This window comes from Phycodurus eques, chromosome 6, assembly GCF_024500275.1.
Source record: "Phycodurus eques isolate BA_2022a chromosome 6, UOR_Pequ_1.1, whole genome shotgun sequence".
Lineage (NCBI taxonomy): Eukaryota > Metazoa > Chordata > Actinopteri > Syngnathiformes > Syngnathidae > Phycodurus > Phycodurus eques.
This window is the reverse complement of record NC_084530.1, coordinates 14638289-14782467: the sequence shown is the minus strand read 5'-3', so window position 1 is coordinate 14782467 and position 144179 is coordinate 14638289. Positions and strand designations below refer to the sequence as shown.

The following is a 144179-nucleotide window of genomic DNA, read 5'->3' as shown; positions in this document are numbered from 1 at the left end:
TTACCGCTTCACGGAGTTTAAGCATAGCTCCTGTTCTTGTATTTCTTTCCAGAGTTTTGAATTTCTCATCTTTATCGTTTTGTTTAAATATGAGGATTTTAGTCATGTCAACTGAAGTCCAAAATAAATTTTCATCTAAATGGGCCTTTGAGGCACATAAATGCTCTGAAAACATGTGTATGAGCAAAATCTGGATTGACTGTTTGGTATTTTACAATCCTTCATGACAACTCATTTCCTCACATTTGTGTGCGGGTTCTCGGCTCCGCTCAAGTCTTCTTTCGTCGATTGTAATCGCTGGGTTCTGGTGCCAAACCAACCCCGGCCAGATGGTATCCAGAATGCACGGGGTTGCGTACATTCGTTAAAGCTCTCTCACCCCATCTCCCCTCATAAGAGCATGCATGCGCATTTACACGAATTGGACAATGGGGATGCAAAACAACCCTAAATGGTGTGGGTTTTTTCTTTCATTGTGTTGTATCAATCATCAAACATGCATCCTGTAGGGGAGTTTGGAGTGATGATGAATAGAGTTTTGCACGAGACTAGAAGTGTTCCAAAGCGTGACCCAATATTGAAATGTATCCATTCGATGCCTCTTTAATACGATTCGCCACACAGCTTAGCTGGTTGCACTCTCACACAAGCATAGGTGATGTGGAAAAAAAAAAGTATAATATGTTCTAAACCCCAACAACAAAGAGCACAGAGTGAGAGAGGGCCAACTTCAGAAGGGAAAACTCAGTAATACTGTACAGTGAGACTCAGTTCACATTTATCAGGACTTCATGTGTCTTTCACGCAGGAGTTGGGCGACAGCTGCTTATGGCTGAGCAAAGCCCATCCATGATGATGAATGGTTTTGGTATTGATTGAGTTGACCATGTTTGACTTTTTCCTCTGAGAATTGAGACTTGTGCCGCCAAACTGTCTAAGGGGGAACAATCCCAATGCGAGACTTCTTAGACCCTCCTGTGGTTTTATAGTATAGTGAAAACGTCACAGTGCATGAGAACTGTGAATGACTGTTTTCTTCTGCAGGTTTGGTTTATTGCTTGTCAATGGTGGTGGGAGGTGGGGTCACGGTTGCTGTGAAATGTGGAGAAAGTGGACCCCCGCAAGGCGGGGTTTCCCCCTCCCCTCTTTCATCTCCCTTGCCAGTTTGTGTGGCCCCTAGCCAGTATCTGAATGAATAAGAAGCTAATGTAGAGCCATTGGAGGCGGCTTATTTTGAGTGAGTCTCAGTGCAAAGACGCCTCAGACTGAGAGAGAGGGAGAGGGAGAGTGAGAGAGAGAGAGAGAGAGAGAGAGAGAGAGAGAGAGAGAGAGAGAGCGAGAGCGAGAGCGCACTCTTCAATAGCACAACTCGATGTGCGCAACAGATCTGTTTGACAGCAGACTACGGGTATTTTCATTGAAATCGGTGCAACTCAGCCAGTATTGCATATGAATGTTTTCTGGTCTGAAGGGAAGCAATGCAACGGGAAACATCCCATCCAGTTGCCTAAATCAAATCTGGAATTGACCTCTGCGACATTTTGGAGCTTGTTTTTGCTTGATTTGGACCACAAAAGGACATAATGGCCGCACTCCTTCAGCTGAGAATGTGGGGGGTTTTCTTCGTTTTCGTGCTGTCAACACTTGACGCCTCCGGTAAGACACTGCGATATGAGATTTACGAGGAACAGAAGGTCGGTACGGTTATTGCTCGTTTAAAAGATGATGTCGCGGATGTTCTGGCGAAACTTCCGAGTTCAGTGTCGCTGCGCTTCCGAGCCATGCAAAGAGGAAGTTCATCCTTTCTCACGGTAGGCGAGCAGGACGGAGAAATAAGCATCAAGTCCAGAATTGATAGAGAAAAACTTTGTGAAAAGAATCTCAACTGCTCGATCCAATTCGACGTACTTACGTTGCCCACGGAGCACCTGCAGCTGTTTCACGTGGAGGTGGACGTGCTTGACATCAACGACAACGCGCCACAGTTCGCCCGTGCCGTCATCCCGATAGAAATATCCGAGAGCGCGTCTGTGGGAGCGCGCATTCCGCTGGACAGCGCCACGGACCCGGACGTGGGCGAAAACTCCCTGTACAGCTATGCCTTAGAGCCCAACAATTTCTTTCAGATTGAAATACAGTCCAGAACCGACGGGGCAAAATATGCTGAGCTGGTGGTACTCCGAGAGCTGGATCGGGAGGTGCGCTCCAGTTATGAACTTCAGTTCACGGCCTTTGATAGGGGTATTCTATCTCGAACCGGAACCACCCTGCTTAAAATCAACGTCGCAGACTCAAACGACAACAGCCCGATCTTTGACAAGTCCTCGTACGTGATCAATCTTCCCGAAAATGCACCTGTCGGAACGCTGTTAATTGACTTAAACGCCACTGACGCGGATGATGGGACGAATGCCAAAATCGTTTATTCATTCAGCAGTCACGTGGCCCCCAAAATCATGGAGACGTTTAAAATGAACCCTGACAATGGTCACCTGACCCTCATCTCTCGCATAGACTATGAGACTGCAAACTCCTATGACATTGACGTGCAAGCGCAAGATATGGGTCCCAACTCTATGCCAGCTCACTGCAAGATCCTGGTCAAGGTGGTAGACGTCAATGACAACAAACCAGACATTAGCATCAATATTATGTCCTCACAGGGCAATGGGGATGCAGCTTATATATCAGAGGCTGCTCCACTGGACACATTTGTAGCTTTAGTGAGGGTGGAGGACTTGGACTCCGGTTTGAATGGAGAGGTGGAGTGTAAGCTTCACGGTCAAGGTTATTTCAAACTGCAGAAAACATATGAAAACAACTACATGATTCTGACTAATGTGTCTCTGGACCGAGAGAAGAGGTCAGAGTTCAGTCTGACTGTGGTGGCCGAGGACCGAGGGACTCCTAGCCTCTCCACAGTCAAACACTTCACTGTGCACGTAACTGATGAAAACGACAACCCGCCACAATTTGAGAAGGGACAATTTGAAATCTTTAAATCAGAGAACAATGCTCCAGGGGCATATTTGACCTCCATAATGGCAACAGACCCAGATCTGGATGTCAATGGACAGGTGATCTACTCCATCCCGGAGACATCAATCCAAGGGAGCTCCATTTCCACTTATGTGACCATTGACCCATCTAATGGTGCAATCTATGCACTGCGGACATTTGACAGGGAGGATGTGAGTCGCATCTCCTTTATTGTGCAAGCCAAAGATGCAGGAAAGCCACCGCTGCACAGCAATGCCACCGTTGTTCTGAACATCCTGGATGAGAATGACAATCCTCCGGTGATTGTGGTCCCTCAGCTGTGGAACTTTAGTGCTGATGTACCAGTGTCAAAGTTCACTGAAGCTGGACATCTTGTGACTGTGGTCAGGGCAACTGACCGTGATACAGGGATGAATTCAGAGCTTGTTTGCTCCATCGTCAGTGGCAATGAAGAGGGCTTCTTCATTATTGATCCAAGAACGTGTGAAATTCATGCCAACGCCAGTCTGGAGAACTTCCCTCATGAGCATGCTGAGTTAACTGTTGTGGTGAGGGATCAGGGAAGTGAGAGCCTCAGTGCCAAAGCAGTTGTAAGGATCAACCTCTATGAGAATATGGAGAATCACGTCCAGGTGATGGACCAAGGGGAGTCTCCACTTGATGCGTCGCTGATTATCATCATCTCCCTGGGGGCCATCTGCGCCGTGCTGCTGGTAATCATGGTGGTGTTTGCTGCACACTGCAACAGAGAGAAGAAAGAGACCAGGCAGTCCTACAACTGCCGGGTCGCCGAGTCCACCCACCAGCACCACCCCAGGAAGCCCTCACGGCAGATCCACAAAGGAGACATCACCCTGGTTCCCACTGTGAACGGTACCCTGCCAATCAGATCCCATCACCGTTCACCTTCGGCTACACCCCCCATGGACCGAGCCCAGATGGGGAGCAGGCAGAATCACCACAGTCGCCAATCCCTTAACAGCCTGGTGACCATCTCATCCAATCACATTCCAGAGAGCTTTGCCCTGGAGCTGGCACATACAACTCCACAGGTGGAGGTGAGTTTGCATGCACACGCGCACACACACACGCACACGCACACGCACGCGTGCACACACACACACACACGCACGCACACACACACACAGCTCTGTCTGTGGTAGAATTTCCTTGTAGTTGTAAAATAACTCTCATCAAGTGTGTTGATAATTACAGCCATGTCTTTGTCTTTACTTTGTTTGCATCTGGTCCCAATTCATGATAACCATGGTTCACCCTCAGTCATGTGTCTTCGAATTCACCCGGGTTCACACACCCATGATCAGCCCCCCCTTTTTATTTTAACACCATCCATTTTGTCTCATCCATATTGAGCAGCCTCTCCATCATCCATTTTGTTTACTCATCCATTTTTTTGTCTTCTGTCTTGTCTCTCTCTCGCTTGATCTCCTTTATTTACCATCTGTTATTCCCTTTTCCACCCCAACCCTTTTCATTTTACCCCTATTTTTTTTATTTTATTTGTTTTATTTTGTTTTGTTATTTTTGGATACAGCAAGTCTCACAGCTTCTGTCCATGCTCCATCAGGGCCAGTACCAACCCAGACCCAGTTTCCGTGGCAACAAATACTCTCGCAGCTACAGGTAATCCCTCGGCCCCAACACCGCCAATATATTTTTATTTACATTTTAAAAACCACTTTGTTGTCTTTAATTTACATTTGTGCGACATGTTCAACAACCTGTTGTGTAATTTGTCTTATTTTTCCATATTCCAAATGTCAACATGCATACCAGTGCCATTCACTTTCCAAAGTATTTAGCTCATTTGTCAGAATGTCCCAACTATTTCTTGTCTCCCCTTGAAAACAATTTGGAGTAGGAAAATATTACTGCTTTGTCCTGCTTATCACATCATTTGATAGACTTATCGATGTCTGATAGCTGTTGTCATATATTTATTTATCAGAGCTAATTGCATGAAGTACACATGGGACAAGCTTAGATAGAGATTTAACAGTTTGCAGAAATGCGTTTTGAACAATGGCCTGCAGACAAGTTTCGTAAAAAACAACATGACATCCATTCACTTTATTCTCCACGCGTTTAACTTACGCTTTTTGTAATGCTTCCATCTAGGTATGCATTACAAGACATGGACAAGTTCAGCCTGAAGGACAGTGGACGTGGGGACAGCGAGGCGGGGGACAGTGATTGCGAAATGGGGAGAGAATCCCCTGTGGACAGGTTGCTGCTGGGGGAAGGCTTTTCTGATCTGATACATCTCGAAATGCACCACCGCCTCCATCCAGGTTAGCTACCGTGATGTGACACATGGATTCCGATCATTTCCCTCAGCCGTATGTCTTGTCCATTTGGCTCTGTTCTGCCGAGTCACACACCTTGGACGCCCTCTCACTCTCCTCGCACAATCACACCAATTAATTTCATCATGCAAAAGTTATAAAGACATTGTTATATATCTTTTGGAATTAGCAGACACAGAAAGGCGAAATATGTTTTGGATTTGTTTTTGGTTTTTAAACGCAAGACCAGAACAGAAGTAGAATGTAGTCTTAAAACAATCCATAAATATAGAGAGATAGCAAGTTAGAGAGCTATGAACATCTGAAATGGGATTTTCCATATTGAATTTAAATTGCTGCCACAGGCAATCTGCATCAGATCTGGATGAATCTATGTTTGAATTGACAACTTTTGACCGTGCAAAGTAGATTTCATTTAAGATGTGACAGAGATGTATTGCCTGCCATAAAAAATATGATTGAAAAAATATGACATAACTGGAAGAATAACTATCCATAATATCCATCATCAAGTTGTACACAAAAGCCACAGAAGAAAAAGAACAAACCTCCTTGGGAGCGGCAATATTATTGTGGAAGTGAATTGAACTGTTTCCTCTGCACTGCTCCTAGCAATTTTGTGCACATCCTGCCTGACAAATGTTCCCACTATGGACAGGTCAGACATGAGCCGACTAATAGTCCATACACCTGCTTATACAGCCATCCAGCAAGGTGAAAACACAATCCCATTGTGCTCCACTCATTTTCCCACACAGACCCTATTTCCACGCTCGTTATCACACTGAGAGAGGTTACAGTGTGCCGGGCTGTTTGTGTCACTCTGTATGTGTGTGTGTATGTGTGTGCGTTATCTACCCCCCGAGTCGTGTCTGTAAAATCCTCCCCGGAGCAGAGATGAGTCGCCTGTCACTCATCGGTATGCGTCTCAGGGTGCTGTTTTTTCCCCTTTCCTCCATTTTCTTTCCTTTCTCTTTTTTCCCTCTGTTGAGTGACAGTGTTGTACTTTCATGTCTGAACTGAGGAGAATTCACAGTAATTGCTTTTAGAATTATGTTATTCTCTCTCTCTGTCACTCTGTCCCTCTCTCACTCGCTGCAACCCGGAAAGCTTCCCCACGTCTTTTTGCTGTACATGTATTTTCCATCTTAATTGTGATGTATAAAGGGAGGAGTGGTGGACAGGGTTTGTCAATGTGTTCTTTAAGTGCTTCCTGTTACCTAACACCGCTCCTCTATTTTTTTTATGGTAATATGTAAAAAAAAAAAAAAAAAAGGGAAGAAATGCTTAGGATTACAGTATCTTGGTTTCTCTTCAATATATTTAATTTGTTAAAATGTTCAGTCATGCTAGATGACAAAGCAACACAATCCCTGCCTCCTTTGAATATGTCCAGGATGTTGGTGGTATGACAGGAAGAGCAGTCAGATATGTATTTATCAGCCACCCTTGATGCCAGATGGGTGGAATCTAGCAAAGTTAACCAATACTGGCCACTCATGCCAGAGTAGCATCTGCACCACTTGCACACTGACTGAGGAGTATATGCACCATTTGCACAATCAACATTGTCCCAGATTATCACACTTCTAGTCACTTTAAACTGCATACATTCCTTGAACCTTCGGCGCCCTTTGCACAATGATCATTGCACCGGACTATTGCTGTATAAGTCATTCAAACTGCTCTGAGTGCTAAAGGACTCTGCATCTTTTTGCACAATTGTCAAAAAATTAAATACAATAAAAATAAAAAATGCAGATAACTCGCAACCCTTTATTGCTCAGTGATTCTTTTTCTCAATGTCTTTATGTCTCAAAAGTGTTCTCTGTTAATTGACTGTCTGTTGTCGTACTCGAGTGGCTCCAACTACCGGAGACAAATTCCCTGTGTGTTTTTTGGACATACTTGGCAAAATAAAGATGATTCTGATTGTGATTCTGATTGATCATGTAGTTATCAAAATCTAGTGGTTTTCTTATCTAACAAAGTATTCTTACTGTAGCCCGTAAATAACACCAATCTGCGCGCACGAATGCAAGTATGGAGGGCGTCAGAGAAACATTACCAAACTGTGGTTTAAGAATCAGATGGAAACCACTTTGTGAAATATTGAACAGGCCTCATTCATTAATATTCCAAAATTTCTGCTTTTCGTGCAAAAAAATAAATAACCCAAAAACACGCTCTGTTGAATTGTTGCTTCTTCTCAATAACATATGTTCCCTTTTTCCACTTGAGAATTTACGACATGTATTAAATAAGACAGCCTCTCACTATGAAGCTTCTGATTCATCCGACTTTACTTATTTTGCAGTGAGCATTTATATATGAAATATTCTGCTTTTCTACGTGTAATAAGTGTCATAAGGACATTGTTTTCTTTTTGTTGGACAAGCTCCTGATGCTTGTTGTTTTTGTTCCTCTAGCAATGAGACTGTGCACGGATGAATGCCGGATCCTGGGACACTCTGACCAGTGCTGGATGCCCCCCCTCTCCTCACCCACATCCTCCTCAGACTACCGCAACAACATGTACATCCCAGGGGAAGAGTCTTCCCAGCAACCCCAAATTGATGACGACCAGTCCTCGGAGGAGTCAGAGCAGCTCAAGAGTTTCTCCACATTTGGCAAGGAGCCTGGCAGTGAGGATGCGGGGCCGACAAGAGTTTCTGCTGCGGGAGGAAGTGAGGTGTGTCCACCTGCAGGAGGGCCTGCCTCCTTACTCGCAGAGATGAACAGCGTATTCCAGCGGCTCCTACCCCCGAATATGGACTCGTACAGTGAGTGCACCGAAACAAGCCCAACCTCATCATCAGCAGCCGGTGAGAAAGACAGAGGACGCGGTGGCAACATTTCTGGTAACCATAGCAACAATGCTGTTCCTCAGGATAACCGTAGAGGCTTGTTACCAGGCGGGAAGGGTCCCGCTTACCCACCAGGTGTGGCCGCGTGGGCTGCCAATACCCACTATCTAAATCCAGGAAGTGGATCTGTGGGCAACAACCATGTTTCGCCGGCCACTCCCTCATCGTCCACCTCCACCAATGGACAGCCACCACACCTCAAATGGCTCCCTGCCATGGAAGAGATTCCGGAGAACTATGAAGAAGATGAATTTGATGGTGTTTTCTATCAGGGTCACCAGGGTGGAAAACGTGGCGAGAACCGCCAGGAAAGTGGTATGGATGCGAGCGAGCTGGTCCACGAGATAAATCAACTACTGCAGGACGTCAGGCAGAACTAGAGAGTGATAGAGTGATTCAGTTGACCACACTCATAAGAAAATTCAATTTGCAAACATACATAATCAATACGATAGATGCTTTGTGCTCATTTTAATGCTGTCTTGTTTGTTTTACCAAATATCCTCTCACCATTCGGAGTTGAGAGACTTGAAGAGTAAAACACTGCACTGTAACGGAGTGGCACAATGACCTCATAAGAGAAACTCAAAGAACATACTCCACAATTGTTGTCGTGTTTGTGGGTGATTTTGAGGGAGAATCCACCAGTTAAGTCTCCATCATCATTTGTAATGTTTACAGATGCTAACGGGAGAAACCAACTGTTACGTGATCTAATCTTAAAGTGTACCACAAATGTGCAGTGTCTGTGAGAAAAGACTGCTTCACTTGAATATTGTGCTATGTCTCATCTTTTGTTATCATGGAATGTAACTGTAAAAATTGACCTTTGTATTTTAAAAATACACCCTTTTGTATTTCTATATATTTATATGTGTCCATGTTTGTTTGTACAGAAAAAAGAAAACAAATGTCTATTTTTTATATTGTGACTGCATGTGTTAATGTTCAGCGTGTTTCTCTTTGTTTTCGTTTGTTACTTTTATAAAACAATTGTATTTAATTTTATACGGAATATTTGTGAGTAACATTTCACCAAATCACATTCCAATTCAGTTCCAAGTTGAAATTTGGTTTTGTATAGTGTCCTTATGACCAAGACAAATAAAGTAGAAGAATAATGTAATATTGGCCGAGTGTTTTATTTTAGTAAATCTTAACTGTTTCACTTTCGAATTCCACCAATTTCACTTGACTTTAATTTTCTCTCTGAGCTTCATTTTGCCCCTTTGACTCTCAGCACGAGTAACTGATGGTGCAGTGCAATGGTACATTGGCCTGACTTCGGTGCAGGCATGCGTGGGTTCAGTTCCCACTCAGTGACGGTGTGAATGTGAATGTGAGTGCGAGTGGTTGTGGTTGTGTCTGTCTGTGCCCTGTGACTGACTGGCGACCATTTCAGGGTGTAGTCCGCCTTTCGCTCGAAGTCAGCTGGGATAGGCTCCAGCACCCCGTGACTCTGAAGCGGATAAGCGTGACAGAGAATGGATGGATGGATGTCTCTTAGCGCCTTCTAATGTCCACCATCTGAACTGCACAATAGTTACGCATTTTAACAGCGTCCAAAAACTGATTTTACAACAATCCATAAACATGACTCCACTAATAGACATTTATTTTTTTAAATATTATTTTAGGTCTATTCCTAAGTTATCACTTTTTTACTACTGTATTTTGGGATACTTCTTTAAGTTTCCTTCCAAGGATGGAAGGAAACGTTCTTTCTTCAAAACGTGCTGCTGTATGTTAGGAGATAAACATAGCCATGTGAACATGTATAACACACATAACATCGTGTGTTCCGGCTCTGTCTGAGCATGGTGATAATTTTTTTAAACACACACACACACACACTCACACACACACACGCACGCACACGCGCACACACTCCCTCCCCCATACAGGCACATGAGAGAACAAAATATTCAGTTGTATTTAAAATAGGCAAAATTCAACAACTACCGCTAAATGATGCAATTAACCTCATGAGACCGAGCTTGAACAAAGTTAAAGTTTACAGTTTGCATGCACACACAGACATCCCAAAGAGGGGCACACGCAGAGGCTGATGTGAATTGGCCTACATGAGCGCATACAAACACACACACACACGCACACACACGTACTCCCACGCACTTAATAATGAGTCCATTTGTCTTCATCATTAAAAAGACCAAGCCTCAATAATCAGCATTGCCTGTGTGTTAATGTCCGAATCATGCTCGATTTTAAATTAGCTCAGCTTTGCAAGAGATTTGATGGCTGTTAACTCTAATCGGTGTCTGGGAATTATTGTTTATGAGAGTACAGAATATATGACTTTCAAGCAAACATGCATTCACTAAATTCATTTTAACCACTTTGACAATCTGTACCTTTTCATCTACCAAATAAAAGTAAATGAATATTGAATATTCAAATCAGCTCGATTTTTAAATTTGAACAGGGGTAGCATGAGTAAATTAACATTTTAAACGGTGTTGCAATACAAGCCAAAATACATTTTAAAATTAGCCTGTGAAGACATGATGATTGATCTTCAGCAAAAAGAAATATTTGTGGTATGGGGTAATGGAGTGTGTAATAGAAAAAAAACAGTGGGTGAAATATTTGGTCATGCTGATTTATTACCACAGAGGAAATTAATTTTACACAAATAGCTACAGCAGTGGTGTTGATAAGCTATTGAAATATAACCTCCACCTTATCATTGTCTGCATTATTTGTCAGTCCCAGTTTAACTCGTTCATTTATAAGCCTGTTTTCTTCCATTTCGTCAGACATACATGCATGCGCATGCACCGCCTGTGCTTCCTTCCTTCTGTATCTCATCACGTGTGATAATTATCACAATTTTAATTTGTTTGAATCACTTAATTGTGTTTTTAACTGTTACCCTTGAATTATAAGGTCATTCATTTAATACCGATATGTTTTCAGAAAAAAATGATACACTCTTGCCCATCTGAAATGTCTTTTCTCACTGTTAGACAGGAAATTAAGACAGTGACGGCCTTTGTAATGCTGACTTATTGGAGTTTCTAACTTGACCGCAGTTTTCTTGCGAAGTCAAAAACAGCACAATGACCCCAGACTAACAGGATATTGGAAAGTCTGATAAAAGCTGAACTCGATATGTGCATCACTGTGATAATATCACTTTGGTTGTTGTTGAACTTTTGCTTTGTTCATCTTATATTACAATACACTATATATTTATTTATGTTTTTGACATTTGAATGCATTGTATCAACTAAGTCACCATGTCCATTCCTCTTCTCTTTGTATTGTGGCAACACGAGCAAACTAAACTGGTAGGATTGGTAAAAAAATTCCCTCTCTGTTATGGATTCCCCACCAAATTGTTTTGATATCATATTGGTATTTATTTGCATTCTTGTGGGATTTGTGCATCTCACTGATCCGCCATGCAGACAAGCCGCTGCCTGGCCTCCCCTCTCCTCCTCTTAGCACTCATGTGGTGCTGAGCGACGCGCAAGCTGCCAGGCCAAACCGTCTGCTGCAGCAACTCAGACATGCAGGCGATGACAACGTTTGTACAATTCCTGACATAATCTGGAGCAAAATCAACCACAATACTTAACATAGCACCACTGGTGGCTAGTGCCTCTGGTCTGACATTTTGCAAACATAAAAAGGGGTGGGGTGGCGATGTTGGCATCACACCCGCTGAAAACACTTGCCTTTTTATTTGAAGAGCACCCAGCTCAACGCATAGCCTTCAAGGTTTTGTACTAATGAAATCTGTGATTTCAAAACCTTATGCATCTCTTTCCTGACGTTAAATTGTCATGTTTAATGACGAGAAAGGGGGCTAGGTGTAAAGGCAGCAGCAGCAGATGGACAGAATCTTCAAATGCCAGTTTTCTTTGTGCGTGTGTTTTTTTTTTTGTGTGAGATGAAAGAAAATTAGACCAATCTAAATCGTTGCAAAACTGTTTTGCAATGATTTAAAATTTTGACCGGGATTTGGACCGGTTCATAATTCCCTCCACCTTGTCTAAGGCCCCAGGTGCAGTTTGAAGAAAAACAGCCTCAAAGCATGATGCTGCTTCCACAATGTGTTACTGTAAGGACGATGCTCTTTTGGTGATGAGCAGTATTGATTGCTGCAAACATACCTTTTCTGTTTATGTTCATATGACAGGAGATTGTTGTCACCAGTACTAAACAGTCAGTTGCTGCAGACGTTTCTGCGACTTCTTCAGTGCTGCTGTTTGCCTCTTGACAGCCTCCATCGCCAGTTTTCTTCATGTTTTTTTCATCAATTTTGGAGGGACCAGTTTCTACTGTGTTGCATGGTCTGTTTAATGCCTTGAAAATTCTTACCCTTGTACACTCCTTCTCATACTGTGGGAGCTCTCTGGGGACCATGATACGCCACCATAATAACCACAAAAATATCAGAGAAAGCCTCCTAAAACAACAGAAGCTAATTTGAGGTTAACCAGAGGCACTTTAAATTGTGGCAGGTGTGTGCTGACTCACATTTAACATGAGTTTGAATGTGATTGGTTAATTCTGAACCCAGGCACATCCCAGTTAAAAGAGGATGAGCAAATTTTTGCCACCATATTATCTCAGTTGTTTATTTTTACTTCCTCTCTAAAAGATTTTTAAATATTTTTTTTTTATTTCAGTTGAGTTGTACAAGGCTGTACAGTATGCCACATTAATAGTGGAAAACGTTTTGAAATGATTTATCTTGGTCTGCTTGCTTTGACTCACAAAAATCTGTCATTTGAACAATGTATGTAAACTAGATCCACTGTAGCTTCCCTTCACCTCCTTATTAAATAGGTTTATTGACTCTTTTGATTGTGTTAACAGAAATAAATACATATATACTATATGTTTTTCTTAATTGTGTGAATACGTTTGTCGATGGGTGCCCTTTATATTGAATCTATTCCAATAAATGCTTTTTTTCTTTGTTATTTAAAGTCTCATGCAGAGACAGCTATCATGTAGCTTGATAAGTAAGAGGAATGCACAATAATGTAAAATGAGGTACTTCTGCATCATCACTTTAGCAACATCCGAGGGGAAAAGTCAGACGGCTTTCATACTGGACCTCATTAGATTGTGCAAGTGTGCATAATATGGTGGCTCCTGAACGTGAACTTCAATTATGGCTCCTCTGGCTGTTTTAAATGACATTACAGTGGATTATTCCACCAGATGGCACTGTGGGACTTTTCTTTCTGCTTTGGGGAATTTGATTTCACGCAATTCCGCCTTCAATACACCCCATACTTTCAGCTTCAACATTGCTGCGGGCTATAGTGAGGGGACACAGCAATTCACAATGGTGTTCGTTTCATGCGACAATTGTTGTGTGTGTTTTATTTTGAGATGGCAAGGTATGTGGACTTTCCTTGTGAGTGAGTAGGCAAATACTGTAGCTGTCTCTGTGTGTGAGGAACATGTACAGTATGTCTGGATGATGTAGGCGACCATGAGAGGTTTGTAGGAGTGCCGGTGAGGCCTGTGCGTGTGTGTTCTGCTCGTGTCTGTGTGTATGTGGGTAGCTGGGTGTGTTTGCAAGTTTCCTCATCCTCTCACACTTATCCTCATCCAGCTTGCCATTTAGAGTTGGATGGCAGTCAATCGCTGGATGCTCCATCTCAGTGTTTCTCTCACTGGCTCCCTCCATCTCTCACTCTTCCTATTTGGACAATTGGATTAGTGCAGAGCAATAGAGACAAAAGCCAGAATCTCACTCTCAGTCAGTTGCTTGTCCCCATGACATGTGACACACACAAATAGGGAATGCACATACAGTAGCCTACATAAACCACACTGCTGTCATTTTATCTCAAGGCTGAGCGAGTTTGATATCCAGGCGGCTTAATTACTGCATACACACACAGTCACACACATGTCAGTGTGCACGTTATTGGGGCCTGAAGTGCACTGGTTTGCTACAGGCCATGACTTAAGCCTTTGTGCACTTAGAAATAATCATCATCATCATCAACATCATAATCACAATTTTGTTGTTGATTATGCTTTTAGGCTAGAATTACAAAAGAGAAAATTTAGACATGGTGCACGATTTTTATTGGAAAGGGACAAAATACTGAGATAAGAAAGGCACGTGCACACATAAACCCCTAGTGGTGCTCAAGTACCTGCCCTTTTGACCTGAATGATAAAAAATGCCCTTTATGCTGAAGCCCATTTTCTTCTTCATTCATCAATATTAAAAAAAAAAAAATTAACCTCTGTGTCATCAATTCCACTCAAAATGTTTCGATATCATTTATTTTAGTCTTTAAGAGAATTATACATATGATATGCTATATGACGTTGATGCTTTGTAAAAAAAAATTGTTCCCTTCTTCTGACTAATACCTTTGAAAAATGACACACACACAAGCAAGCATGCAGACCATGGCAAAAAAAAAATGTCAGGAAAAGCCTACTAGAACACCTACGATTTATTTTGGGTTAATCAGAGGCACTTTAAATGGTACCAGGTTTGTGATGACCCCTATTTAACACAAGTTTAAATATGATTGCTTAATTCTGAACACAGCCACATCCCCATAAGAGGGTGTTATATCAGTTATTTATTTTTACACCCCCTCTAAAATTTTGCTGTTGTTTTTTTCAATTGAGTTGTACAGGTTAGTTTTAAAATGATTTATTTTGGGTGCCTTTTTGTATATCACAAAAAACAGCTATTTGAACAGGGGTGTGTAGGCTTTTTATATCCACCGTAGCTTCCCTTCATCTCCTTTGTTCATAGTTGTATTACTGACTGTGTTGACTGTGTCTGTGACTGGTAACAGAAAAAAATCCATAATCCATATACAGTGGATCCTCGATAAAACGAACCCCGATATAACGGTTATCGGATATAACGGACCATTGGGACGAAACAGTGTTGCCAAAAATAGTTTACATTTGTCACTTAAACTGCCACTGACAATGTACAGTATATGTGTACTTGTGCCCTGCGATTGGCCGGCGACCAGTTCAGGGTGTATAATAATAATAATAATAATAATAATAATAATAATAATAATAATAATAATAATAATAATAATAATAATAATAATAATAATAATGCGGCACGGTGGCCGACTGGTTAGATCGTCAGCCTCACAGTTCTGAGGACCCGGGTTCAATCCCCGGCCCCGCCTGTGTGGAGTTTGCATGTTCTCCCCGTGCCTGCGTGGGTTTTCTCCGGGCCCTCCGGTTTCCTCCCACATCCCAAAAACATGCAAGTTAGATTAATTGAAAACTAAATTGCCAATACATGTGAATCTGAGTGCGAATGGTTGCTTGTTTTTTATGTGCCCGGCAATTGGCTGGCGACCAGTTCAGGGCGTACCCTGCCTCTCGCCCGAAGATAGCTGGGATAGGCTCAGGACATATGGAAGGACTGACCAGATTAAAATTGAGGTTTTCAGAAGGTGTGTGTCTCGTCACATCTGGTGGCAAAAGAAAAAAATAATTGGAGACTCTAAAATTGTCCGTAGGTGGGACTGAGTGCGAATGGTTGTTTGTTCGTATGTGCCCTGCGATTGGCTGGCAACCAGTTCAGGGTGTACCCCGCCTCCTGCCCGATGACAGCTGGGATAGGCTCCAGCACGCCCGTGACCCTAGTGAGGAGAAGCGGCTCAGAAAATGGATGGATAATATACACCCACCACTAATATTATATATACATGCCATGGAGGCATACGAACAGAGAGAGGATTACTGTGTATGTCTGGGAGCAACGTTTTCTCTTACACCCATAAACAAAATGGACTTTGCATATGCATTTAATGTTAAAAATTTAAATGATAATAATAATTTATAATACAGTGCAGAGCAGCAGATGGACTGGTAGTGCACCAGCAAAGTGTGCATATGACACATATGGAAAGGACTTGCATCCATCCATCCATTTTCTGAGCCGCTTCTCCTCACTAGGGTTGCGGGCGTGCTGGAGCCTATCCCAGCTGTCATCGGGCAGGAGGCGGGGTACACCCTGAACTGGTTGCCAGCCAATCGCAGGGCACATACGAACAAACAATCATTCGCACTCACAGTCACACCTACGGGCAATTTAGAGTTGTCAATTAATGCATGTTTTTGGGATGTGGGAGGAAACCGGAGTGCCCGGAGAAAACCCACGCAGGCACGGGGAGAACATGCAAACTCCACACAGGCGGGGCCGGGGATTGAACCCGGGTCCTCAGAACTGTGAGGCTGACGCTTTAACCAGTCGACCACCGTGCCGCCCTGGAAAGGACTTATATTTTAAAATTAGATAACAAGAGAATACCAGGATAAGAAAGAAAACACTATTGAGGGGCAAAAAGATACTGCGACACTGTTATTTCCCGTATGACCTATCTCCCCCTTGTGTCCCACTTCCACTGTGGGTTACGTCGGATCCCATTTACTCAGTAATTCATCCTCCTTTAGAGTATCTGTCTGTGGTTGGGATTGTTTTGGTTGGTGTGTATGTGTGCGTGTGTGAAAGAAGATAGGAAGGTGCCATATGTGACTATGCTTTATATTTTGAAATATTATTCAACCACTGTAACGGTGTACAGGCCTATTGTCTGTGTGTCTTATTGCCTTCATACGCTTGTGCGTACCATTGATCCAGGTATCCTGCCTCATTCTTTAATGAGAAATCAATCTTCAAGGAATTCGGATTGCTAATAGCACAAACAACCCAGATACAGTATACCAACCAGATACAGTATGTATTTTAATTGCATAAGAGTACCGTCTGCTTTTTAAAAAGCATTGCGACACAGTTTGGGTAAACTGTACGTAAATGTATAAAAATGCCACACTTAAGTGAAACTGTGACGATAATTTATCACTGAAAATGAAATAAATTAAATCTCTGTTGACATATCATTGATAATGTGCATAAAAGATGCAGATGACAGTGACCAGCTTTTTTTAAATGACCATAAGGAAACAGGCAAAATGCACAAGAAACATAATTTTTTTTTAATGATAAGTATCTGTGTGTGGGTGGGTTTGGCCAGTTGCTGCTTGTGACGGCAGTGGTTGTTGTGCACACTGACGCGGGTGATGGCAATTACCTCAATCACCCACCCTCATACCTTTTTTTTTGACTGTTTAAAAACACCACACCAACTAGTATGCAATGGAACGTACAACATGACAAAAGCTCAGTGCTGACCAAATGTTCATAATAAGGAAGTGTGATTAGTCCAATCCTATTCAAGGTGTTGATTAATGATATTTTCAGTAAAAATGGGAGAGGGTTTAGCTTGTCTTTATTGGCAGATGATGGGGCCATTTGGAAAAGTGGATAGGAATATTGTTTAAAGCAAGTTCAGAGCACAGGGGTCTGTAGAGGAGTGGGGAGACAATAAAGTGGGGGTATTAAAATATCAGCCTCAAAATGAAATTATATGATTTTTTGTTTTAAAATAAAGTTCCTCAGAGGTGAGCTGAGTATGTATGGCACTGCTCCTGGGAGAGTAATATTAAAAAATAAAATGTTTGAATATTTGGGTGTTTAAGTTCGATGAATGATTTGGACCGCTCAAAACTCTGATGAAGTGTGCAAGAATTGTGAATGCGTTGAGAAGTCTGGTCGGGTGTGAATGGATGGGGCTGGTGAGATCATGTGCTTGATATTGTATATAAGACTGTGATTAGGGCAGCAATTGATTATGGCTTGTTTGTCTATAGTTCTGCTGCAAAATCAGCACTTAAAAAGCTTGATATCTTACAGTCCAAGGCGCTGAGAATACGCTTTGGAGCTTTTAAGACCACCCAGGTTCCAGCGTTATTAGTGGGAATGGGGGAATGTGCTCAGTCTTAGGCGAACTAAATTAAGGCTGCAGTACTGCGAAAAAGTGAGTGGGACTAGTCCGACTTTCCCAGAAAGGTGTTTGCTTACAGGGGCAGGAGATGGAGATTCCTTTACAGCACTCATCAGTTGGCCAGGAAGAAATGTGGAGCACACTCCCTGGCTAACAGTGCCATTCTGGTTTATTATGGGAAGTACAACTGATCAGTTTCTTGCTGAAGACAAATAAGCACAATGTTAAAAGAATAGAGGAATTCCTGTCCGCCTCAGGGTCTTTGGAGGTGTTCACTAATGGCTCTGTGGATCCAGAGAGTGGGTAGGTGGAATTTGGGTGATGTGTGCCTTAGTTGGGAATTGGTAGAGGCCAGCACATCTTTGACAGCAGTTCTCTTTCATTTCACTCAGCATTATGGTGAGTGGAGGAAACGGGACCAAGTAAGATTGTAGTATGCTGCGTTGGTGGCTTTGAGTGCAGGTAGATCCAATCTGACCTTATCATAAAATCTTGTTCGAGTTATATGGGATTCAGAAGGCAGGTTGGTCAGTTGAGTTTTGCTGGGTTCTGTGGCCTGCTGGGATTGAGGGGAATGAGATGGATGATTCTCTATCAAAGAAGAGCCTGGAAAGGGAAGAAGTAGTCAACATTTCAATGAGAAGAGTCAAACTCTGAGTAAAGAGCCATGAAAGGAGTGGAAGTTGAGTGGCAGGCTCTGTGGGCCAGAACAAATCTGGTTGGCTATGGATCTAGAAAAGAAAGGGTCAAGATAAGTAGACTGAGGTTTGGCCGCTGTGGCTTTAACAGTAATTTACATATTGTGGGAAAACATTCAAATTGGCAGTGTGAGTGTGAAGACACTTCAACTATAAACCATGTTTTCCTAGAATGTAATAGGTATTGGAAAGAAAATTGACTTTTTTTTTTATTTATAAAAGGTTCTCAGCATTAGGAGTTTCTTATTTCTCTCTAAAATCTTTCGTTTGCCTGAAGAATAAGAACCACCAGCTGATTACAAAGGCAATTTTTACATGATTCAGAGCTGTATCTGAGGATCGAATGAAGGGCTAGGTTTGTTTCATTGTAGAAAAGGAGCATTTCAGAGTAGAATCTCATTACAGGGGATCCTCAGTTTGTGATGATCTTGACCAAAGTTTTGTGGTTACGAATGGCGCGTAATGAACTAGTTTGCACCCATTCCGGCTTGCAAGCCAACTACAGGAGTAAAGGCAGTGGTCTGCAGTGACATTTTCATTTATAATTAAATAAGACATTATTATTATAAGTATAGTAAAATACAAAATATATAATAATATGAATGATTGTTTGTTTATATGTTCACTGCGATTGGCTGGCAACCAGTTTAGCGTGTACCAAGCCTATCGCCCAAAGTTAGCTGGGAATTTATTTCCAACAGTCTTTTGTCTTCATTTCATAGCATGTGTCATTGTCCAGCTTCCAGGCATTTGGGATTTTTTTTGTCCAATCAGATTTCAGTTTCTGTGTGTTGCCATGTTAATGTAATCTGCCTTGGGCCTTCAGAATCCCTATCGTTGGTCTTGTGTTCATTTGGTTCTGGATAAATAGGCACGATGAACAGTGGCTGTCTTTCTTAACCAATCAGATATCATATTCACTACTCTCACGTCACTCTCCGCCTTTGCGGCATTCTCTCTCTCACAGGTCTCTCTCCGTGTACACTGAATTTTCCCGTCCTATGATTGGTTGAATTTCCGTCTTCTGATTGATTGATAGTAGTCCTACAGTGAGGTTCGCGCAGGTGTCAAGATGGAGGAATATCAGACATGATTAAAAATACATTTTCAAAGTGGATTTAGCAAGAAAAAATGGACTTTGTGAGGACAGGGTGGTTTGCTTCTCTGAAACCAGAAAAGGGTTTATTCGCTTCATTTCTAGAGCAGCAACCACTTGCTAGTGGTGACTGCTAGCTGCAGGTAGCTCTGACACTCCAAAACAACTCTGAGGAGCAAAGGTTTATGGAGTTTGTCTATAAATAATATGCATCTTTGGTGAGTATGATGTACCGGTATTTTATGTAAAGTTTTTATGCTTTTGTCATGTTATTAGAAGTTAGAACTGATACTTTGTAGTGTAAAGGTTTGTAAATTTGGGGGAGTTGATGGAAGATAAAGGTTTAATTATGTTTCTAGTAATAATGGCATACATCAGAGGTCACAAACCTGAAAAAGAACTCAGATTTTAATGACATGTTCGGTTTATATGATCTCTTTCGATGTAAGTAACAACAGTAAGAAACAACTTTAGAAAATAATTTCCAGGTTTATATATTTTTACGAAATGTTATTTCAACAATGGTCGTCATTGTTGTTTGCGTCGCTTGGGTAGTGATGTCAAGTTTCCCAGTTTTGCCGGTGTTTTTAGCATTAGGTACAGTACGAGCCGCGGCAACGATGAACACTGTTTAGCCTTTTCAGTTTGAGCCAGCATGTGATAAAAGACGAGGAGAGAGAGGAATTAACTATCAATGAAAATGAAGATGACAGGCATGAAGAAGGTTGAGTTCGTCATTTTTGGGTGGCGTCTTGTCTGCTACTTGGCAAAGCTGACGAGAACGAGAGCATGCTGTAGTATAAAGGGCTCCTTTCATTTTCACCACTGACTGTGTTCACTGGCGTCATCAAGTAAAATAAACACATCCTCTAAGTTACCGTCACTATCTCCATCAAAAACAGTGCCACGTTTAACCGAGTAATTGTGGTTCGTGATTGGCGAGTTTACATCAATAAGCTTGCCATTCATTCTGTACAGCTACATCACAAATTGGACATGTGTGGCTACTGTGGTGAACACTGTACTAGTACTTTATTCAACCATAAAAAGATAGAGTCATAGGTCAGGAAGAAGCAGGTTTCTAAAGAGAGGACTTGGGTGGAAATAAAAGCAAGAGTGTTAGTGTCGCTGACACCATTCATTTGAACGTGGGCTGGGCACAGACATTTTTTCAAATGATCACTTCTGCAAGATCTATAGACAGTCACAGTGTCCCATCACTTGGGAGTAACTTATTGGACAGGCCAACGGGCACCATCTTGGTCACCCCTGGTATCCATCCTCAAATATGCTTAAATGTGTCTCTCTCTCTCTCTCTCTCTCTCTCTCTCTCTGTGTGTGTGTAATGCCACGCATAATTTTGTATTAAGTTTTTGTACATTACTTTGTGATATGATGGTTTTTGGTGTTAAGATGTGGATTTGGTGTGTGTGGACATTTAAGCCCTCATTCAAGGCCCAGGTCCAAAATCCACTGCACACCACTCAATAAATGTAAGGAATTGTTCTCTTTAAAAAAAAAAAAAAAACATTTGGTAATGGTGTTACGTCAGTTCCATCGTAAATCAAGGACCCCTGTAGTGTGACTATCAGTTGTCAGTTGTCACATTGATGGGTGCAGAACTATTCAGATTTTATTCAATACATTTAAAATGTGTTTAGTAACAATAAAATCTCAGAAAACTCTAAAATTGACCTTCTAGCGTATTTGGAGGTTTGAACTCTTTGTGCTCTTTAGTTCAGTTTATTTCTATCAAGCAATATAACAAAAGCCTGGAGGTTGATAAGACCATGACCAAGCATACACACATGGTTCCTGCCAGATGGCAACTAAAGCGCCATATATTTCCTTTGGGATTGTGTACCACGCAAAAATAATGTAACCACTGATGTTTTTTTGTTTTTTTGTTACATGTTTGGAGCTTTGTTTAACATCAGGAGAAGATGCTTTACATAAGGATAAAATTAAATTTATTAGGAAAATAAATTAATAAATTAACTTTATTACTTCAGATATATGGGGCACAGTGAAAGTGGTTAGCACTTCCGCCCCACATTTCTGAAGTCTGGGGTTCGAGTCTGGGCTCTGACCTTCCTGTGTGGTCGTTGCATGTTCTCAACGTGCTTGTGTGGGTTTTCTCTGGGGACTCTGGCTTCCTCCTACATACAAAAAGATGCTCATTAGGTTAAATGAAGACTCTAAAGTGTCCGTAGGTGTGAATGTGAGTGTGAATGCTTGTTTGTCTATACAGTATGTGCCCTGAAACTGTCAGCTCACCTGTGACAGAAAATGGATGGATGGATAATTTCAGATATAATGACCTTTATTTGGCATCTTGGCTCAAACTTATGTTCAATGAACTATTATTTAGCAGTGAAAGATATCTGTTTCATTGTCATACCTTATTCACCCATCCGCCCAACTAATCGACTGTCCGATTTGGGGGCCCATGAAAAAAATATTACTTTGGGCCACACCATTTCGATGCCGCAAATTAAAATATAATTTTCTAGGGTCCCCTGTCAGTCATGGGCATTCTCCCCCTCATGGTGACTCACCCCATGGCTGCAAGGCAGATGTGGTTCTCGGATTATTTGGGACCAATTACAACCCCAATAAAATACTCCTGCTTTTCAAGTACCACCATCCCAGTAGTGTAGTAGGCCCAAGTGTTCATTAAACATTGTGTTTTGACCCCTAAACCGTTGATTTAATATTGTTTGTTGATGGCGGCACGGTGACCAACTGGTTAGCACATCGGCCTGACAGTTCTGAGGTTGCGGGTTTAAATCCAGCCTCGCCTGTGTGGAGTTTGTATGTTCTCTCCGAGCCTGTGTGTGTTTTCTCCGGATACTCCAGTTTCCTCCCACATCCCAAAAACATGCATGGTAGATTAATTGACAACTCTAAATTGCCTGTAGGTGTGAATGTCAGCGTGAATGGTTCAGGGTGTACTCTGCCTCTCGCACGAAGATAGGTGGGATAGGCTCCAGCACGCCCGCGACACGCGTGAGGAGAAGCGGTACAGAAAATGGATGGATGTTTCTTGATGTTAAAAACAAACAGTTCTTAAACATTAAATGCAAATGTACTGAACTTAAACGTAATGTACAACTGAACTCCACTTAGGCAGTGGTTCTGTTGCATTCCACTTGAGAAAGCCCATGGATCACTAGTGGTGGTATTCATACCACCCTTAAAGAATCACTGTGCTAGAACAATTACCATCATGATGCTTTATGAATAACTAATTTACAGGTGAAACCTGACTGAATAATGTTTAATAGCTTATTATGTATTATGCAATGTATGAGTCACTAGAGTTTATGACACACACAGAGCCTATTTTATAAGAATGTAATAATTTTCTAATACAGTATCACAGAAAATAATTGCATGACTGTGGACTGAAGCGGATGATTTACTCTGTTTGCTTTAGGAAGATGACAAGAGTATCTCTCTGTCACTCTCTCTCTCTCATCTTTCAATCTGTTTCTCTCTCTGTTTAACATATCTTCCTAAGAGTATATCAAATAAGAGGGAGAAAATGAAGAGGTGGAATTGGTGGCAGGTGTTATATTTGAAGAAATGAATATGTGCCTGTTGCCGGGGTACAGCTGCTAGAGCATCGTCAGAGAAAACAGTCTCAATCTGGGATCGGCTGATTGGCCAATTAGGGACTGTTTCCATGTGACACGTAGGAGTCAATTTTACGCTCCCTTCTTCACCGTCTCCCACAATCGCTCCTTTGCTCTCATCCATAAGTGCTTCCGTCTTCAGCACTATCCCATCTGTCTCTTCCAGTATTTTGTCCCCTTTTTCTTCCGCCCATTTAATTTGTTCTTTCTCCTCACTTGCCCACATCTGACATTCTTTTACTCCTCCCCCAGAACCTTTAGAACCCTTAACCCTGACTTGCTGCAGAATTGTGGGATGTTTACATGTGACCTATTTAAACTGTAAACTGTGTTGTTGCATGGATCATTCCCCAAGCAGACCCATCATAATGAAGATAGCTAACATTAATACATTAGCATTATCGAAGTTGAATTGGTTGCACAGCTGACCAAAGACAGGGGCACAGTTGGTCACGTTAAACTAACAATTAAATTTAATTGCATTTAGAAGATTCTACATAGACATAAAATATAGCATAAGCACTGTCTTAAACACTTTAATGCAGCAATATAGACATCCATTCGTCCATTTTATGAACCGCTTATCTGCACTAGGGTCACGGGCCTGCTGGAGCCTATCCCAGCTAACTGTGGGCAGGAGGCGGGGTACACCCTGAACTGGTTGCCAGTCAATCGCAGGGCACATATAAGCAAACAACCAATCACACCTACGGGCAATTTAGAGTCTTCAATCAATCTGCCATGCATGTTTTTGGGATGTGGGAAGAAACTGGAGTACCGGAGAAAACCCACGCAAGCATGGGGAGAACATGCAAACTCCACACAGGTGAGGCCGGGATTTGAACCCCGGTCCTCAGAACTGTGAGACAGATGTGCTAACTCGGTCACGGTGGAACCAAATATTGACAGAATTAATGACATAAGTGCTAACTAAAATTGCAAATTAGCCAGAGCCAGTGACTCTTACCTCCCTTGTGATGAAGGCTTTGGAGGGGTTCATAAAAAAAGCACATCATCACATCTACAGAACCAAAAAATATAACCTAAACACAGTGTAAAAATCATTCGGGGCAGCCCAATCCCACAGCCAGGCTACTATTTGCAGACCTGTGTTCTGTTTTTAACATGCTACAGCAAAACATCCTGGCAGAGAAACCTTCACCTCAATTATCAACTATTACGGTACTGTGGATCATAGACTTTATGAAGAACAGGTCACAGAGAATTCTCCAACCTAACCTTCACCTCTACTGGCTCTCTCCATAGTTGTGTCCTCAGCCCACCACTGCTCTTCATCTTCTCCATCAATAACCACAGGACCACCCATCAAGACATGCCACCTGGTCAAGCACTTTGATGATACACTTCTCCTATCAATGCACTCAGATCAGTGCTTATCGGGTTTGCTGAGTGTTGTGATAACTCCCACCTGGAATCAAATGTGACGAAACCAAAGTGATGGTGGTGGTGGTGGTGAATTTCTCCAACCAGCTGAGAGAGCTGGTTGGAGCAGTTTGCCACACAATACATGTGGAAGCAGTTGAGATTAGTGAATAGAAGTACATGTATTGAATGTATTCTATATTAAATGTAGCATCACATAATACTTTGTTTTAGTGCAAGGATAAGAAAGCAGACCTTCCTTCTCTCTGATATTGTATTGTCCCTTTGCTGTGAGAAAAACCAAGATGTCTGTGGTTGGGGGGGCTTCAGTTGCATGAGCCAGATGATAACTGCCTGTTCATGTGTGCATATATGACCTAGCCTAAGGAGAAATAAATACATAGTTCTTAGGCAGCTATCAGGTTATATTATATTTGAACCGTCTCCTTGCATGCAAATTCATATTAAATTGTATCTCTCATTATTCTCAAAGTGCTTTTCCTGTCTCTTGTCTACTAAAGAGTGAACACATTCTCTCTTGACACTATCACTCCTTTTGTTTTATCATGCCAATCTTAATCACCTCCTTTACGGTACATAACATTCAGCTTGGTGTTGAAGCCAAACAAACTTAACATCATGCTATTGTATGTACAGTATATATATATATATATATATATATATATATATATATATATATATATATATATATATAGTGTATATATAGATATACATTTGTTATGTCATTATGTCAGACATATTCTATTCATAATTAAGCCTATGTGAAGAGCGACCAACAAACCCTCTGAATCATTATTGAAATTAATTCATGTCTTATTGTTATTATTATTGTTATTATTATTAATTATAAATTTTAAAAAAATCATTCCACTGGACACAGGACACAATTGTTGTGGGGAGAATTGTCTCCAGGTGCCCATTTCACGGCACAGATCTGTTATCTTCCCCCTAGCAACTTTACATCATCCGCCCGTGGAGGTCTCTTTGCAGTTACGTATAACCATACTTTACGAGCTTCGAACTCCCAAACTCGAGCAGATCAGTTTCTTCTTCCGCCATGTCAAAGACTGTTAGTGCACCACTCGCGCGCCACATTTAAAGGGAATGAGAGGAGCCGCTTCGATTGGACAGATTTGAAAAGTGGTTTTCACTTGGTTTTCCCTGTCCTGCCCCTATGCCACACCTGTGTTCTACCCAGCTGTATGCCATCTGATGTTAGTGTGAGTCTATTTAGTCTCTTGTCCTTCCAGGTATCCTTCTTGTTGTAGTTTTTTTTTAGTTGTTCGGCATTTTTATGTCGCTGGACTCCTCCCTGGTGCTCCTTTACCTCCACTTTTGCATCAACAGTCCACACTAGTTTGACAAACAACTAAATAATTAGTTTATTGGATGGCTTCATTATCATTTTGAGTGCCATAAACTGTTTTGTTTTTAATTTTCTCCACTTTTGACCATGTGTCTGTCTCTGTGCGTGTTGATGACACAAAACGGCTGCCAATGATTCGTCTGCATATCGGAGAAAGGGGAGCAGTGATGTGTTTGTTCCATCAACAATACACAGCACTCCCAAATTGGACATTTACACACAAGTCAGTGGAATGTGCACTGACTGACATACATGCTCACAGATGTTCAAACATTCAAAAAGAAACACAATTATCTGACATGCACAGGTTTGTTGTTTGCACATTGACACACACATACAGTGTCTCTGCATTTTTTATTCATTTATTTTTGCCACTGCAGAGATTGCTCTCCTCTGTGTTTTGAGGACTTTGATAGTGTTTCCAAGCCTGGATTCCTCTGACCTGCTTTGATGCTGGTGTCTAATTGTACTGTCATCTCCGCTCTCTCCACCACTTGGAATATCAAGACAACAACGAGGGCTGCTTTCCATGCTTGGAACTTCTTTCAGACATCTTATGTTCCTCTTCTTTTTTTTCCACACTCTACTCTCTGGTGTCAGTACCAAACAATTTCAATTCTACATTACTAAATGCTCAACCAAGATGAAATTTATATCTTTTAAAATTATGAAGATGGATACTGGTGACTGTTTCTTTCATGCTCATTCCTTCTTGGCTCTACAATGTAACAGTGGTCTTCTCAGTAAAATAAATAAATAAATGAACATCAAATAACCACCCTAATAACCACCCTTGAGGACTTGCACGCTGCCAGAACTAAGACAAGGGCGTGCAAAATCCTCTCGGACCCTCCGCACCCCGGTCACCAGCTCTTCCAGCTCCTTTCCTCAGGTAGGCGCAACCGATCAATGCAAACTAGAACTAGTAGACATTCCAACAGCTTCTTCCCTCTTGCGATCAACTTCTTAAACACCTAACCTATAATTCCATTACAACAAGCTGGCAATTTTTTGACTTGAGTTCGTTGTCACATTTCTGTGGGGCCAATTATGTATTACTCGTGCACTCACTGTAGTTGTTGCATACACTCCTTGAAGTCTCAGCGCCCTTTGCACAATGGTCATTGCACCGGACTATTGCAATATTAGTCATTTGAACCGTTCTAAGTGCTAGAGGACTCTGCATCTTTTTGCACAATTGTTTTTTGTCAATGTCTTTATGTCTCCAAAGTGTTCTGTAAATCGACTGTCTGTTGTACTAGATCGGCTCCAACTACCGGAGACAAATTCATTGTGTGTTTTGGACATACTTGGCAAATAAAGATGATTCTGATTCTGATTCTGAATTGCCTTTCTCCCTTGTACTGCATCAATTATGCCATCCCTATTTGTTTTCTTATTGATAACAAGTATCAATAATGAAAGCAAAATATAGTGACTGAATATATCAGTAATTGAATGAACCAAGATATAAGGTCACTTATTCGTCATGGCAAGTATGTTTTTATACTATGATTCCGTGAGTGCAAAAATTAACAGAAAATTAAAGCAACCAAAGAGACAGTAGATGAGCCAGTGAGACATTTGGATCCAGTGACCTCCTTCGTTGGTTTCCTATCTGACGCAGTGTCACTGATTGTTTATCATACTAACACAGTCTGGATTTTAGTCAGCCACGGCCAAGTGGTTAGCATCACCTCCTGTAACTATGGGGATACCAGTGCAAGTCATCGGCCGCAGAAAAATGTGGGTACAACGAGGCAATGGACGATTCACCCCAACAACCATGCCAGACCCACGACTGAGGTGACATTGAGCAAGACACCGATACCCCGAACCACATAAAGTCACGCCCTGCTCCAATGTGCTCCACGAACAGTGCGTCTTTGCTGTGTTCACTACTGTGATGGGTTAAATAAATGCAGAGGGCCAATTTCATGATACATATGCATGTTTTCATCACTACAAAGATTATCCTTCTTAGAATTATACTCTTTTGAGATTGAGAATGTCCCCCGCAAACCACCCTTCTCTTTCGCTGTTCACACATAATGTCCTTTTCTCTTTCATCTTATTTCGTTAAATAAAATAAAATGTCTTTGTGAAACATAAATGTGTCATGTTTTGGATAACAATGTCATGGCTGAATGGAAAAATGAATACTTGAAATGTCTGAATGAAAACTGAAGAGAGAATGTTAAGCCGACCCTGTACCGTAGCTGCTTGCTTTTAATGTATTAAAGGGTACCGATAAACTCTTTTCTGAGATGTTTAATGGGTTTTTTTTCCCTGCCGTGTATAATTGCGTAGTAGTTTGCTAGTGCTCTTCTGCCTCCTTGTTGTCCTTCAGTGTATGTCTATACATATTCTTTGGTTCATTAGACATACTGCATATAGTTTGTATTTCGTCTTTCCCAATTAATTCTGCAAAGTGATGAGCTGTGAAAGAAAACAATGTGGATGGAAGTCACGATATAATCCAGCAAGATTAATTAATAGATTAATAATTGCATTGTTATATGAGAGTGGAACAGTTATGGGGCTAAAAAGATCAAGTAGCACTTATTAACGAAGTGGTTGTTTCTTGCAGAGGCTTTTTAGGACAAATCTGTAATTTCTAAACAGAAAGCATTTTTGCACGATTGTTACTGTGGTTTCTGCACTGTGTTCACTGTGCTTTGATGGAAATTAGTTCAGATATACATTTGGAAGATCTGACCTGGATGGGTAGGCAGCATGGTAGCCTCGTGATTCTCAACCAATGTGCTGCGACATATTAGTCTACCGTCTAAAGTTCTGCTACTGGTCTATCACGAAACGGCTTAGGTCCTGAATACATGAAAGAAATGCTAATGGGATATAAACCCAGTAGGGCTCTAAGATCGACAGACTCTGGTCAAATTGTGGAGCACAGAGTCCAAAGCAAACATGGTGAAGCAGCATTTAGCTATTATGCTGCAACCAAACGGAATAGGTTCCCAACAGAATTGACGTCAGCCCCAAGTGTGAATGTTTTTAAGTTCAGGTTAAAAACTCTACTTTTTTCTCATGCTTTTTAGAGCATTTCCACTTTTCAATGATCTTAATCTTGCACTGTACGCTGTTTTAATGATACTTTTATTTTATCTTTTTCTTTGTTTTAAATGTTTATAAGCTATTTTTTTCTTTTGTTTTTAAATGATTTTAATGATGTGATTGGCTGGCGACCAGTTACCTTGTGTATGAAATGCGCTATATAAATAACATTTCTTTGCTCTGCTTACCGTGACAGATCGTCAAGGGTGCCAGGTGTTTTCCAATTTCACTTAACTGTTCTGCAAATGATTATTTATTTATTACAAATAATATATCTCTGTTCATTGATGTATGACAACGATGTACAGTGGTGCCTTGAGATAAGCATTTAATTTGTTCCTTGAATTTACTCGTAACTGAAAATCCTTGTATCTCAAGTCATCTTTTGCCATTGAAATGAATGGAAATGTCATCCGTTTCAGTCTTCCCTAAAAGTTATCGTAATGTGTTTTTTAATGAGAAAATAGCACTCTATAATATTATACTTTATGAAAGCATTAAGTAATGATATAATTAAAATAATAAAACGAATTAAACAGGGCGGCACGGTGGTAAACGGATGAGCACATCTGCCTCACAGTTCTGAGGATCCGCGTTCAAATTCAGCCTCGCCTCTGTGGAGTTTGCATGTTCTCCTCATGCCTGCGTGGGTTTTCTCCGGGTACTTCGGTTTCCTACCACAACCCAAAAACATGCGTGGGAGGTTGATTGAATACTCTGCCCGTAGGTGGGAACGTGAGCGCAAATGGTTGTTTGTTTATATGAGCTCTGTGATTGGCTGGCGACCAGTTCAGGGTCTACCCCACCTCTCGTTATGGACAAATGGTCCCTTTCACCCACCTGGCCTGACCTGAGGCAATGCATTTGATCAACAAAAGACAAAAGATTTAATGAAATTCGACAAGTCTCTTTACACATACAAATCCTGGCTCACCTGTGTGGAGTTTACATGTTCTCCATGTGCCTGCGTGGGTTTTCTCCGGGTACTCTGGTTTCCTCCCACATTCCCAAAACATGCATGGTAGGTTAACTGAAGACTCTAAACTGCCCATAGGTGTGAATGTGAGGGCGAATGGTTGTTTGTTTCTATGTGCTCTCTCAGGTCATCAGTCAATGTCACTTATATTGTTCGTTCTTTGCGGAGGATAAAGATTATATGCCTGTGAGTATTGTTATATTGTCTGCATCTGTAACCTGCTGCACTGTTTGTGTTCAGATATCCGTTGCTTAAAGGGTAACGACACCGCCAAATGTGCTAATTGTTAGCCTGGTGTGGGTATGCTATTTCCCATTTATACTAAACGGAGGCGATGCAGTTGTTTCAATAACAATACATGTAGTATACAACGTAATTCTCTTTGTTTTATGTTTAGTTTCCAAGTAACCTTCAGGTGGTTGTGGAAATAAACAGCTTATAACAGCAAACTAACAGCAATAAACAGCAGCCTCTTTTTTTTTGGAAGAATATTTACTAATTATATCCGCCAAACTGTTGCTTGTTGTAAAGTGAGTTGAGTCACCTGCCAATATACAGCACTCTTAGTGTTTCTCCAGTTTGTGCACAAAACAATCGGCCGATCGACAACTCAAGGCACCACTGTTTAGTGACATACAAAACAATGAAATTCTCTTTCACTCGACAGCAAAAGATAGAATTAACCCATGTAACCACCTGTTGCCGTTCATATAACAAAATAATACCTTCATGTTCAACTAAACAAGCCCAGAATTCACACTGAGTAAGTACACAATACATGGAGACTATATCATTAATATTTCAGTATTCTTTGTAAAATTTTGGTTTGGTGATCTGCCATGAGATGAGATAATTGCCATGGCTAAATAAAGGTCAGGAGACAGTGATCTAATGTTTAGTACAACTACCTCGCAGTCAAGAGGTTCTGATCTCGACTTCGGCCTTCATGTGAAGAGTTTGTTTGTTCTCCAAGTGCTTGTGCGAATTTTCTCTGTGTAGATTACATTAATTTACAAAAACATGCAAGTTCAGTTGACTAAAAACTGTAAATTGCCCATATGTGCCCAAAGTGATAGTTCCTTGTCTGCAGTATATGTGTCCTGCAATTGACTGGTAACCAGTCAACAAGGATAGCCTTGGATGGATGGATGCACATCGTCAGGGTGTTAGGAGATGCATCAGGAGTCCCTGCATGTATCCTTTCTCCCGAGCTCCCCCTCTCCCTCTCCCAATGCTCTCTCAGTCTCACATACAAAACACACACACATTCACAGTAGGCGCTTTCAGCGATAATAACTCAGCTGAGTTCTTGGCCCTCTTATGAAAAGAATCTGGCCGCAGGACTCCAATCATATCGGGGCATTTTTTGTAGAAGGATTAGAGCCACAATAGTTTTAATTGTGACCTCAAGCTTTGGGATAATGACACTGATGCAATGCCAATAGCAATCTGCGTATATTTGTTTGCCATAAATTTGGTTGCAACGTATGATGTATATTTGCACGTCTGATTGAACAGTTTGGTCGACATTTTTCTGCTATTAGAATGAAATATATTGAGAGGCATTAATATACATATTACATCCATACAACAAATGCAGCAATAACAGATGCAACTGTTTTCAACAACCTTTGGGCTGTTTCTGTGGGTACTTTTCCCACTCAACCAGCATTTGTGAGGTCAGAGGTCACTGGTGTTGAAAGACATGGCCTGGCTCACAATGTCTGTTCTCGTTAATCCCAAAGGTGTGTGACAGGGCTGAGGTCGCTGCTCTAAAGCTCCTCCACACCAAAGTCATACAACCATGCCAATATGGAACATACTTGTTGCACCAGGGGACAGAACATATAAGGGCCTTTCCTAGAATTGATGAAAGCATAGAATTCTAGTATAAGATGACTTAGTACGATTAAAAATTAAGATCCAAGGAGAACAAAAGGGTCCCGCCCCAAATTCACCCCACATGTTGATTTTTTCCACTTTTGTTACATTCAAAAATAACATTCCCCACCTGGATAGTATTATTAGGTTATCTCATTTTTTTTCAATTTGTGAGAGTGAGTGTTGTGATTTATACAAACTGTACTATGTACAGTATATTTAAATACATAATTATGATGTATAGAGTAGAAAATACCGCATAATGTAAGTTAGCGGGCAGAGGAAAAAAATAGGGTAAATGCGGGCTAAAACTTCCGAGTGGACCAAAAGGGTTCAAGCACAAGGTTATAAACCATTATTCTCTATATTTCGTGTGAGGAACTCAGGTCCTATGATGCGGTACAGACACTCAGGGCAGATGAAAAATGGTTTCACTCAGTTTGGTAAACAGTTCGTCATAACTACCACCGAACACAGGGGTCACTGCATCATCACACTTTGTAGATGGTGGATGTTTTACTGACTGACTGCAGTGTACAGTAGGTCACTTTGCGCAAAACCACTGGGTGATTGTCAGGGTGGCAATTAATCAATAGCTTTAAGCAATAGATAAATTCCTTGTTTGTTAGTAACCACAACATGCCAGCACGGGATCCCGTGAAATATCCTATTTTTTTTCTCAAGGAAAGGAAGGTAGCCTGCGGGGTTTAGAAGGGCTACAATGAGACTGCACTTTGAGGGGTAAAAGAAAATAGAAGAGACACAAAGAGACAGGGAGTGAGGCAAGGCAGACATTTGCACATGTAATAGCATCTTGGCTGTAATGAACAATGTTTGCCCACATTTTTTGAGGATGACCAAGAATAATAGCCCACATTAGTCCACATCAGGCTATAAATATAGAATGGAATGAGTGTGAGGCGCTCAGATAAGTAAAAGGTTCCAAGAATGATTATTACACAGGACAGGATCAATAAACGGCCATGTGTCAGTTACAAATGGGCTATTGTGTCCATATGTGTCATGTGTATTAATCACTTTGTATGTTGGCAAGATGCAAAAGACAATGACGGGAATGGCAATGACGTTTTCACATGGAAAGAGGAATTCCGCATTTAAATGGCTCATGCTAAGGTGATGTGATGAACTCGTGTTCTGAATGTATTAGAAATCAGTGAAGGTAATAGTGGAAAAAAGATGTGGATACTCACCGTGGATGTTTTCATAAAGATTGCTGATAGTAGATAGTTAATAGTATTTTGTGACTAAATGATATCAGGGGTATCTTCGGTGGGTATCTAATTGTGTTTTGTGTAAACGAGTGTAAATGCGAGTTACTTTCCTCACTCTGTATGCTGTTACTTCTCTTACCAGAAGATGGCAGTAAAGCCTTTCCTCACAGAGCCAGTTGCATGATTCCAGATTCATGGTACATGTTGGCGTCTGAATAAACGGTGTGTCACAGACGCATATTTCAGGTGTGCTTCGAATATATATATATATATATATATATATATATACAATTGATTGATTGATTTATTTATTTTTAACCCAATTTTCTGTGCTCCTGTTCTCTCGTTCACCTTCTGGTGTACAAACACTCTAACATTTTCCATTTAGAGCTGAACTAAAGTATAGGACTATACTTAAATTTGATCACATCTAAGAATGTGTCTGTGGGCTAAAGGTTTCTCATTTTACAAAGGACTGTGCAAAATGTAATTCTGGGGGTAGACAGGCACATGTGTAATATTGTCACCATAGAAACAACACACAGATGTGAAGAGAAATCACATACCACATGCTCAGAAACACCAAGAAAGCCACAGAGCGTATATTCATTATATAGTTATGTTGGAAGACACATGCACACCATTGCCACATACAGTATATGTGACTTCTCATGCTTTTCACTTTAAAGTCATTTTAATCCAATTTTATAATCTTTCTTTCATGCTGTTATATTAATGACACCATGAAGTCTTGGCCTCTGTACCAGATGCACTGTAGTGGGTGACACAAATGAAAATGGGTTAAATCCTGTAACACTCTTTAAATGTTAAGCCTTGCTCTCAGCAAAATTGCATACACTTTGTGAACATTTCTTTATTTGCTGTTCGGGAAAAAACAAGCCCAGTACATAATATAAAGAAGCTAGTACTGATGCTATTGTTGTGTTTTCTTTTTAAGTTATTACAATGATAACGACCTACCTCCAAAAGCTACTTTATGAATGTGGACCTGTGTGGAGCTTTAAAAGGCATAGAAGAACTATTGGAGAGTTAATCTCATAAAACCAACAGATTACTGAAAATTCTTTGAGAGTCAAGGCAGTGGGCCATTACCCCAAAGTGCCTTCTTAGGCTTGACGACCCGTGTGTGTGTGTGATGTTTGTGTGTGTGCATGTGTGTGTGTGTGTGTGTGTGCAGGCGTACATGCGTGCGTGCATGCGTGTGTGTGTGTGTGTGTGTGTGTGTTGGCCTTGTTTGCCTGCCTGTGCAAATTGTAGTCTGCGTGAGAGCAAGACCCTAGGATAAACAGGAAGGAATATTTCATTATCAAATGTCTCTCTCAGTCTGCTCATGGCTACACAAGCTAAACCAAGCTTTATTAACCCCCTTGTCACACTGCTCCTTTTCATTTTACTCAGATTACATGTGGAAGCTGGGGATGGCACACAGGCACTGCGTTATACGCAACAGTGGGGGGAGAGTAACCAATATGAAAAGGGGGAGAACAGACTGAACAGACAACTGACCATGGGGGTGCATGAGGGTATGGGGGTGTATTAAATTGTGTTGTCTTCCATTGATGGCAGAAGCAGATGCCTATTTTCCATTTCAGCCGCGAGCTGAGCTGTGAGGTGCACACAACAGCACATACACACACACTCATGTGAAGTGCACCCAGCAGCACGTTCACACACACGCACACACACACACACACACACACACGCACACACACACGCAAACATACGCACACACTGTACAGAGCCAAGCTGTAGCCCTTGGTGCCTAGCTATATCGATTAGAGTAGTAAGTTACACAGTTATTTCTGCAGGTCTGTCACCGACAGCTGTCCCCCTATGGCTGTGAGAGATTAGAAGCAGGGGGAGGCAGAGGATATGAACATTGTAAACAATATTGTGAAACACACCAAGAGGAACACTCAACATTCATTCATTCATTCATTCTCTATGACTACTACCTGTTCATGGTCATAGATGAGTAAGTAAAGTATGTAAAGTAACCATATAACTTTCCCACAAAGTGCTTTAGATCATTAATACTCGGTCATACAAATATAAAATACACAATCACAGCATTTTACATTTTACAGTAAAAAAAAAAAAAAAACAACACAAAATCAATCAAATTAAAATAATACAAATCAAAATAATAAAATTGTATTGGAATGCCTGCCTAAACAAATGTGTTTGTCATTGTTTTTTAATTATGCCCACAGAAGAGACAGCGAAAAAAGGAAGTGATTTACATATTGTGGGGGCAACGGACTGCAACACTACATGACATGTATTCAAATACCACCGTATCCCGTCTTTTATGGTCACTGGACTTCTTTATCTTGTCAAATCAAACACTGTCGGGGAGGCGTGACCAAAAAAACGTGTCACCGTTACCATGGCGACAATAAGTTGTTGTCAAACAATGGATCACCCTGGCAATTTTGGGAAAACAATTATAAAAAGGGGGGACATGCATTTTCACCGGGTGCTCGGGAGCTTACGTTTTGGGCAATCCATCCAAGAATTGCTTTATGTATGTTAACATACTTTTAATACAATACGGCTCGCAAGCAGACAACAAAATGATATGTAGCCTAGCGTTGGAATGCAGTCCCCCACAGAATGCTGCCAGCTTCCCATATCACGCATATCAGAAACCGCCCCTGAGTCTGACCACTGAGTACTCTGGAAGTGACTGTTAAGTCTGCCGCACACCTAGTGACACGGGTGAACCTGACTGAGCTGTCGCACAGTGATGTGGTTTGCCAACCGTTTTCATGGGTGGCCAAGCAATGTCACTGGTTTTGTCGCAATTCAACATTTGAATCACCCGCACACACCGTCGCAATCATAATACACAAAAGCTTTCACTCACACTAAAAATAAATTTACAGCGCCGCCCTGCCGCCATATGAATACAGTATTATACTACAGTTACTACAGTACAGTTATTACTTTATGTACATACAGTGGCTGAAAGAAATATTTAGCATGTCACCATTTTTCTCACTAAATATATTTCCGAAGGTGCGATTGACATGAACATTTCACCAGATGTTGGGAACAACCCAAATAATCCATACATGCAAAGAAAGTAGAACAAATAAGATCAGAAATTAAGTTATGTGTAATGATGTAAAATGACACAGGGAAAAAGTACTGAACACATGAAGAAAGGGAGGTGCATAAAGGCATGGAAAGCAACAATCTATCAGTAATCAAACAGCAATCCAGCCCCTGTTAGTGCAAATGAATATCAGCTGGTCCAGTCCTAATTGAAGACACACACACACACACACACACACACACATAAGACTCTAAATTTCCCATAGGTGTAAATGTGTGCACAAATCGTTGTTTGTTTTTGTGTGCCCTGCGATTGATCTCCATCCCTCTGTCTGGCCAACCTGTATAGATCTTTTTCTCCTTCTTTAGTGTCAAACCTGGCATACATGTCATCAAATGCCTCTTGTTTGGCCTTTGCCACCTCAATCTTTGCCCTACGTCGCACCTCAATGTATTCCTTTCCCCTCTCCTCAGTCCTCGACTTCCGCTCTTGTTGGTCACCCTATGTTCATGCCTCTTCTGGAAAAAAGTGTTCACTACAGCCATTTACATCCTTTTTGCAAAGTCCACCACCATCTGTCCCTCCAAGTTCCTTTCCTGGATGCCGTACTTATCCATTACTTCTTCATCACCCCTGTTTCCTTCACCAACATGTCCATTCCAGTCTGGACCAACCACAACTCTCTCTCTGTCTGGGATGCTCAGAACTACTTTGTCTAGCTCCTTCCAGAATTTCTCTTTCACCTCTAGGTCACATCCTACCTGTGGGGCATTGCTGCTAATCACATTATACAAAACACCATCAATTTCAGGTTCCTGCCTCATCATTTGATCTGATACTCTTTTCACCTCCAAGACATTCTGAGCTAACTCTTCCTTTAAAATCACCCCTACTCCATTTCTCTTCCCATCTACACCACAGTAGAATAATTGGAACCCTGCTCCTAAACCTCTAGCCTTTCCACCTGGTCTCCTGGACACACAATATATCAACCTTTCTCCTAATCATCATGTCAACCAACTCCTGAGATTTTCCTGTCATAGTCCCCACCTTCAATTCGAGGCTCTGTGGTTTCCTCTTCTCTTTCTGCCTAAGAACCCGCTTTCCACCTCTCTTACTTACTCTTTCACCTGTGAGGAGCTTGTCAGCATTAAAAATACTGCTGCGGCTTGGAGTTTGTCAGAAAGCCCCGTTCACAACAACTGCAGTCATCGCGATGTCTTTATGGTGAGTTAGATTTTAAATCATTTGTTTTTATTTGCTCTATGTTGGTCATGAAATATGTTTGACTTTCTCACGGTCTCTGGCGTAAGCTAATTGCAGGGCACTACTGTTTAACAATGGCTGGGTCACCGTCTTTTATATGATCGACCTCCAAACATGCGTTCAGTCATAAGCACAGTATTGTGATTAAATTACTTTTATTGGATTTATTTCATACAGAATAGTTAAAAAAAAACATGCTCTCCTACAAAGTGTGCACATCAGCGGTGCGCACATGTCATTAACGACACTTAACCTTTGTATCCGCTATGGAAGTTAAATTCACATTTGTAGTGTGATATACCGTATATTCCAGGAAGCAAGGTGTCTGACACAGGTCATGGGTTCATATCCAGGCCGTGGCTTCCATGTGTCACCCTGCGATTGATGGGATTTAAGTTATTAGCTAAAATGAAGTACATCTTTCATTATTGGTTTTGTGCCCGATGATAAAAATATAAAAGATTATAAAGAAACAATACGATTTTGAATATCGTAATATTCTATTGCAAAACGACGGCACGGTTGACGACTGGTTAGCACATCTGCTACACAGTTATAAGGACCAGGGTTCAAATCCCGACCCCGCCAGTGTGGAGTTCGCATGTTCTCTCCGTGCCTGCGTGGGTTTTCTACGGGCACTCCGGTTTCCTCCCACATCCAAAAAACATGCATTAATTGAAGACTCTAAATTGCCCGTAGGTGTGAATGTGAGTGCGAATGGTTGTTTGTTTCTAACTGCCCTGTGATTGGCTGGCGACCAGTTCAGGGTGTACCCCACCTTTCAACCAAAGATAGCTGGGATAGGCTCCAGCACGCCCGCGACCCTAGTGAGGATAAGCGGAACGGCAGATAGATGGATGGATGGATGGGTTAGATTATTTGAAGACTCTGAAATATGTGAGTGTGAAAAGTTGTCTATATGTTTTCTGGGATTGGCTGCCAACCAGTTCAGGGTATACCCCGCCTCCAGCCCAAAGTCTGCTAGGATAGGCTTCAGCACACCCGTGACCTTAGTGAGGATAAGTGGTACAGTGGATGGATGGATGGATAGATGGATGGAATTTACAAATACATTTCTATGGCATTCACATGTCTCAGGAAAATGGCACGCTCCAGGAATTACAGCCAGCCTCAGACTTCCATGAGTCACACCTCTTTACGTACCTCATTGTGTACTCAAGTCGCTTACACACGGTGGGTGAGCCAGAAGTCATTACGGGAGAATTTGCATTTCTTGAAGGTGCGCAAGCCAAAAACTTAAAAAAAAGATTTACGCACGACCGGGAGACTATGAGCCTATATGAAGAAGTGGAATGGAACTTCAGCCCCACCTAAATATGCCTAGTGATTCCACTGCTAGAACAAAAGAAATGTATACACAAGGATAGTTAAGTGTGACAGAATGGAGAAAAAAAAAAACAAAGCATGCGATTTTTTCAAAAGATGGCCCTCGTCAGAGATGGTGAAGGGATAAACACTAACTCACAGAATAAGTGACCGCAGGTCAATGATTGCTGCTATTGACTGGTGTTCATATTCAGTGTGCTTCCACTGTGCATCAGTACATTATTGTTTGTGTACATTATTTGTATTTCATCACAGAAGAGTGCGTGTGTGGCCTCACATTTTCACAAGTTCTAAGAGTTAACTGCCAGAGTGGAGTGTCACTGACAGAAATACTCTGATGTGGGAGAAACATTTTTTACTACCCTCCCTCCTCCTCTTCACTCTCACCTCACCCTTGCTCATCTCAGACACCCTGATGGGCCAAGGTCAGCCAATTACCCTTCAGTGACCAGCACACACACACGCACGCACACACCTGCGCGCGCGCACACACACACACACACACACACAGATTGGTCCATTTGCTCATGTGTGTCTGAGTGTAGGGCAGTGGACAGCAGCCTGGCAAGCTAGATTCATGGTGAATATGTCAGCCATCAGCCTGTGCCTTTCAAACAATGCTTCACAATGTGCTTGACAGATCTGAAAAACAGCCTGGTGCTTGGAAACTGCCAGCCCATCATCTCTACTCCCTCATCTAGGCTCTCTCTGACTCTCTCTCATTTTGTTTGTGCACTTATCGCTCAGCATCGTTCTCTCTATATCTCTTGTTCACGCCTAATTCAGCCTCAAGCTCGCATTTTATGTCACACACATGCTCTCTACAAGTCTATAGTCTCCATCCAAAATACTGACTAGCCTTTTCCCCTATTTACTAAAGCTTTTGACAGTGTTGATGGATTTCATTTTTCCACAGATTTTCTTACCTTCACTTGCACATCCTCTGAAATGTCACCAGATCATTAGAAGCCCCTTATTAGGAGTGGGTTGCATGATATTTAAGTCCATATCATGCACTGACAGAGAGGTACTGTATATTATATATGCACACACTTGCACACTTTCTCTCTCTCTCTCTCTCACACACACACACACACACACACACACACACACACACACAGACGCACACACACACACATAATTACGTTGTATGTAACATTATGGTATTTTTCTGGACAGCTGGTGATATATCTTGGTGGGTGGGACAACAACCCATACAACTACGGGGATGTGCAGTGCATTCCCCCTCTATTCTGCAGAGTGCCTTTCCCGCCCTCCCCACTAGTCTCATGCACTAACCAACGGCCCTGATTCACAGCATTCAATTCACACAGGCTCATAAGAACAGGTGATGGGCTCTTGGAGGTTGGATGACTTTAGGTTGGGTTGAGTATGTGGGGTCAGACACATGCAGGCATGCAAGGAGATATGTCAGAGTAGAGGCGCACAGTTCAGTGCCCCTTGCGCTACGGTTGGGGGTTGACCGTTTAGCATGTCTGCAACAACTACTGGTCAATTTAATTTTTTGTCATTGGATGACTCAAACCATGATCTTCCAGTTCCAAAGCTGAAGCCCTTACTGCCCCCCACATAAGAAGATATTAGCATGTGCGCAATTTTGCATAGTTGCAGCTTACCCGGTTTATATAAATGGATATTGGAAAACAATGCACAAACATATCTAAGCTGAAGCAAGTACCTAGTATGGATTTCTGTTCACATTCATTTATTCTGTGTTGTCTCTCTCCAAGGTTGCATGCTTAGTAGGGTATGAGTTAGCCATTTTGTGCCTTGTGGTTTCATAGTTTGATCTGTCAACAAGGGGGTTGAAACCAATACAGAGAACAGATCGACCCCAATACCATTCCCCATATGAATATGTATTATTCCAAAAACTCTGATCCATATCTACATGCTGTAACTCTCAACTTTAAATTCCGATCTCCTCTTTTCCAATTTTTGCACCACACAATACATAGTAGAAATAAACTATGATTGAACACCACAGCTATTGTACGTGAGATTTTATTTTATAACTTATTTTAACCTTAATGACTAACTTGAAAAGGCTTTCTATTTAGTCATTATTTAGTCATTATTTCTTACTGAGCTTTAAAAAAATACAGATTCTGTTAGATCTTAGTGGAAAAATAAGAAAAATGGAAACACTGTCTGTAGTACGTATTTTTCATTGCGACCAAGGTCAAATGTGACCAGCAATCACAGTTGGTTAAAAAGATGGAAGTTTAACAAGTGAATCATTAGAGTTGATTCATGCAACTCTGTTTCACTGCAGTGAGACCCAATGCAGTTGCCAGCAGAATAAAACAGGCTTATTAGTAAATTTAGGAAAATCACATCTCTAGACATTTTTTATATGATATTGCTCCCCTGCCTATGGGCATTATGATGATGTGTGTTGTGGGAAGTGTAAAAAAAAAGAAAAAACTTTGGATGGCTTTTAGAACACAACCCACTTGAATTTCAAAACATCTACTTAAATAACTCCCTCCTTCGAATTTTGAATGACGTATGCTATGATTCTGACCTTTCAATGAAAAGGGCTGCATTAAAAATATACATGATTTCAGTGGAAGGGTAGAACTTGTGGTTGCTAACAGTATGCCAGATACGTATGTAAAATATTAATTCTCGAGCGATATTAAGTACGTTTGCATGTATTACACAAATTTCAGTGATTCCCAACCACTGTTCTGTGAGACATTACTGTGCCATCAAAGATCATCAGCTGTCCTGCGAGAAATAATAGAATTTCAATTACTTGTTCCGAAAATGATGGATTTACTACAAATAATGTATCTTTGTTCATCTGTTTATGGCAGCGACATTCCAACAGGCAGAACAATCAAAATGCTCTTGCAGTAGATTTGTGTATAAAGCTTAATTTGAATTTATAGTATAAATCTTCTGTGACATTTTGGTTTGGTGGTGTGCGTGATATTTTTTTCTAATGAAAAAAAAAATGCACCTTTGCTTAATAAAGGTTAGGAAACACTGATTTAGATATGTTATTACATTTCATTAGCTTCTTGCACAAAGTGCATAGCCACATGACCTGCTAAATGGCATTGATCATTTGCTTTCTTAATGATGAATGCACTGTTCAGTGAGATAGCTGACATTCATGCATGCTCATAATTCCAGATCTGCATTGTGCATGGATCTCCCTATTTTCACTCGGGCTGACAGAGATGTGACACACAAGAGTGCAATGAGGAGATATTTAGTATTCACACTCCAGCCTTGAGACTGTTTCAAATGGTCAGTGACACCCTCTGTAGGTGACTCATATTCACAAGTCCATTTGTGGAGCACAGGTAAAGGTCTCTGACACGTGCTTGATCATTGAGATTCCTTGTGTGCATGGTGCTGAAGCCACAGACATGTCAATAGATGGACAGGAGGAAGTGAGGCATCAGGAGAGAGACAGAACGGAGATTAGGCTGTCTTCACTGTCATTTCTTAGTTGAAGAGGGATACCCATGGGACCTCAGACCTCTGAGTAGAAAAAGGACGAAACACACAAATACAAGTCCACACAGTGTAGTGAGGGTAATGTTAGTTGAGGCAACATCAATACTATGCAAACATACTTTGTGTCATCTTTCTTATGAGGCTATTGTTGAGCTGCTCATCCCGGCGGACTGTCCTTGCATCCTTTCCTGCATTAAAGTGCATAGTTACAAGATATTTTACACACATCTCAGCGATGTTGGTTTTAACAGAGAAGGGTTCTGGATGAGACGACGACTGGAAAGAACTGGAAGATTACACGACCAGGTGATTCACACCTGGTCGTGTAATCACCAATGTTTGGTTGAAAGGTTATGTTCCAATCATTTAAACGTGCAGTGTTAATTGTAAGGCCCGCGGCCCAAAACTGGCCAGCGTAACAGGGTCACTGTGAGACTCCAAGCAATTGTGCTTGTTCAGATGGGCTTTTGGTTATTTGATGATGCAATAGCACTCCCCTCTCAGACACTGGCTATAAATAAGGTGGGTGTGTTACAAAAGACGAGGAGCGCTCAGCAAGTTAGCTAATTAGCCATAATGCAAATGTGTCTTGTTGTCTTTTATAGTGCACATATAAAAAGATGTACTGTCCAGTACATAACCTGTCCCTATTTAGGAAGTAAACGGTGTAATAAGCAAGTCAAGTTTCCTGTCCGTCATTATGAAAAGCAGAGTCAAGGAGGTTTGAAGCATCAACAGCTCCGGTGTATTCAACGTAGGCTTACGCCCACAAGATGACTTTGAAAGTGGTGTATGTATGTACGTTTAATGAATAAGGTTTATACAGTAAATTGCAGGTGATCACTTTCTTATACATTTAAAATGGTTCTTACACTTTAGACACTTTAGGTTTTGAGAATTATTATGTACAAGGAAAAAAATGTACAAGGAAAAAAAATGTGTTGAATTAATTCCTAAATCTTGATAAATTCATTTATTTATGACGTGCAATAGTATATTTTTTCTGTTCCAAATACATGTAACTTCAAGTTTTTAACTTTTACATATGATCAGTGGGGTCAGTTATAAAACAAACATGTAGATGATAAATTGAAGCAAATTGCAATGTTTCTTTAGGAATTTTAGCTTGTTCTTACTGTTTTGAAAAAGCATACTTCAATAAATATTTGATAACAGGGGAGACCGGTGCTTGTTGTCACATGGGTCAGTTGTCACATTGCAAATATCTTCTCCACCAGAGGTGGCAACTAAAAAGTAGAATACTAGTTTTCTTCCTTTACATGGTCAGGGGACGTGTGCTGTCTTAGAAGACAATCTCACACTGTGAGGTGAGACGAGTGCCAATCAACCTTTTTGCACAACGCAAAGTAAAAAAAAAAAAAGTTAATTTTATATATTTTATAATGGGCTTCTTTCAGATAAAAATCCTAGCAATGATACATGTGGAGATTTTAGAGGAGAGCTAAAGGAATCTTGTCATACCTTAGTCATTGTTCTGTTTTAAGCTAATTTTAAGTTAACGCTAGCATGATAGTTTGGGACATTTTGGAGTTAGTTGTCACATGTATTTTCATAATGAAGCAAAGCTTTTTTGTTTTGTAATTCTGCTTAATCTTTTATTTTCAGTTTAAAAGAAAGGTAAAACAGGCATTTGAGACTGAGAGCCACGACCTATGTGCCAGCAGTTCCTAAGGACTTTAATTCCGTGCATGTTGCATAATATTTTATGTTAACGCTTGTTCAATGACCAATCTTTTCAAGCTTAATGATAAACATTTTCTGTGCCTTACTTCAATGTTCACTTTCAAGTAAAAAAAGGAGAACAACAATGATTTTGTCACTTTTTATTAGTTGCAAAATCCATCATACCCCATATAGTGAGACAACTTACCCGATGGTGGGGCAACCTATCACATGTTCACACTCTCTATTAGATTGCTTATAACTCTGCACTCAAACAAAATATGAAAATGACATGAATACAAAATATATACCTGAGACTTTGGTCTTTCATCTGGTACATATCTTGTTTATATACAGTATGATGTATTGATTCCATTTTATTTCCATTTTATTCCATTTTATTTATTTCCATTATAACAAAAAGAGAAACACCATATTTTATATTAATTATGTTATGATTTCACTGGTTCGGCTTGCCTGACATCCAATTAGGCTGTATGTGCCCCCTGAACTACAATGACTTTGATAACCCTGATTCAAACAAATGAGAAACTAAGTGCCCTTTGTACTGCAATTCATCATTTTTTAAAATTTAGCTCTTTTATTATTGCCCTGACTATTTACTCATTTCAATATTAATTTTATGACTCTGCTATCTGATCTACAACTTACATATTCCTTTAATTGTTTTTATGATTAAATTGTATTTTTATTGACCTGCCTACAATATGTATAAAATTAGTTTTTTCCTTCCTTGTCAGCACTAGTGGACTAGTGGTCCAACAAGTGGTTTGCACTTGAGCCTCAGCCATTTGTATCTACATTGTAATGTCTCTGAGAGTCTAAATTGCCCATAGGTGTGAAGTGAGAGTCACTGATGGTGGTGTAGTGGTACGTTTCCTTCACTTTGGTGCAGGCAATGTGGGTTCAGTTCCCAATCAGTGACATGTGAGTGCGAATGGTTGTCTGTGTCTATATGTGCCATGTGACTGACTGGCAACGAATTCAAGGTGTAGTTTTTGCCTTTTGCCCGAAGTCAGCTGCAATAGGCTCCAGTGCCCTGCGACCCTGAACAGGATAAGCGATATTGAGAATGGATGGATGGTGTGAAGTGTGAAAGGTTATTTTTTTGCCCTGTGAGTGACTGTTGACCAACTCTAGGATCTACCCCGCTTCTTGCCCAAAGTCAGCCAGGATAAGCTCACCCGTTTTCTTTGTGAATGTAGCTTGCGTGAATATATGCTGAAGTTGTCCATTTTTTTCTTGTTTACTCTTGAAAAGTATATTTTTGAAGTTTAGCTCACAAATAATTTGAGATTATGTCTGCATTATCTTCATGTTACATTTGATGCAGGTTTGTATATATGAGTATGGAATTTGATGTTCAGGTGGCACATTATATTGGTTTTTTTCCTGGTCTGTGTACTGAACATGTTACATTTTCTTCAGCAACATTTATAAACTATTTTCTAATTTTGAGGAGGTGTCTAACTGCTTTAGGATGATTATGGCTGAGTGAAATATACAATCCATTGCGCTAAACCTGAATGTTGCTGGTGTGTTAGCTTATCACCTCCAGCAAGAAAGTAAGATGAAAACCACAGTATTCCCGCGATAACTAAAGACATTGCCAGAGAGGTTCATCAGAAGAGACAGATCGTAATTCAAGTGTGAGAGTGAGCGTGTGTGATCCCTGGCTGAAGGTCGTCCAGCTGTCATTTCTCGCGGCGCACATGGGTCTCTGATTTCCACCTTAACAGCTGCCCTACATCCATTGATGGCCTTTACTGTCCTCCTTTTTAGTCCTACTTTTATTATTATTATTATTATTATTATGGTGATCAGTAGGGCCCTACAGTGCACTGTTAATAGCTCCCTCCCTCTCACCCATCCTGACCATTTCACCTGATCCTATAATATCCATTTTCACTTGATCTTTCCCCAACGGCTACACTTTAATGATCATTCGCTTTGCGGTTACTGCTCCCAGTCCCTTCTTTTTTTTTTATACATTTTTTTTTCTTTTCAAACCCGCATCTAATTTGTTACGCCATTGAAATGAGGTTCTCAATCCTCCCTGCATGCTGTTTCTTTCCCCTTCCCCCTTGATTGTTCCTCACACCCTGGGCTCACACCCTCCACTGTGGCATAATTGAATATTTTTGGGTGACACAGTAAAGACAGAGGAGGCTGTAGTTGACAGCACAATGCGAGGGCCCACATTGATTTAAAGCTAGCATCAGAGAGAAAGAGTCTCTCCTTATTTTTTAGGCTATGGTCAATCACAAGCAGTTGAAAGGGAGGTCGGGCACAGGCATAAGAAATAAACAGCTGGAGGGCAGTTGGGGTACTTTCGCCCAAACATCAAACAATGTGGAAATGTTTTGCATTTTATTTTTCACAGTCCGCCCCCCTCATAACTAATTTTTTAAACATGTCGCAAGACATTGATAGTGACAGCATTTCCCCACATTGTACATAATGTCACTGTTCACACCTTGGGGAGGTTAGCAATAATAAAAAAAATAATAATAATACATTTAAAAAAATCACCATCATATCTACCTACTCTGCCATTTTTAGACATTTTGGTATAATCATTCAAGATCCAGCAGACCCCTCTTCCCCAAGATGCCGAGAGCATTACTGGCGATGGGTAAACGTTTAATTAGGATTTAGGGTACAAATAATTGTACCCAAGTAATTTTGCATAGTAATGCGACTGTTCAAACATGGCACGAAGGAAGACAAAGTGAAGCGTTTCTGCATCCACTAGCTAGCTAGAATGTGTACATCGAATCTGAAATACAATACAAATATTGTAAAAAATTTCAAGACTTCAGCTATACTCTGTTGAGAAAAAGTTTAGACTTTTCTTCTGTATGCTGTACCTTTTCATAAACGAAAGCAAAAGGCACGAAAATCTTAGAACTGCAATAGGAAGTCATGCAAACTGTCAAGCTACTGAACTAATTTTAGCGAGCATCAATGGATTAATTCTTCATGCTGACTGGTCAGGTCCCATGCTTGTCACTTGGGATCAAAAGGTGTTTTATGTGTGTCTGTTTATGGTTTAACATTTTGTATTACATTAGTGGTTCATTTCATACTTATGCAACAATTGCAAACACCAATTATGACTTATTCTAAATAACTATTAAACAATTGTACTTAGTGGAAAATTTGTCTTAAACATGGCAGAACACATCACTTGTTGATCTGTCCAAAGCACATTATACCTCAATGTTTTAAACCTGACAGATCGCAGTGTTTGTGTGTGCTATGTTTACGATGTCCAACAGCATGCGGTTCGTATGTCCACCTCTAATAGTGAAAACAAACACATGGGTGGTTTTAATTGGCCAGAGCATCTAACACAGTCTTAGATTGAGATGGACAACAGCATTTCCTCAAAAGCCAGCAACTGTCAGAAAAGTCACTTTAATATGATAGCATACATTATTCATATTTTTTCCAATGGCATAAAGGTTAATATAAATAATCTATGGTCATCTACGAATGAAATGAGTAAAGGAAAGGAAAAACATTTTAAAAAATAAATAAATTAATAAACGGTATGACTGACCTTTCCTTTAATCAACAACGCACTCATTTTCACCCTTCCTTGTTTGTTGTACGACCTAAGTTGACAAACCAGAACGCCCCAGAAGAAATTTTAATTCCCACACTCTCAAAAACACATCACAATTTGTGATGATACATGTTGATCTATGGAATTAGACAGAAAGTCAAGAAAACCTGGTGGAGCATGGACCAAACAAGCAGCCAGATAAGTTTGCATCGGTGGAGTTGTGAGCTCTTATGCGTACCGGATCTGTTCTTCTTGTGGGATGTATTGATTTGTACTTTTCTTTGCTTCGTTACGCTTTGTGAAGCGTCCCTTGTTTTGACTCTTTGTGTGGACATGTGAGATGAATGTATTTTAATGTTTTGTTTTATCCCTAATTTGGCTTGTTTTTCACCTCATTTGATTCAAGACCATATCTGGTAAAAAAAAAAAAAAAAAAAAAACTGTAGTCACTCTCATTATCTGGTGTTAAATTTTGCCCTGTCGCCACTTCTAAGGAAAACAGAAATTAGCAAATATAGAGCACATTTCATTGTATCTTCTGAAAGGTGATACATAAGGTGTCCCCAAAGTGTTCTGTTGTCCCCAAAGTGTTCTGTAAATTGACTGTTTGTTGTACTAGGGCGGCTCCAACTACCGGAGACAAATTCCTTGTGTGTTTTGGACATACTTGGCAAATAAAGATGATTCTGATTCTGATTCTGATAACATACTTTATTTTATTTGAGACAGCTTAAGAGAGTGTTTTGTTTCACAGTAGCATTTGGTATGAAATGTATAAACCAAAATTGAAAGAAAATTGTTAAACTTCACAATAGCATCATATTCACTGAGTGAACAGAAGAAAACTTTCATGAGGAATTAATGTTATATAGCATTCAATTACGTTTATGTCAAATATTTGCAGTGGGATGGATCCACTGGGCAAAATGACAAATGCGGGTATCGTGTGTTGAGGCACCGGGCCAAGGTTTTAGGTACGGGCCCATGTAATTCATAACAGCCACGTGAGCTATGTTGCAATGTGTATGTGCGTGCAAGAATATTTGTGTGATCCATAACACGGCACCCACTCAGCTATGAGAGAACTCATTAGACTGATGTCTTCTTCCCTGCTGGTTGGAAAAATACCTGGCATCTGGGAGTTTATATTCCCTCTACTTTACAACTCTTTCTCTTTATTGCCACCACACAGTGCCACAAAAAACTAACAGCAATCACCAATCAATCGTATACACCCACATAGCGCTTGTTTTACTACTAACTATCATTTGTCACCTCTTATTGTCCTTCACTACACATTCTAGCATCTATTCATGCATTACGGCTATGTTTGCACCATAACAATACCATAACATGCAGCAAGGTGTCAACACAGAAATGTATAAATGTAAATGTAAATAAAAATAATTATAGAAAGCCAAAAAGGTTTGTCGAAATGCTTTTATTTATAATGTATGTAGTGAAGAAACTTAACACATCCATGTTGCAACATTTTTTTTTATGTATAATAAATAAAACACCATTAATAATCTAAAAACATTTCCATAATGGGAATTATAAACTTTCAACCATCCATTATTAGGGTCACGAGTGAGGTGGAGCCTATCCCAGCTGACTTTGGTCAAGTGTCAGAGCAAAAACTGCATTCCATGTTCCGACACAGATGTGTCCACTATGTTAACCACTATTTACCGTGCTGCAATTAAAACCTGTACTATTCAATTGAAAAAGAAATAATCATTTTTGAGGACTATACAAAATAAAACATTCAATAAGCTGATTGCTTCAAACATATCTAATACGTTGTTTTAGCTTTTGATGTGATTACAGTGCTCAATCTTTTGCGGTAGGAGTCTATAAGCATGACACCTTGACTTGACAATATTGACCTACTTTTCCTTGCAAATGTGTTCCAAATCTGTCAGATTGTGACGGCATCTCATGTGCACAGCCCCCTTCAGGTCACCCCAAGCATTTTCAACTAGGTAGGCCACTCCAAAACTTTATTTGCATCTCGTTAGGACAGTGGTTTGCTGAGTTGGGTGTAGACTTTGTTTCCCTGTCATGCGGAATGGTAAAATTCCTCTTTCTCATCCATGTAAGGGAAGACTGAATGTTTTGTGTCAAAAATGAATGGTATTTGGAACTGTTCATAATTCCCTTCACCTTGACTAAGACACCAGTCGCAGCTGAAGAAGAACATTTCAAAAGCTCGATACTGCCACCGCCATGCTTCACGTATGGTGTTCTTTTAGTGATGGGCGGTGTTGTTTTTGCACTTTACATATTTTAGAATCAAGGCCTAAAAGTTCAACCTTGGTTTTATCAGAAGATAAAACACTCCACATTCACAGTTTTTGGTCAATTTAGCCAGGGTTGGATGTTTTTGTGCAAGAAAAGATTTCTGTCTTGATACCCTTCTCCACATGGAAAGAATACGAGTACTTGCCCCCGCTGGGGACTCCATCGTTCTGCTGGGGGGACTTCAATGCTCACGTGGCCAATGACAGTGAGACCTGGAAGGGCGTGATTGGGAAGAACGACAGGAAAATACCAGCAAGCCTCTTCGCAGCCTCCCTGACTAGGTTTTCTCTCATCTTTTCATCATTTGAATGGACGTTCAGTTCTCGAAAATATTGTGTCATATTTTCTCCACTTGATGATGACTGTCTTTATTGTATTCCAGGGTATATTTGCTGGCTTGGAATTATTCTGTAACCTTCTCCTGACTGACATCTATCATTAAATTAAATTAAATTAAATTTATTTTAGGGTAGTTGAAGACTATAGCAGTGAATGTGAGTGGTTTATATGAACAGGGAACCAGTGCACAATGTACCACATTTCTCCCCCAAAGTCAGCTCGGTTAGGCTCCAACTCACCTTTGGTCCTCATGAGGACAAGCAGGATAGAAAAAGAATTTACCCTGCTCCAGTGTGTTCCACTAACATGTGTATGTATTCACTGTGATGGGTTAAATGCAGAGAACAAATTTCAGGTGCATGCATGCATGTTCTTGACAATAAAAGGTGATTTTTCTTCTTCTTCTTCTTCTTCTTCTGTGGTGGTGTGTTTCAGAGAAGTGTGAGGGAGAGACAGGTTTTCATGTTTTTAGACTCTCAGACGCAGACGTTGGATGTTTCTTTCCGTGTTCGTCATGAGGAAGGACTGTATATGGTGAATGCAAGCTCGGGAAGCATCAAATGTTTAAATGTTTTGAGTGTGGAGATGTTGGTCATAAATGGGTGCCGTGCCCGCATAACAATGCTACAGTGAGACCTGCTGATGTTGATAGCCCCGAGGATCACGCCCAGGCAGGTCCGGTTGTGGACGGGGTCGTTGAAGTTGAGGAGCGGACGGCTGAGCCTGACTCCGTTGGAGTGGGCCCTATGAGTGTGAATGCCGTCTCGACGGCGGAGGTACCCCTTGCTGAAAGCCGTGGATCGGTGGCGGCAAAGGTAGAGGGACAACGTGCTATTATTGAGAAGGATGACAGTAAGAATGACATGCAAATTATAGAACAGAATAGTATTGTTGACCGGATGAAAATGGCACAGGCTAGTGATGTGAGACAGCAGCTGAAGGCTGATATAGTAGACCAGGTTCAGCATGGTGATGGTAGCCAGGCTATGGGGCTGGAGACTGATGGTGACTCTGATGGTGCTTCAATTGCTGACAGCGTTTCCCAGAGTAAGGATTTATACCCTTTGAAAGAATTAGATGAGTTTTTGGAGGATACATTCGGTAAAACGGTTGATGTACAATAATATTTTCCAGATGTTAGAAAGTTTGTGAAGACTGTGAGTACCCTACAAAAGGTGGTAGGAACAGACTTGCTTGATGACAAGAAGAGATATCGCCTGAGGAAGCACGTGACTGCTGCTAGGAAAATTTTAAGTGGTAAAAGACAGAAAAAATTGAAAGTTGATTATTAAATTAGAAATTGAACTGCAACACTGGGTGTTTTCTCTGCTGTTGTCTTTTGGCTATATTTTCCTCTCTTTTTTATTAATATGAATTATTTACATGTTGCATCCTTAAATATTAACGGGGGTAGAAATGCACAGAAGAGGGCGCTAGTGTTAGAAATCCTAAAACAAAAAAGAATAGGTATCGCTATGTTGCAAGAAACACAGTGATAATTTAAATGAAACGGACTGGGGGCTATGTTGGGGCGGTCAGTACGTTCTCAGTCATGGCTCTAATCTTAGTGCGGGGGTCGGTATAATATTTAGTCCCACTCTTAGTGTTAATGTTTTAGCGATCACAGAAATAGTTGCAGGGAGGATTGTAATGGTTAAAGCAGAAATCCAAAACATTATGTTTAAATTTGTGAATGTATATGCACCAAATTGCGGGCGGGACCGTTTGAGTTTATTCAAAGTACTAAAGGAAAATTTGGACAACTGTGATAAAGTAGAATGTGTTTTAGTTGGGGGGGACTGGAACTGTTGCACCGATCCCGCTTTAGATAGAATAGGACAGGAGCTCCATACCCAGTCATCCTGTTTCTTGTCAAAGATGACTAAGGAGTTGGATTTAGATGATGTGTGGAGGACAAAGCATCCGACCAACAGACAATATACCTGAATGAAAGTTTTTGATGGCGTGGTTACTGCAGCCAGATTAGACAGATTTTATGTCTGTGGCTTTTAACACCAGGGCAATTAATTGTCAAATTTCCCCAGTTGGTATTATTGGAACTAATTTTGTCCCACATGGACAAGCCGAAATCATTCTGGCATTTTAATGTCAAATTTTTACATGATTTGTTTTTTTGTGAAAATTTTAAATTGTTTTGGAGTAATTGGAGAGCCAAGAAAGAGTTTTTTCCCTCCTTAATTCAGTGGTGAGAGGTAGGGAAAAAGTCAAGTGAAAGTGTTTTGCCAACAGTACGCATCCTTCTCTAGTATTAATACTAGGAAGGCTATAGAGAAACTAGAAGAGGACATTGAGGTTTTGGAGAGTGTGGCTGCTGAAAATACCGAGCAGTTAAATAAAAAAAGACAGCAGTTGACATGTTTTCCTCAAGAGAAGGCTAAAGGAACTCTGGTCCGGTCACGTTTTACCACACTGAGGGACATCGATGCACCCACCTCCTTCTTTTTTAACCTGGAGAGATCTTTTGGACAGAGGAAACAAATGGTGTGCCTACAGCGGCCTGATGGGACGCTGACTTCAGATTCTGCAGAAATGAGAAGGCTAGCGGTGTCTTTCTACTCCAACCTGTTTGAGGCAGAAAGGTGCGATGGAAAGGCTACAGAGACACTACTTCAGGGTGTCCCTCAGCTGGGATCTGATGTACAAGATTTCCTGGGTTCTGACATTACTCTGAAGGAATTGACGACTGCGGTGACCCAGTTGACCTCTGGTAAGGCCCCAGGTTTGGATGGAATACCAGCAGATTTCTATAAACACTTTTGGAATATAATTGGGATTGACTTGTTGGAGGTTTTCAAGGACTCCTTTGGGAGAGGAACTCTTCCAGCTTCCTGTCGGCGTGCGGTGATCTCTCTTCTGCCAAAAAAGGGGGATTTAACTTTGCTCAAGAATTGGAGACCTGTTGCCTTACTATGTACGGACTATAAAATTTTATCCAAAGTTTTGGCAAATAGACTAAAAGTTTATATGGACATTGTAATTGGCGAAGACCAGTCGTACTGCATCCCTGGCAGATCTTTGTTGGACAATTTATTTTTAATGAGAGATATTTTTGATGTGTGCAAGGCATACGGTGTTGATGTAGGCATTATTTCTATTGATCAGGAAAAAGCATTTGATCAGGTGGATCTTTCTTTCTTATTTTCCACATTGCGCACATTTGGAGTTGGGGAGCATTTTGTATCATGGGTGAGACTCCTGTATGAGAGTGCATGTTGTGTAGTTAAGGTTGGGGGAGGACTGAGCAGACCAGTCGTGGTCGGGAGAGGGATTAGACAAGGCTGTCCTATTTCGGGACTATTGTATAGTTTTGCTATCGAGCCTCTCCTATTGAGGATAGGAAAACCTTAGGAAAACCTTTCAAGGAAAACCTTGAAAGGTCTATGTCTGCCAGAGATGACTTATAGCCTTCCCATAGTCGTGTCAGCCTATGCTGATGACATTACTGTAATGGTCCAGGGACATGGGGACATAGAGGCACTGAGAGAAAGTCTAACGCTGTATGAAAAGGCTTCCTCAGCTAAGGTAAATTGGGAAAAGAGTGAGGCATGCTGGGTTGGTAATCCAACACAGGCGACTGCGTATGGTCTCCCTGGTGGTCTTACATGGGGAAATAGTGGGTTGAGAATTCTGGGGATTTATTTGGGTGACGATAAGATGGTTGCTAAAAATTGGAAGGGAGTGCTGGGAAAAGTGCAAGCTAAGTTGTCTAGATGGAAATGGTTGCTACCTCAGCTCTCCTACAGGGGAAGAACTCTGATTGTAAACAATCTCGTCGCCTGTCTTTTGTGGCACAGACTTCAGGTGTTAGCACCCCCACCAGGACTGATTAAACAGCTACAGAAGATGCTGGTGGACTTTTTTTGGTCTGGTCATCACTGGATGAGAGTGTCAGTCCTGTATCTCCCTGTGACGGAAGGGGGGCAAGGCCTTATAGACATTGCCTCCAGGATGGCTGGTTTTCGTTTACAGACGGCACAGAGGCTGTTGTACGAAGACTCAATCTGCTGGTCAGCCGTCGCTCGTCTGCTGCTCCGGAGTGCCGGGCGGCTAGGTTATGACAAACATCTGTTTCTGCTGTCCTCTAGCTCCGGTTTTTTTATAGCTCTGTCCTTGATGCTTGGCAGACTTTGGACTTTACTCGAGCCTCTGCAGAGCCTGGATTGTGGTTGTTTGAAGAGCCACTATTCAATAACAGTTTTCTACCTTTGAGTGCCTTTTTGTCTGACACAATGAGAAGCGCTTTCAGGGAGACAGGGATTGTGAAGATGGGATACTTAATGAGGACATTCCCAGAGACACTGGCTGAGAAGACTGGTGTTCACTCCAACCGGGTTCTACAGGGTCTGGTGAAGGCAGAACTCATATTAAAGTGACCCAAGACCCATCAACTATATGCTAAGTAAAAATAATGCAGATCTAATTTGTTGCTTCAGTATGAATTCAAAACATTACCTCAAAAACACTTTCAATTTCCATACAGGGTGGGTCCACAACCATGTTGTATCTTCATAAATTCAAGAAAACCACATATTCATTCTTTTTCTATCCTGCTTGTCCTCATGAGGACCAAAGGTGAGTTGGAGCCTAACCGAGCTGACTTTGGGGGAGAAATGTGGTACATTGTGCACTGGTTCCCTGTTCATATAAACCACTCACATTCACTGCGATAGTCTTGATTTGACTCTCTCCTACACATAGGTTGGGCTGTTTGATCAAAGGTATCACTAAACTTCAGTATTGATTTCCCTGTCATTGTGCCCTTGTCTTTTACTATTGAAATCAAATAAATCCTTTGAGCCAAGCGGGAAATTTAATCTGAAAATTAGGAAGTTCCTTCCACACATTCCTTTGTACAATAATGCAATGGACATTCATGCTGATATATGTGAACAACCAACTAGAAAATTGTTCTTAGTATGAGCCAAGTTATTTATTGAGCTTACCATTTGCTTTTATAGGCTAAAATACAGTATGCCGCATAATGTCACAAATTCTACCTATTTCTATTTTAACAAATTTTGATTATTTTTCTTGTTTAAATTTAGTCTGTCACTAAATATACATGACTCCTAATAATAGTCTAAATGTCGTGTCATTTTTAATTTCCCTCACAGGAAACAAGCACATAAATCTAGGTAACCCCACCGGTACGATCAGTAAAGTACGGTGGCCGAGAGAGGTCACAACAAATGCAAATGCCGCATCCCAACACACTGAAACCACAAAACACCGACATGAAGGCACTCTGGAAGTGAGCGCTGGGACTCCCTCTGACTATATAATTTGTCCCGGTTACTGGGGACTCGTATTAAAGTAAATGATAAAGTATGTCATGTGAACGGAATCACAAGATCCAAAGATTGTTTTAAATGTTACACGACCCTTCACTCAGCAGCTTCACCGCATCGTCAAATTTTCTTCATGAACACACTTATATCGAACTCCTTTGCACATACTGTTTTGGGGCGTATTTCCACAGTAAATCACCAAAACCTCAAACCAACCTTTGACAGTGTAATTTATTATGTGAAGTACACAATCATGTCTAAAGGATTTAAAAGTACTGTATGCTTCGCTATGTCATAAGTTTGCATTACCCGAAAATAGATCCTTGTAGCCTTATAGTAATCACTTGCAAGCCACGCACGGAGAGGAATAAAACCAGTCTCTCTCAAAAGGAGAACTAAAAACCATTAGACTCAGTACAGTAATTGAATGAAAGTCGGCTGCTGTTTTAGTGGCTCGGGCATAGGTATGTGTTGTAACATGATGCCAAATGATTATTTGGTTGTTATGAGTGGTGTTGCCTCATTAGATTTTAATGGTGGTTTCAGCGTTGAGCTTGGTCTCAGGGATAGCTGTCACCTGCGAACGTAATTTCACACAATGATGGATTGAAAGAAAGCACTGTTTACACTCCTCACCGCGTTGCCTCGGGTGTGTGGGGATGAGGTGGCACCTGAAAGTGTGACTATCTGCCTGTTTTCTGCATTTGACAGTGAGGATGCATGCACTGATGTGGATCAGTGTGTAGGTGAAGGCACTCTGCCGGCATTTCTATCAACAGTTTCATTCTTATCTTCACAGCCCCGCGTAAACAGAGCTGCACATCAGTATGCAAGAAGGAGTATTTGCAGTCAAAAAAAAAAATGGAACCATTAAGAAAGAAGGAAGATTTGTGTGCATACTCAAGCATAAGTGTTTGTTTTTACTTCAAGGTGCTGGCTTAGCGAGCAGATTGTCAGCCTCAGTGACATATGGTGTTCATGCAGGTGATGAGCCAGTCTCCAGCACCGGGCTTTCTCGTGTAGGATTGTGCAACTGTGTGTCTCCCTCTTTTTAACTCTGCTGAAACATCTGCCCCTTCTTCAAACAGTCCATTCTGCCCCGCGCTGTTGACAAATTAATTATTTAACAGCTTTTCCAATTGTTTCATCCTCTGTGGTCAGACAGCCAAAAATTTGAGGAAACAATTACTCAGAATCCATGCTTGCACCCTCCCACCTAATGCCTCTGAAAAATTTCCCCTGCTCACGTCATCTTTGACATCTTTATTTGAAGCATTCATTTACCACTATTGTACACTTTTGTTTCACTCTTGTTTCACTCTTCTACGTGTGGCTTCTAATTGCTCTATTATTTTAAGTCTAATTACTAAATTGTTAATTGTGTGTCTTTCTTCACCCCACTTAAAGTCCTATCATTCTCGTTCTGTCCAAAAAAAGTCAATTGTCCTCTTAACCCCAATGGCAGAGACTGAAGTCACTTGAGGTTTCTAATAGGGTTGATTAAGTGCTGACAATATAAATGCAGTGAGTGTGCAAGCCAATCAATATTTTGCTTCCTGAATAGGACAAATTTGCCCATCTGGTACACTGGTGCGCAAGTTAATTTCAAATTGGACACACACATTTAGTGATTGAATGCTGAGTGGAAAAAACATGGAGAACCTTTGTTTTATTGTTGAATGCGCATTATATTAATGTACAGTTCTAGCCACCATTATTTCCAGCCATGATTGTTAAAGTGTTTCTTCACAAAAAAAAACAACAGGGAAAAATGTTCTCTGAACTGATGAACCCTATTTTTTAATGCACAAAAGAGTTTTGTTTCTAACGACAAAATGATGCCAATATCAGAATCAGAATCAGAATCATCTTTATTTGCCAAGTATGTCCAAAACACAAGGAATTTGTCTCCGGTAGTTGGAGCCGCTCTAGTACAACAAACAGTCAATTTACAGAAGACTTTGGAGACATAAAGACATTGACAAAAAACAATTGTGCAAAAAGATGCAGAGTCCTCTAGCACTTAGAGCAGTTCGAATTACTAATATTGCAATATTCCGGTGCAATGACCATTGTGCAAAGGGCGCTGAGACTTCAAGGAGTGTATGCGGTTTAAAGTGACGAGTAGTGCGATCATCTGGGACAATGTTGGTTTTGCGAATGTTACAGATACTCCTCAATCAGTGTGCAAATGGAGCAGATGCTACTCTGGCATGAGTGGCCAGTATATGCAAATAGTGCAGCATGGCGAGACAACTACAGTGAGTGCACGAGTAATACATAATTGGCCCCACAGAAATGTGACAACGAACTCAAGTCAAAAAATTGCCAGCTTGTTGTAATGGAATTATAGGTTAGGTGTTTAAGAAGTTGATCGCAAGAGGGAAGAAGCTGTTGGAATGTCTACTAGTTCTAGTTTGCATTGATCGGTAGCGCCTACCTGAGGGAAGGAGCTGGAAGAGCTGGTGACCGGGGTGCGGAGGGTCCGAGAGGATTTTGCACGCCCTTGTCTTAGTTCTGGCAGCGTGCAAGTCCTCAATGGTGGGTAGGGGGGTACCGACAATCCTTTCAGCAGTTTTGATTGTCCGTTGCAGTCGGAGTTTGTCCTTTTTTGTAGCAGCACCAAACCAGACTGTGATGGAAGAACACAGGACTGATTTGATGACCGCTGTGTAGAACTGTCTCAGCAGCTCCGGTGGCAGGCCGTGCTTTCTCAGAAGCCGTAGGAAGTACATCCTCTGCTGGGCCTTTTTTTGGACGGAGTTGATGTTGGTCGGCCACTTCAGGTCCTGAGAGATTGTAATTCCCAGGAACTTGAAGGTCTCGACGGTTGACACAAGGCAGCTGGACAACGTGAGGGGCAGCTGTGGCAAAGGATGCCTCCTGAAGTCCACGATCATCTCTACAGTCTTGAGCGTGTTCAGCTCCAGGTTGTGTCGGCCGCACCACAGCTCCAGCCGCTCCGCTTCCTGTCGATATGCAGACTCGTCACCGACCTTGATGAGGCCGATGACAGTGGTGTCATCTGCAAACTTCAGGAGTTTGACAGTCGGGTTCGCTGAGGTGCAGTCAATATGGGGGGGGAAAATATGGGGGGAAAAAAACTATACATGGAGCCTATCTCATGGTGGCACCATATTCACTTCAACTCAGTGAATCAAGGCATGCCACAAGGCTTCATACTTTACCCCATTCCTGCACTGATGACACCCAGCTCTGTATTACACACCCAACTGATCAGTCCCTTGAAAGGAACTATATTAATCTCAGTTATTATCATAATAATAATAATAATTATTATTATTATTAGTAGTAGTAGTAATAGTCGTCAGTGTTGTACCTGAACGAGTTCAATGAATGAAAGTTCATGAACTAGTTCATCTTTTGGCCAAACGTGAACTAAACTTTCTGCCTGATGAATGTTAGGGAGAACGCGGTCATTCTGGTTTTCGAGCGAAAGTTCTTTTTCTTTCAAGAGGTTTTGCTCGGGACTTCCAAGACTAAACAGGTCGGAACACACCATATACGAGCCTTCACAGGTCAGGGGACAAACTTCATATTTGGCAAACGATTTACTGCGGCCGCCATTCATCTTTACTGGACGCTCCGTAAGTGAAACAGAATATAATATATTCTTTGTTTGGAAAATTATTATTTGTATCAAAATTCTTGAGTTAAAGCACTGTACGATCACGCTGTCATAATAAGGAATTTATTTTGTTTTGTAAATAAGACTAGATAAGTGCCAGAACTGCTAGGAGTGCAAACTTATCAATGTTCTTTCATTCCGTTCATACAGTGTTGCATGTTGTTCTTTGCACATTAAGGACAAAAGCCATGTTTTTGTTTTAATTCCTCATTTTCAAAAGACTATTCAAGCAACATGCATGTTTTTGCTCATGTTTCTGAGATTGTAGGATGAAAGCAGCAACTGGCAACTGAATGAGTGACATTCACAACTGAATGAGTGACATTCACACTGAATGAGTGACAACAATAAAATGCCAGTATATATATATATATATATATATATATATATATATATATATATATATATATTATGGCGTTCCAAAAAAGCTGGGACAGGGTCATGTTTACCACTGTGTTACATCACCTTTTCTTTTAACAACATTCAATTAACGTTTGGGAACCGAGGGCACTAATTATTGAAGCTTTGTAGGTGAAATTCTTTCCCATTCTTGCTTGATGTACAGCTTCAGCTCTTCAACAATCCGGAGTCTCCGTTGTCGTATTTTACGCTTCATAATGCGCCACACATTTTCAATGGGAGACAGGTCTGGACTGCAGGCAGGCCAGTCTAGTACCCGCACTCTTTTACTACGAAGCCACGCTGTTGTAACACAATATTTACAACACTTTATACTCCCATCAATGTCTTTACTTTTGCACTAAACCTCTGGTTAAAAATATAAACCATAATAATTATGTTCAGACCCCTGAGAGAAAAAAAAAAACAGAAAAAAAAATATATATATTGTTCTTCTTGGTGGGTCGTGTGCTTTATGGAGCTTAGACACTGCATTCAATCTCTTATTCATGCGATGAGAAAACTTGAATGAACGATGTCCTCATGGCTGGTGAGATGCTCCATTTCATATCCGAAGTAGGTCCATGATAGTTCCAACGCCATAAGAGCCATAGGTTCAAAATAGTATTGGGTTTTGGGTTTTTTTCAATTCTGATTCTGATTCTGAAAAAGGCATATTAGGTATGTCAGAAAGGTTCCAGGACTGCTTTTTTTTGCAGAAGATATATTTCAAATCCAATTTTCTCCTTGAAATAGTCCATCTGGAGTCTAATGCACTTGGCCAGCCTTCTCTGCCACACCTTCATACACTCCTGGAAGGATTCTTTCGGGATCCTCCACAGCTCGGTCATCACGCCCATCTTGATGACCCCCTTGAAGTTAAAAAACAGAAAAGAAAATCTCACTCAGCCAGGTTGGGTGAGCAGGGAGGTTGCTCCAGCATGGGAATATTCTTCTCAGACAAGAATTACCAAATGCTCAGTGCATTGTTAGCAAGCGTGTTCTTGTCGTAGTGAAGCAGCCACAAGTTGTCCTGCTACAACTGTAGCCTCTTCTCGTGCATTGAACGAAGCAAATGGCACAGGATCTCTTTGTAGATGTGCTCGTTGGCCGTCTGGCCCTGTGGATGATGCACCTCACATCGAAGAAGGCAATCAACATGACTTTGACTTTGGAGTTCAACTGTCTTGCTTTCTTCGGCTTAAGCAACGTCAGACCCTGACAGGTCTAGCGTTCTGTCTCCAGGTCGAAATAAAAGATCTATGACTCATCACCGGTGATGACTTCCTATAGTAATTCTGGTCTCACTGGTTTCATCATCACTTCCTCTGCTCATTGCTTGACGACCTGACACAGAGGATATGGATATGAAAAGCATGTGAGAAAAAATTCAATGTTAGTCAGTTATATTGTCCAGGGTGGTTACATTGAAGGGGAAAACTTGTAGTTTCTGTTTGAAATACAACATATTTTTTATGACGAAACATCTTTTGAAGTTGAAAGGTTATTGAGTAATTAGACATTCAATGAATTCAAAGCAGATTAGTGAAATTTTTAACAACTATATTTTAAATTTGCAAGTTCAGCAAAACATATTGTATTTCAACAAGATAATGATCTGTGTTTCCAGGGAATTATTTTGTTGGAGATAATGTGCTAAGTGATGGTGGTTACGTGGTCAGAATGTCTGCCTCACTGCTCTGTGTTGAGTTTGTATGTTCTCCCTGGGCTAGCTAGGGTTTTCTCCAGGTATTCTGCCTTCTTCCCATGTCCCAAAAAGATGGATGTTATTTAAAAACTCAATATTGTCCATGGGTGTGTGTGAAAGATTGTTTTTTTTATACGTGCCCTGCGACTGACTGGCAACCAGTGCAGGGTGTAACCTGCCTCTCCTCCAAAATCTGCTGGGGATAGGAGTCAGCTCACCTGCTGCCCTGATGGGGACAAGCGGAAAATAAATTGGATGGATGGATAATATGCTAAGTGTCTCAGATTTCCAAAAGTAACATTACCTCAGCTGTCACTCAAGCATCTCTTTTGCTTAGTCTCGGGCTTGTTGTCAAACTACTGCCTTTTCAATGCTGACATTCTTTATTTAATTAAAAGGGCTATCGCTGACACTGGAACTTAACATGCAATGACGCAACACTTCGAAAACTCCTCACGATGAAGGGAATGGGGAGAGGAGAATAAATGAGAAACACTCCTTCCTCACTGCTATCCTTCTCCTTTGTCAGTCCACTGGGAAGAGAAGCTTAAGTACTTTGGAGCTGCAGTGTCTGTCTTTCACACATCAAACGATTTGTTTTATCCGGTTCATATTCTCCCCTTCCGACCCTGTGCAGCCTAATAAGGCTTTGATGATGAAACGCAGAGGACATCCATTGCATTATATCTGAATTGGCATTCACATAGGTGTGTTTGCGTATGAGTGCTTTGTATGTGTTTTAACCCTTCAACAACGTGATTTCAGGCAAGGTCCTCTTCTGACAGCAATGCCAATAGACCTAATTCTCACCACCTGTGCCTTTTCAAGAAGCTGTGTCATCCTTCGCTGCCCTCTTTTTCTCTGTCGGCTTTCATCTTTCACAGTCCTCTCATCTCTCAACCTTACTGGAATGAGTGCAACCAAAATGAATAAGATAATTAAGCAGAGAGGATTTCTTAACCGCCTCTAACAAGTTGTCACTGAGTTATTTTGAAGCAAAGATTTCAAAGGGAGAGTTAGTTTTTGTCTCTCAAGTTTTACTAACAGAAAACAGTGATGTTTAAAATGTTCAACCTCATCTCATGGGAAATGTTCGCCATTAAGGTAGAGTTTGGTGTCTTGCATGGAAACAGGGCTTACCAATTCTGATGTGCAAATATTAAACAAAAAATGAGGCATACTGTAAATCTATCCATCCATCCATCCATTCATCCATCTAAAAGCACATCCATCCATCCATCCATTTTCTGAGCCGCTTCTCCTCACTAGGGTCGCGGGCGTGCTGGAGCCTATCCCAGCTATCATCGGGCAGGAGCCGGGGTACACCCTGAACTGGTTGCCAGCCAATCGCAGGGCACATACAAACAAATAACCATATGCACTCACAGTCACACCTCCGGGCAATTCAGCGTCTCCAATTAATGCATGTTTTTGGGATGTGGGAGGAAACCGGAGTGCCCGGAGAAAACCCACGCAGGCACGGGGAGAACATGCAAACTCCACACAGGTGGGGCCGGGGATTGAACCTGGGTCCTCAGAACTGTGAGGCTGACGCTCTAACCAGTCGTCCACCGTGCCGCCCATCTAAAAACACATAGTTTTCATTTGATCCTTTTATTATGATTATTGGTGGGACTGATTTGTGGTGAATGCGACACATCATGATGTCCTGGATTATGGATCTTGGATTTTTAACTTTAAAGCTTTGCTCATACTTCGGTTGTTTTAAAACTCCCTCTGGTTTGATGGCTCTGCTAAGTGCAAAAGCTATCATGCGAACCCTGGTCCACACCAAACAAGCAAACTGAAGAGGTGGATACACTTGGAAATTGCAGTTTGTTCACTTGGGCTGAATTTTGAACCCTGCATGGAGCAAAGCGTTAAAATGAAGGCATCCGGAATCTCTCTGTGTGGCGTTTGCTTGTTCTCTCTAGCTCTCTGCTAGCTTGGGTTTTCTCCAGGTACTCTGGCTTCCTCCCACATGCTTTGGTTAGTAAATTGAAGACTTTAAACTGTCCAAAGGTATAAATGTTAGTCTGAATGTTTTCTTGTCTCTCTGTGGCCTGTGATTGATTGGCAATTAACCTCTCGCCCAAAATCAGCTGGGATCAGGTCTCACTGGCAGTGACCCTAATGAGGATAAGCAGTGACCCTCATGAGAATAAGCGACACAGTATAGAAAATAAATGGATTGATGGATCAGAAAATGCCATGCAGAAAGCCCTGTCTCTCCACCAAATTAAATCAGACCAACATTGTGCACCATGTATTTTTTATTTTTATTTTTATTATATATTACTTTTGGGAGGAGATGGAAGTTAGACCACTTAGATTCACTGACTGGAGTGAAGTCAATGAACCAAATCGTGTTTCTGGTGAGTCCGTGAACGAAAGTCAGCCAGCCATTTCAAACCAATAATCCGAGTCCACTAATTCGTCTTGTGTATTTAGCAGCAGACAGGAGTCATAAGATTCAGGTTGATGGACATCTCATACTCATTATTCCTGATTCAGTACAAAGATTTGAAACACTAACCTGGGTGAATCAGACACCGACCAGCTCTAATCTGTCTATTCTTTAATTGCTCTCTTAACCACAAATTAAAAACTCATTACGACACAGACATAAAAACCCTTTACCAATTTAGTATTGCCTCGACACATCGGAGTATGAGGCATGCCACATTGGCTCAACATTCAATGAGTTTAGAGCGTTGTGTTCTTTGTAACAATGCCGAATGTTAAATAAGAGTGAGGTGTCCTTTACTCCAAAATTATTTGTTAATTACGTTACCATGACTGTGTTTTGAATAATCGAACGCAAGCAATTCATTTTAGCGATTGTCCAAATCTAAGAGCACAATAAATTCAGATTTATCCTTCGGGAATGGTTTTTAATCCAGCCAAGGAAATGGTGTCCCGTGCCTTGCGCTGGAAATACCAGCTCATATGTCTCAAAGCTATCACTGTATGAGACACGACATCATGACCATGAGTCAGACTCTAACAAAACCTGCATAGCCTGAAGCCGCTACATGTATCACTGGAGTGTGCTGGAAATATCCCAACCCTTATACTCTTGCCCCACCTCTCCACTCCTTTCCTCTCCTCTTTTCATCTCTTCTCTAAATTATGCTGCATCCACATCCGGGAGAGCTCAGTGCTGCCTGGCTTGTTGCAGCACAAGGTGGAACTACACTGAAGGTGTGCAACTCTAAATTGAGACTTGGTTGTACAATATACAGTAGGGGCTGCACAGACTAGTTTATTAGTGGATTTGTCAACTTTACGAATGACCTTTAGAGATTGATGTTGACTAAATTCGAATCATCTGTTGTGGCTTTTGGAGTAGGATGAGCCGCTTGGAGCGACAGATGAGTGCGCTGAATGAAAATGATCATCACCTTAATTTATTTTAATTGTCCTCTTTTTCTGAATGTACACCATTGGTAAGTGAGAGATAACTATCCATCCATCCCCCAAATCTGAGATCATGTAAATCCTAGTAGTGTTTCCCAACATTTTAGTAAACCAAGGCACATTGGCTGACTCTTGACTTTGATTAGCTCTGAGGGAAGTAATTAGCCTAGGGGTTCATATTATATTTTTCCACCCTATACTGCAAGTTTTTACTTGATGTGTCCAATAAAACATGAAATTTTTTTTGGTGGTATTAGTTTAATGAGAATGTATATATTTTTGTTACTTAGATGACAATCACACAACATTTACGGCCAATTTTATTTAGAAATCAAGATAATAATTTTTTCTCTCTTGCAAATATACACATTATCAGAATCAGAATCAGAATCATCTTTATTTGCCAAGTATGTCCAAAACACACAAGGAATTTGTCTCCGGTAGTTGGAGCCGCTCTAGTACAACAAACAGTCAATTTACAGAACACTTTGGGGACATAAAGACATTGACAAAAAAACAATTGTGCAAAAAGATGCAGAGTCCTCTAGCACTTAGAGCAGTTCGAACGACTAATATTGCAATAGTCCGGTGCAATAACCATTGTGCAAAGGGCGCTGAGACTTCAAGGAGTGTATGCGGTTTAAAGTGACGAGTAGTGCGATCATCATTTTTATACAAAGCAACAATTAACTTACATAACTGTATAATAATAATAATAATAATAATAATAATAATGTCCATAATATAGACAATTAAAATAATATTTGTGACCAATCACCATCAAAACCATGTTAAAATGAAGCTGTTGAATGTTGATCGATTGCTGCTCTAGTGAATGACTGAAATCGAATCTCACAGTCTTCTTCTGGTGCTAAAAATTGGGATCTTTTTATTAGGCTGCTGTACCCTGGGATGGGTGCAGTTTCCCCGCTATCACAGCGAGCTGCCATCCTGAGCTGTCAGAGCCGGAAAAGACCAAACTTACCCTTTAATCGGATCCCATCTCATCGACTTTAATCAGCTCAGTTGTCCAAACCATGTCACTCTCCTTGCTGTCTGTACCACATGTACTCGAGGATTGACTTCTCTTACCTCAGTTCATCAAATGCATTCAAAATAACATCTTGAATTCAGTTTCAGTATATCAACAGTTGGAGTTCAAGAAAGCACTTTCACCATCCATTTTCTATACCGTTTGTTCTTATTAGGGGTGCAGGTGAGCTGGAGGCCATCCTAGCAGACAGACAAGAGGCGGGATGCACCCCGGTCTGGTCTCCAGCCAATCACAGGCGGGCATACAGACAAGTTACCATTCACGCTCACATTTACACTTACAGTATGGACAGTTTAGAGCAGAGGTCTCAAACTCAACTGACCTGGGGGCCACTGGATGTAGCCCCCTGGTGAGGCTGGGCCGCACCAAGTATTCCACAAACAAAGGGTTTAAAGTATTCAAAAAACTGTACAATTTATCCAATCATCTCAATTTATCAATAACAGTTCAGAACATAAACGGTTGTTCAGGACATGAATAGATTGTTCAGAACATTAACGGATCTTCAGAACTTGCTTGAAGATGATCAGCAGTAAGTCTGTACCTGCATTTTGATTTATTACAGTTTATGGTGGAGAAAAGCTTTTCACATAGATATGTGAGCCCAAAAAGGCACATGGTCCACTTAAACATCCTGGAAATCTCACGGAAGGTGGAGCGCATTTCTCTCAAAAATTGTCCAAGCTTGTCTCATTTTCCACTCACTTACCTGCACTTGAATTTGAGTTCAGAATTGCACTGCAGGTCAGTGAACTCCATTTGAAGCACAGGACAGGGTTAGCAAAAACATTTAAAATTGCCTCTGTGTGTCTTGAAGTCTGCAAACCTGTGATCATATTCCTCCTGAAGCTTTGCAATGACACCAGCATACTTCTCACCACTGAATGGTGTGACCGCATTCTTGTGTGCCTTGCTTCCTGGGGCAAAGCAGAGGTTTGCCTGAGAGAGCTGGGCTTTCCATAACACAGGTTAAGTGGAGAATGCTCAGACTTTGTCATAGGCAGCACTGACAAGCTGCCCCTGGCCTTTTAACTTCTTGTTCAGTACATTCAGCTCCTGTCTGATGTCAACAAGAAAAGATAAGTCCATTGGCTATTTTGGTTACCAGCACAGGAACAGTCATGCAATCCCTCTCTAAAAAAACTACACTCTTTAAGATGTTTGCCCTGTTGACCAACGTACCTCGGTGAAGTAGAGCACTCCCTAAAAGATTTATGCTATTTCCTCCAAAATGTCAAACTGCTGGTTCTTTAAGCCCCTGGATCTGCTGTGGTTGATGCATTTCACACCGACAAACATCAAACTGTTAAACTCTAGGCATTTGCTGCGAAGAACCTGATGATGGATAATGCAGTGCAAAGCAATGGCCTCCTCCACACCCTCCACTTAGAGTTTTATTTGAATGAATGCCACCAGTCTATTTCTCCATCCTGTCATTGATAGCGCACCATTGGTTGTTGTTACAGCAAACCTCAGCCATGGTAAACCGGCATCCACAATGGCATCATACGCTGGTGGTATATCTCCTGAGCGTTGGTCTGGCCATGCATTTAAGTCACTGTGAACAACTCCTCCATCACTTTAAAACTGTCGTCAACACCGTGGTCATACAATGCGAATGCCGCAGAGTCATCCGTGTCTGATCTCTCATAAGGAGCAACTGAGTATGCACAGAAATGTTTGGCTTTCTCATGTAGTTGATCGTATATGTTGCCTGACAGGTCAGAAATGCGCTCTGCCACTGTTGGCTGAAAGGCTGAACTGACCCTTCTTTTCCAAAGAGACGATACTAGCAGACTGTAACATTTGAGCGCAAGTAGGGGGTTGTGACAGGTGTGGCACATACGGTGGTGACATAAGTCACCAAAACCCTAGAAACTGAGCCCCAAATGTTATAATTCTGAATTAATGAGAATAAATTATTCTTGTACTTAAAGAAGCATTCCAAATAATTAGTAAGTGATTGGGTGACACCACTTAGTTTACCGTATTTTCACGGCCATAAGGCGCACCGTATTAAAAGGTGCAGTCTCAGTTACGGGGTCTATTTCTGTATTTAACACACACATATAAGGCGCACTGTATTATTGGGCGCAGGCATGGTAACACATACGCTAGCTTGACACATACGGTAGCATGCATGCACGCTAAAACAATGTTTTTAAAAAGGCAGCGGGAGCAAAACTGAGTTCGGTTGTACTTTATTGAAGTATTTAAGCGAAAGCTCGAACAACAATGGAAGCAGACATGTAAGCCCAAGCATCCACAATCCATTCACAAATTGTGGCGTAACTCACCCAACTGCAGTCAAGCCAGCCTCCACTCGTAAATTAACAGTCAAGCCAGCCGCCCCTAATTTTGTTCATACAAGGCATTACGGTAATGGGTCGCCAACTCGCGGCGAAAGCCACCTTCAACATAAATCTTCCCAATAATACGGACGTCAGTGCTCTTTGGTTAAGGAATGCAACCAGCAAAGTTCATTTGAATCTTGAACATAATTAGGGGTGGCTGGCTTGACAGCTACTTTAAGAGTGGAGGGAGGCTTGACCGCAGTCTCGCCCGGTGCTGCCTCCTAGTCTTAGTAAAGCTGTGTTCGCCATCTGTCTTCCATGGCTCCCACGCCGCTCACAACTTCACTTTGAACGCCCTGTTTACACGGATCTCCAGCGGTTCGTCAAGCCTCCCGGAATGATGGCAAGCGCCGAGTTATTGCCCTCAGTCGAATTTTGACTGTAGAAACGCTTCTCCCGGCTATTCTTTGCTCATTAATCCATTGCTCCAGATGGTCTTCCAACTCGGGCCACCTCGCCTTGTTTCCGCGGAAACTCAGCTTCGTCTTCTTGACTTAGCGAAGCTCGTTTTCCTCCTTCCTCCACTTGTGAACCATGAATTCGTTGATCTTGAATTCTCTCGCGGCTGCTCGATTCCCATGTTCCTCCGCGTAACTAATAGCTTGGAGTTTAAACTGTGCTTTGTAAGCGTGTCTCTTCGTAGGCGCCATTTTTGGGGGTCCTTAGCCAAACCGATGCACATACCGGAACTATATACCTACTGGAGGCATGTCTTTAGCGTCCTCTGTCACGCGCACCCTTCCCCCTTTACGTCTGCATGCTGTCCTCAGTCACGTCCGCCTTCCTCTATATAAGCAGCGTGTCAGCAGGAAATGCTCCCAGTCAGTCAAGCGGAGCGCTCATTAAAGTCACACAACATTTACAGATTTTGGAACTCGGTGCACACATACGGCGCACCACATTATAAGGCGCCCCACATTATAAGGCGCCCGTCCATTTTGGAGAAAATTTAAGACTTTTAAGTGCGCCTTATGGTCGTGAAAATACGGTACTATAAATGTTAATTTTTAACAATTTGGCATAGAAGAACCTGACTTGCCTGCACAAAGCCTTGACATCTACTTCTAAACAAACAGTTGAATATTGTGTTTTTTTTCAGTGGCCTGAAAACCAGTAGACAAATTGAAAAAATATACAGTATATGCATGTCCCTATGCACATGTGCATAGATCTTACAACGGAACACTGCTTGTGTTGATAGATGATTTGATCAAAATATAGTAAATACATTGTTGTTGATTTTATGCTGCACTATTTGCATATCTGTTGTTGACCAATACTGGCCACTCTTGCCAGAGTAGCATCTGCTCCATTTGCACACTGACTGAGGAGTATCTGCAACATTTGCACAATCAACATTGTCCCAGACTATCGTACTACTCGCTTCAAGTCTCGTCGCCCTTTGCACAATGGTCATTGCACCGGACTATTGTAATATTAGTCATTCGAACTGCTCTAAGTGCTAGAGGACTCTGCATCTTTTTGCACAATTGTCCAAAAAAATAATAATGTACCGGCATTACCAGATAACTAGCAACCCTATATTGCTCAATAACTGTTTTTCTCAATGTCTTTATGTCTCAAAAGTGTTCTCTGTCAATCCACTGTCTGTTGTTGTACTAGAGCGGCTCCAATCACCGTAGACAAATTCCTTGTGGGTTTTTTGGACATACTTGGCAAATAAAGATGATTCTGATTCTGATGTACGGCTTCCCTGAATTTTCTTTTTTAGTCATGTACAGCAACAGGACAGCATAATTCTCAGACCACTTAATATTATTTGTGCAGAACAGCTGCTGTGAGGATTTCACCACATGCTGACCTTGCATGGTCAAGCTAAATCTTCATGAATCTGTCAAGACTATAATCTGCCCTACCACCTTGCAAAGGACGCTTAAACTACTATAAGCATTTAAATGATAATTAATGGTTAATCCTGCAATTGTAACAGTATCCCACATGGATGAGAAACTCCGATGTGCCGGACTCCTTGAAAAGACAAAGTAACAGTCCACCCTAAGGCTGACAGACAGACTACTTTGAGGCGCCATGAATAATAACTAGCCAAGGATAAAGCAGAGGCCCCACTCAAGTAGGTGTCAGGAAGTCAAGTGGGTTTGGTGTTATCTCTGCGTACTTTCAACTGTCCATTAGCATAGCTTTTCAGTCGGCACGGTGCATGGCCCACAATGGGAATAGAAAGGAGAAAGCCAATCTCCCTCTCCTATTTTCCTCTTTGTCTTTCACTCTTCAGACCTTCTCTCTCCTTGCTCCTTTACTCCTCACTAATCCGTTAAATCCCAGGAGAGGCGAGAAGTTGTTGAGTTTTGAAGTGGCTGTTTGTCTTCTACAACTCCAATTCCAATAAAGTTGAGACATTGTGTTAAACATAAATAAAAACAGAATACAATGATTTGCAAATCATGTTCAACCTATATTTAATTGAATACACTACAAAGACAATATATTTAATGTTCAAACTGATAAACTTTATTGTTTTTAGCAAATAATCATTAAGTTAGAATTTTATGGCTGTAACACGTTCCAAAAAAGCTGGGACAGGTGGCAAAAAAGACTGAGAAAGTTGAGGAATGCTCATCAAACATCTGTTTGGAACATCCCACAGGTGAACAGGCTAATTGGGAACAGGTGGGTGCCATGATTGGGTATAAAAGGAGCTTCCCTGAATTGCTCAGTCATTCACAAGCAAAGATGGGGCGAGGTTCAACTCTTTGTGAACAAGTGTGTGAGAAAATAGTCGAACAGTTTAAGGACAATGTTCCTCAACGTACAATTGCAAGGAATTTAGGGATTTCATCATCTACGGTCCATAATATCATCAAAAGGTTCAGAGAATCTGGAGAAATCACTGCATGTAAGCGGCAAGGCCGAAAACCAACATTGAATGCCCTTGACCTTTGATCTCTCACGCGGCACTGCATCCAAAACCGACATCAATGTGTAAAGGATATCACCACATAAGCTCAGGATCACTTCAGAAAACCAATGTCAGTCAATACAGTTTGGCGCAACATCCGTAAGTGCAACTTGAAACTCTAGTATGCAAAGCAAAAGCCATTTATCAACAACACCCAAAACACCCAGGCTTCTCTGGGCCCGAGCTCATCTAAAATGGACTGATGCAAAGTGCAAAAGTGTTCTGTGGTCCGACGAGTCCACATTTCAAATTGTTTTTGGAAATTCTGGACGTCGTCTCCCCCGGGCCAAAGAGGAAAAGAACCATCCGGACTGTTATGGATGCAAAGTTCCAAAGCCAGCATCTGTGATGGTATGGGGCTGTGTAAGTGCCAATGGCATCGGTAACGTACACATATGTGAAGGAACCATTAATTAATTAATTACTTTCATGGGGGCCCCCTGCTTATTTCCGCAAGACAATGCCAAACCACATTCTGCACGTGTTACAACAGTGTGGCTTCGCAGTAAAAGAGTGCGGGTACTAGACTGGCCTGCCTGCAGTCAAGACCTGTCTCCCATTGAAAATGTGTGGCGCATAATGAAGTGTAAAATACGACAATGGAGACCCCGGACTGTTGAACAGCTGAAGCTGTATATCAAGCAACGTCCCAACTTCATTGGAATTGGGGTTGTAGTTATGTGATGGGAAGTGGGAAGTTCACCTGCTCCTGGTAATTTCAAGACAGTTGTGTGAGTGGACTGTGAGTTTGTGGTTGAAAAGATGGGTGCACAAGAATGCAATTTAGCAGGTACAATATATTCTGTCATAGGAGGATACCTTTTCAAGGGTAATTTGAATGTAGCAGAAATTATCCATGATGTATCATTTTAGGACTGCATGTACATTATTTTTTACAATTGGAATTTTCATAAAATTCAAAGGAAACAGATGGGGGAAATCTCCCCAGAGAAAACAGTTGAGTATGTTCTGCTTTTGGTATTGCAGATAAAAGTGCTTTGATTTTATTCATAAAATCTGTAAATTGGGTTTTATTCATTTTATGAATAGGCAATTCTTACTTGCTTCTCTGACGAAGATGCCCTTTCAGAAAATTGGAAGCAATGTAATATGCACATAATTAAGCTTTAATGATTAGTTAAAATGTAACATTTAATTGAATTATATATTGCATGATTGGCAGGACTTAATCTCGCACTAATCATGTCCCCTTTTCTTTTGCAATAAAAAGTACTTTAGCAAGACAGCATCACCAATGAATACGTTTAATTGGTTGCACAAATGCTCTGGTGCAATTTACTAGCATGCAATCTGCGGTTCGGTCCTGTAGGCTATGAGACAAGCCATCTATATGACTGACTTTATGAGATGTCAGCAGGTTAGGCCAAGAGAAAACTTCAGATTCCGAACAATTTCCAGAAACATAGTTGGCAACTTTATTCCAGATTGAAAACTCTCCACTTCCCTCAAAGATTTATTATTTATTTTTTTGCAATTGAATTGTACAGGTCAAATATCACATTATGGTAGGGGAAAAAAGCCGGCACAGTGGAGACTGGTTCCCATATCTGCATCACAGTTCTGGGGACAGGGGTTCAAATCCCGGCCCCGCCTGTGTGGAGTTTGCATGTTCACCCCGTGCCTGGGTGGGTTTTTTCCGGGCACTCCAATTTCCTTCCACGTCCCAAAAACATGCATGGTAGGTTGATTGAGGACTCTAAATTGCCCGTAGGTGTGGATGTGAGTGTGGATGGGTTGTTTGTTTCTATGTGCCCTGCGATGGGCTGGCGACCGGTTCAGGGTGTACCCCGCCTCACGCTCTAAGGTAGCTGGGATAGACTCCAGCAGCCCGCGACCCTAGTGAGGATAAGCGGTAAAGCAAATGAATGGATGGTTGGAAAAAAATTATGAAATGCTTTATCTTGGTCTCTGTTTCTATCACAAAAACCAGGCATATGAACATGGTGCGTAGCCTTCTAATATACCATAAATACTACTATCCATCCATCCATTTTCAACACCGCTTATCCTGGTTAGGGTCGCGGGACGCTGGAGCCTATCCCAGCTGACTTCGGGCGAAAGGCGGACTACACCCTGAACTGGTTGCCAGTCAGTCACAGGGCACATATAGACACGGACTACCATTCGCACTCTCATTCACACCGTCACTGAGTGGGAACTGAACCCACGCTGCCTGCACCAAAGTCAGGCGTGTACCACTACACCATCAGTGACTAAATACTACTACATTGATGCTATTCTAATCTTGTCCACAGTGAAAGGAAGGTTGTGGGGCACTGTTAAAGAAGGTTATAAGTGTTTTTTTATTCTGGAACGTTACGGAAAAGTAATTCTCAACGTTGATTGCATAATCAAATACAATATGCCAGCGACAGCAATACAATATGCCAGCGACAGCAAGACTTCTCACATAATCTGTGTTTGCAGAAACCATATCTATTTTCGTTTGTCATTCAAGCCTTGTATCAATGGAATGAAATTAGTGTTTGCGCTTCACCTGCTAAATTTATGTATCAGGTTTCTCATCCCTAATGTATTTTATCCCATGTTCATGAAATTCTTTTGAAAATTGCAGTTTTGATAAGAATCTGTACCTCGGCAGCAATAACAACAGGTATTTCATTTGACTGCTTCACACTCACCGACCACAAGTTGGATCAATGATCAAAGATGGAGATTACATTGGTACATCAACCACACCTTTTATTTATGTTACTTTTGCAATCAATCCTTGCTGCAATAGGCATGCAATACTGACATAATACAGTTGGACATAGTATTTTACTTTTGGTATACTATTGCTTGAGCCTTTTGCCATTGTACATGTTCATTACATCATTAACAACATTACAGTTTACCCTTTTCACAGACCTACACATTAGTTGTCTGACATCTTCTTGGAAAGTGTGTGTTTCACTTTTGCTATTTCATATTGATTCTTTACCCTCATTTTCTTCTTTGCCTCTGATGTCTCCTCAATAGGTTCATAGATCTACGGTCGATTTTAACATTGAATGTCTTCTTGCAGTCATTATGAAGGAATTTGCAGAAGCCATAATGGGATCTGATGTCTGCAAGTGCTCACAAATCACTTTGTCATTGAACCATAGCTGGATTTAAGAAATGGTTTTGAGCCATGGTGCATCACTCTAAACAGATTCAGTTGGCTTTTACATTGTTATTTAAAGATTCTCTTCAGTCCTAATTCCAGTTAGTATCTGGGAAATATACAGTACAGTATGTGCAGTGACTCATCTATTAGTTCAGCAGTATTCTTGTGCTTTTCCACTCTTACCTCTAAATCTTCTATTCCACACCATTCCTTCTCCCTGTCCATGTCCCTCACAAGTCGATGCCTTGACCTTTTTCACGGCTGCTTAAACAGATTAGCTGTTATTAGAAACTATACACTGCTGAAGACTCTTTCATGAGGTGGGACCTCAGCCTCGTGGCCAGGGTGATGTAGGGGAGAAAGTGGAGAGGAGTTGGATGCAGAAAGAAGAGTCAGATTGGGTGAGACAATGGGTGCACAGGTACCAGGCATGTCAGGGAGGAGCACTGTTTTCTGCAGAAGGTAAGGGAGAGAAGTTGGGAGGAATGTAATTTAATTATTCAGGAGGAAAACATAAGTGGAAAAATATTAGTTAAATGAGTGAGAAAAAAACAGAAGGGATTCAAGAAAAGTATGTTATACAATATTTTGATTTATTCCAGAGGAACAATAATTTTATTAGTGAAGGCTGGTTCACTGAATTTCCCCTCGCCATCCTGAAAAGCATCATCGAAATGTGACTTCTCGTCACAGGCTGACATGTGATAATTGTGCTGAAAATGAACTGACAGTCTGACTTTTATCTGCCAAAACCGGCAGACTTGCATTGTGCCAGTATCCCGATCACACAACATTTGCCCTTTTTGCCTTTTTACCCTTATTCAGTGTACAATAGGTAGAATCGCTTTCTTTAAAGGGAGATATTGCAGTTTTTAAAAAAAGAAACACCTTTTCTCTTGTATGTTAAAACTGTTTGACCTGATAGACTCGTATTTGTGGCTGGATTACAGTATTTAACTCTGGTTCAACAATAGTTAAAAACGAGGAGTTGGACAGCTCTGGGGAATAAACAAGGGCAACGGGTAAGTGTAAACACGGGCTTCGGACTTGCACAGCGAAAGAACACTAGGCAGCAACCTCTCTTTAAGGCATCGGGGGAGTCCGAATTATCACGTACTCACCCAGCACTTTAGGACCGACGTGGAATTATTACCATTTCTGCTTGACATGTAGGCTGTTTATTTCGATTTTTAATTGATTGTACATTCCAAAAAATTGCAACAATAAACTTCTAGCATTGGCTAAGATCGGCTTGTTTACTCTTCACGTTTGTACAATGTACCGGTAAGTCTCATACACGTTCTGCATACCTGACCTTTAATGCCTATTGTATATTTTATTGTATTGCAACTCTAATTGGGCCAACAGTGTGCAATTGAACACAAAACATGTTGTGACAGCTGGGAATTGCATTTGAGCATAGATTTAGAAAAGCACACAGACTCGTCACATGCATGTTGGAGTATTCAGAGGACGTTTTTACTCAGCTATTTTAGCTAAGAACACTTGGTTGGTATCTATCATGTGGAAACTACACAATGACTCGGTACAATAAACAGTGGCTTTAGGATTTTGTGCTTATTTACTCTTATTCCAAGGAAACTTTCTTCACCACTGTCCTTCTTGACACAACCCATAATTTATTTTAATTCAGATTTGGGAATGGCCGTGGCTGGGTATTTAGACACTGACTAGGAATCGGACCCACGCCGGCTGCGTGAAATGCAGCTACACGTACCACTACACTATAATTGCTCTGATACAGAATTTTAGAAAGATATGCATTAAAGTAGCACATCTTTAGACTGGGAACTTTGGACCTGTTGGACTGCAATTCGTTCATGTGACTAGTTATGACGATTAAATATATAATACATTTGGGGTTAAACTAGCTGGTTCATATTTTTTGTGTGGGAATTTATGAGTTCATCAACATCTTTATCACAGAAAAACTGCTTGCAATTAGAATAACTACTGGTATATAGATGTACAGTACTGTAGCTACCACTCAGGTTTGAGTAACAAAGATTATTTGCTTGATGTTTCAATCAATCAATATTTGTTCTGTTTAGTAGTTGATAATGTAAAATGGTCAAGGTGGAACTGTACCATGCTTTTCCTGAAATCCATCCTAAAAAAATAAATGTTACCATTGGGACAGTTATTCTATCATAGTTATACAATCATACCATTTACAAAAAAATAAACAGAAATAATCCATTCTTGCAAAATATAGTCTCAGCATACTTTAGTAAAGGGAACTAATTTGCTGCTATTAGTCCCTTGATGACAGAACCCTTCATTGTAGATGATTCTGTTCACAGTAGTTCTTTCATGTGTTAGCACAGCTTCCATTGTGTTAACTGGTGCTTGAAAGCAAGAGAGGCCTCATTCCATTAAAAGAAGAATAAAAAGGAGTGGTTCTTTCGGGTTAATAGAGTGAGAACTGTTGTACGATCAAAGACAGAATTCTGATGGTGAAATGTCCATGAGAGGATCAGTAAAGTAATTAACTAAACCTTAATATTTATTTTGCTTTATCAAACCAAAATCCGATTTCAGGCTTTGGAACACCCTATGATAGGTCAATCACAGTGTGCAATAGACAAATTATCAAACACCTTTTAATTCTTGGCCCAGTTAAACTCCGCTCCAACACAATGCACAAACACTTCCACTTAAATAAATTGTGCTAAAGAAAGAGATGTATAATATTTGAAGGTCTTTTTCATTCTTCGAGAATTCATGTTTTATTTTTCACTCCACCCTATTAGAACAGCCCTTGTTTTCCTTGTCATCTTTCCTCCACATATAACCACTGGCTCGTGACCCAGCACCATTTATTCATCCGACAGTCCAAATGGAAAAAGAAAAACTCAAGGTCACATCTCATCAATTGATGTGTGCTCAAGTATATTTCTCCCTTAAAACATCATGACATGTTTGTTGTTGGCCATTTTTCCCTCTCATGGTGCAATAGCTTGTCAATCTGCGTGTGGGTATAGGTGGATATGTGTAGAAAGAAACATAAAGTGTGTATTTGTACACCTGCCTGGTACATGTACTGTTTTGTTCACTAGTGTGATGTACAATCTAGTAAATTAAAGCAGCATGGCGATTGGGCTGTCAATGGATCAATCAACTGATTTACAGTGTCAGCGATGAGCGCTGTCAGAAGGTGTATGTCATTGTTTTATTGACTACATTTTATCATATTTTTGTCTGCATTTAATATCTCTTCCCACTGGATGCAATTAACATTTTCTGACATTCAAATGAACACTTTTTAATCATCCTCTCTGACTTCATAATCAGTGAGGCTTAAAAAGCAATAAGATTTCCCATCTGTAAAAAGATCCCTCAAAAGACTAAAGCCCTGAAATGTCGAGTTTATGGTTTGACAATTTAAACACGGCTTTTATCTCAAAAGATTTGAATTTGAAGATTTGTTTTGTTTCACTTTTTCACAATTTATCCTATGACAGATATCATTCTGGCACATTCCATGACAGAATCAGTGCCGACTAGAAAGTCAACATTGTAAAATTGTCTAAAATTTAAACACAAAACTCCAAAATATTTTCTCATTAGTGAGTGGGATTTTTAATTATTTCTGAGTATCTGATTTACACGCAGATTAGAATTAGCAAGTAAACAATGGCGAGAACAAATCACAGAGAAACCCTGGTTATTAACCTGACAGGGCTCCTGCCAGAGGGGGCGCAATGGCAGGGTTTACCCCCTCACTCTGACAACTGTAAAAGGTATCACACACATTGTTATAATGAGGGCCAGACTGGCAGTCCACCATGTCCTTCACTGTGCATATGGAGAGGAATGAAACAAACACACATAAGGAGAAACAGGACAAATGAATAAGTAATCTATGTAGTATACAGGTAAGAAATGGAAAGTAAATGATTTTACATTTATTCAATTTTGAAGGCAGGAACAATAAAAGTTCACTAAAATGTCTGCAAAGGAAAAAATGGGATTACAGTGGCATTAAAGCCAATGTAATGAGTAGGATCATAATGCTTCATTTCAGTTTTTGTACCCAATAACATTTTGACACGTGCTCATCCTCTTACAGTACTGTATATTTGTGACATTTCAAGTTGTGTGAAATGGTTCTCAGGACACACTGCCAACAATTTAGATGACTTTGATTAATCGAGAATACAATGAATCTGACCTATGTAACATTTACTTAGTTGGATTACAGCAAAAAGCAGGACCCTGTGATCATAAAAAACCTAATTCCTCTGTTGACATTTGTTGAAAGGTGATTGTTGGTGGTAGTCCAGAAAAGTGGAGAAAATATGGCTGGTTTGATGTAAAGATGTTGCTTATACGTAATTGCAAAGGCTGTATTGGGTGGTGCATGATGAGTAGCAGCATTAACCAGTTTAGCTCTGAAATTGATCATGTGTGAAAGAACAATTATTATCGTGTTAAACCACCTTTACACACACATTAAAATTAAAATGAACTGGATTGTTGATTGGGATTGAAAAGCAGATATTGTTGCTATTAAACTGACCAAGGCAGGCCCAAATCTCCTTGTACAAGTTCCCTTTCAAACTCTGAGGAAGTGGCGGTCATTATTAATTTTAGTGGCAGCATTGGCTCATCAACGATCTGACTGGGCAGGTGAGATTTCAGACCAGATTTAGACTCCCACGGACTAAAGAATTTGGAAGCTTGACAGGTTGCTGAAGGAACACTGGATCGCTTATGAGCACTACCAAGGTGCCCTTGAGCAAAAATGGATCGCTTATGAGCACCACCAAGGTGCCCTTGAGCAAAACTAGGCAATGCAAACTTTTGAAACTGCCTAATATTACTTTTTCATTGCTTAAATAGATTATTCTAATTTTTCCTCTATGTTTTGATTTGCAATAGAATGCGCAGTGTAAAATGACAAAAACATTATCAGACTATCAGTTTGGCAGTCTAGGGTGGTGGTACTACTTTTTAAGAAGATTTTCTCCAACTATACTGGGATCACACTCATCAGAATCCTTATGGAAGTCAATTCCAATGCAGTACTGGGGAGGAAAGTCTAGCCGTTAGCTGAACTTCAGACCCAGCAATTGCAATGTATTTTTTGTCCTGGTTGAAGAATACTGGACCAGCTCCATAATCTCTTGCTCAACCACATTCAGTCTGCATGTGCTTTCTGGACTTGGAAAAAACATTTGAGCTTGTCCCTTGTGTTGCTCTGTGGAGGGTGTTCCAGGAGTATGGGGTCCCTTTAGGCCCTGTAAATCCAGAGTACGAACATGATTCACTTTTAAGACGAAGTGTGGCCTGCCAACAGTACTGATCTCAACACAGCTGAACACTTCTGGGATCACCTTGAATATGCTATTGGTGCTAGACTGACCAACACGGGTCAGTAACAAGGCTGGTGACTAACATGCCAGGCTGTTGCGGCTGTGTATGTTATTTCTGCATGCTACTGAGGCCCCTGACTGTTTGTTAAAAGAATAAATTGTGAAATTCCCAGTAGGGCTGGTTTCGTAATTCTTACTGATAAGACTTACATCATGTAGTCCTACAAATGACAATCAGTCAATAGAATAAAACTGTGCGTTTGGCATAGGCAGTGAATATTTGACTATTTATTCATTTACCAAATGTGTAGTATAAAGAAATCTCAGTAAAATGATCTGATTTCAGCCCTCTGATGTCTTGCCTTGTTGGATATCTATCTTGTTTTTCTGGAATAGCTGTAAATTCATTGTGATATGCACTTCTGAGTCGATTGGAGTGCTGTGCTCCAAAACCAATTTAGATGTTTCATGCGATGCAATAAACCATCGACAAGTGAGTTCACAACTCTCAGTCTCAAGGCAGATAATAAAAGCACAAGGTCAGCAAGCCAGTTTCATACTTGACACCATAAGTATATGTCAATGGTCTTTCATTTTATACACTGATGAAAACAGAGAGGAGTTTTTTATCTGCTACTTTTCAGTTCATGTAGTCAATCCAGTGGGTAGGTTTAGCTAATACTTCTTCCTCTTTTGCAACAGTTTTGCCTCACATTTCTATGCCATTCAGCCTTATGTTTAATGTATCACTTTTTTTTCTGGTATTCTGCTTGAGTTAACTTCTCCCTCATGGTTTCACAAAGGGCTCGCTTTGCTCTTGTAGCCATCCTAGTTGAAGTACACTTTGATGTGAGCTGACAATGCGGCTTGTGCCTCTGTAAAATTTAATCATATTAACTAATAAACCATGCCATCACTGTGTGACACTCAGCTTCTTTAGTTTTGGTCGCTCTCTCTCTGTCTATCGTTATCTAGCCTTGGGGCTGAGGGGAAGTTCAAGAGACAGTGTCTATACGTGAGTGTAGGTGTGTGTATGTGCGTGCAAATGTGTGTGCACTTGTGCACTGAAAAGACAAACAATTGTGAAATCAGTGGCACATTTTAGTATTCCTTTACATTGAATTTTTTTTATTAATGTAGTACTAGATGGTGCAACTTAATGCTCTAATGTCTAAGAATCATACTGATTACAATGATGATTCTATAAAATCTCAATTTGAAGGTGGGCGAGATATAATCTTTTATTTTATACAGTATGCTGCAAACATTTTATTTTCACCACTGCTTTTGATTTGAAATAAAACTCAAGCTGTGAGGAGTGTAAAGTTAAGTTTTAATTTAAGGTGTATAAAACTACAGTATAGCATGAAGAAGAAGGAGAAGAGGAAAAAAAAGAAAAGGAAGAAGAAGAAGAAGAAGAAGATTTTAAAACACATTTTCTTTCCTCTTCATCTGAATTTCAAAGAGGTCTATTTAGAGAATTTGCTCAAAGTCAAAATTTCCTCAAGCTAAGGTTGGGAACATCATAATATGTGCTATTATCAGTGTGGTATACTGTACATTGAAGTAGCCTAGTAGTCTTAACAATATTTATGTTTTTTAATTTATTATTATTAATATTTTAAACTGAATGGTAAATCTGTATAGTAATTTATGCTGGAAGTTTTTATTTGCAAAACAGGGTGTGGTTGTTATTGTAATATTTATGGAAAATACAGTCAGACAGAACATTTAAAACAGTTAAAAAAACGATATAAGCTCTAGCGGAATAGCACGGTATATGACTACTATAACAATATATGCGTCAGGTTCTTATCTGTGAAGGAAAGGCAGTGCCACATCCTTGAGGAAGGAACTCAATGAACAAACGGATGGAGAAACATATATGCATGCATGCTAGTCATCTGTTGTCCAGAGTTGCTTGTGCTGGCACAATTAAGACGGGTAGCCTTGGCCCCACTTATCTAAGAGGACCCGATGGAGAGGACACCACCCAGAGCAGTCCGCCAGCCACACTGAGGTGCCAGACCAGCACCCAGCGGGAGGACAAGCGGACCAACAGGCCGTCCTCCCTTGAGCCAACCGCCACCACATCCCACCCGCGGCAGCCAGCCATCCAGATGGGGCCAGGCTCCAGAGGTCATGCCATTAGACTTGTCATTACCCACCTCCCACCCTATAAAAATGGTCACCGGTTCCCCGACTCGCAACCATTACCAACCACGTTTACATGCGGCCTAGTAGTCTTAACTACTACTACTTAGTCTTTGTTCTTGACCTATACAGGCATGTAATACAGTACTGTAGACAGGCATAATGATCTTCTCTCATTAACTAAAAGAAACGCTGCATTTAAAAATAAAATAGATTTTTAGAATAGAATTATATTCTAAATTAAAGGCCTTCATTTGACAAAAATAAAATACAATGTAGCAGCAACTGTTCTGGTTCTATCCTTCACTTCACTAATGGCAAAGTAGATGCTTGTAGGTGCTCTACTCTCGTGCTAGTATGAATGGAGAGTGACATTTAACAGTTCTTTAGAAACTTTCTTTTTTGAAGAACCTTACATAAACTAGCTAAACTAATAGGTGAATTAACAAATGAATCAGTCCATTTGGTGATGCAAGCTCTATTATCACGATCCACTTTCTTTTGTAAAAGGGCACAATTTATTTAGTCCCACTTACTCGTCTATGTGTCTGTTTCTCTGCTCTCACTCATTCAACTCTTCATATGGGTTTACTGCTCCCTCACGCCTCACTAGTCTTATCTTCGTGTATCGCAAACTTTTTATTCCACCTTCCTCATGTCTGCATTCAGGCTAGCAACCCCGATTTGATTGGCTGAGTAGTGACGTGGGATGGTGTCACTCTCATTTGGTCTGTGAGGAAATGCAGTATTCTTCATTGGGCAATTCAATTCCCTTATCTCAAATCATTGGCCCATGCTTTTCACACTCTGAAGACAAAACTTCAAGAGGCGACTGTGAAGACCTGGCAAAGCATCTCTGGGCTGGACACTGAGGATTCGGTGATGTCCAAACACATTTAAGACCATGTAAATACAGGTACTCTGCATAAAATGGAACTGTTGAATACTATATTTTTGTGAAACATCTTAGTTCAAAGGAGGACGACTGCAATTAAATCACAAATTGATTGTTTTGATTCCATTGTGGTGTGTAAGAGGTGTGTCAGAAAACTTCCAGGACTATTGTCACAAAAGTTTTCAAATCCAAACTATAAGTTATCCCTTCCAACTAATCCCCCTGGACATCCCAGCATTCTCTGCCACACCTTCATGCACTCCTGAAAGGATCCCTTACATCCCTTCGTCATGGCCGACCATTTCGACTATGACTAATAAATATATTGGTTTTATATTGAGCTTTTCTGGATATGCAAAAACGAAACTACAGTGGTGCCTTGAGATACAAGTGAAATTCGTTATGTGACCATGCTTGTATCGCAAAACATGTATCTTAAATCATTCCCCCCATTGAAATGAATGGAAATGCAATTAATCTGTTCCAGCCCCCCAAAAGAATACAGAAAAGTTGCACTCAGCAATATTGTACTGTATAAAAGCACACAGTAATAATATTTGCTCTCCACACACTCTGCAAACACAGAAAATGCAAGGACAAAACACGATTGTCAAGTCAAAGAATGTCAAAGTAGCCCTTGCATTCCTTCAGTATTTATGAATACGGTCCTTGGAGGAAAAAGTTTGGACACCCCTGATCAAGAGTCTTCAGTGAACCTAAATGCTTATGGAATACTGGAAGACGTCAGAGTAAAGATAACACAAGCACAGGAAGAACATGCAAATTCCACACAGGATTCAAATAACAAACCTCAGAACTGTGAGGGACAGGTTAACCACTGAGCCACTATGCAACCCAGCTTCAGTCATTTATTATTTATTTTTTTACAAAATTACATACTTTTTTGTTAAACTTTATGAATTATGTATGGAAAGAAGATAACACACAAAGCATCTATATTGGTCATCTTTTTAGCACTGATAAAAGTCTAATCTTTTGCCTTCTAAATGGCTGTCTTTTCTGTGCAATCAATAGCTCCAAAGAGACAGTTGAAATACACACATCATGGCATTCTTTGCCTCCTGCAACCAATTTTAATTTCTGTTTAGCTTCAAAATTACACCACTTGTGTGAGTGTGGGGGTGTTAGGCCTATCTTTTTGAATTATTATTTAAATTCAAGAGTCTCTGGTTCTTTAAAACAATATATTTTGACGAAACTGGATGTTAATCATGTGCGATGTGTGCTGACATACACAAAAATCTTTGAATTTACTCTTCACAGTACATTTTAAATCGTACTTTTTTTGTTTTCTTTCCATTCCATCAATCCATTCCATTCTTATTTAAAGAAATAGGTGACAGTTCTCTGTTTACCAGTGCATAGGACGGTGTCTTGCTCCACCCTGCACCATTGTCCCGTACTGTACAATTCTGTGACCTGTACTCCAACAATATGGTGCTGTCGCAGTAGGACAGTCTGGCACAAATATTTTGGGACATTTTACAATAGAAATGCAAAACAAGTTTCCCCAAAAAATCCTTATCATATTGAACTGAGCCAAACTGCCTGGTGACAACGAAGTGTATGTATCACTTTCAGATTGATTGGCAATCAGTCCAGGGTACACCTCACCTCTCATCCTATGTCAGCTGGGATAGGCTCCAGGTTTCAGTGATCCTGAACTGGATAAGCAAATACATACATAAATAAAGGTGAGTGTTTGGACGTAATTAAAACAAAAACAAAAAACAAAAAATAATATTTTTTACCACTCGTGGCATGTTGTCAGACAATTTCTAATAAGAGCAAATTCTTCAAACGGTTTGTCAAAAATGTCACTCGTAGATAAAAAAAAAAAAAAAAAAAAGCAGGACACTTCATTTCAAGGTAAAAGAATATACCTAGGTATATACCATTTGGTGATCAGATGGAATAAATGATGAGTCATTATCGCCTTCTCTTTTTTCTACCCTTGCCTCACTGAAAATAAATCTTTTTCTGACACTTTTCCTGTTCCCCAGTTACAGAGTAAACCAGAAGCAACCCTGAAAGCACGGTTGGCTTGTATCCACTCTACCCTGCAACGTATATTCAATGGAAAAATGCTTAATCCATGTCATATTATCACAGTTAACCACACAGTGAACATCTTCATCTTAAAATGTTTTATTGTTAGTATTCTTGACCTTGGCATTTTGTCTTAGATTGCTGCTAGCTTGGAGATTGTTTAGCTTTCACTTTAGGTGTCCCAGAATTACAACCTCACACAAAGGCCAGATTTCATTTTTGGCAGGTTTTGGGCAGCTTTGTCAATGATTTTATTTGTGTATAAACATCTATGTTTGGATGATTGTTAAGGATGTGATTATTGATGGCTCTGTGGCTCATCTGTGTGTGATTGCTTCTGCCTCGGCGGGTGTTAATGTTTGGAATTGTTTGTGTGCCTCAAAACCTGTTTATTTTGTCATCATGCCAATTGCATTGGCCCAATCATCTCATCACCATACTGTACATCAGCTGTGTCATTATCCCTTATCATCTATGGCTGTCAAACTAATTGTAACTCTATCACTCACTACTTTATTGTCAATTCCATTTCATGTTAAATTAAAGATTCTGTTGAGAGAAAATAAAATAATAATGAATCCAGCTGTTGTACAGCTGTTGGTTTCGACCTTTATTGCTTTTTTGACCAAAATAAATGAGCGCTCCGCTACTGCAGCCACATTTAGAACAACAATTTCATGTAATGATGTTCCAATTACTTTTTGTATGACGTCTTCCGTAAGTATAGTATAATGAGTAAATAAATTGGTTTGGCTTTTGTTATACAAAACCCTTACATGTTCGTCTATGCCATTTAGATCATGAAATGGAGTTTTAATGATTTGTGCATTTATACAGTGTATATCTGGGTATAATCTAATGAGTTTCAGCAAGTCAACAGAAATCATTACAGGCACTTTTTTCTCTTAAATCTTACTATGCTACTTCATAAATGACAGGAATACACTGAGACATAGCATTAGTGTGGAATTTTAGGATTAGCCAGGATTTAACTAATCCTTCTGGAGAAGGAAGGATTTGAAGGGGGAAACCCAGCACAGGTTAAAAATTAGGAGTAGGATAAGGAGACCAGAAAGCCCTCTGCAAGAGGGAAAGGTAAGAAAACATTATCTGTTAATGTAGCAGGAGCATTTGGGATAAAAGAGGTTTGGCAAAGAAGGATAGAGGAAAACAGTCGCTATTGATTTAATCCTGTCAGCAGGACCCTTCTAATCCCTTGTTGTGAACATCACAGAGACATTTTGGTGTTTTTGTTAGCAAGGGTAATCCCTGGTTTTACGGTCCTTAAATCCAGGGTGGTACATCATACAGTAGATACAGTTTTACGTTCAAAATATTGAAACCAGAGGATCCAAGGATTTAAGCAATTACCTGGAATGATGTGTCAAATCCTCTTTTAATAGTGATGGACACTAGGAAGAAAACACATCCATTTATTAGATGGAACCTATCCCAAGTAATTTAGGCCATGAGATGGGTGCACCCAGGACAGATCACCAGTCAACCACATTGCTTACACACCAAAAACACAATCACACATCCATAGGCAATTTAGAGTCATAAGTGAACCTAATAATGACTCTTGTACATTTGTGGTGGAATGTGGTGGGAAATTCTGATTTATCGGGAGTATCTTTTCAGTATCCTGAGGAAAGACAGTAATAAAGCCAGTCTTTTTTTGTGTGTTTGTTTTCAACGACACTTGGCAAAATGCCATTTATTCTGTGAACATACAGTTTATAGTGAATACCTTCCACTAGCCTTACCTCCTCATATGAATACAAGCTCTGCATCTCACCTTGTTAGATTGTCAAGAAATTAAGATAAAAACACATCATATACAGTATGTCATCATAAGACCTCATTGTTGCTCAGTGTGAGATAGGCTTTACATAAAACACACACATTTAACAAGACCAAGATTATATTTTTCCTTCTCTTGAGAATAGTCTGACATTGCCTTGCCTGGTGGCTAAAAGTTATGATGTCAGTGGGTCATAGTGGTTTATGGGATTTAGCCCCTGGAGGAAGTCAAAGGCTCTTTAAATCCAAGATAAAATGGCCTCTAAACTTAATTGAGTTCGCAAGTAGGTGCAATAACACTGAATGTTGTTATCATAAAGCCACAGAGGCATCGCATGCTTCATTCTTGTTGATATTAAGAATAAAAGCCAAAATAGTTGTGTGAATCCAATTGAGCTTGAATCGGAAAAAAACAGAGGAATAGTGTCCAACAGAATAGAATTACTGTATTTCTCGGACGCAGTTTTTTTCATAGTTTGGCCGGGGGTGCGATTTATACTCCGGAGCGATTTATATGTGAAATTATTAACACATTATTATATAATTTCACGTTATTTTCACACTGACAACTGCAAGAGGGTGCTCCAGGACTGTGTATCTGCACCTGCAACTGACAATGAATCTAACGAAAGCAACTTAGAAGAGGAAGCGGCGCATCGTCGACCTCTGGAGTTGGCGGAGTTGTTTAGAAGTGACACCGAGAATGAAGATTTCATTGGATTTAGTGATTTGGAGTGACACTGAGGGTTTGGTAAACTTGTTAGCATGTTATTTATGCTATAGTTATCTGAATAACTGTTAATATGTTACGTTAACATACCAGGCATGTTCTCAGTTCGTTGTTTATGCGTCCTTTTAGCTGAATGTATTACATTAGCATACCGTACACCTATTCAGCCTGTTGTTCTCTATTCTATTTTTATTTTAAATTGCATTTCAAGATGAAATGTCTGTTCTTGGTGTTGGATTTTATCAAGTAAATTCCCCCCCCAAAAAATGTGACTTATACACCAAAGCGACTTATATATATTTTTTCCTTCTTTATTATGCATTTTTTGGCTGGTGCGACTTTTACTCCGGAGCAACTTATAGCCCAGAAAATACGGTATATATTAAACATTAAACAACTGAAACAATACATTATTATTGGGACATTCCATTTTGCTGCCATGACAGGTTTAATATAGGGGTTCATTATAAAGGAAAGCAGATGTTTTTCAGCATCAATCTATAATTCGACAATGATAATGCTTATTTACAGGTCTGCTTCATAGCTATAAATAACCCATTTCAGCAGAAGCCTCAAGATGACTGACAGTGTGTACAGTATATTCGTCCTGACAATAAAAATGTCTTTAATGACTCCCTAAAACTAATCTCTGAACCTAATATTAGGAGTCAATGTTTCTTTTGCCCTGCGATTGGCTGGCGGCCATTCCAGATCCCAACACTTCTGGCCACTTTGTCTGTAGTTTGAATGTTCTACCTGTGCTTATGCGGTTTTTCTCCAGATAGACGTTTCTTCTCACATTCCAAAAACATGTATGTTAGTTGTGGATTAAGTGAAAACTCAGTGGTATTTGAGTGTGAATGGTTGTTTGTCTACAGTATATGTCCTGCGACTGCATAGTTTCCCCACTTTCATGTTTAAGATCATCAAAAAAATTTAAACATCAGACAAATATAACCCAAGTGATGCTGTTTTTAAATGATTTTATTTATTAAGGGGAAAAAAAACTATTCAAAATTACCTTGCCCTGTGTAAAAAAGTAATTACTCCCCATGTCAAATCATGATTTGGTTCAATGTTTGGTTCATTTTCACTGATCACACCCAAGCCTGATTACCACCAGACCTGTTCAATCAAGAAATCATTTAAACAGAATCTGTCCCGACAAAATCAAGTCGGACAAAAGATCTAAAAAAGCTGCAACAAAATGACGTGATCCCAAAAAATTCCAGAACAGTCGACAAATAACGTACTTGACATCCATCAGTCTGGAAAGGGTTACAGAAGCCATTTCTAAGGCTTTAGGATTCCAATGAACCTTAGCCAGAGCCATTATCCTCACATGGAGAAAACATGAAACAGTGGTGAACCTTCCCAGGAGTGGCCGACCTACAAAGATTACCCCAAGAGAACAACAATGTTTTATCCAGGAGGCCACAAAGGAACTCAGGACAACTTCTAAAGAACTGCAGGCCTCCCTTGCCTCAGTTAAGGTTTGCGTTCGTGACACAACAATAAGGAAGAGACTGGGCAAATATGGCATCCAAGGCAGAGTTCCAAGGCGAAAACCACAGCTCACCAAAAAGAACACCGTATTCATCTTACTTTTGCAAAAAAAAAACATCTGAATGATGACATTTGGTTGAATATTATATGGACTGTCGAGATGAAAATTTCACTTTTTGGAAGGTGTGTGCCTCATTACATTTGGGGTAAATGTAGCACAGCATTTCAGAAAAAGAAAGTCATACCAACAGTTAAACATGGTGGTGGTAGTGTGATGGTTTTGGGCTGCTTTGGTCCTTCAGCACCTGGACAACTTGTTATGATTGATGGAACCATGAATTCTGTTCTTTAACAAAAAATCCTGAAGGAAAAATTGAAGGAAAAATTTCAGCCATCAATTTGTGACCTCAAGCTGAAGCGCACTTGGGTTCCGCAGCAGGATAACAATCCAAAACACACCAGCAAGTCAACTTCTGAATGGCTTCAAAAAACAAAATGAACGTTTTGAAGTGGCCTAGTCAAAGTTCAGATTTGAATCCGATTGAAATGCATGACCTTAAAAAGGTCGTTCATACTCGTCAAAAATCCTCCATTTCTGCAGAATTCAAACAATTCTGCAAGGAAGAGTGCGCCAAAATATCTCCACAGAGATGTGAAAGACTCATTGTCAGTTATAGAAAACACTTGATTTCAGTTGTTGATGCTGAAGATGGCCCAACCAGTTGTTAGATTAAGTGCACCATTACTTTTTCACACAGGGCTAGGTAACTTTGAATATTTTTTTTTCCTTAATAAATGAAATCATGATTTATAAACAGCATTTTAAGTGACAAAGAATATAAATAAATAACAAAGAACAAAAGCAAGTAATGAGCCTGTCAACAAAGTACACACACAAAAAGAAAATCCAAAATTCTACTGGCAGCCATGCTGCTACATAAATTAACCAAAAATATGTGAACACAAGAAAACAAAATGAAATAACTAACGGAAAAACAAGAAAGATTAAGTAATGAAACTGTAAAGCACACAAGACACCTTCTTCATGGCAATTGCTTTCTGGTCCTCAGGCACTCTTTTTAAAAGGTCAGCCACATGTGCACCAAAACGGCTATCGTCATCCATCAAGGTCAGCTTCCGCTCCTCATGCTTTACTTCTCGCCTCAAACTACTTCAACAGGTCATCATTGTTCATTCGCTTCCTCTTCACTGTCGTGCGTGGTGGTGGTTGGACGAGAGAGGCAGGATGCGGCTGCTGGCCAGTGGTGCCCGCTGAGCTGCTGGGCTGAGAGCTGTTGGGCTGAGGGCTGCTGAGGTGAGGCAGAGGCAACAGACCAGGGGAGCCTGTCAGTGGCTGTGGTGCATCCTTACCTTCAGACAGGAAGGCTTTTGTATCTTACGAGACCACAGCCATTGGATTGGCAAGCAGGAAGCCAGGGCTGTGTGTAGATGTCTGTCGCGGAAACAATTTGAAACAATTAAGGTTTATAAATGTGTTGTTCAGTAGCCAGTGGTGCCAAACAAATTAACAATGGAGCTCTAGCTCCTGTCACAAACTCCACAGGTGTTGTGAGATATTCAGTTCCTTTGTTGACTCATTTCAGACTTCAAAATAGTTCCTTTCCAAAGGAGTCACTAATGCTAAATTCTCTGTAGTAGCGGTTGTTTATGTCCAACAATCGAATCATTTGAAATATACCATAGCCAAAAACTTGACTCATAACATCGACACTGTGTGTCCACACAACAATGACTTCAGTGTAAGCTATTCTGCTGGTATTTTCACATTATTGCCATTTGACCAAAAACCAGTCTGTCATGGGTGTGTGTTCCGGTTTTTGTCTTCCCCCTGTTTCATACACACCTGTTCCTGAGAGCATCTTCACCACCTGTGCCTCGTTCACCCTAATTCCGTTCATGACACTGTCGGCACTGGAATTCTTATTAACGACGTGCTGATGGTTCGGAACCAAGTGAAGGCGACAATTGTTTACCTGTACCCTGTCGAAATTTGACTCCGACTCCCGTTGCCGGAAATGGGGAGACAGCCACGACATGAAATAGTACAATGCTGGGATTTTCTGGCCGCCGGCGTCCCCACTGCTCCCGCCTATTCTCCTCTTCATGCAGCCGTATTTGTCCCTCATGAGTTTCCACCTTCCCTGGCACTCCAACACCTCTAAACCTACTGTCGTGGAAATTTCACGGCAGGAATTCGCTGACGTTTGTACAACTTTTTAGTTTTTTGTGCTAGCATCATAAAGATCCACATATTTGCGCACCTACTCGCACAGCCTCGCCTCAATTTGTTTCATGTTTTGTATTTTAAAGATGGTGGTGTTGAGGAACCAAGGGGAAAGCTGAGTACGTCATCACAGTATGTGACTAAAACGAACCAATCATGAGAGATGATCTCCGCGGCATTTTGGTCATGGTGACAATTTGTGCTGTGTGCGCGTCTAGTGTCGCATAGGGGCCGTGCGGCCCAATGCGTCGATTACGTGATGCAATGTGGGCGCTGTCGCCCGCATGAGTGCGGGAGTATAAAGGCCTTTACACAAAGTCTCTTATTGCATATGGATTGGAGGCATGCCCTGCCACGCCAATCTTTTTTCTCGCTCTCTTTTTTCTTGATCTCTTTTAGTGCGTCACGTCACGGGAGTCATAGCACTTCCAGTTCTACCATAATTGTGTCAAAATAAAAGCATGAGTTTCCAAACAAGAGTCTTGAATGCATAAATCAACTAAAACTTGCCTGACAGGCAGAGCAATGCCCGCGGGATGATGGGCCGCGGGCCGTACATTTTACACCCCTGTATTAAACTATATTATTTCAAAATCAAACCAGTGATTTTTGTTCAGTGTTCTCCTTTACCACAGACTGCAAATGAGTCAGAGTGTTATTTGTTTGTTTCAAGAAAGAAAGAAAAAAAGTGATACTTAAGATTTAGGGTAGGAGTCCATGTCTTAATCAAACACCCAGCCTCTATCTCCACTGATGATATTACAGGTTTCTCGTGCCCTTGTGACATTGATTGGAAAACAGCTTCAGGCAACCCCGAGGTTCTTGTTCTTTTTTATTCTGTTTCAGTTGATTTGACGGTAAACGTGCATGTGTTTGTGCTTATGTCTGCTTGCAAGGCCGGAGTGGGACTCATTTTCAGCCCTGGTGTTTCATGGCTCAAAACCAGCCCACTTCAGTTTGCAACGTTTTAATGAAGATGTATAATCTTACCCTTATTAGTGCATCACTCTAAAATACCATACCATTCCTTCCAGCATCGATATTCATATTGTACTTGATCAAAACTCAAAACTACAACTGAATGTGCTTACAATTCATAATTCCAAGATGGGCAGCACCATGGGGTAGTGACTGGGTGGGTTGGGTTTTAATACCACACAAGAATATACAAGGTCTGTCAATTAATGACTAAGTTGCCCATACTGTAGGTATAAATCTGAGTGTAAAATGTTTGTTGGTGACTAGCGCATGGTGCATGCCGTTTTTGGCCCAAAGTCAGCTGAGATAGGCTCCACTAACTCACGACTCCACTGAGAATAAGGGGAATAGAAAAGAGGGGGCTGAATGGATGCGTAATTCCAAGATCGTGTGTTATTTGAAGTGTTGAGTTAGAATAAAATATATATATATATATATATATATATACATACGTCTTCCACAGCATGTTTTCCATTCATCATATCGTCGAATTGGCACCGAGCATAACAAGGGGGATGTCTCAAAAATGTTCCTCATCTATGTGAGAGCATTCCATACTCTTTGTGTAGTCACAAAAGCAACCACATTGCACCTAGATCTCAGGAGAGAGGCAGGAAACACATTTGAAAGCTGTCTCCATTCACTTTCATCGCTCATCTCTTTTTCATCACTCATCTCTTTTTAATAGCGCCTCTTTTAAGGAGTTTTCTCCTTCCACCCTCGCTCCCTCAACTGTTATTTAACCAGTGTGTGAAATATATTACCAATCACTGAATGGGTTGAGCTGGAGTTTGAATGTAAAATCAAACTGTTTGCCTTCAATACATGTGCAGGTACTCTATCATGTTGCGCTCATTCTCTTGCATTGACTCCTTTGGTTACAAACACGGCATGCTGCCTCACATCCGAGACGAACCCTCGTGCACCCCACCACCTGGGCTGTGTTTATTACTCTCTGCATTGCCCTCCTGTCCGCGTCTATGTAACCAGAATATCACCAGTGTAAATAGTAAGTAGTAGTAGCAGTATTAACTGTAATAGTAGTAGTAGTAATTTAAAGTAATAGTTTAATATAAAATGTTTTATTGCAGTTGTACTTGTGTAGAACTGCACTGCATCCTGCAAAAATGTCGTGTCAGGCTGTGAGCAGCTCAACCTTAGAAACATATTTCGTCTCACCTTGTATGTTAGCCACCTCCTTGTCTCTCTTAACCTGCCCTGTCTTTTATGTAACACACACTTGTACACGTCATTTTAATCAAAGGTGGAATGTAACCCAACCATAACAATGCAAAAAGGGTGTTTGCTTGGTAAAGCCAATACATTTCCCTCTACTGATGTTTGTTTATATTGAATAAATGTCTATCTGTATTGCTCTTCTTTCCTAGCTTTCATTGTTGATGTAGGCTTTAGCCCTGGCTGTGATGTTCTTGTTCTGTTATTATGCCTAAATAGGTTCCATGCTGGGACAATTGGCTCAAGTTCAACATGAGTACAAATGACCGAAAAGGCCTTCTAATAAGTGCACATAATGACCTGTGTGCTCATGTGCTCGCTTGTTTGTATTCACCCGCATGTGTTCGCTTGTGTTTTTATGTGCATTTATCTGAGCGTATGGGTGCGCTTGATAATGATGGCCATGAATTATGCATGTGGTGCGAGGCTTTTCATTCAATTTCTGCTCTTATAACCACCAAACAACATTACAGAGGCGGGTCTCTGGGCATTTGGCTGTAAATAAACTCCGAACTAATAGACTCGAGACAACTCTGGGCAACACCAGTCAAAAAAGCACTCGCTGGGGAGGGAGCATAACAAATTGCCTGGAGGCAGAGCTGTTTTCATGTCAGCTCTTGTACAACCCCAATTCCAATGAAGTTGGGACGTTGTGTTAAACATAAATAAAAACAGAATACAATGATTTGCAAATCATGTTCAACCTATATTTAATTGAATACACTACACAGACAAGATATTTAATGTTCAAACTGATAAACTTTGTTTTTAGCAAATAATCATTAACTTAGAATTTGATGGCAGAAACACGTTCCAAAAAAGCTGGGACAGGTGGCAAAAAAGACTGAGAAAGTTGAGGAATGCTCATCAAACACCCTTTTGGGAACATCCCACAGGTGAACAGGCAAATTGGGAACAGGTGGGTGCCATGATTGGGTATAAAAGGAGCTTCCCTTAATTGCTCAGTCATTCACAAGCAAAGATGGGGCGGGGTTGACATCTTTGTGAACAAGTGCGTGAGAAAATAGTCGAACAGTTTAAGGACAATGTTCCTCAACGTACAATTGCAAGGAATTTAGGGATTTCATCATCTACGGTCCATAATATCATCAAAAGGTTCAAAGAATCTGGAGAAATCACTGCATGTAAGCGGCAAGGCTGAAAAGGCTGAAAACCAACATTGAATGCCCGTGACCTTCGATCCCTCTGGCGGCACTGCATCAAAAACCGACATCAATGTGTAATGTGTAAAGGATATCACCACACTTCAGAACACTTCAGAAACCCAATGTCAGTAAATACAGTTCTGCGCTACATCCGTAAGTGCAAATTGAAACTCTACTATGCAAAGCAAAAGCCATTTATCAACAACACCCAGAAACGGCGCCGGCTTCTCTGGGCCCAAACTCATCTAAGATGGACTGATGCAAAGTGGAAAAGTGTTCTGTGGTCTGACGAGTTCACATTTCAAATTATTGTGGACGTTGTGTCCTCCGGGCCAAAGAAGAAAATAACCATCCAGACTCTTATGGACGCAAAGTTCAAAAGCCACCCTCTGTGATGGTATGGGGCTGTGTTAGTGGCAATGGCATGGGTAACTTACACATCTGTGAAGGCACCATTAATGCTGAAAGGTACATACAGATTTTGGAGAAACATATGCTGCCATCCAAGCAATGTCTTTTTCCTGGACGCCCCTGTTTATTTAAGCAAAACAATGCCAAACCACATTCTACACGTGTTACAACAGTGTGGCTTCGTAATAAAAGAGTGCGGATACTAGACTGGCCTGCCTGCAGTCCAGATCTGTCTCCCATTGTGGGCATTATGAAGCGTAAAATATGACAACGGAGACCCCGGACTGTTGAACAGCTGAAACTGTACATCAAGCAAGAATGGGAAAGAATTCCACCAAAAAGCTTCAACAATTAGTGTCCTCAGTTCCCAAACGTTTATTGACTGTTGTAAAAAGAAAAGGTGATGTAACACAGCGGGAAACATGACCCTGTCCCAGCTTTTTTGGAACGTGTTGCAGCCATAAAATTCTAAGTTAATGAATATTTGCTAAAAACAATAAAGTTTATCAGTTTGAACATTAAATATCTTGTCTTTGTAGTGTATGCAATTAAATATAGGTCAAATATGATTTTCAAATCATTGTATTCTGTTTTCATTTATGGTTAACACAACATCCCAACTTCATTGGAATTGGGGTTGTACATTACTTTTGACTCACAGGGGCACCAGTGAGGTTGAGAACTGATGTGAAATCAGCAATATAGGGCGTTTTATTATTATTATTATTATTGTTCAAAGATAGGAAAATTACATGAGACAATAAGATAACAAAAGCTAAAATATTTTCAATATTTACACACATACCCTAATGAGGATAATCACTATAGAATGAATGGATGGATGAATGGATGGATGGATGGATGAATGGATAAGTTACCATGATATATCAGCATAGTTTTTCATGCCCTCTGAATAGTGTTGGATATATTACAGCTATTATCATTATGCAATATGTAGCATAATTACATAGTTTAGGGATGAGGATAGGTAGGGTACACAGGTATGCCATCTTTTAGATTCTATGTTTGCTAAATGCTGGAGGATGTGCGGTGTTGCCTTACATGACTGCCCATAACTCTGATGTCTATGATCTGTGACCTTGTCCTCTTTCATGACTGCACCATGGCTCAGAGCACTGCCTCGCCTCTCCCTCCATCGCTCTCCTCTCACTCACTTCTTGACTGCTCTGTTGCTCACCAATGGCCCCAGGCTACCTCTTTAGGGCCTGGGGTGACCAGTTCTGCACTCGTGACATTGAAAGTGTGTATGCTTGTGTCTGTGTGTGCATGGAATGCTTGTGTGTACAGTGTGTATATGCATGATTGCGTTGTGATCATGACATTAGGAGTCATTTTGGTTCGCTGGCAGAAGTCACCTGTTGTTGCATTGCTTCAAGTAATATAATTCTGTTTTGTTTTTTCTACAATGTATTATTTATTTACGGGCAATAATGTGCTTTACAGACCTCTTCAAAATTGGTTTTAGAACAAAAGTAAAAATAATCTTTTGAACATTATTGGAAAAAAAGGAAGAATATCATTCACTTTTCACTTCCACACACAACACAACAGCCATTCAACTGTAAATCTGTTTAAGTGTATTGATACACCTGTAACTTTGCGAATTTTATATAATGCACCAGTGGCAAGAAATAAATAACGGTGCATTTAAATGCACATATTATCTCATTCCCTGCCAATGCCGTCCAAAGACTTCATTCAGAATCGAGCTATTCCCTGCCAATGCCGTCCAAAGACTTCATTCAGAATCGAGCTATTCCCTGCCAATGCCGTCTAAAGACGTCAATTGCATTTTTTTTTAACAGTGATGGGTGGGGGAGGGTCTTGTGCAGTTTATTTGTGATCGTCAAGCCTCTGGATAAGTGCAATGAGGAATGGCACCCTGTAGAGGGCAACAATGCCTCGAGGTGAACGTCCCTCCCTCAGATTGAAGAAAAGGAAGAAGTAGGAGGCAGGGTGGAGGACACATTGAGAAGAGGCAAGCATAATGGAGGAAAAAAGAGAAGACAAAATAAAGAAAAATCTAAAAAAAAGCTTTCGGTACTAGAAATTTATTGCGCCAAGGAAGGAAAAATATTCCTGCAACCGACAAGAATGACACCTTAGATCATGCGGGGGAATAAAGGATGACGTCCGAGACGATTCCTTTGCAGCAAAGCTATCGCCGAAAATGCATCGCCCACTTTCCAGCAGACGCCAACTAGGAGTTGAATAAATGAGATCCGGACTTGTCAGATGAGTGAAATACCTCTGGATCGCCTGGAAGCAGCAGAGCTTCATCCCGAGATCCTCCGGATGATAATGGAGACGAAAGTAACTCATTTACAGCTAGCGTTAGCTACAATTAAAGATCAAACAATTATCCCTTCTCCTCTCCTTCAATGCTTGTTACATAAACATAATTTAGTTCCACTAGTTCACATTACAATGTAACATCTGTTGCCTGTACTGATTTGAATTTTCCATTTACAGCTCGTCCATCTTGCAGTAATGCAGCACCCGTGAGTAGAATGTCTTTTAGGATCGCAACGAAGAAAAGTAATGTTTTTTTTTTTTTTTGTTTTTTACTGTTGCAAAACACGTCATCAATAAAAGGTATTCTCTCGTAATCGTATATATTTTTTAAAACTTACAGGTTATGCATCCAGCAGACTTTCGAGTCCCATTCCAGCACACAGTGCAAACAAAAAAGGTAATTGAAAGCTTTTTTTCTCCACGTCCCACTACAGCAATGTATTTTGATAGTAATAGTTATATATCTAAACTACACAGGTTGTACTTCGAGCAGAAGTAGGGACTGGTTTCAAGGACAATGGCAACCACACAAGATCCTATTCATCGCTACCAAAGAATAAAATCCAGATGTGGGTAAAACCTTGCTAGATTTTATCTACAAGGTAATAAAAACCTGGACTATTGAGTGCAAATGTGGGACCCCATTTGTTCTGTAATTCTGTACATAGTTATACTTGTAAATAAATTATTTTTATCTCAAAAGTACGTTCTCGGTGTTGTTTTATGTGCAGATGTTTGAGACTAAAGAAAAAAAAATATTGGTGTCAAAGTCATTGTTCTGCTTGATCTGTTGTTTCACAACAAAAGGTTGTTTTCTCAGTTTTTTTCCTTCAGAAACAGATTTTGCTGAAACTAGCCTATATTGGACTGCTGATTAATAAAGTACGGTATAAGCTAGTGTAGCAGACATGCTCCCGCAACATGAGGTCCCACGGTGACTCTCCCACAACTTGACAAGCTGTATTCTTACAAGCCGCCCTGCTGTGAGACAGCCACTAAAAGGATGCCTGGCATACGCCTGCTGGACCTTAACCTAATTAGCAGCTTGAGTGAGAGTACAAAGTTGGGAGTATTTTATATTAAGAAATGATTTTTTTACACCAGTCCTATAGCTAAATTGCAGACTGAAATTCAAGTTGATGGGTGTGGTCTTCTCCAACCTTCTCCATCCCTGAGACAGGTCCCCTAGGTATTTAACCATTGAATCCCGCCTCTCTGGTGCTCTTTCATGTCTGGCTCTTTTGGTATTTCCTCTGGCTTGCTTTGGGTGACTGTGCACCCGCCCCTCCCCCCTCCCGTTTCTATTTGTTCAAACAGTAAATGCGAGCCTTGGGGATGGAGATCCGGCTCCCTAGCCTCCATGGATCACCGCTGCTAAGCATCCAGAACAGTTGCTGCTGAGGTACCAGATACGCTCCCAGCCAAACTTGAGTTCTCTGAACTTGCTAGCAGATCCTGAAAACCGACAGGGAGAGAAACAATCATATCCTCCCAGCGAAGTGTGACGAACATTTTTTCTTGTTCCGCCTCGTTTGTTTTTGTTTTATTTTCCTCCTCATCTTTCTTCAACTAAACCTGCTTCATTTTTCTCCTGAGATGCGCGGAAGAAAGACCATCCCCACCAACCAACTGATCTACGCTCATGAGTAACGCACGACAAGCATTGCTAGAATGTACAATAATAGTGCCTAATAATTTAGGAGAAATGATTAGCTTCACATGAAATCCCAACTTTGCACTCTCTCTCTCTAGTTCGAACTGAACGCATTAAACGCTCACGTTTTCAACTTTAGTCCAGCAACACCATGTCTTATATTCCCTAGTCGTTACCCTTTGTGTTATTTTCTTCCTGTACTTAGAATATCTGTGTTTGCCTATAGATTCCTTGTAGATGTCATTAAATATTTTATAAAATTCCACTCATTGTTCTGTTTTGTGTGTTTTGAGTTTAATAAGGAAACCTCTGTCACCTAGGATTCATAGTATTTATTTCTTAAATAAATTCTGTTTATCCAAATGCCTCTATGTTTCTATGTGCCCTTCGATTGGCTGGTGACCAGCTCAGGGTGTACCCTGCATCTCGCCCGAAGATAGCTGGGATATTCTCCAGCACGCCCACGACCCAAGTGAGGATAAGCGGTACAGAAAATTAATGGATGGATGGATAGATGGTTATGAGTGGAGGTGTGTCTCAGATTAATGATCGTGTTATGAAATATTAACATGACTTGAGCGAAAACCACATAAATTCAGTGAAACATGAAACTTTTACCAATTACTGCGCATCTAGGCAATAATCAAAATTTCCTGTCAAATGCTACACTACAAGTCCCATTTACCACCAAGGCCATTGAAAACCAACATTCAGATGTTCTTTATGAGAGTTCATTTACACTATAATCATCACACTTAACTTTAGAACACCTCATATCTAGGGAGAAGAACAAAAACCACAGCCACATAATTTTGTTTGTTTGCTTTCAAATGGCCGGCCAGTCGGTGGACGACTGGTTAGGACATCTGCCTCACACTTCTGAGGACTGGGGTTCACCTGTGTGGAGTTTGCATGTTCTCCCTGTGCCTGCATGGGTTTTCTCCGGGTACTCCGGTTTCCTCCCACATCCCAAAAACATGCATGGTATGTTGATTGAAGACTCAAAATAGTCCATAGAATGTGAGTGTGAATGGTTGTTTGTTTATATCTGCCCTGCGATCTGCCCTGCGATTGGCTGGTGACCAGTTCAGGGTGTACCCCACATCTCGCTCGAAGATAGCTGGGATATGCTCCAGCACGCCCGCGACCCTAGTGACGATAAGCGGAACAGAAAATGGATGGATGGATGTTTTCAGGTGTTTCTGTTATTTAGCAGAAATAAATGGGTTTGAACAGTCATATTGTAAGAGACATAGCTGCTTTGAAATGGCCAAAAAAGTCCCCATGAAATCCTGAACTGTTTTGACTTAGTTGTGGTTGAAATATCAAGGTTAATGTTTGTGTCTGTCAAATAGCGTATTTTGCTCTTGGTTTGGAGCAATTCTGTAGGAAATTAATGCACATGCTCAGAAGGGACAGTAATAACAATCGGGAGTGTCCTTGACTTTAGGCACTGACTGTGAGCTCTTTGTCAAATCAATTTCACTGTAAGATTATTTGATTGCTTCATTGTGTAGAAAGGTCATTCATGAACCATTTCACTTCTAATTACAGCAACTTTGACTGTTGGAAAGTTATCTGTTTATCTGTCCATCCATTCATTCATCCATCAATTTATCCATCCATTCATCCATGCATGATTGAGAGAATGGAACTGACAAAGCCAACAAAAATGATAGCTCTCACCTATCATAATCATCTTTTTTCGCCAGTTTGATGTCAAACAATAATGACATCACCCACAGAGACTTGGTAAAGAAACTATAAAATAATAGATTGACTTTATTTAACTGTAATTGCATAAATGGAAATTAGTGATATCATCTCTGTTGTCTGGTAGAATATATTTTGGTAATGGAGATTACATTTGTTCTCAGGACTGCCAATTTATCTATTCACACAGACACAGACATACACACACACACACACACATTCACACACACACACACACACACACACACATACATTCACAAAACGAATGTACTAGGGCCATGGGCATCATAGTTGCTTGGTGGGGAAGTTGTTCAAAACAGTTTCTTCAACTTTTCGACCATAATGTCATACATTTTGTCAACATTGAATAGGGAGATAACATTTTGGGCCCACGGTGAGATCTCATGTACTTTAAAATGATGCATGTACTTGTATGTATGTTTGTATTTATGTATGTATGTATGTATTTGTGCAGAGTACTGTTGACAATAGAAAATGCTGACTGATAAATAAATAAGATTTTTTTTTTCTTTTTTCTACTGGTTCTATGACAACTCCAAAAGCTTTACTAGTATGCCTCGCAACATTCAAATCCCTCAGTTATTTTGTCTATAACAATATGCATAATATCTACAAATAAGCAAGTTCATTAATCTTGGATGGATGGATGTTTGTAAAGGACAGCATTTGTGCTCACAGACTACAAAGAATGTTATCATAGAATGGGCATATAAAGCACAGTCAGAGGTAAAATGTTCAACACTCCTAAAAACGAACCATTCACAAATCAAGAAAATCCCGATTAAGGAATTTATGAATTATGGTGTTGCAACTGGTTCCTTTTGTTTGACTGAAATGCACATAAATATCAATATCTGAACAAAGGTATCTCATTAATCCAGAGATATTCTCACTGCACTATTGATACAGGTAGTATCTCACTGTCTCACTGACCAACACCCATTAAGCTATATCATGAGTACTTCCCTAAAATCTTAATTGGAGTAAAATCTATTGTGGTCTATTCAATAAGGTCACATCTAATCACAAGAGAGAGCAACTGAAAGATTTACCTTTCCATTGTGTAAAGTATAATTAAGTTTATAATGCTATATATACAAAGACAGTGGATATAAAGCCTACACACTACTGTTCAAATGCCAAGTCATTGTGATATTAAAAAATGGCACCCAATATTAATTATGTGAAAGGTGATCTACACATCTGGTGGGAGGAGCTCACATGCCAAGAGAGTAGCGAGGACCAAGGGAGGCTGTAAATAAAGAAATGAGATTTACCCAAGATCTTAACGGTTGATTTTACCTTCCATCATTTTTACGCTGGGCCATCATCAGCGTAGGTTGAAAAAAGTAACAACCTTTGACAACATAAGGAACAGAATTATATCAAAGGTAGGGAGTAAAAATAATAAGTCCAAGGAATAATAAATACTTGAGTAAAGTACAGATCTCTGAACATCTATTAGTACAGTAACAAAGTATTTGTACTTTGCTGCTTCCCGGCACTGTAAAAAATAGAAGAAAAAAAAACAACGTATTTCTCAGATGAACTAACATGCTAAAGTCTCTAGTGTGAATAGCAGTGTAAATGGTCTCTATTTTCCCTGCGAATGATTGGTGACCAGTCCAATTGCTGCTGCAGTCCAATTGTTGCTTCAGTGAAGTCAGTGAGATTCACAGCAAAGACTGTCATAAATAAAATATTCTATATTGTTTTTCAAGTCTTCCACAGAGACGTCGTGGATGAAGAAGAGGTTCTTGTGAGACTTTAGATAATACACGCTGATTAACAACAACTTTGATGACGTGAACATGAAATAATTTGAATTTGGTCGCATACTAGGGAAGACGGTGATCAGAGACACCAGACGTGGAGGCGATGTGTGTGTGCGAGGAGTGCCAATCAAATAGGCAGGCTGATAGGAGGTGCATGCGACAGCAAAGGTTATGGTGTTCCAATAAATAGCAAAGAGCAGTTAAAGCTTCATTGCCATCTTTTTCATTTTATTTTTTTATTATTGTATTGTTTCCACGGCTCATACTTTTGTTTGTTTATGCAATCACCAGCATATGTACTGATGACTTCATTGTTACCATAGCAACACATACAGGGCATTAATGTGTGGACGCAACAAATCTGATATAGTCGGTTGCAAAGGACAGAGCGGACTTCAGGACTTCAAAATCCATTTCCATCAACAAGTCAGATTTGCCGACACTGTGAACCTTCCTGTCTCTCACTTTTGATAGTGTGATCATTAGCCTCATCTGTGTCTGAGTAGCCTAACTCTGCTCCTGTGCCTTCTATTCAGCTTATAGCCTACCTTTCTTAAAGCTGGGAATACACTGCATTTTTACAAGCAGGCTTATGAGGTTTAAATTCTAATTTACACAGTAAGAGATAATCCCCTGTGACAAAAAGTCAAACGTATAGAGAGACTGACAGCCACTTTGAAAACAAAGAAAGAAGGCTTTTTTGCCATCTGTGGACTTGGAATGCTAATTCTATAAATAATGCTCACGGCAAAGAATTGCGCTCCCTATTTTGTGCCTTAAACTGTAACCCCACCCCACCCCCGCCCAAAAAAATAAAAATAAATCAATGACGGGCATGTTCGTAGCCCAGGCGCAGTAGGGATAAAACGTCTCAGAGATTGGCAAATACACTTCCACCGTATTAGATGACTAAATGGACCGAATTACTGACCCTCCAAAAATTCATATTAAGGTCATACGAACTGCCAATTGTTGTTCGTATTCCCCTATACACTACAAGGCTAATCCAATTTACTGCCAGCAATGCGGACCAAACTCTTGACACTGGTTGAACAGGGACCGATCCGGGACCCATACTCTCAATTACAGCAGCAAATAGAGTAAATTGTGATTTTTCCCTCCACTTTCTCCTGTGTTCTAGGTCTGGTTTCTGAAACATATCACACTAATGAACTTTAACTAACACTCCTTTAAAGATTATCCGCTTGGTTCAGTTTGGAGTTGTTTTGGTTCTGAATGTGGAAAGCTGATTCGGATGCTGCTCAGTGTAAGACTTGATTGGTTCTAATGTGATGTAGGGCCACACGTACCCCAAAATCTTGAGAAATCCCAAACTACTTGCCTCAATACCTACAACAGAAAGCTGTTTTGTACCAGTTTTTTTTTTAAACAATGTACTGTATATAACAAACCATATATAGTTTCTCAGCTTATCTGTACCAATACTGATGGATTGGTTTTAATTTGTAATAAACTAAAGGTGAAGAATATCGAAGATAGGACACCCTTGGATAATCTATACTGATCTCCAAAACACCCTCACAAAACCTGCTTAAGGCAATATACTTCACTTTTGTTAGAGGGGAGCATTATTCTCTGTTATGGTTAAGGGGGTGATGGAAACTGACACGTCGGTGAGCTAAATTTAGTACTAAAAAACAAGGTCTTTTGGGTTGACCTCTGATTCTGTATATGGTAGGTGTGAGAATATCTCTCAGGCAGATAACACATTTGCTTGCACTGCACCACAGTGTGAAAATAAGTGACTTGAGGAAGGCAGAAGTAAAAACAGCTGCAAGGTCAATGAATAACTGAAAACGGCAATACAAAGCCCCTTGTTTTTAATTAAAGTGGACAGTCATGTTTGTTTAGCTCCAAAGGTGGGTAGCAACGCTATGCATCTTGGTTAAAAGATGTATGTTTAACCTTTTTTTTCTAAAGATGATCTTTATTATTTGTGCCTATGCATGGTCAGGGAAGGTTCTAAATGTGTTCACAGTGTAAGGACAAATTTAAGTGAGAACATATTGATGAATGAGAGATTTTTGCATCCAATGTATGAATGCACAAAACTTCTTCTAACAGGAGACTGCCAGACATCCCCAACAGACCCATCAGACCGGACCAGCATCTTCCTCCACCATCAGAGCAAACAGATCCCCACGTGGGCATCAGTTGACTGCTCTACCCTTTTCTTCACTCGAGTGTCCAAGACACAGAGACACAAGTCCGATGACAATGACCACAAAGTCGGGTCATTGACCTGTGGCTCACAGTGTCCTGGTGCCAAGTGCACCTATCGTCACCCTTATGCTTGAACATACCTTATGCTTGAACATAGTGTTTGCTTTGAACAAGCCGTTATGAGCATAGAATTCCAAAAACAAACCACCTTTTGGGTTCAGATCAGGGGTGTTGTTCCTCCCAATCAAGCCCTTCCAGGTCTGACTGTCATTGGCCACATTAGCTAGTCCCTGAACACACTGAGGGTGTCCCCAGCGGGAGAGCTCTCCAGCATACTCTACAAGGACACCAAAAAGGGTTGGTACTCTGAGCTGGTGTTTGGTGCATACAATTGAAACCAGATGTTTACATTTATGTTTCGATAAAAATATATATTTTTTCTCACTGTCTGTCATGAAAACAGACTAAACCTTTCCTGTTTTAGGTCAATTAGGATTACCAAAATCATTTCTATTTGGGCGGACCACTGGTTAGCACATCTGCCTCATAGTTCTAAGGACCTGGGTTCAAATCCGGCCTCGCCTGTGTGGAGTTTGCATGTTTTCCCTGTGTGGGTTTTCTCCGGGTACTCCGGTTTCCTCTAGACTTTACACTGATCTGATCGGTCTGATCGGTATCGGCCGATAATTAGCATTTTATGCTAATCAGCTGATCGGCTTTAATGTCATAATTCGCCAAATTAATCAATGATGTCATTGATCGGCTCTGCAAAAGACATTTACTCCACGTCGCCGTCGTGTACAGTATATTCAAATCCAAAAGCTCGCTTATTGTTAGACTTGTCGCGTGTCTTTTGACATAGTACTGTAAATATCTGACCACCAATAAAGTTATTTAAATTATTTTAAAAAACATCTCGGCGGCGTGAGACAGACAACATGAAATGCTCAGATCAGACTACAAGACAAATTTGGTCTTTCACGATTGCACTATGTCAGACTATTGCAATAAAATCTTGTATTCCCATACCACCGCATCCCATTTTTTACGATCACTGGGCTTCATCTTGTTAACTCAAACGTTAACAAGATGAAGCCCAGGCGACGACAACAATAATGGATCGCGCCGTGTGTTTCTAAGAACAAAATGGGGTTGTAGGTGGCAGCCTGTTTGAACATGGTCCAGTCTGTGGTGACGAAACAGTCTTGTAGTGGCTCTAGGAACCCTTCTGGCCACAGTCCTACCCGTTTCCTAACTGGTTGGGTGACTTTAACCAGTGGTCTGTAAGCTTGCATTAACATTACAGTGAGGAGTTCTGAGGCACCAAAGTGGGGCAGTGGAAGGGCCTTCAAAACTAAAAACATTGTCCAGAGTGTTATTTCCCCATGTTGGAAAGTGAACACTTGAGTTTTGGAAACACAGTCTTGGGGTCAGCATGGTTGAAATCCCCAGCCAGGATGAAGAAAGCATCTGGGTGGGCCGTCTGCTGCTCACTGATATGATGGTATAGTTCACACAGCACCTCACTCCTGTTGTTGCTATTTGAGCTGGGAGGGATGTAAACAGTCACAAGCAATATGGCAGCAAATTCCCTTGTTAAATAAAATGGCCGGCACTTCAGAACCATAAACTCCAGTACTGGTGAGCAGTGTTGACTGATCAAGACAGCGTCCCAGCACCAGGAAACATTGATGCAGACACAGAGCCGCCGCCGTGGGTCTTACCTCACTCAAAGAGAGCTTTGTCCGCTTGGTATTGGTAGCATGATAGCCAGTTGAGCTGAATGGCACCATCTGGAACGCTGCTGTTAAGCCATGTTTCCACAAACACAAAAACACAGCATTCTCTCGTAGTCTTACAGGTAGAACGGAGTAGTCGAATGTGATCCAGCTTGTTGTCCAGAGAGCGTACGTTGGCTAACACAGTAGTACATAGTAGTAAACTTCTTCTTTTCCTTTCGGCTTGTCCCGTTAGGGGTCGCCACAGCGCGTCATCCTTTTCCATGTAAGCCTATCTCCTGCATCCTCCTCTCGAACACCAACTGCCATCATGTCTTCCCTCACGACATCCATCAACCTTCTCTTTGGTCTTCTTCGAGCTCTCTTGCCTGGCAGCTCCATCCTCATCATCCTTCTTCCAATATACTCACTATTTCTCCTCTGGACGTGTCCAAACCATTGAAGTCTGCGCTCTCTAACTTTGTCTCCAAAACATCGAACCTTGGCTGTCCCTCTGATGAGCTCATTTCTAATTTTATCCAACCTGGTCACTCCAAGAGCGAACCTCAACATCTTCATTTCCACCACCTTCAGCTCTGCTTCCTGTTGTCTCTTCAGTGCCACTGTCTCTAATCCGTACATCATGGCTGGCCTCACTACTGTTTTATAAACTTTGCCCTTCATCCTAGCAGAGACTCTTCTGTCACATAACACACCTGACACCTTCCTCCACCCGTTCCAACCTGCTTTGACCCGTTTCTTCACTTCCTGACCACACTCACCATTGCTCTGGACGGTTGACCCCAAGTATTTAAAGTCCTCCACCCTTGCTATCGCTTCTCCCTGTAGCCTCATTCTTCCCCCACCAGCCCTCTCATTCATGCACATATATTCTGTTTTACTTCGGCTAATCTTCATTCCTCTTCTTTTCAGTGCATGCCTCCATCTTTCTAACTGTTCCTCCAGCTGCTCCCTGCTTTCACTGCAGATCACAATGTCATCTGCAAACATCATGGTCCACGGGGATTCCAGTCTAACCTCATCTGTCAGCCTATCCATCACCACTGCAAAAAGGAAGGGGCTCAGGGCTGATCCCTGATGCAGTCCCACGTCCACCTTAAATTCTTCTGTCACACCTACAGCACACCTCACCGCTGTTCTGCTGCCCTCGTACATGTCCTGTATTATTCTAACATACTTCTCTGCCACTCCAGACTTCCGCATGCAGTACCACAGTTCTTCTCTGGGTACTCTGTCATAGGCTTTCTCTAGATCTACAAAGACACAATGTAGCTCCTTCTGACCTTCTCTGTACTTTTCCATCAACATCCTCAAGGCAAATAATGCATCTGTGGTACTCTTTCTAGGCATGAAACCATACTGTTGCTCGCAAATACTCACTTCTGTCCTGAGTCTAGCCTCCACTACTCTTTCCCATAACTTCATTGTGTGGCTCATCAACTTTATTCCTCTATAGTTGGCACAGCTCTGCACATCACCTTTGTTCTTAAAAATGGGCACCAGTACACTTTTCCTCCATTCCTCAGGCATCTTCTCACGCACTAGAATTCTATTGAACAAGCTAGTCAAAAACTTCACAGTCACCTCTCCTAGATGCTTCCATACCTCCACAGGAATGTCATCAGGACCAACTGCCTTTCCATTTTTCATCCTCTTTAATGCCTTTCTAACTTCCCCCTTACTAATCATTGCCACTTCCTGGTCCACCACACTTACCTCTTCTACTCTCCCTTCTCTATCATTTTCCTCATTCATCAACTCCTTGAAGTATTCTTTCCATCTAGCAAGCACACTGCTGGCACCAGTCAAGATATTTCCATCTCTATCCTTAATCACCCTAACCTGCTGCACATCCTTCCCATCTCTATCCCTCTGTCTGGCCAGCCTGTATAGATCCTTTTCTCCTTCTTTAGTGTCCAACCTGCCATACATGTCATCATATGCCTCTTGTTTTGCCTTTGTCACCTCTACCTTTGCCCTGTGTCGCATCTCAATGTATTCCTTTCGTCTCTCCTCGGTCCTCTCAGTGTCCCACTTCTTCTTAGCTAACCTCTTTCCTTGTATGATTTCCTGTACTGTGAGGTTCCACCACCAAGTCTCCTTCTCTCCTTTCCTGCCAGAAGATACACCAAGTACTCTCCTGCCTGCTTCTCTGATCACCTTGGCTGCAGTGGTCCAGTCTTCTGGAAGCTCCTGCCGTCCACCGAGAGCCTGTATCACCTCTTCCCGAAAAGCTGCACAACACTCGTCCTGTCTCAGCTTCCACCACATGGTTCTCTTCTCTGCCTTTGTCTTCTTAATTTTCCTCCCCACCACCAGAGTCATCTTACACACCACCATCCTATGCTGTCTAGCCACACTCTCCCCTACGGGAGAGAGTGTGGCACGGGGAGAACATGCAAGCTCCACACAGGCGGGGCCGGGGATTGCACCCCGGTCCTCAGAACCGTCCACCGTGCCGCCTGATATTTAATTTTTTCTTTTTTAATAAATCTGCAAACATGTCAAAAATTCCGTTTTTTTCTGTCAATATGGGGTGCTGTGTTTACATTAATGAAGGAAAAAAAGAAGTTAAATGATTTTAGCAAATGGCTGCAATATAACAAAGAATGAAACATTTAAGGGGGTCTGAATACTTTCCGTACCCACTGTATGTAGTACACTTCTGACTTAAAATTATTGTATACTGTATTTTCAGTTGTCATTAAGTGAAAATCATTTACTGTGGTACTGACTGGTAACCAGTCTTGGGTGTAGTCCGCATTTCGTCCCAAGTCCCGTGACCCTGAACAGGATAAGTGGTATAGAAAATGGATGGATGAATGGATGGATTGATGCATGTTATCTGTGTCTCACAGCATGTCACTGAGTTGTTTCTTTCCATTCCTTTATAATTCTGGCTGTGCACCATACAAAGAGAATGCATTTTTAAAAACAACTATAATGGAAGCTCATATTGACAACAAAAGGAATTATGATCACCTAATAGTCATTATCAGCACTGCAGCTGCCCGATTGTCTGGGGCTCCTCATCCATTATGAGCTCATGCTAATATGTATTTCACAGCTAGTGGTGTGATGGTGTCGCAGTGCCTTCAAATGAAAGGAACTTTGACCCAGATCTCTGAAATTAGAAATCCATATTTCATTTCTGAGGCAAGAACCCTTGTTTCCACAAGACCGGCAGCTGATGTTGGCAGCTATGATAGGCACTATGTCATTATTGAGGCCAACTCATGATAATGCCTCTTTTCTTCGTGGTGGGAAAACTCTGGTTAATGATACTGTAGATAGATAGCTAGAAAGAAAGAAAGAAAGAAAGAAAGAAAGAAAGAAAGAGAAAGAAAGCAAGAAAGCAAATGAAAGAAAACCATACACATCTATAAAGGCTTTTTTTCCTTTTATTTTTATTTTTAAATACAGAAATAAAATAAAAATGATTTCAGTGCGGTCTGAAGGTCCGGGATGAGGTGTATGGTGATATATGACATAATTGGTTATTATGGGAGCAGAAAGGGAGAGTGGAAGAAGTTGACCTTTTCATTAATCACCTCACTCCGTTTTTGGATATTCTTTTATGGAGGAGAACAATTATGTTTGACTTATTTGTCTAAGAATATGAGTGCTTAGATCAAAATGTCCATGGATTATGGCTCACTAGTTGATTGGTTGACAAATTTTGTTTTTCTATGCCAAATAAAGTTAAAGCAGATATTGTTAAAAAAATATTTTCACCCAAGCCAATACTAGAGATGACAAAATGCTCATTACGCCTGTCAGCTCCTTTAAGATCTTGCAGTATTCAATCGTTGCTTTTTTAATATATATATTTAGTGAATGCCCGATTCATTTCCCGCACTGGCCCAGTTGGTGGCGCACGGAAAATGACATAGGAGGAAATGATTATATGTAAATGAGGCATTTTGTAGTTGTCAAACACTTCATAAAAATATATTTTTTACATTTCTGTAGCATGAAATAGTCATATAATAATTACTGTGTAAACAAAAACAATAATAAAATTTGCCACAAATGAAAAACATCTACCTCTTTTCGAGGAGTTGTTGGCTGCCAGCAGTGGTGTGGGTGGTCACAACCCAGCACTGATCACGTATTTTCTGATCTGTTTTTATTGCGTTTGGTGATGTCATTTCTTTTCACGTGTTTGTTTGTGTGTGTGTTTGTAAGTTAACTTGCTAGTGACGCAGCTATGTGGTTTGCGAGAACTTATATCCACTTGAGAACAGAATCAGGATGCGGGAGCGATACAGTATTTTAAAAGACGCTCGCTTATTTGTACCTTTTCTTATTTGTATCTTTTCTGTACCTGTGGACAGAAAAGAGGCTTCACTTTTCTGTCCACAGGTACATTACAAATATAGTAAAGTATTGTGTAAAACACAATAATACGTTTACTTTCTAACGTACATTATCGGAATGGTTTAACGGGGAACCTGGAAATGTAGGTGGATGTCTCCACATTTACAGGTACTGTAACATCGCAGTGCTTAGAGAATGTATTTGTCCGCTGGATGTTGAACTACTGACAGTTTCAACAGTCGCAGGTTTCAACAGCACTATCATACACTACGTTGGTGTATATTCACCCGCAAGCAGTTTGGAGAGGGGGAGACGGGGACCTTTGGACTTGGACAAGGGGAGACGGGGGCATTTGGACTTGGAGAGGGGGAGACGGGGGAATTTGGACTTGGCACATCCTACGTCATATTGAAGTGACGGACTGCTTTGTTGTAATGCTGAATTCCAGCAGTACAGGGTGCTAAAAATGCGGAACATAGCTTTAAAATGAAGTTAATCCCCTTATGGACTTTACTTTCTCTCTTAGGGCACAGTCATGCTGGAACCAATAAAGTGCATTCTCCGAATTGTTCCTACAGAATGAAAGGATAGGTTTGTCTAAAATGTATTGGTAAGATAGGATTCAAGGGAAATTCAAGCGTGGAGCTCAACCCCTCCTGTAATATTTGACATTTTGTCATTTAGCATTATATTGTTTAAAAGGACAGTTTTATATGCTTTATATTATATTAACTTAGTATTTGATACAGGGGAACCTCCAACTACAATATGTTCTGTAATGCTGTGTGACTTTTAATTTGTTCTATTTTCAAAGATTTTTACATTGAGATCAAATCAAATTTTGAACACCTTTTGAGCTCTTTTATCACTGTGAATTTCATAAGAGTATAAACATTTTAATAGTAATTATTCAGAATTGTATTTAATTTGCATACAATTCAAAATAAAATACATCAAAAAATATTTAAAAAAAAAAAAACAGAAGGAGGGGATACTGCAATGTTCTTTTTGGCAACTATTCAGGCAGCAGAGTGCATGACTTGTGACCACATCTGCCTTACAGTACTGAGGACCAGGGTTTCGAATCCTGCCCCCGCCTGTGTGGAGTTTGCATGATCTCCCGTGCCTGTGTGGGTTTTCACCGGGCGCTCCAGTTTCCTCTCACATTCCAAAAACATGCATGGTAGGTTTACTGACGACTCTAAATTGCCCGTAGGTGTGAATGTGAGTGTGAATGGTTGTTTGTTTATATGTGCCCTGCGATTGGCTGGCGACCAGTTAAGGGTGTACCTCGCCTCTCGCCCGAAGATAGCTGGGATAGGCTCCAGCACGCCCGTGACCCGTGTGAGGATAAGCGGTACAGAAAATGGATGGATGGATGTATTTCCTATTGAATACAAAACAGTGACTTAACAGAAGAATTAACGTGAATGAATATGTTTTAGTGCTGTTTTGGAGTGTGTGTGTCTAATTGTTTTTGCTCGCTCTTTGTTCAGGGACAGCTGGAAGCATGGACATGAGTTCTAATAACTTTGCTACACAAATTCTGGCTATTCATGTCCGTAAAAAAATGTGTGAGCAATTTCTGCAACTCCTTGATTGCCATGCTAACCATTAATTGTGTACTATTATAATTATACACAATGGATGTTGTTGTCTGTGCAATTTCTTAGAACAAAAAACACACTAAAAAGAATGCTGTATTTGTGGTTGGCGCTCCACCAGAAATGAACAGCAAAAAAAAAAAGGCTTTATTTTGCGGTAACTCATCAGTGTGAACGCATAGCGGTGAAATATGCAATTATCACTGCAAAATCAGAGAAGGAACATCAAGATATTTAATGAACAGCCATAGCTTCCAAATATTTGTTTACTACTTTATCTTAAAACATCAACATCAAAGCATGTGAAAAAACAAATGATTTATAACTGATGTTAAAATTCTGGTTGATCTGCCTTGGAATTAAATAGCTGACCTTTTGATTGCCATGATAACATTTACCTGCTTAATCACACATAAAGTGCTATACAAATTAAATGAAGGTCAGAGGTTTATGTCAGCTGTAGGCTAATGATGAACCATGTTTCATATGTCAGCTCATGTGCCTTTTTCACTTCAGTGCTATGATCCGATTATTTGACCATCACTTAACTTAACCATCACACATCAGAACCATCTCCCCTTCTGACAGACATTTCAAGTTTCACTCAAATATCTTTGAGTGAAAGGAAAGGCAGCACAAAAATATTTAGGCTAGTTTATGGGCTCTTAAGTGCCATCAATGCACCGATATTTATTTGGTAAATCATGATCACAAAGGCTATGGCTTTTAACTATATTATATAATTTCAATACTTGGGAAAATATGTTTTTTAATGCTAAAAAATAAAAAGCCTAATTGTAGAAGTTACAAAAAATATCCATGAAAAAGACATTGCTTGGATGGCAACATAGGTTACTCCAAAACCTGTATGTACCTTTCAGCATTAATGGTGCCTTCACAGATGTGTAAGTTACCCATGCCATTGGCACTAACACAGCCCCATACCATCACAGATGCTGGCTTTTGAACTTTGCTTCCATAACAGTCCGGATTGTTCTTTTTCTCTTTGGCCTGGAGGACACGACGTCCACAATTTCCAAAAACAATTTGAAATGTGGACTTGTCGGACCACAGAACACTTTTCCACTTTGCATCAGTCCATCTTAGATGACCTCGGGCCCAGAGAAGCCGGCAACCTTTCTGGGTGTTGTTGAGAAATGGCTTTTGCTTTGCAAAGTAGAGTTTCAAGTTGCACTTACGGATGTAGCTCCGAACTGTATTTACTGACATTGGTTTTCTGAAGTGATCCTGAGCCCATGTGGTGATATCCTTTACACATTGATGTCGGTCTTGGATGCAGTGCCACCTGAGAGATCGAAGGTCACGGGCATTCAATGTTGGTTTTCGGCCTTGCCGCTTACATGCAGTGACTTCTCCAGATTCTCTGAACCTTTTGATGATATTATGGACCGTAGATGATGAAATCCCTAAATTCCTTGCAATTGTATGTTGAGGAACATTGTCCTTAAACTGTTCAACTTTTTTCTCAGCCAATTGTTCACAAAGAGGTGAACCTCGGAGACCCCGGACTGTTGAACAGCTGAAGCTGTCCATCAAGCAAGAATGGGAAAGAATTCGACATACAAAGCTTCAACAATTAGTGTCCTCAGTTCCCAAACGTTTATTGAATGTTGTTAAAAGAAAAGGTGATGTCACACAGTGGTAAACATGACCCTGTCCCAGCTTTTTTGGAACGTGATGCAGCCGTAAAATTCAAAGTAAATGATTATTTGCTAAAAACAATAAAGTTTATCAGTTTGAACATTAAATATCTTGTCTTTGTAGTGTATTCAGTTAAAGGATTAGGTTCAACATGATTTGCAAATCATTGTATTCTGTTTTTATTTATGTTTAACACAACCTCCCAACTTCATTGGAATTGGGGTTGTACAATACTGTGCTGTATTATATTTTATTGAACCACAACAAATGGCACGATTGTCATGAAAGAACAAAGAGAGGAAACGGGGGAGACGAAAAGAGTGTGGATATTTTGTTAGGCTGTTTTCAATGATCAGCACATGCCCCACTCACTGATGGCACGGGTGCATTTCAGCGCCAGAGACTCTGCACTTTGGTTTCACAGCAGGTACATATGAAATTATAAATAGTATAGTCATAATGATAGTATTATTTTGAAACACTATTGTGAAACATTATATACAAACCCCAATTTAAATGAAGTTGGGACGTTGTGTAAAACATAAATAAAAACAGAATATAATGATTTGCTAAGGTGTTTCACCCTATATTCTATTGAATACGCTACAAAGACAAGATATTTAATGTTCAAACTGACAGACGTTATTGTTTTGTTTTGGCAAATATTCACTTATTTTTAATTTGACGCCTGCAATACGTTCCAAAAAAGCTGGTCTAGTACTCACACTACGAAGCAAGGCTTTTGTGGCTTGGCGTTGTCTTGCTGAAATAAGCAGGGATGTCGCTGAAAAACACATTGCTTGGATGGCAGCATATGTTGCTCCAAAACCTGTATGTAACATTCAGAATTAATGGTGCCTTCATAGATGTGAAGATGTGATGGCACCCATATCATCACAGATGCTTGCTTTTGAAATTTGCACTGATAACAATCCAGATGGTCTTTAGCTCGGAGGGCACTACGTCCATGATTTCCAAAAACATTTCTAAAGGTGGACTTGTCAGACCAGAGCACACTTTTCCACTTTGTGTCAGTCCATCACAGATAAGTTTGGGCCCTGAGAACCCGCTAACGGTTCTGGGTGATGATGATATTGGGCTTTTAGTTTCCGTGGGGGATTTAACTTGCATTTGTAGAGGTAGCAACAAATATGTGAAAAGACAATGGTTTTCTGAAGTCTTCACGTGACAATATCTTTAACACAATGATACCATCTTTTAATGCAGTGCCGCCTGAGCGAAATAAGGTCACAGGCATTCATAGGTGGTTTTAGCCTTGCCACTTAGTTGGAGCAATTTCTCTGAATCTTTTGAGGATATTATGGACCGCAGATGATTAAATTCCGAAATTCCTTGCAATTGTATGTTGAAAATGTTTTTCTTAAACTGTTGGATTATTTGTTCACGCAGTTGTTCACAAGTGGGGAACCTCGCCCTATCCTTGCTTGTGAACAACTACGCCTTTCGGGCATACTCCTTTTATACCCAATTATGACACTCACCTGTTACCATTTAACCTGTTGATCTGTGGAATGTTCCAAACAGGTGTTTTTTGAGCATTCTTCAACTTTCCCAGTCTTTTGTTACCCCTGCATTTTTTAAGTGTTGCAGGAATCAATTTCAAAATGAAAGAATATTTGCAAAAAAATAAAATAAATAAATAAATAACATTCTTTAGTTTGAACATTAATTATCTTGCCTTTGCAGTGTATTTAATTTAATATACGCCAATAGTCGGACAACATTACTGCCGTTCAGCTGATGGCCGCATCAGCCTAAACGTTAGCAGGCCGGGTCGGAAAAGCTACGATTTACACACTGAAACAAGTCGTCCAAAACGCTAAGTACTACGATCCTTCTACGGATGGGTGAGAAGTAATACCCCTCCATACCAGCGGCAGTGGTAGTTAGTGTTATTACTCGTTCCCCCAAAAATATAACCAGGACATCCGGGATCAGAGTGTAACCAAAAATTGTGTTTAGCAGCAATTAATTCATGAATTAACAAGGGGGGGTAATTACTTTTTTCACACAGGGCCAGGTAACTTTGAATAATTTTCTTCTTCTTCCTCTTTCTCCATACCGCTTATCCTCACGAGGGTCACAGACATGCTGGAGCCTATCCCAGCTGACTATGGGCGAGAGGTGGGGTACACCCTGAACTGGTCACCAACCAATTACAGATCACATATAAACAAACAACCATTTGCAGTCACATTCACACCTACGGCCAATTTTAGTCTTGAATGAACCTACCATGCGTGTTTTTGGGATGTGGGAGGAAACCCAGAGAAAACCCACGGAGGCACGGGGAGAACATGCAAACTCCAACACAGGAGAGGCCAGATTTGAACCCAGGTCATCAGAACTATGAGGCAGATGTGGTAACCAGTCATCCAGAGTGCCGCTGGAATTGGATCAACATTCTACAATTACAAGCATACATTCTCCACACATTTTATCCAAATTAAAATTTCTTTTTTTCTCTAAAAATTGTATGGTGTGTTCGAGGACTAAAATTGTATCTTGCAAGTCTTGTTTTCTTGTATAGGAAAACAAAATGTCTTGTTATTTGCTTTAGGAATAAATGTTTGTGGTGTATTGAACAGAGATGGTCAACTTATAATGTCTGGCTCTTTGCCCTGAAATATGAGATACACAAATAGTGTTTGAAAAAACTAACAGATTTGTCAAAAATGCAGCTTCTAAATAAGATTTTAAAAAATAAGCAAAAAAATAAAAGATAGTTTTGGTCTATGCAAACATAGTGGAATGTGTTTTGAAATATTAGCTTTCATACCACCAGACAATATGTTCTAAGACCATATACAGTACTTAATATTAAAGGTTCAGTATTTTGGCTATTTAGACCTCCATGGAGTAACTCTCTAACATGGTCTTAGTATAAAAGTGTCAATTTCATTTAAAAAAAAAAAAAAACCTTGGTTTTGTCATACAAGTATCCAGAAAAGGCCCCTCTGACAGCTACTTCTGTTTGACCCAGTTTTGTATCCCCTTTGTCAATATTTGTCTCAGATCAGCCTCTTTCCTCTGACTGGTTGCCTCTGTGTAGAACACCCACTTGTGAGAGCACACGTGTTTGTTATGTTTACAGCGCTGGTTTGGAGCTGAAAGGGAAGACGGAAATATTCGCTAGTAACCTAGATAAGCTCAAGAAATTCAAATGAACTCAGAATGCGTGGACAATTTTAATTCATATTTCATGTTTCCCGAGGCATCATAGACAATATTACATCCCAAATACTAGAAAAAGTTGGTTTGGCAAAATATGTCCCCTTAAAATATATTACGTTATCTATCTCATGGATGTTTGTTTGTGTCGTCACTTCTGCTTTTCATCTGGAGCTCTGATACGCTGGCTAACAGCTAATCAGAGTGACCAATGTTTTTGACAACCGACACCCGATAAAGCTGTCCTCCGACGGCTCACCAGCGGCTCCGCCATGCTGACGGTGCATGCACTTTTGTGATTGAACAGAGAAGTAACTTATTGTCAGAGTCTTAAATGTGCAGAGAGAAAAGAGTTCTCCAAAACATTCACCTTAGAACGAGTGAATGGAGATGTTTTTTGGCTGAAAACATAATAAAAATGTAACACTCTTCTTTTCTCAGCTTCCACCTGATGGTTTTCTGCTCTGCCTTTGTCTTCTTAATCTTCCTCCCCACCACCAGCGTCATCTTACACACCACCATCCTATGCTGTCTAGCCACACTCTCACCTACCACTACTTTACAGTCGGTAACCTCCTTCAGATTACATCATCTGCACAAGATGTAATCCACCTGCATGCTTCTACCTCCGCTCTTGTAGGTCACCCTATGTTCCTGCCTCTTCTGGAAGAAAGTGTTCACTACAGTCATTTCCATCCTTTTTTGCAAAGTCTACCACCATCTGTCCCTCCAAGTTCCTTTCCTAGATGCCAAATTTACCCATCACTTCTTCATCACCCATTTCCTTCACCAACATGTCCATTAAAATCTGCACCAATCACGACTCTCTCGCTGTCTGGGATGCTCAGAACTACTTCGTCCAGCTCCTTCCAGAATTTCTCTTTCACTTCAAGGTCACATCCTACCTGTGGGGCATAGCCACTAATCACGTTATACATGACACCCTCAATGTCAAGTTTCAGCCTCATCACTCGATCTGATACTCTTTTCACCTCCAAGACTTTCTTAACCAACTCTTCTTTTAAAATAACCCCAACTCCATTTCTCTTCCCATCTACACCATGGTAAAATAATTTAAACCCTGCCCCTAAACTTCAAGCCTTACTGCCTTTCCACCTGGTCTCCTGGACACACAATATATCAACCTTTCTCCTCATCAACATGTCAACCAACTCCCGTGATTTTCATGTCATAGTCCCAACATTCAATTTTTTCAAGTTTTTAGCCTCATCACTCGATCTGATACTCTTTTCACTTCCAGGCCCCAGGCGTCAAGCCAAGAGGAATGGGAATACCCACCACCCACCACCACCCTATTCTATAGTTACCAGGACCCTGACTGGAAACCATTATTTCTGTACCGTGATTGTGTGTGGTGGGGTGTCGTGCATTAAAATTGGGGAGACTGGTGGGTGTGAGGTCAGATGGTCATAAAGTAATGGTGAACTATAACCGTCACCCCCACCCATGAGCTGGATGGCACATTTGCAAGGATTACCATCATACCACGACTGGATACTCTACCTCCACACATTAACAAGGTCACACATAAAGTGCATGACAATATATATCGACATATAAATAGATTGATTCTCCGAGTGCAAAACACAGATGTAATCGAACAAATATGTACACATTCATGCCTTGTGAATACAAGTGTGCATGAGATAGTGTCCACAAACAAGCTGCTGTCCTGTTCTTTTGTGATTATGCTGTAGGCTTAGTCTGGAGGAGAACAGCACAAAGCGAGAGGTGCCTTAATGTTTCACAACATTCCAGAGACTGCTGCTATCTCTGAAGAAGCTGGCGTTTCATGAAATAAATGAGCACATCACAGTATGTGTAACCAAGCAAGGGCTCATCATGAGCATAGAGAGTGGGGGAGTAGATGAGTGTGGACTCATTCAATGAAGTTTCATTACATTTGTTTGTATATATGTGATTTAATGTGGATTATGCCTGAGTGCCTTGTAATGAAATTATTTGAATGCTTGATATTCTCTTTGAATATACATCTGAACACACACAGTCCTGTTGACACTCCTGCGTACTTATTGCCTTCTGTCACTGTTGCGGCAGTAATCTCAAGCAGCTAGATTTACCTAATGGTTTTCTTTGATTTTATCTTTGCTGACCGAGCTATCATTTTAACACAGCAAAAAAGGTGATGCATATTTTATTTACTGTGTGAAGCTATGAGTACATATTTTATCAGTGACAAAGCAAGTAAACAACTGATTTAAAAGTGCTTTTGTTTACACTCTCATATTAGAACAGAGAACATCCATCCATCCATTTTCTGTACCGCTTTATCCTGACAAGGGTCGCGGGCTTGCTGGAGTCGCTCCCAGCTACCTTCGGGTGGGAGGCGGGGTACATCCTGAACTGGTCACCAGCCAATCGCTGGGCACATAGAAACAAACAATGATTCGCACTGACATTCAGAACCTGCGGGCAATTTAGAGTCTACAATTAACCTACCATGCATGTTTTTGGGATGTGGGAGGAAACCCATGCAGGCACGGGGAGAACATGCAAAGGAAAGGCCGGGATTTGAACCCATGTCCTCAGAACTGTGAGGCTGATGCGCTAACCAGTCGTCCACCCTGCCGCCAACAGAGAACATTAGAAACAAAACAAAAAAATTTCTTCTAAAAGAAAAACACTGTTCACTGAAAACATGGCATAGAGTATGTAGGGGAAGAAGAATGCTCACAAAGGGGCATATTCTCCCATGTGCTTAAGTCAGAAAAGGCGTGCACCCCCGCGCTTCTCCTCTCCTCTCCACTTAATTATGTACAACGTAATTGAACCACCCTCGTGCGAGCCACGCACTATGGGTGGAGCAACCCTGGAATATGGGTGTTTTCTGTCAAATCTGGACATGGTGGATTCAGCTGTTGACTTTTAAGCACCTTTCCACTCTATAGGCTGTAGTAAGTACAGCGCCCCATGGAGGTGAAACATAATTTGGCACTTGAAGTTTGGAGGCAGTTACAACATATGCCATACTCTGTGAAACAGACTCCTGGAAAGCTATCAGAAGTATTCAAACTGCCACTGTCAACAAAGTTTTTTTTCTCTCAATACATTATCCCAAATAAACGGGCACGTTCAATAAAATAACTTTGAATATGGGTAGTGAGTGGCATAACAGACACGTGTGTATCATTAAGAATGACACCACTCTAAGGTGCATTGGCTTTCTCAATCAAGTCCAGGAAAATAACTACACTGTCCTTATTCTGGCAGCAGACCTCACAATATGACCAACAACTCCCACAGTAACCAAACCGACACCTTCGTCAGTACAAGGCAAGAAAGGTCTGCGATTGGGTGGCGACCGGTTCAGGGTGTAACCCGCCTCTCGCCCGAAGATGGCTGGGATAGGCTCCAGCATGCCCGCGACCCTTGTGAGGATAAAGCAGTACAGAAGATGGATGGATGGATGAGTTACTGTAATTGGGTCAAATTCATGATTGCTTGGTAGTTTTCAAACCCAAAATAAGGAACTCCTCTTTCTCACAAATATGTGGCAAAATAGACACAAAGAAAAAGTACTGACAACACAAAACAGAGCTGTAGAAAATTCTGAAAAAAGCAATCACCTTTCTCTTTCCATTCACTCGATAATTTATAGAGAGACCAAGAGAGAGGGGAGCAATGTGCAGCTCTAATTTAAGGATGGAACAGCGCTATGCATGATTTCATGAATATCATTAGTGAGGTGAAAATTATGTCCTTGCCAACTGCTGTTGTAATTCAACTACAGTATTCTCGATAATCCCCATTTATGTCAAATTATCTAAGGGACTGTGGGCAATTGGAATGGAAATGCTGCTCCGACATAACTACTGTATTATCTTAACAATAATAATTCCTCTCTGTTCGTAATCCCTACACATGCAGAACTAAAAAATTAAGAGTTCAGTGTCCTACCTTCTTTTCCCTCACCATAATACAGTATAGTTGGTGTTTACTTTGGTTAATCCCATGCAGAGTTATATAAATTGACAGTTTCTAATTTGCCACCTGCTATCCGAAAATGATCAAATATATCTTAACTGCCACAATGGAACATTTAGTACATCACATTCATGACCAGTGAATCTGATTAACAGTTAAAGGTAGCTGCACTATTCTCAATCAAGGTCCAGTTCCGATAAAAATTATGTGAGAGTAAATATAATAATAATAATAATAATAAAAAGTTTTGTAGAGCAGGGGTTGGGAACATTTTTGGCTAAGAGAGCCATGGAAGCCACATATTTTAAAACGTATTTCTGTGGCAGCCATATAATATTTTTGAACACTCAATACAACTGAAAGCGTACATTTTTAAGAAAGACCAACAATTTTAGAATATAAGTCTCTGAACGTATTCTTTTTAATAACTGTGTTATACTAAAGCTAACCAATAATTACAAAAATACTGTACTTCTTACCATTAATGCAACTTCTGGTGCTGCATGGTTTTGCTGATGGCTTTGTAGTCTGGTTGATACGTGGTGAGGTTAAGCTTCATGCAGGCCTTGAGGCTTCCATCCATTAAACATGATCGTTGGTTGGTCTTGATACTTTTTAGATCTGAGAGTGACTGCTCACATGCATACATGAGCCAAACATGGTCAATAGAGCAATACCTACACAGTGCAATGCGTGGTATGTGAACCGAAGCGCCTTCCACATTTTGACAATCAGCTGGTCTGCGGTTTGAATTTTTTAAATTTCTGTCCACTTGTGTTTCCTCGCCTGCTCTGCTGGGTGTCGTACAAGTCTTTTCAAATTGAGCACAAAGCACCTGATGGAGAATGTAATGGGAACTTTGGATGGGTAAATTTTCATGTTCATGAAGAAGCGCTACAAATCCTGTGTATTTCCCCACCATACACAGAGCACCACACACAGATATAAGTTTATCCATCAGTAGATTTTTTTTTCTTTAGGAAACTCAAAGAAAGCCTTGACTAAACCCTCCCCTCTTGTTGACCCTTTCATTGGCAAAACAGCAAGACTTTCCTCACGCAGTGTCACCTGTAACATACCTTGCAATAACACTAAACTGCAATAAATGTCTTACGTCAGTCGACTCATCCAAACTGAAGGAAAGGTATGGCACTGCATTTATATTCTTCATTTGCGTTTCCTTCACTTGATTTGCCATCATGATGGTACGATTGTGAATATTTCTTGCTGAGAGAAGCATGTCTTATACTGTATTTGACCATTTCATCAAATTGTATCATTGCATATTAAACACACCGCAGAACCTGCTCTCCCCACAAAGGTGAATTCCTCTGTCCATTTGCGATGAAATGTATTCTGTCTTTTCTTGTTAGTCAAAAAGGTTTGCTCTGCAGAATTAGCTTGCTGACTATTTTGATTAAAAGGAGGGACATTTACTTCTTGACCTCACAACGACCCGGGTTTGCTACAGCATTATCCAATAAAAATAGAGTTTTGGTGTATGAGCCCACTGTACTCAGACGGACAGCTACAGCCACCAGCATTGAAGTACAAAATGGATGGATGGCTTAAAATGCATAAGAATGTTTTGAAAATTTTACCTCTGTGATTTCGGTATTTTTTTTATTTGAAAATGTCAGAGGAATTATTAATTATTTATCGTGTTAAGAATGATCAACTAATATTTATCTCCGAGGCAGACGCAGTCATCAAAAGAGCCACATCTGGCTCACGAGCTTTAGGTTTTTATTTTCTGGTTAAATAAATGCTTGATTGGTTAGGCATACCAAAACTTGTTACAGCCAACTCAGACAAGCAAAACACATCTGTAGTGATCTACACATTTTATGTTATACTGTATATTTATAAATGTATTTGATTTCTTTTTGTTATTGTAGCTGCCCTGGCCCAAACGAGCAAAGCAGATAATCCTTACGGGTGCAAAAACTTATTTTATTTATTTGGCAACGTGAAACTAAACAAGCAATTTTGGTTTTCTTAGAAGACGTTTCACCTCTCATCAGAGCAGGCTTCATCAATTATTGCAACAAGGCTTCGTTAGGACAGACAAGCCTGAGTTGGTGTGGAAAACTCAACTATTTATGCTCGAATTTTGAGGCAAAACCACAATCTGGAATGGGATCATTCTTTTGGAATGCAGAAAAACCTACTCCGATGAGAGGCGAAATATTTTCTAAGACAACTAGAACAGTTCAGTTGACAAGGATTCTATGCCCTGAGAATGAAATGACCTGGATGAATGTGAATATGGACAGGCACAATAAATTATGTAAAAAAAACAAAAAACAAAAAAAACTTACATTTACAAATTTACATTTATTACTCACTATTTTCCACTATGGGTGCTCGGGCACTCTAAAAAAATAACCGTGTGGTGACCTCGGTTACATGCCCTCTCGTACTATGTTTTTGTGGTTTTCATTCGTCTTTGGAAACATTACGCGACTCGCTTACACAAGGGAATACTTGCTTACATTAGAGAGTCTACCCTGGACTTTCACAAATTCGCTCAGTTTTTGTTTGTGGTACCGTGGTCTACGGCACATGGAGCCCAAGGCGGCGCCACAGAGGGAAGTGAGCTGGAGTGCAGGTCACAAATCTATGCTCCCTACCCAACAAAATGGACGAGCTATATATTCTCACAAAGACCAGTAAAGACTTCGGATGTTCTGTCGCCCTGTACATCACGGCAACATGGCTTTGTGAACGCATCGCCGATGGCACCGTCATGGGTCCGGGGTTCCAACTACACCGGGCAGACCGTGTCACAGAGTTATCTGGGAAAACAAAAGACGGCGGGATATGCTTCTATATCAACGAAAAACAGTGTACCGTCGTCACGGAGCGTAACACACACTGCAGACGCTTGCTGAACAAGTAAACAAACAAACTGGAAAAAAGCACCCCATATTCACTCCTCATTATTCTTGGGGATTTTAACGAAGCTAAAGTCAACCACAAACTCCCTAAATACAAGCAGCACATTGACAGTCCCACCAGGGAAAACAACACTCAAGACCGCTATACCAAGCTAAATGACACGTCCCGTGCTATCCCCCATCCAGCTCTGGGCTCGTCTGATCACTACTTAATTCACTTCGGGGATGGCGCCACGACAGCCACCGACCACCTTACGGCCACAGCTCCAGTCAGCCGCCTCAGCAATGGAAGCACGGAACATGGTCCACTCGGACCCCGCCTTCCCCGGAACATGAGCGATGTTCTGTTGGAGGTGGGAGTTGAAACTCCTTCTGACATGGGATTCTCCCATACGTTCCCAGCAGACTCTCACAATACGTTTGGGCCTGCCACGTCGGACCGGATCTCCCTCCACCATCGGAGCCAACTCACCACCAAGTGGTGATCAGTTGACAGCTCCGCCCCTCTCTTCACCCGAGTGTCCAAGACATGCGGCCACAAGTCCAATGACAGGACCACAAAGTCAATCATCGAATTTGGCGGCGTGGCTGGAGAGGACAGCCAGCCGGGGGGCACATAAGGAGCACTCACCTGCCAGAGACAGAGAAAACCCATGCAGGCACTGGGAGAACATGCAAACTCCACATAGGCGGGGCCGGGATTAGAACCAGATCAGTGCCCCCATCCTGAGACACCCCAACCCCTCCCTCCAGTTCATTGTGGAGGTTGATGCCTCTGACACTGGGGCAGGGGCTGTTCTCTCCCAGAAGAACCCAGAATCCCAAAAACTTCATCCCTGTGCCTTTTTTCCCGTCGTCTGTCCCCAACCGAGCAGAACTATGATGTAGGAAATCGTGAGCTGCTGGCCATTGTCTGGGCTTTGGAGGAGTGGAGGCATTGGCTGGAGGGGACTGATTCTCTGTTTGTTATATGGACCAATCATAAAATTATCGCCTATCTCCATTCCGCCAAACGTCGTAACCTGTGAAAAGTTTGGTGGGCCCTTTTCCTGAGCTGATTCAACTTCATCCTCTCCTTCCGCCCTGATTCCCGCAACGGCAAGCCTGATGCCCTCTCTCGCATGTACTCACCCCCCTCCATCGCCGTTGAAACTGAACCAATCCTTCCTTCCTTTTGCTTTGTTGGGGCAGCCACTTGGGAGATAAAGCATGTGGTTAAAAATGCCTTTCTTCAAAGAAAAGGTGCTCTGTCCTGAGTTGTTTAACACATGTAGATGTAAATACCATGAAATGAAAGCTGGAATTCTGAATGTTTGTCTCATATTCATCTTTTGATCTGAAACCAAAATGTCTTCAGTATACAACAAAAACAAAGGAATTGACCTTGCCGTTCCAATACTTTTGGAGGGGACTATAAATATGTGTATGTGTGTATATATATTGGCAGTTGTCACACAATGAGCAGATTGACTTGATTGTTTTTTTAACATGCACATGCGTGCACATTGCAGAGATAATGTAGCCCAAATAACAAAACACGTAAGAAGAAGAAGAAGAAGCAGAAGAAATTTGTCGAGCTGTAGGCATAGCTTGATGGTTAACTGCACGCTGGAGTGGTAGAAATGGGCCAAGTTATTATGAATAAGGAAGTGGCAATGAAGGCACTCGATACTTATTATACTTTATAACTTATATTGTATGCCCAAAGTGCATACAGTACCAGGGCCGTGTTTTAGTCTTTCCAAAAAAATCCGTACAACTGAGAGGGTGAAAGTTTTTAAACGCTCTACCTGAACAGCTCAGTTCTAAATTGTTTTCAGGCTTTTTTTCCACACTTTTCCTCAACCATATTTAATTTATTTTAGAAACAAATTACACTTTTCGTAATTTGATTTTACATGGTCTTTTTTCAAACAATTTTACAATAAGTTCAAACAAACACTCTTAGTCCTCTATAAAGAACAGGATAGCTAATGTCATACTTTTTCAAGAAGTTTAGACATTTATAACAAGGGGTGATTTCATATTAAAGTTAAGATTTTGATCTTCTAAACTATGAATTTATGGATGACATGTTGTTATGGATCTTGAAATAATACAATGTAGGGGGGAGGGGCTAAATTTGATCAGCTTTGCTTCCTTTAGCCCTTTCTTGATCTCGCACTTCATTACAGTGAGCCACTGTTTTGTTTTGTTTTTACATTTGTTTTTATGCTTGTGCTTGTTTGAGACAAATAAAAATCGATGAATGGAAAAACTGTGCCTTACCTTAGATGTACAGTAAGTCATGCATATAACAATGGAATTATGGAGTTATCCTTGTCACACTTTTCTCAAATTGGAGTGAAAGTAGGCATGATATTGATGACACCGGTTCCCAATCTGGATGTAAATATGATGGTTTTTTAAAATGAACAATTTTCCAAGCAAAAAAAAATAAATCAGAATCTTCACACCTCAAACTCCCCCTGGGAATGTAATTACTTTATGTATTGGATATTGCGTTTAGTTTTAATATGTCACAGTCCCCGTTCGTCATCTCTCTTTCTACCTCAGTCTGCTCCCCTGCATGTTTTCCATTTTCATTCTCATTCCAAATGGCATGCAGTATTTTTACAAGAAATCAGATATTGAAAAAAAAATATCATATATATATGACCATACTTTGGGACAGCTATGTCCCAAAGTATGGGACATAGCTGTCCCATACTTTGCATATTTGAATGAAGACCCCTTGAGTTAGGGTGAAATACTGGTCTCTCCTGTCTTTCTTGGCTCCGCTTTTCACTCTCTAACATAGTGTCTTTATCTTCTTTTCTCAGTTCTACTTGAAACGCCCGAGCCTCCCACCTCCAAGACCACTCAGGCTTACACATTCTGCTCCACCTTTTGCATGCATTAAATCAAATGGAATACATTAAAATGGCATGCACAGCAGACAATAGCTTTTATGATTGCCTGTCATGTTGAGCCTGGTTGTGCTGCAAGGCCCCATAAAATGCTATTTGAATCACCTCATTTGATCAGGCCTTAGCACACAGAAAAAAAAAAACTGAAAGAGAGGAAGAGGAAGATTAAAGGGAGACATCAAGCAGAAATGTGGTAGTTTGAGCATTGAAAAGTAGAAGAGAAAATGGGTAAAATTGAGGGCTTATGTCACAGAAAAGATCAAGCCAGAGAGTAAAAAAAAGTATGTAAAATAAACAAATCATAGACAGAAAAAAGGTGAATTAAATTACATAAAATAGTAGTAGAGAAGCACCTACATGATAAAGTTAGTGTGAAAATGGGAAATGAGCATTAAAAAGGTAACAGCAGGGGAGGAAAGAATGACAAGATTAAAAATGAAATGTGGCGAAAACAATGAAAGTGGAAAGACAGATAGAGCGAAGATAAATTCTAATTGTCTGTAATGCCCCTCCACTCTATGTGGCATGGTGAGTGTAAGCTTGAGGTATTAGCTTTGCTAATTGGAAAATGTTGATCTCCCTGAAGTGTCTGGTGTGTGTTGATGTTTATTGAGGGATTGATAAAACACAGCAAAGCGATAACAATTGCAAGTACCACAGAGAGATGGGAGGGCAAAGTGTAAGAGGAGCACCTTGGGGGTATTTACCGGTGAGAAGGAATATGAAAAATCAATGAGTGCATAATGAGCTTCATTTAGAAAGTTGTCAGACACTAGCAGAGGGCTTTTTAGTGTGCTGGATCCACTGAGCGATACAGACACTGTTAACTCAACACAGCGCACAAGGTTACTCTATTGTTATAAAACAATGTCCAGGGCTAAGATTAAATCCAACAGGAATGCCTCTTTTTTGCATTTGCAATACAGTGTAATATTTGGTTAAGAACAACTCTGTTTACGATGGTCAACATTTTCATAGAAAAATTACCTCTAGGCGGCACGGTGACCGACTGGTTAGAGCGTCAGCATCACAGTTCTGAGGACCCGGGTTCAATCCCCGGTCCCGCCTGTGTGGAGTTTGCATGTTCTCCCCGTCCCTGCGTGGGCACTCTGGTTTCCTCCCACATCCCAAAAACATGCATTAATTGGAGACTCTAAATTGCCTGTAGGTGTGAATGTGAGTGCGAATGGTTGTTTATTTGTATGTGCCCTGCGATTGGCTGGCAACCAGTTCAGGGTGAACCATGCCTCCTGCCCGATGACAGCTGGGATAGGCTCCAGCACGCCCGTGACCCTAGTGAGGAGAAGCGGCTCAGAAAATGGATGGATGGATGAAATTACCTCTAGTTACATATTATTTTCTGTTTCCGAACGGTCTTGGTATGGACGAACGGAAGGATCTATGTTGTGCTTCCACTTGTGGTCCATGACGATCATTTACTCTGTGCATAACACTTGGATGTAAACTAAAAACGGGTTGTCTGCTCCGTGGCGCTAGGTGGAAATCTTGATCATCCAATCACAAATCTAATAGCGATTGCGATTGACATGATAAAAAAAGAGTCCAGAAATAATTTTATATTCGTCAAAAGGAATACCATTTACAGTTTATGTTATTTATTGAAATTTAGCATCTCTTTAATCATAGCAATGAATTGTTAATGTTGGCGTATTCACGTCGAAATAGGTCTCGACAGAGACGTTCGCTTGGTTCCGCCTTTACGCACATTCAGCCAATCAGAAGCGACCCGCAGCCGCCACATTACGAAGACTGAAAGAGGTCCGCGATCGTCACACGGAACATTTTCTGAAAAAGTAATCAAACGGCGAAATAGCCAGAATGGCACCCAAGATAAAAAAGGAGACTACTAAAGATCGTGTGAGGAAGCACTTTTCATAAATGAGTAGAAAGATCTGTGCATTGTGCAACCGTCATTGCCTGTGCGTCACAAAATGCAACTAAGGTAGGCTCTGTAAATCTTTTTTTTTTTTGTGCTTTTTATTAGACTGACAAAAATGAGAAACCGTTCTGGTGAACTCGGAGCCTGTACGTTGAGGTTCATCCCAGTGGATGAGAGGGTAGCCTCCGATTGATAGCCTCCAGGACACCCTACGTCGAAGTTCAATGATCGACTTTGTGGTCGTGTCCTCAGACTTGCGGCCGCATGTCTTGGACACTCGGGTGAAGAGAGGCGCGGAGCTGTCAACTGATCACCACCTGGTGGTGAGTTGGCTCTGATGGTGGGGGAAGATGCCGGTCCGACCTGGCAGGCCCAAACGTATTGTGAGGGTCTGCTGGGAACGTCTGGCAGAATCCCGTGTTAGAAGAAGTTTCAACTGTCACCTCGGGCAGAACTTCACCCACGTCTTGGGGGAGATGGGGGACATTGAGTCCGAGTGGACCATGATCCGCACCTCTATTGCCGAGGCGGCCGACTGGAGCTGTGGCCGTAAGGTAGTCGGTGCCTGTCGTGGCGGCAATCCCCGAACCCATTTGTGGACACCAACGGTGAGGGATGCCGTCAAGGTGAAGAAGGAGTTCTATCGGGCCTTTTTGGCCTGTGGGACTCATGAGGCAGCTGATGGGTACCGGTTGGCTAAGCAGAATGCAGCTTTGGTGGTCGCTGAAACAAAATGGGAGAAGGCTTTTCTTCAATGAGTAGGTATAATCCTCCTCCTCTTTTCCCTCCTTATAGTTTATTGCTTATATTAATAAGCAATAAACTGTTATCATATTTATTTAGTGTTTTATTTCTTTATAATGGTGTGCTTTCACTTATTTCTATATTCCACTATATTTATTTTTAACCTCACACGGATCAAAAAAAGTTAAGCATAATTTAATTTGGGGGCTGGAACAGGTTAATTGCATTTCCATTCATTTCAATGGGGGGAAAAAATTACCTTGGGTTAAGAACATTTTGGATAACAAACGGGGTCATGGAACGAATTAAGTTTGTAATCCTAGGTTACACCGTATATGCAATTATATTATATATAATATTAATATAAAATATAATATTAATATATTATATATAAGTATTAATTACTCAATAATAGTGCATTTCTGCTCATAAATGTGTAAGCCTCTGTCTTTGTAGAAATGTATCCTAACAAGAAATTAGTTAGTAAACATTTGAAAGGTTAAGTTTTATTTTACACCGAAGTGGATGTTGGACAAGAGAATAAGCATCACAAATTCCCCAAAAGTTGGCAAATCTTCAGCAACACACTATTCAAACATGGTCATTATTTTATGCTGTCGTTTAACAAATAAAACAATACATTTGGCATCAAAGTTCTTGGATGGCATATTTTAAAATGAAATTGTGTTGAGTAGCCCTAACTGCACATGGTTTCTAAATTACAGTTCATTTACATTTGTGTAAAAAAAAAAATCATTGTTGTCCTGTGCATCAGGGTTTACACTGTATACCTCCCAAGAACAATGCCCATAAACATGCAATTCATTGATGTGTAGAATTTTTCCACAAAACCTTTTAAGAGATTAGATGTTTTTCCTGTACTGCCCCTCCGCCCTTTTTACTTCCCTTCGTCCCTGTGGTAATACAAACAGCAAAAAGACCAGAAGGTGCAAAGAGGTGCAAAAAGTGTCTACCGTGTTTCCATATGGCCTTGCTTCCGCTGAGCTGGACACACATTAACACATGCTGAACAGACACGCATGGAAACATGCTTTCCCATATTTGTCAGGTAAAGTTTCCAAGTGCACAGCAACTGGAGCAACCGCTTTTATTCAGTACAAAATTGAAATGTACCACTGTAGCTGGATGTAAACTAAAACGATTATGATACATGACATACAGACATACATGCTTTGACACCAGAGATTTGCTCAGCGCTGATAAAGTCAGCATTACCTACAACAAGTTAATCATCTAGTAAGGTCTTAGTGGGATCAAATAACTAAGTTCTGCTAATAATGACAATATTTCTTATTTATTTAGTCACAGTAGAATTTTCTTATTATTGGTTTTGACCGTCGCACTGAACATATACCTTAGTCATTTTTAGCCTGTGTTGACTTTGTGGTCTACCATTCTACTCAGTGTGAAGCTTACTTACCCAGGTACCTCCTCATCACACAGGAAAATAGAATACAATTATCCTGCATCCTATTCTACTTTGACTGGTTGCTGAGTATGAGCTTGCGTTTGGGCCAGTTGGCTCCGGTGGTAGAGATCTCGCTCAATTTAAAGTTGAAGACAACTAATGGTATCTTGCTGGCTGACTTTAATGTAGCATCAAATCTGGTGGTTGCAGTGCTTATTCTACTTTGATTGTACTCATTTACAATTGTGTAAGACTGCTGCAATTGAGGTTTATATTATTCTTGGAAATTATAGAAGGAAAAAAAAACTACTAACCAGGTGTTACAGTTAATACTGCTGTGTTTTTGTATGCTAGCAACATTATTTCAATTTAAAGGCACAAATTCAAGCTCATCTTTGTTCTTGCTTTGACTCTTACAGTGGAAATTGATTTTTATTTTTACTTTATTTTTAGTTGCGATAACGCCATGGGGATATTGTCATAATCATCCTACACAAAATGTTGGCGCAGGTAACCCTCCTTAATTAGAAATAATTGTTAAAATCTAATACACAAGATGCATTTTTAAAATTATTATTATTCTCTTTAATATGTATAGACCCACGAAAGAATCATGTTTATAACTTGATCTATTTTAGACGAAGAAACCATTAACAGTACAATGAATTTAAGGGTTTAGTTTTTTTATTAGCTCATGGAGTATTTATCTCATATTACTCATTTTTAATAGCTTTGTGCAATAACATTCCTGACTTTAACTGAATTTCCTCTGTGATCCTGTGCAGAATGTATTTGCGTTTAGCTAATTGTGTTCTCCCCATGACTATCAATAGATTGAATTACACATACATATCTGGAGCATACATTCTGTAAATGCCATTTCCTTATAATTTACATTGTTACTTGTCCTCCACACTGGTTACTATATTGATCCATATAAGCAAAATCCTTTGCAGAGCATCTTGGGTATCTTCATGTTAGTTTGAGTCCTTGAAATGTGTTCCATACTGTATGTTCAACCGAGATGAGCAGACAACTTTAACAGTGATGGCTGGATGTTATGAAACGTTCTGGATGGTAAAATAATGTTTTAGCACATAATAAAGCTTTTTTTAAATTATGTAACATCAGTGAAATAAGTTACTGTATAGCCATCCAAACTGCTGCCATTTCATTTATGCACTCCCCATACTGATCCTCCACTCTCATTAATATAGAAATGCATCACCCTCATGATGTAACACAGCAAGCGAGAAACTACACTCTGCGAGGGAACATTTTCAGCTGTGTGAACACAGCATGTTGAACATGACACAAAAAAATGTTAAAGCCTTCAACACAGCATTTTTAAATCCATCTTACTTTTAATGTAATATTTGGAGAATTATTTAGTAATTATTTATTTACTAGTAATTATTTATTTGTCCTTGGTAGGCAATGATTCCATTGGGCAGCACTAGCTCATCTGTAAAGACTTGGGCTTTGGAGGGTCCTAGTTTGAGTTCTGCTGCGGACAAAAATGTGAAATGGAAAATGGATGACAACCAATGGAAAGATGCTACTCTGTTTTCAGACTACAGTCAAGGTCACCTTCAGCAAGGCACTGACCTTCCCGTCCCCCACACCATACCGCCACATTCTTACCTCAAGAGCAGGGATGTATCTAGTCATTTGGACGTCCAAGGCAAATCCTGTCATGGGGCCCTCCACATTCCTGGAATGCACTGGTGTAGCGGATATGCTCCCGCAATTGGAGGTGCCACGGGGACTTCCAACCACTTGATAACCCCATTCCTCCACGCTGCCCTGCTGTGAGACGGCCACTAGGATAATGCCTGGTGTACGTCAAGTGGACCTTAACCTAATTAGCAGCTTCCCGTCAAATCTTGATTCCTGGCTTCAAAAGACTTCTTCCTGAACGAAAAGGTTGAGGCACCCTCCCTCCAAGAAGACTATTTGGTTAATATTCAAACATCCACATAAGGCGCCACCCACTGGCGTTGAGAGGAACTGCAAGCTCAAACCCGTGGACTCGCCTTTGATGTTTGTTAACAGAAGATAACATTTCCATTTTGATATTTTACGAACTCTGTAGAAATATTCCAAATGTATGCTTGGTGTCTGTGTCACTATTGTCTGTTTTACAGGTCCTCTGCAAGATTTTGAGAACTGTTCCTCTGCAACCGATCTGCCACGACTAAAGTTTTAACAATGATTCTATGCGTGAGAATACAAAGTTGGGAGTGTTTTAGATTAATATGATTTCTAAACCCATTTGATCAAATCTGTAGACAAGATTCAGGCTGATGGGTGTGGTCTTCTCCAAGTCAGCAATCCTTTTTACCCACGCCCCACCTCTGGGGTATTTAGCTGATAACTCACACCTTCCTCCTCTAGTCTTGTGTTTTTTTCCTCTTCTCTTACCTTGCTGGTTGCTCGCCAGCAGGCTGGCCCTCGGCCACCCCTCCCCTGTTTCCCCTTTCTTTTGTGCGGGCACACGGCTTGGTAACCGCGAGCTGGGATAGAACAGAAATGGCTTCCCAGCCTAACCATGGGCCTCCGCAAACTTCAGATTATGAGACTGATAAAAAGGTTTCTCATCATTTTTCCTAAATTTTATACATAAAAAGTGACGTGGTGCCCTTTTCGAGACATTAGTTTGATTTCTAACAATTAAACTTAAAATTATGGTAAACCGGAAGTAACGCAAGCATCGCTCCGGGCTTATTATTTTATCCTAAATTTAAAAAATATATATTTGACCAATATATGCTACACTGGCAAAATTATTATTTCCACCTCAACACAAGGTCTTCAATCAAGTCAAGTTTATTTATATAGCCCTCAAGTCACAAAAAAAGATTCTTAAAGGGTTTCACAAGCTAACAGTTCAGTAGTGGAACGGCATACCTTGGTCTAAACGCCCCAGTCCTACAAGTGATAAAAAAGTCAGAGAAAACTAAAAGAAGAAACCTTGCAAAGGGTCACTGATGGTGTAATGATACACTCCCCTGACTTTGGTGCGGACAGTGTGGGTTCAGTTCCCCACTCAGTGACGGTGTGAATGTGAGTGCGAATGGTTGTCCGTGTCTATATGTGCCCTATGACTGACTGGCGACCAGTTCAGGGTGTACCCTGCCTTTTGCCTGAGGTCAGCTGGGATCGGCTCCAGCACCCTGCGACCATGAACAGGATAAGCAGTCTTGAAAATCGATGGATTGATGGAACCTTGCAAAGCCATCACAGACGGAGACTTTCCCCTATTGCCATGGTGCAATGGGTGCCAAGTGGGCAATAATTACATCTATTTTGTAATTAATTTATGTTATCTCGTTAAACTTAATTAGTTACTCCACAACACTGGGTTTAGGGGAGTAAAATGTGTCTTTATTCTTCTTACGAATCCTTTTACCTTCTTTCATGCTGTTCTGTCATGACCAACGTTTATTTGTGGGGCCAAATAGAAGAAGAAAGATAGATGTATGTGCCAGCTCTAAAACTTGTAAATCGAAAAAGCCAAGTTGGCTATTTATATCAGTCGAAAAGACAAATTACTCTCTGGCCCTAACTTGTAGACTGCGGCCTTGTGTAAAGTGTAACGTAAAGGCGAGGGTCGTACCGCCACTGCATTGCATAAGAAGAGAAGTGGGAGCGTCAAAATGATCATGATAGATTAAGCATTTTGATGTGTTTTTAAGCACGTGAATTAAGATTTAAACAATACAAATAATTGCTTTAAATTGCAGAAAACTATTAATCAATTTTATGAGATGCTTGGGGGGCCCTGAAATCTTAGATTCCCAGGCAATTGCCTGCGTTTGTCTCATGGTAAGTTTGCCTCTGCTCAAGTGGTGCAGCACTATTTGCATGCCCCTTTGACTCTGACATTGCTCCTTGCATACCTGCATGTGTGTGAGCTGGTTCCTTGTGCAACACCAAATATACAGCAGAGAGTCAGTTGAATTTTCCTTTGAGGGATTATTATGGGATAATAAATAAATGTGCAGATTCTAGTATCTGAGTGCATCCCAACCATCCATCCATTTTGTATACCACTTGTCTCTATTAGGGTCACAGGTGAACTGAAGCCTATCCCACCTGACTTTGGGTTGGCTATATTCTGGACTGGTCACCAGCCAATCACGGTATGTCGGCAATTAGATATAAACCAAAGTGCTTTTGGCTACCATGTCTCAATTTCCCTGGTGAATGTTTAAGTGCTGCAGTGTTATTTTTACATTGCAATGTGTCAAGGCTGAGATGGATAGGTGCGATATGACTGTTAAAAGTAATAGTTGCAGGTCCCTCAGTGATTTGTCTCACCAAATGTTAGGCAAGTGTATAGAAGAACTCGAGGTATAAAACTGAGAATAAGCTACCCTGTGCGGGGCTCAGTTAGCATACTGTATGCAAAAAAAAAGAATTTAAAAAAAAAGTGCATATGGATACAACCAAGTATTTAGTTATTTATATACTGTACAACAAAATTTGACTTATTTTCTGTCTTTATCTGTCCTCCTTATTGGTTGAAAAAGTTAAATGATACAGTTGTCTGCTATTGTGTATCTGTTGGAATGGATCAAGGTGTCAACCTACTGTGTATAGGAAAGTCACATAATAAGTGGACACAATTGATACTTTGTTTTTATCAGTGAGCTTTAAAAAAAGAATAATTCCAAAGTAATATGAAATCATTGTGGGTGTTTTTTTTGTTTTTGTATGGAAACTATGGATCTCTCAGCACAGTAGCGCTGCTATGATTGATGCGGCAAGACTGCAGAGGTTTGTACATGAGCAACAGGGCTCACACAGATGCAGTACGCTGTTAAAAGAATTCTGTAAATTTTACGGGAAAAATCTGGCAACCGAGTTGCCAGAATGTTTTGGTAAAATAATACAGTAAAACATTTAAAAACAAATTCTGTAAATTTAATGAAAAGAAATCTGGCAGCCTGGTTGCCAGAATTTTTCTGTAAAAAATATCATTAAGAAAATGTAAACATATATATGTCTATTTTACAGCATATCATTTTAAACGTTACAGTTTTAAGTGGTCACAGCCCTTTTCTGCTGAATTAACATGAACATGCTGTTAATTAAATCAGATAATTCAGTAGGATATACATGCAGATGCACATATTGTGCACTCAATTCCATTCAATTTTATTAAAAAATACCATCCAAAAAAACATTGCTTTACTGTTGAAGCCCCAAAATGTGGCTGTCATTTTCTGAAAATGTATCTAATAATAATGTATCTAATGTAATCTAGCATATTTGCATATAGCATATATTGCACATATTGAACGCTCAGATGTTCTCTTTATTAGAAATGTGAAAAATGCAAGTAAAATTAAAAAAAAACTAAAACACAAAAATAAATATTCATAACTAGATAGAGTAACTACAATGAAAGATAAAAAAATAGGTCCAAAATAACATTTCAATAATTTATTAGAACAGATATGATCAGACTTGATAGTGAAAAACAGTATTAAATGCCTTGCATAGTTCTTTAAGATACAGTATACAGTATGTATGTTCTTTTGAAAATTAAATAACATGGTTTTGTCAGGGGCACGGTGACTGACTGGTTAAAATGTCTGCCTCACAGTTCTGAGAACTGGGGTTCAATCCCCTGCCCCGCCTGCGTGGAGTTTGCATGTTCTCCCCGTGCCTGCGTGGGATTTCTCCGGGCACTCCGATTTCCTCCCACATCCCAAAAACATGTATAGGTTAATTGACAACTCTAAATTGCCCATAGGTGTGAATGTGAGTGCAAATGGTTGTTTGTTTATATGTGCCATGCGATTGGCTGGCAACCAGTTCAGGGTGTGACCCACCTCCTGCCCGATGACAGCTGGGATAGGCTCCAGCACGCCCGCGACCCTAGTGAGGAGAAGCGGCTCAGAAAATTGATGGTTTTGTCAGGGCTGCTGTCTCAGCACCCTGAACTACATCTTGTGTGTTTTGTGTGTGTCTATTGTATGTGCAAGTGGGAAGAGACGAATTGGAGCCGAGACCAGCTGCAACGCATCATCATCAGCGGTGGACTTAAGCCAGTCCCAAATTCCACCTCTTTGCCAGATGAACTTGAGTAGTCATGCAGTATCCTAATCGGTATTTTTGCTTCTTGTCCAGAATCTCCACACCTGCTTCCTCGCCTGTACACCTGTCTGTTGTTAGCATCACCTGGCCAAGAACTCGCACCAAGACATTGCAGCCTGCCAGAATTCCAGCTCCCCTGGTCACTTGTTAAGCTCAACTGTTTGAACTTTGACCTGCCTTTCCGGTATCTGCTTTTGGCTCCCCTCCTGCACCGTGAACCATAACAGGATTATTGGTATTTATTAACTTTAACCTTTCTGTAAACTTTGAACTTGAATTACTTAGATTTTTAACAATTAAATTAATTGAAAATGATTGATCAAGAATACCATAGGAGAAACATGAAGATGGAATTTTTATTTATTTATTCATTTATTTTGTTTCACTTCTGTGGCCTTCTCTGGGTTGATGGTGGAATGACACCTTGGGAAATTGAAGAAAAACAGCTCCATACATTACCAAATGAGTAACCACAATAGAGAAGAAGTCTTCAGGTCTGGTAAAATGCAGCATTTATACATGATCGGATATCTGTTCCAACACGTTCCACAATTGAATAACCGCACATAATACTGCAGTTAGGGATCCGTAGCCAGATTTCGTGACCATCTGTGATTTTTTATTTGTATTTTTATTTTTTTCCCACTTCCAATAGCGTTCTTCTGCAGTGTGTTTATTTTGGTGTCTAGTGAGGTCTCTCGATTTTTTTCACACCCAAATCTTTGGGAAAAATTCTAGAGCGCCAATCAAAATTAAGGTGTCCAGGTGAAAAATAATAGTCGTAATTCCCAATATGACAATTCCCATTTTAGCTTGTGGGAGGTCTCCCTAGCCTTACCAAAATTATTTCTAAATTTATTTCATGCACTCGAGCCAGAGTGTGATCAGGGAAATGAGGAGAGTGAGGAATACACAAGAAATGAGGATGAAGATGACAGGTGTGAAGAAACTCGAGTTGGTCATATTCAGTGGTGTATTTGTATCTACTGCTAAAGTAGGCTGATCAAGGTACGTGGCCAGCGCCTCCTGTCTTTCATGTCTTTTTGCTCGGCTTTCGCATGTCACATGCTGCCGTTTAGGCTCCTTGTGAGGAAAGAATAAAAAGAAAGAATCTGGTCTGAAGTGATGAGAACATAGCCACGGATCTTTCGGAAACTCATCTCCACCTTCCGACAGCATCCTCCCACCGTTTCCTCAACTTTCTCGCTTTGGGAAAGCTATGAATGCTTACTTCGTTTTTTGCATTCCATCCTGATTAGAAATTTCATCCAAAAGCGGCGCAGTATGCCATTTTTAACTCTTTAAATCTGCAAAATATAAATACCCTATTAATAAAACCTAGGCTAGGTTGTATAAAATTCATAGTATGTAATCCTTACCAATATCCCTTATCTTATCATTATTCCCTTCCTTCGCGTTATCCAAAAGTATGATTCTGAGAAATTATTATCATTCAAAGAAAGGTTCAGAGGTCACGATGTAATTCTATATTCAATTGTGAGTTGAAAACTAAATGTACTACTTTTCTAATATTAACAGTTGCTAGTTGAGTCTAATGGAATAAATTAAACTGATAGGGAATGTCAACAGTTCTCTCACCCAGTAAGGCCACATTCTCCAATATGTTCGGCGTCCTCACACGATGTCTACAGGCATCGCCTGTGAGAAAAAAAGAGGGTGCAAACACATCGTAAACTCAAAAGTAATGAACTATACTGTAGTTAGACGAGCTGTTTTCTTAAAATGCCATGTATGTTTTAAGTTTAGTTTTTGTTTTCATAAATTATCATAGGCTGTTCAGTCACTAACTCTTGTTACGTTATTTTTTTTTTGTGTCAGAAAAACACCCACCCCTGCTCACCTCTCATTTACATGATTTCCCAAAATACTTGCACCTTCCCAGCCTCAAAGCCTTCCAGCAACACGTGCTGCCTATTATTCTTTCGAGCAAATTCACCATGAATATTTTACCAAATTTGTGATGTCAGTCCCAACATCTATCTTGCATTTAATTGTGGTGAAAGTCATACTTGATTTAGGCTATCATGAAAAGTAAGTTAGAAGTTTCAAGTGAATCTTTCAAGTGAGTTTTATACCGTTCTAAGCGATGGCTGCTTTCACAGCACGGGCAACAATTTAATAAAACAGGTTTTACCTTGAAAAAAAAAGCTTTGAAATCAATGAATAATTATTTCACTCTTTGAATCCCGCCATTTCCATCACATCCCGGCTGCAGAATGGAGACGAGAGGAACAGAAATGACATTGACAGACAAGGTTGATGGCGCGGTGGGGTCGGAGGGGTTAATGCTGAGTCGTAATCTGTAACTCTATCATTATTGGCTGGGGGTGCTGAAATTCATTGCCCTACCTCAGAAATATCTTTTGCATTGAATATGACCTGTCTGGCGTGCCCAAATTTAACGAGACGGTAAACTGTAAACGCCTGAACAAAACAGCTGAGCGCCCAAACCGGAAGTGACATCTTGAAATGAGACAATGGCGATAAATGAATGAATTTTACTCATCTGCATATCAACACTGCACCCCGAGAGATAGCAATGTACTGTGATTTGGATAATGTACTTTGTTACACCCCTGAAATACAGGAGTTGATCTATTTCCTTATCGTCAAGTTAACGAAATGGTTATTTAGATCAAGAAAGATCAATCCATGTATTGAATTCAAGGTATTTCTGAGTGTGTGCTTACAGTCGTGAAATTTCATCATCAGTCAAGAGACTAATAATCTTGAGATTCCTTTTAATCCACATCATTTGCAATTACCTGTGCAATATAAAATAGAATAGTGCATTCATGGTGCCCACAACTGAATGAATGTCAAAGCCATGATAAAATGTTTACATTAAAACTTTAAACAAAGGCAGCACAGTATACGACTGCTTATCACATCTGCCTCACAGTTCTGAGGACCCGGGTTCAAATCCTGCCTCGCCTGTGTGGAATTTGGAATGTTCTACCCGTGCTTGCGTGGTTTTTCTCCAGGTACTCCGGTTTTCTCCCACATCCCAAAAACATGCAAGGTAGATTCATTGAAAACTAAATTGCCAATACATGTGAATCCGAGTGCGAATGGTTGCTTGTTTTTTATGTGCCCGGCAATTGGCTGGCGACCAGTTCAGGGCGTACCCTGCCTCTCGCCCGAAGATAGCTGGGATAGGTTCAGGACATATGGAAGGACTGACCAGATTAAAGTTGAGGTTTTCAGAAGGTGTGTGTCTCGTCACATCTGGTGGAATAAGAAAAAGAACATCATACCCACAGTCAAACATGGTGGTGGGAGTGTGTGGTCAGGGGCTGCGTGCTTCTTTAGGACCTGGACAACTTGCTGTGATTGATCGAACAATGAATTCTGCTCTTTAACAGAAAATCCTGAAGGACAATGTTCAGCCATTAGTTTCTGATCTCAAACTGAAGTGCGCTTGGGTTCTGCAGCAGGATAACAATCCAAAACACACCAGTCAACTTCTGACTGGCTTTAAAAAAAAATGAAGGTTTTGGGGTTTCCTGGTCAAAGTCCAGACTTGAATCTGATTGAAATGCACTGGCATGACCTTAAAAAGGCCATTCATGCTCGAAAACCCTCTATATTTGCTGAATTTAAACAATTCTGCAAGGAAGAGTGGGCCAAAGTATCTCCACAGAGATGTGAGCCAGTTATAGAAAACGTTTGATTTCAGTTGTTGCTGTTGAGGATGGCGCAACCAGTTATTACGTTTAGGGGTTTAGGGGCCATTACTTGAAAGTGAAATCACCATTTAAAAACAGCATTTTAAGTTCACTTGGGTTATATTTGTCTGATATTTACATTTGTTTGATTATCTTAAACATTAAAGTGAGGAAACTATACAAAACTATAAAAATTTAGATTTTCCTCATGAAAACCAAACAGTGCTTTGCTTCTAGCCATTAGTATTGTACTATTTAGAACAGGGATTCTCAAACTTTGGGTCCAGCCAGGGACACCTAACGGTTCAGACATTTTACCAAGGACACCCTGATAATTCCAACGCCAATTGAACATCTCTTTTCCAGGAAACAAAAATGGCCCAACAATAAAATGATAACTTAAATAATATAAATAACAACAACTTGGTGTTTCCTCCTTTGTTTTATTTCAAAGAAACACAATGAATCAATCAACTTTATTTAAGCAGACTCACAGTCCATTAGAAAACACATACAGTACTGTACACAATAAGACATAACATCAATCAATCTACATCAAGAACATCTTTATATAAGTTTGGAGGTGTGGGGCTGCTTTCCAGCAAATGGTAATGGTAAACCTCACAATATTGAAGAAAGAATGAAATCTACTGAGACATTCTTGACAAAAATATGCTGCCATCTACAACGATGATGAAAATGAAACAAGGGTGGACATTTCATCAGGATAATGATCCAAAACATACTGCAAAGGAAACTCCCAATTGGTTTCAAAGTACAAAAATAAAGCTGCTAGAATGGCCCAGCCTATCACCTGACTTGAATCCAATCGAAAATCCATGGAAAGAATTGAAACTCAATGTCCATAAAAGAAGCTCATGGAACCTTCAAGATTTGAAGACTGCTTGTGTGGTGGAATGGGACAAAATCACACCAGAGCAATGCATTCGACTAGTTTCTCCATACAGGAGGCGTCTTGAAGTTGTCAATGCAAACTAAGTACAAAGTATTAAATAAATACCAGTTGGCGTGTTTAATACTTTTTCTCTGTGTCATTTCATATTATTACACAAAACTTAAGTTCTACTTTTTGAATGTGCGGATTACTTGGGTTGTTCCCAACCTCTGGTGAAATTTTCATGTCAATAGCACCTTCGGAAATATATTAGTGAGAAAAATGGTGACGAGTTAACTAGTTATTTCAGCTGCCCCCCCCCCCCCCCCCACACACACACAAGGGTAAGGGTCATTTGGACATTTTCAGCTGTTTTTATCCACCAATCACCAGCGATATATTTGCACAGACAGTATATTTTTATGGCTAGTTTATGATTTGTGTTCAAAGTTGAAGAGAAAAACTTTACATTTTTCGAAAGTCAAATAAATACATGCGCAAATATAGCCCTTTTTAGGGCAAAGGAACTGTAGTTGAACAGAGGCAGTGGAACCTTTGGGTTTGGAAATAAATACAATTTCTTTAAAAAGATAATTGACTATGATGAAAGAACATATTGTTTTACTGATTGTACTGATATTTATTATTATTAAAGATAATCACATCAGGTTATTCAGTTTGGCATTTTACATGTTCTCCCAATGCTCCTGTGGGTTTTCTCTGGGTACTCCCACATTCCAAAAACATGTATGTTAGAGTAATTGAAGACTAAATTATGCACAGGTCTGAATTTGAGTTTTAATGGGTGTTTGCAAAATGGATGAATGATGGTACTTTTTAAAAAAGTATTGTAGTACATTACAAGTAACGAGTATGTTCCATGGATTTCAATACATCAATTTTAAAGGGTTAAAGTAAGCCAGAGCTTGAAACTTTACAAAGGTGAAATATGTGGAATCACAGCTGAAGCTAGTACCACTTTGCAGCCCTTTGTAGCTCATAAGTAACATTTCACCATGAAGCAGACACCCTCAAGGGCCGGCACATAACAAGCAAAAAAGCCCATCTTCAGGCTCAGCTTTCCAAAGAGTGTGTAGAACAGTTTTTTTAAGCAAAGTTTGCCTGTATAAATAGGATGTTCAAAAAAGTTCAGCTACACACAAACACACATGCACGGTGTGACAGACAAGGTTGGTGAGAGTAGATGTGGGCAGGTTCAGTGATTCTGATGTCAAAGGCGGTCTGAACCCTCTGTGTGTCTATCCTCTCTCCAGCAGACCTTACATGGCAGTTCTCCTCTCAGGGGTGTTCTGAAAAGAGACAGGAAGGGCAGCAAAATAGAGGGATAAAGTAGAAGGATGGGGAATGATGGCAGGTACTGGGGGATTGTTCCAATGCCCTTGACATGCAGGAAACGCTGCAATAAGAGGGAACAAGTGCCAACCAAGAAGAGGGATCAAAGATAAGACAACCTTAAGAAGAGTGTGTATCTGGGTGGGAATATGTGTGCGCGCATGTAGGGGTTTTAGCTTATTTAACCGTATACTATATAGACATGAGTTTCTGATTCGGTGATTCGGTACTATACGACTAATTCGATATATTAAAGAAAGACCTTGTGTTTGTGTGTGCGTGTGTGTGTGCGCTGTCACTCTCCAAACCCAGTGTGAGACCCAGACTAAGGCTTTTCTTTGGCTAAGCAGATGTTTTGCTCTCACCTTGCCACACCTCATAAAGCGTGATGGCTCGGGACCCTGGGGCTAGAATATCACTCCCATAAACACATCCACCCACGCATATGGACAAATATGCCAACCCATGCCGATTGCCGATTTCCGCAAAGAAATGCATTCACACTTTTTTAGATTACTCTATTTAGAAAAAATATACATGCTAATGTACCCTTCGATTTGTGGTAAGAGTCGTTATCAGGAGTGTCTTGGGTATGATTGAAGAAAGAAAGGCTTAAGAACAATACAATGTGAACGTTTGAATGCCACATGTACAGAGTCATGAAAGGCAGGCAAAAATCATCTATATATATACATACACACACACATATCGCATATGTATATATCCAGATGTCGTCTGGTCCGATGGAATTCGCGGCTATTTTTGTTGCAATGAATTTGTGGAACTTTTTCCTCGTAGTCGAGAGGGAGTTGCTGACAGACAGTCCTCCGCGCCCTGATGGAGAGACCTTTTCGTCTCATGAATCGAAAACACCATGACGGTGCACCTTGGAAACCTTCAATACACATTTCGCTGGCGATTCTTTTAGCTTTCAGTCGGATCTGAAAAAAAAAAAAAAAACTAGCGCCGTCTTCTTCGACATGTGTCCTCTTTTTCTACATGCTGGAGGCATCTGTGCATGCCCAAACCCAAGTGCATTATGGGAAACGGTCTTGTTTTAAGAATTAAGCCTTACATTACGTTCGAACAAGTTTGCCAGTAC

At 40.6% G+C, this 144179-nt stretch overlaps 1 protein-coding gene across 2 annotated transcripts; it reads left to right on the top strand.

Annotated features, from left to right (window-relative positions):
- The first annotated feature begins 1260 nt into the window (after positions 1-1260).
- On the top strand, positions 1261-9300 carry pcdh18a (protocadherin 18a). 2 transcript variants are annotated; one of them, XM_061680537.1, is made up of 4 exons: positions 1261-4058; positions 4589-4644; positions 5140-5312; positions 7757-9300. In XM_061680537.1, the coding sequence occupies exons 1-4, from the start codon at positions 1584-1586 to the stop codon at positions 8572-8574; spliced, it is 3522 nt and encodes a 1173-aa protein (XP_061536521.1). In that variant the 5' UTR covers positions 1261-1583; the 3' UTR covers positions 8575-9300. The 2 variants fall into 2 exon arrangements, with proteins under 2 accessions (XP_061536521.1, XP_061536520.1); XM_061680536.1 differs by having other exon boundaries at positions 4556-4644.
- The last annotated feature ends 134879 nt before the right edge of the window (positions 9301-144179 follow it).

Excerpts from the sequence above, each read along its gene's own strand:
- pcdh18a (XM_061680536.1), top strand. The coding sequence starts at position 1,584 with ATGGCCGCACTCCTTCAGCTGAGAATGTGGGGGGTTTTCTTCGTTTTC. Across the intron at positions 4,059-4,555 it reads ATACAACTCCACAGGTGGAG|CAAGTCTCACAGCTTCTGTC; the intron begins GTGAGTTTGCAT and ends TTTTGGATACAG. Across the intron at positions 4,645-5,139 it reads AAATACTCTCGCAGCTACAG|GTATGCATTACAAGACATGG; the intron begins GTAATCCCTCGG and ends GCTTCCATCTAG.